At 40.8% G+C, this 144,179-nt stretch overlaps 2 protein-coding genes and 1 pseudogene across 5 annotated transcripts; 1 reads left to right on the top strand and 2 right to left on the bottom strand.

Moving 5' to 3' along the window:
* Positions 2,423-2,990, top strand: LOC102179304 (annotated as a pseudogene).
* Positions 37,964-52,371, bottom strand: WEE1 (WEE1 G2 checkpoint kinase). The gene is made up of 11 exons (XM_018059526.1): positions 51,547-52,371; positions 49,889-50,094; positions 49,370-49,433; positions 48,773-48,945; positions 48,053-48,174; positions 44,317-44,463; positions 41,993-42,088; positions 41,820-41,905; positions 40,293-40,463; positions 40,055-40,200; positions 37,964-39,310 (listed from the first exon to the last, which is right to left on the bottom strand). The coding sequence occupies exons 1-11, from the start codon at positions 52,117-52,119 to the stop codon at positions 39,157-39,159; spliced, it is 1,938 nt and encodes a 645-aa protein (XP_017915015.1). The 5' UTR covers positions 52,120-52,371; the 3' UTR covers positions 37,964-39,156.
* On the bottom strand, positions 74,576-135,168 carry ZNF143 (zinc finger protein 143). 4 transcript variants are annotated; one of them, XM_005689707.3, is made up of 16 exons: positions 135,057-135,168; positions 116,969-117,087; positions 116,521-116,613; positions 115,596-115,679; positions 114,991-115,071; positions 113,536-113,732; positions 112,667-112,741; positions 101,658-101,777; positions 99,957-100,032; positions 99,061-99,186; positions 97,236-97,415; positions 90,634-90,861; positions 87,477-87,625; positions 85,791-85,952; positions 76,432-76,578; positions 74,576-75,581 (listed from the first exon to the last, which is right to left on the bottom strand). In XM_005689707.3, the coding sequence occupies exons 2-16, from the start codon at positions 117,078-117,080 to the stop codon at positions 75,498-75,500; spliced, it is 1,914 nt and encodes a 637-aa protein (XP_005689764.1). In that variant the 5' UTR covers positions 117,081-117,087; positions 135,057-135,168; the 3' UTR covers positions 74,576-75,497. The 4 variants fall into 4 exon arrangements, with proteins under 4 accessions (XP_005689764.1, XP_005689763.1, XP_005689761.1 ...); XM_005689706.3 differs by having other exon boundaries at positions 74,650-75,581; positions 114,991-115,074; XM_005689704.3 differs by having other exon boundaries at positions 74,650-75,581; positions 114,991-115,074; positions 116,969-117,083; positions 135,057-135,148.

The raw sequence follows: 144,179 nt of genomic DNA, 5'->3' as shown, positions 1-144,179 counted from the left end.
AGCAAAGTTTATAGCAATACAATCCTACCTCAAGAAACAAGAAAACCATCGAAAAAACAACCCAATGTTACATCTAAAACAACTAGAAAAAAAGAACAACAACAACAAAAAAATCCCCAAAATTAGCAGAAGGAAAGAAATCATAAAGATCAGAGCAGAAATAAATGAAAGTAACAATAGTAAAGCTTAATAAAACTAAAAGCTGGTTCTTTGAGAAGATACACAAAATTGACAGATCTTCACCCAGACTTATCAAGAAAAAAAGAAGAATCAAATTAAGAGACTATTATGAACAATTATATGGCGATAAAATGGATAACCTGGAAAAAATGGACAGATTAAATAGAAAAGGTCAATCTTCCAAGACTGAACCAGGAAGAAATAGAAATTATGAACAATCCAATTACAAGCACTGAAATCTGTGATCAAAAATCTCCCAAAAAACAAAAGCCTAGGACTAGATGGCTTTACAGGTGAATTCTATCAAACATTTAAAGAAGAGCTAATGCCTATCCTTCTAAAACTCTTTCAAAATATTGCAGAGGAAGGAACCCCTTCCAAACTCATTCTGTGAGGCCTGATACCAAAACCAGACAAAGACAACACAAAAAAAGAAAAGTACAGTCCAATATCACTGATGAACATAGATACAAAAATCTTCAACAAAATTCTAGCAAACAGAATTCAACAACACATTAAAAAGCCCACACCATGATCAAGTTGGGTTTATTCCAGGGATGCAAGGATTCGTCAACATACACAAGTCAATCAATGTGATATGCCATATTAAAAAACTGAAAGATAAAAACCATAGGATACTCTCAAAAGATGCAGAAAAAGCCTTGGACAAGCTCCCATTTATGATTAAAACTCTTCCAAAAATGGGCACAGAAGGAACCTAACTCAACATAGTAAGGGCCATATATGATAAGCTCACAGCAAACATTATTCTCAACGGTGAAAAATTGAAAGCATTTCCCCTAAGTTCAGGAATAAGACAAGGGTGTCCACCCTTACCACTATTATTTAACATAATTTTGGAAGTCCTAGCTACAGCAATCAGAGAAGAAAAAGAAATAAAAGGAATCCAGATCAGAAAAAAAGTAAAGCTCTCACTGTTTGCAGATGACATGATATTACACATAGAAAACCTAAAGATACTATCAGAAAATTACTAGAGCTAATAAGTGAATTTAGCAAAGTCACAGGATACAAAATCAGTACATAGAAATCACTTGCATTCCTATATACTAACAATGAAAAATCAGAAAGAGAAATTAAGGAATCAATCCCATTTACCACTGCAACAAAAAAAAAATAAAATATCTAGGAATAAACCTACCTAAGGAGACAAAAGAACTGTATACAGAAAATTTTAAGACACTGATGAAAGAAATCAAAGATAACATAAACAGATGAAGAGATATTCCATGTTTCTGGGTAGGAAGACTCAATATTGTGAAAATGACTATACTACCAAATGCAATATACCGATTCAATGTGATCCCTATCAAATTACAAACTACATTTTTCACAGAGATAGAACAAAATATTTCACAATTCATATGGAAACACAAAAGACCCTGAATAGCCAAAGCACTCTTGAGAAAGAATGGAGCTGGAAGAATCAACAGTCCTGACTTCAGATTATACTACAAAGCTACAGTCATCAAGACAGCGTGGTACTGGCACAAAAACATAAATACAGACGAATGGAACAAGATAGAAAGCCCAGAAATAAACCCATGCACCTATGGGTACGTTATTTTTGACAAAGGAGGCAAGAATATACAATGGGGCAAAAAGCAGCCTCTTCAATAAGTGGTGCTGGGAAAACTTGGCTGCTACGTATAAAAGAATGAAATTAGAACACTTCCTAACACCATACACAAAGATAAATTCAAAATGGATTAAAGACCTATGTAAGACCAGAAACTATAAAACTCTTAGAGGAAAACATAGGCAGAACATTCGATGACATAAATCAAAGCAATATCCTCTATGACCCACCTCCCAGAATAACGGAAATAAAAACAAAAGTAAACAAATGAGACCTGATTAAATTTAAAATCTTTTGCACAGCAAAGGAAACTATAAGCAAGGTGAAAAGATAACCCTCAGAATAGGAGAAAATAATAGCAAATGAAACAACTGACAAAGGATTGATTTCCAAAACATACAAGCAGCTCATACAACTCAATACCAGTAAAACAAACAACCCAATCGAAAAGTGGGAAAAAGACCTAAACATACATTTTTCCAAAGAAAACATACAGATGCCTAACAAACACATTGAAAGATGCTCAGCATCGCTCATTATTAGAGAAATGTGAGTCAAAACTGCAATGAGATATCACCTCATACCGGTCAGAATGGACAACATCAAAAAGTCTACAAATAGAGCCCCTAGCTTCTCACAGGGATGGAGCTGGAAGAAGGGACACCCTTGTGGCAGCTGCAGAAGCTTCCCACAGAGCAGGGCCTGCAGCTTCTTCACAAAATAATTGATGGCATTTGTGGCCTAACGTATCCCCTCTACCAGGATTATCACAGTGTTCGGGATTCAGCAGAAGGGATGCGTGTTCTAGAAGACATTACCACCTTTTTCAAAGCTGTAGTTGGTAAAAATTTATCTGATGAAGAGATATCTCAGCAGTCGAATCAGCTGAATTCATCTCATCAAGAAGCTATCATGAAACGCTTAAAAGTAGGAAAGATGGAATCAAGCAGACTCTGTTGGAAGAAATAGTTGATATTTCCTCTGCACGGCTACAGGATTTTCATTGGCAGTTAAAGCTTGCACTTTCTAGTGACAAGACAGCTACATTACAAATGCCACTTTTAAACCTTCATCTAGATGTAAAAGAAAAATGGTGAAGTCAAGCCATATTCTGTTGAAATGAGTAAAGAAGAGCTGAAGAATCTAATAAATTCCTGGGAAGCAGCTAATAAGGTGGTCCTGCAGTTGAAATAACTGGAAATGATGAATAGCAACATTATCAGATTCCACTGATACAACTGATACACAAAGAGAATACCATGTGTGCAGAAAATCTGAACAGTTGAGAAAGCAGCAGTGTTGAGATTACAAAGACAATAATTTATCAACTTCCCTGAGGAAAAGCAAATTATATGGCTGACAGGAAATGCATAAAAACATGAAAGATGAAAAGGCTGTAAACACAGTTTATATTTTCATAATGACTGGTTTGCTTCATTTATTAAATATTTGAGTAATTTTTATAGATACAGTTTTATGGAAAGTTAAAAATAGGCTCTAAAGTAATGTAAGCATACAAGCACAAATATATTTGAATATTGTTTAAAGAACTATGTGAATAGCAAGGATGCTTATTATGGATATATATGGTGGTTAATTTGTGATTTTTTTAAAAATAACTCTTAAAGTATGTATAAGTTGCATGTAGCTTAGGAGATTCCATGTTTTTCTCATATTTCAAAGGAAAAGTTATAAAAATGTAAAATTTTATAGAGGAGCTCTCCAGACTTGAACAAGAAGGAAAAAAAAAAAAGAGAAGGGAAAAAAAACTAAATCTGGGTGAACAATTTTGAGTTTTGAATTCTAGGAACTAAAATCTTATGCTCAAGCATAGATAAAAGTGAAAATACCAGTTACTTACTTCTGCATTTCTGTGTCTGTTCAGGAGACTATGCTCTGATAAAAAGAACATGTGTCACCATATAGTGTATACCTTACTATTCAGATATCAGCTAAGACTATATAGGTCCCTATTTGTTGTAAATTCTTAATTTGTTGTAAACTTAATAAAGTTCTGGATGTTAACAACTTCATTGGAAAGTAAACCATTTTTAATTTCAGTGACCTTTAAAAACAAGCATTCTGAGCAAATAAAAATATATTATCTTTTTAAAAAAAAAAAGTCTACAAACAATAAATGCTGGAGAGGGTGTGGAGAAAAGGGAAACTTCTTGCACTGTTGGTGGGAATGTAAGTAGATACAGCCACTATGGAAGATGGTATGGAGATTCCTTAAAAAGCTAGGAATAAAACCATGATATGACCCAGCAATCCCATTCCTAGGCATATACCCTGAGGAAACCAAAACTGAAAAAGACATATGTACCCCAATGTTCATTGTAGCACTATTCACAATAGCTAGAACATGGAAGCAATCTAGATGTCTTCCAACAGATGAATAGATAAAGAAGTTGTGGTACATATACACAATGGAGTATTACTCAGCCATAAAAAGGAACACATTTGAGCTAGTTCTAATGAGGTGAATGAACCTAGAGCCTATTATACAGAGGGAAATAAGTCAGAAAGAGAAAGATAAGTATTGTATACTAAAGCACATATATGGAATCTAGAAAGATGGTACCGAAGAATTCATTTGTAGGGCAACAATGGAGAAACAGACATAAAGAGCAGACTTATGGACACAGGAAGGAGGAGGAAAGGGTGAGATGTATGGAGAGAGTAACATGGAAACTTACATTCAGTTCAGTTCAGTTCAGTTCAGTTCAGTCGCTCAGTCGTGTCCAACTCTTTGCGACCCCATGAATCGCAGCACGCCAGTCCTCCCTGTCCATCACCAACTTCCAGGGTTCACTCAAACTCACGTCCATGGAGTCAGTGATGCCATCCAGCCATCTCATTCTCTGTCGTCCCCTTCTCCTCCTGCCCTCAATCCCTCCCAGCATTAGTCTTTTCCAATGAGTCAACTCTTCGCATGAGGTGGCCAAAGTACTGGAGCTTCAGCTTTAGCATCATTCCTTCCAAAGAACATCCAGGACTGATCTCCTTTAGAATGGACTGGTTGGATCTCCTTGCAGTCCATGGGATTCTTAAGAGTCTTCTCCAACACCACAGTTCAAAAGCATCAATTCTTCAGTGCTCAGCTTTCTTCACAGTCCAACTCTCACATCCATACATGACCACAGGAAAAACCATAGCCTTGACTAGACAGACCTTTGTTGGCAAAGTAATGTCTCTGCTTTTGAATATGCTATCTAGGTTGGTCATAACTTTCCTTCCAAGGAGTAAGCATCTTTTAATTTCATGGCTGCAATCACCATCTGCAGTGATTCTGGAGCCCCCAAAAAATAAAGTTTGACACTGTTTCCACTGTTTCCGCATCTATTTCCCATGAAGTGATGGAACCAGAGGCCAACTTACATTACCATATGTAAAATAGATAGCCAATGGGAATTTGCTGTATGTCTCAGGGAACTCAAACAGGAGCTCTGTATCAATCTAGATGGGTGGGATGGGAAGCAGACAGGAGGGAGGTTCAAGAGGGAGGGGACACACATATACCTATGGCTAATTCATGTTGAGGTTTGACAGAAAACAACAAAATTCTGTAAAGCAATTATCCTTCAATTAAAAATAAATAAATTTACAAAATAAAAATAAAGATCCCATGTCCTGCAACAAAGATCGAAGATCCCTGCGTGCCACGACCAAGACCTGACTCAGCCAAACAAACAAATAAATAGGATTGAGGCCTGGGTGTTGGACGCTGGAGTCACTTGAGAATAATTATGCAGGAGGGACGGAGAGAAACGCTGTAAGCCCAGAACTCATGTTCTCATTAGAAGGCTTTAGTATCACTGAAGCCATTAGAATTACTTAAGGCATGTAACGTGCCTTAAGTAAACATGAACGTCCTGGAGTTATACTCTAGCAATCCTGTATCATAATCTTTGGGCGGTAGGACCCATGCTTCTGATGATCATTGGATTAGGAGCTACCATCACAGGCAATAAGAAGCCGTTCAAAATTTTAGTTGGGAACCTGAGGACCAGAACTGTACTTTCAGATAATGGTCTTTAAACTAAGCTTTCAACAGCTACGCAGTAATGGACAGTGTAAGGACATCAGTTTAAGGGGATCTTTGACTTCCATATACACTGTTGCCTCAAACTGATGTAAGGATGCACCTTCCATGTACACCATCATGCCTACTGTCTATCCCCACTACAGCTTCCACAACTGTTCTTCTCTTTATGAAAAAAAAATTAGTGTATCATCCACCCATCCTAAAGAGAGACATACCTAAAAAAGTCCTCTCCTTAAAGAGGTCACCCAGAGTAGGCTTCACTCTTGCCATCTCCTGTTTCACCACTTCTAATTTACTTTTATTCATAGACCTAACATTCCAGCTTCCTATGTAATATTGGTCTGTACAGCGTCAGACTTTACTTCCATCACCAGTCACATCCACACCTAGGCGTTGTTTTTGCTTTGGCTCCATCTCTTCATTTTTTCTGGAGTTATTTCTCCACTGATCTCCAGTAGCATATTAGCACCTACCAACTGGGGCAGTTCATCTTTCAGTGTCCTATCTTTTTGCCTTTTCATACTGTTCATGGGGTTCTCAAGGCAAGAATACTGAAGTGATTTGCCATTCCTTTCTCCAGTAGACCACGTTTTGTCAGAATGCTCCACCATGACCCGTCCATTTTTGGTAGCCCTACATGGCAGGGCTCATAGTTTCATTGGGTTAGACAAGGCTATGGTTCATGTGATCAGTTTGATTAGTTTTCTGTAACTGTGGATTTTCATTCTGTCTGAATCAGTGAGTTAATATGTACTGGAATGGGCAAATTTAATTCAGATGACCATTATATCTACTACTGTGGGCAAGAATCCCTTAGAAGAAATGGAGTAGCCCTTATAGTCAACAAGAGAGTCTGAAATGCAGTACTTCGGTGCAATCTCAAAAATGACAGAAGATCTCTGTTCATTTCCAAGGCAAGCTATTCAATAGCACAGTAATCCAAGTGTCCCAACCAGTAATGCTGAAAAAGCTTGAAGTCGAACGGTTCTATGAAGAGCTACAAGACCTTCTAGAACTAACACCCAAAAAAGATGTCCTTTTTATCATAGGGGACGAGAATGCAAAAGTAGGAAGTCAAGAGATACCTGGAGTAACAGGCAATGTGGCCTTGGGAGTACAAAATCAAGCAGGGCAAACCATAAGAGTTTTGCCAAGAGAACGCACCAATCATAGAAAACACCCTCTTCCAACAGTATAAGAGAAGACTATACACGTCGACATCACCAGATGGTCAACACTGAAATCAGATTGATTGTATTATTTGCAGCCAAAGATGGAGAAGCTCAATACAGTCAGTAAAAACAAGACCAGGAGCTGATTGTGGCTCATATCATGAACTCCTTATCGCCAAATTCAGACTTAAATTGAAGAAAGTAGGGAAAACCACTAGACCATTCAGGTATAAAATAAATCAAATCCCTTACATTTATACTGTGGAAGTGACAAATAGAGTCAAGGAATTAGATCTGATAGACAGAGTACCTGAAGAACTATGGATGGAGGTTTGTGACACTGCACAGGAGGCAGTGATCAAGACCATCCCCAAGAAAAAGAAATGCAAAAAGGCAAAACGGTTGTCTGAGGAGGCCTTACAAATAGCTGAGAAAAGAAGAGGAGCTAAAGGCAAAGGAGAAGAGGAAAAATATACCCATCTGAATGCAGAATCTGAAAGAATAGCAATGAGGGATAAGGAAGCCTTCCTCAGTGATCAGTGCAAAGAAATAGAGGAAAAGAATAGAATGGGAAAGACTAGAGATCTCTCAAGAAAATTAGAGATGCCAAGGGAACATTTCATGCAATGATGGACTCAATAAAGGACAGAAATGGTATGGACCTTACAGAAGCAGAAGATATTAAGAAGAGGTGGCAAGAATACACAGAAGAACTGTACAAAAAAGATCTTCACGACCCAGATAATCACAATGGTGTGATCACTCACCCAGAGCCAGACATCCTGGAATGTGAAGTCAAGTGGGCCTTAAGAAGCATCACTATGAACAAAGCTGGTGGAGGTGACAGAATTCCAGTTGAGCTACTTCAAATTCTAAAAGATGATGCTGTGAAAGTGCTGCACTCAACATGCCAGCAAATTTGGAAAACTCAGCAATGGCCACGGGACTGGAAAAGGTCAGTTTTCACTCCAGTCCCAAAGAAAGGCAATGCCAAAGAATGTTCAAACTACCACACAATTGTACTCATCTCACACACTAGTAAAGTAATGCTCAAAATTCTCTAAGCTAGGCTTCAACAGTATGTGAACCGTTAACTTCCAGATGTTCAAGCTGGATTTAGAAAAGGCAGAGGAACCACAGATCAAATTGCCAACATTCACTGGATCATTGAAAAAGCAAGAGAATACCAGAAAAACTTCTACTTCCACTTTATTGTACTCCAAAGGCTTTGATTGTGTAGATCACAACAAACTGTGGAAAATTTTTAAAGAGATGGGAATACCAGACCACCTTACCTGCCTCCTGAGAAATCTGTATGCAGGTCAAGAAGCAACAGTTAGAACTGGACATGGAACAATGGACTGATCCCAAATTAAGAAAGGAGTACGTCAAGGCTGTATATTGTCACCCTGCTTATTTAACGCATATGCAGAGTACATCATGCGAAATGCCAGGCTGGATGAAGCACAAGCTGGAAACAAGATTGCAGAGAGAAATATCAATAACCTCAGATATGCAGATGATACCACCCTTATGGCATAAAACGAAGAACTAAAAAGCCTCTTGATGAAAGTGAAAGAGGAGAGCGAAAAAGCTGGCTTAAAACTCAACAGTCAAAAAACAAAGGTCACAGCATCCGGTCCCATTACTTCATGGCAAATAGTTAGGGAAACAATGGAACAGTGAGAGACTTTTTTCGGGGGGCTCCAAAATCACTGCAGATGGTGACTGCAGCCATGAAATGAAAAGATGCTTGCTCCTTGGAAGAAAAGCTATGACCAAACCAGACAGCATATTAAAAAGCAGAGACATTACTTTGCCTCTTCTTTGTTTTTGCAATGGTCCTTACGCTGGACTCATTTGTCTTGAAATGGTGGGCAACTGCAGCTACAGATTTCAATTACAGTACATATCAAGCAATTCAACTTTTTCTTATAATGTCATAACTGTTGTCTACTACTTGGGAGCACTTCCAACAGCACCAGTATGGGTCCTACAATGTTACTTAAGGTTTACCCTACTGCTTTAAACACAATGAAAAATATGTAAGAACCACGACAGATCACTTCTTACTGTAATACGCTATTTACTGGAGAGAGCAGTTAAGTAACTGCTCATGTGGAGATGATTAGCCTCACAAAGCCTTTTAAGCAGATACAACACTTAAGTTCACTGCAATAGCAACAGGATGTGGCTATGAAATTATTACAGTAGTACAGTATGTACCACAGTTAATTTATGCAGCTATGACTTAATACTGCATCTTCATGCTTGTTTACATCTCTCTGGCCTTCCAATGGTGCCATGGATGGTCTCTGTTTGTGTACCTAAGTTTTGATAAATTTTAACTTTTTATAATAGATCTGTGTAAATTTTATGGTAATATATGGTAAAACAGACTAGTAACTACATATATTTTATGCATTCATGACATACTGAGCTTTTTAAAAATGTTTCACTATTTCTAGGCTATGTGTTTTGTCTGAGAGTTTTCTCAAATTGTCACAAATACCAAAAAATTTCCAATATATTTATTTTAAAATTCTGCATCTAACTGGACCCACCCAGTTCAAACTCATGTTGTTCAAGGGGGAGCTGTATTGCAAGGTATATTATAATTAATTTTTTATGTTCCCAATTTTTTTAAGGGCTTTGGGTCAAATAAAATGCCTCTATCTGAAGAATAAAATATATAAGTAATATTAATATTAATTTGTTAAGTCTTGCTAAAGCCTTTCTTGGTGTTTCCCAGGAATTAAGTGAGTGAAGCTAAGTAGGTAATGGTTCTTTTGAAAGTTAGGTGCTTTCCAACTCTTTTGCTTTCAACAAAACTGAAAATTGAGGTGTCACCTGATAGATTGTTAAAAATAATTTTGATAATAAATTGCTATGTGATTTTTGGCATTTGATTCAGAAGGGGCTCAAATAATTGAGAATGTCTACAATATCAAAACTCATTTCCCCACACACACCAACAGTCAATTAATCATTGACAAAGGAGGTAAGAATATACAACGGCAAAAAGATAGTCTCTTCAGCAAGTGATGTTGGGAAAGCTGGACAGCTGCACATCAGTGAACTTAGAACACACCCTTACACCATACACAAAAATAAACTCAAAATGGCTTAACAACTTAAACATAAGACATGATACCATGAAACTCTTAAACGAGAACATGGGTGAAACATTCTGACATAAACCATACCAATATTTTTTTAGGTCCCCCAACGCAATAGAAATAAAAGCAAAAAATTAAAAAATGAGACCTAGTCAAAAATCACAAGCTTTTGTATAGCAAGTGAAAGTTGCTCAGTCGTGTCCGACCTTTTGTGACCCCATCGACTATACAGCCCGTGGAATTCTCCAGGCCAGAATACTAGAGTGGGTAGCCTTTCCCTTCTCCAGGGGATCTTCCCTACCCAGGGATCAAACCCAGGTCTCCCACATTGCAGGCAGATTCTTTACCAGCTGAGCCACAGGGAAGCCCAAGAATACTGGAGCAGGTAGCCTATCCCTTCTCCAGCAGATCTTCCCAACCCAGGAATCGAACTGGGGTCTCCTGCATTGCAGGCAGATTCTTTACCAACTGAGCTATGAAGGAAGCTCCTTTGTATAGTAAAGGAAACCATAAAAAAAAACTGAAAAGACAATCTATGAACTAGGAGAAAATATTTATAAATGATGCAACCAACAAAGACTTAATCTCCAAAATATACAAACAGCTCATACAATTCAATAACAAAAAGCAAACAACCCAACCAAAAAATGGGCAGAAGACCTAAGTGGCTATTTCTCTAAAAAAGACATATAAATGGACAGGAGGCACATGAAAAAATGCTCAACGTTGCTAATCATTAGAGAAATGCAAATCAAAACTACAAGATACCACCTTCACCAGGCACAGCAGCCACCATTAATGTCTCCGAATAATAAATGCTGGAGAGGATGTAGAGAAAAGGGATCCCTCCCACACTATTGGTGGGAATGTAACTTGGTGCAGCCACTATGGAGAACAGTATGGAAGTTATTCAGAAAACTAAAAACTGAGTTGCCCTATTATCCAGCAATCCCACTTCTGGACACATATCTGAAGAAAACTACAATTCAAAAAGATATATGCACCCTTATGTTCACAGCAACACTTACAATAGCCAAGACATGGAAACAACTTAAATGTCCATTGATGGATAAAGAAGACTTGGTACATATATACAATGGGATACTACTCAGCCACTGAAAAATAAAAGTGAAATAATGCCATTTGGGGGCATTCCTTCTCTTTTTTTGGCCCCTGTCTTTTCGTCTCCACCAGCGCCAGGCGAACAGGCCGAGCAGCACCACAATGAGGAGCAATGTGCTGTGACAGCACTCACCCGGTGCCGCCCTGAACCCAGTGCTGGGCTGATCTTGGAATGGGGATTCAGCTCCTCCATCAAGAGGGCAGCTGCGGGTGGAGGCAGGGGCTGAGCCGGGGGAAGGCCCACTTGCTCTTCAAATTGCCTCACCCTGGGGCCTAGACTCCACTCATCTTAGGAGACCCGGGTTCTGGTCTTGGCCTGTTCCTCAATCCCTTCAGCCTCACCTGTGTGTGTCTCAATATTATCATTCTCAATGAAATTAGGTCAGAAAGAGAAAGACAAATACCATATGATATTGCTTCTATGTGGAATCTAAAATATGACACAAATGAATCTATCTACAAAACAGAAATAGGCTCACAGATATAGAACACAGAGTTGTGGTTGCCAAAGGAGCGGGTATGCAGGGAGGGAGGGAAGGGTGGACTGGGAGTTTGGAATTAGCAGATGTAAACTGTTTCATATAGAATGGATAAAGAATAAGGTTCTACTGTACAGCACAGGAAACTACATTCAATATCCTGTGATAAACCATAATGGAAAAGAATATACATATATGTGTATAACTGAGTCAACTTTGCTGTATGGTAGAAATTAACACAACATTGTAAATCAACTACCGGTTCAGTTCAGTCACTCAGTCATGTCCGACTCTTTGCGACCCCATGAACTGCAGCACGTCAGGCCTCCCTGTCCATCACCAACTCCTGGAGTTTACTCAAAATCATGCCCATTGAGTTGGTGATGCCATCCAATCATTTCATACTCTGTTGTACCCTTCTCTTCCTGGCCTTCAATCTTTCAAACATCAGGGTCTTTTCAAATGAGTCAGCTCTTCACATCAGGTGGCCAAAGTATTGGAGTTTCAGCTTCAATATCAGTCCTTCCAAAGAATATTCAGGACTGATTTCCTTTAGGATGGACTGGTTGGATCTCCTTGCAGTCCAAGGAACTCTCAAGAGGCTTCTCCAATACCACACTTCAAAAGCATCAATTCTTTAGCGCTCAGCTTTCTTTATAGGCCAACTCTCACATCCATACATGACTACTGGAAAAAACGTAGCCTTGATCAGACGGACCTTTGTTGGCAAAGTAATGGCTCTGCTTGTTAATATGCTCTCTAGATTGGTTATAACTTTTCTTCCAAGGAGTAAGCGTCTTTTAATTTCATGGCTGCAATCACCATCCGCAGTGATTTTGGAGCCCAGAAAAATAAAGTCTGTCACTGTTTCCACTGTTTCCCCATCTATTTGCCATGAAGTGATGGGACCAGATGCTATGATCTTAGTTTTCTGAATACTAAGTTTTAAGCCAGCTTTTTCACTCTCCTCTTTCCCTTTCATCAAGAGGCTCTTTAGTTCTTCACTTTCTGCCATAAGGGTGGTATCATCTGCATATCTGAGGTTACTGATATTTCTCCTGGCAATCTTGATTCCAGCTTGTGCTTCATCCAGCCCAGCATTTCTCATAATGTACTCTGCATATGCGTTAAATAAGCAGGGTGACAATATACAGCCCTGACGTACTCTTTTTCCTATTTGGAACCAGTCTGGTGTTCCATATCCAGTTCTAACTGTTGCTTCCTGATCTGCATACAGATTTCTTAAGAGGCAGGTCAGGTGGTCCGGTATTCCCATCTCTTGAAGAATTTTCCAGAGTTTGTGATCCACATAAAGGCTTTGACCTAGTCAATAAAGCAGAAATAGATGCTTTTCTGGAACTCTCTTGCTTTTTCGATGATCCAATGGATGTTGGCAACTTGATCTCTGGTTCCTCTGCCTTTTCTAAAACCAGCTTGAACAACTGAAAGTTCATGGTTCACATAGTGTTGAAGCCTATTTTGGAGAATTTTGAGCATTACGTTACTAGCGTGTGCTGCTGCTGCTGCTGCTAAGTTGCTTCAGTCGTGTCCGACTCTGTGTGACCCCATGAGATGAGTGCAATTGTGTGGTAGTTTGAACATTCTTTGGCATTGCCTTCCTTTGGGATTGGAATGAAAACTGGCCTTTTCCAGTCCCGTGGCCATTGCTGAGTTTTTCCAAATTTGTTGGCATATTGAGTGCCGCACTTTCACAGCATCATCTTTTAGGATTTGAAATAGCTCAACTGGAATTCTATCACCTCTACTAGCTTTGTTTGTAGTGATGCTTCCTAAGGCTCACTTGACTTCACATTCCAGAATGTTTGGCTCTAGGTAGTCACCATTGTGATTATCTGGGTCATGAAGATCTTTTCTGTACAGTTCTTCTGTGTATTCTTGCTACTTCTGTTAGGTCCATACCATTTCTGTCCTTTATCGAGCCCATCTTTGCATGAAATATTCCCTTGGTATCTCTAATTTTCTTGAGAGATCTCTAGTCTTTCCCATTCTATTGCTTTCCTCTATTTCTTTGCACTGATCACTGAGGAAGGCTTTCATCTCTCTCCTTGCTATTCTTTGGAACTCTGCATCCAAATGGGTATATCTTTCCTTTCCTCCTTTGCTTTTGGCTTCTCTTCTTTTCACAGCTATTTGTAAGGCCTCCTCAGACAACCATTTTGCCTTTTTGCATTTCTTTTTCTTGGGGATGGTCTTGATCCCTGTCTTCTGTACAATGTCATGAACCTCTGTCCATAGTTCATCAGGTACTCTGTCAATCAGATCTAGTCCCTTAAATCTATTTCTCACTTCCACTCTATAATCATTAGGGATTTGATTTAGGTCATACCTGAATGGTCTAGTGGTTTCCCCTACTTTCTTCAATTTAAGTCTGAATTTGGCAATAAGGAGTTCATGATCTGAGCCACAGTCAGCCCCCAGTTTTGTTTTTGCTAACTGTATAGAGCTTCTCCATCTTTGGCTGCAAAGAATATAATCAATCTGATTTTGGTGTTGACCATCTGGTGATGTCCATGTATAGAGTCTTCTCTTGCATTGTTGGACGAGGGTGTTTGCTATGACCAGTGTGTTCTCTTGGCAAAACTCTATTAGCCAATAAAATAAATTTTTTAAAAACTCCTATTCTCATTTACTTATTTTTGTGAACAATGTAATATTTAACCACCAATACACAGACAAAAACATAGGGCCATCCATCTCATTAACAAAGACATTTTTACTAAAATTTTTTTCATGTTTAATAATTATTTATCATAATTTATAACACATTTATATTGTTCTGATCAATTATGTACTACTAATAATTATGATGCTAATTCAGCCCAGAAGAAATTTAATATCTATTATCTGATCATCTTAGGAAATATTTTTTAAATTTCAATTCATGTTTTTCTTGTTGCAGAAAATAATAATTATCAATACAGACTATTAAGAATAAAAATATGTTATATCAGGATAAAATTCCATAGAGAGAAGTACAATGGATTTTTCAAGTTTAAGGAAAAGACGTAACATAAAATTCCAACTTTAAAGAACTTTTTTTAAAAATTAATAATAGTGGGCATCAAACTGCCATGGTATTTAAGTCCTATTGATACACTTTTAAGGTTTTATACCAGTTTTAAATGTCAATATATGCAATGAGCCATAAATTACATCCTTTGAAATTATTTAAACTTATAATACAAATTCAAAACATGATTGTGGGAAATACAGAAGCTTAAACATTTGAAGACTGCTGGCTGAAGACAACATCAGGAAATACTTGCCAAGAGTAGTTGTATTCTCTCCCTGGTGGTTCAGTCGGTCAAGAATCTGCCTGCAATGTGGGAGACCTGAATTCAACCCCTGTGTTGGGAAGATCCCCTGGAGGAGGGCATGCCAACCCACTCTAGTACTCTTGCCTGGAGAATCCCCATGGATAGAGGAGCCTGATGGGCTGTAGTCTATGGGGTCGAAAAGAGTCAGACATGACTGAGCAACTAAGATTAGCACAGCACAATAGTTGTATAAATGAATCTTTGCTAAATTTAACTAGCAGCAAATTTAAGACCAAGAGGAGATTGTTACCATAATCCATTCACTTCTTATGTTTATTGATTGACTGGCCTCTCTGTGCTGGGAACTGTACTATGATCTGGAGATCAAATAGCATCCACGGTCCTGCCCTTGTGGAGTTGACAGGCCTGGAGAAAAGCAATGAGGCCTAAACCAAGGTAGTAGCGTCAAGGGTGGAGATAAGGGAACAGATGTCAGTATTACTGACACTTGCTGACTTATCTTTATGTCTGTGTCTTTATTGCATATCTTCCTTTTTAAAAAAATAAGACCAACTTGCTGAAAGTCTAAGTCCAAATATTGAAGGCGCAGATGGAAGGCCTCCTTGAAACTGAGTGCTTTTATGACCCAATCCCCACCAAAATTCTAAATAACAAAAATAATTCCTGCTCATTTTAAGAACTCAAGTTAAGTCAAACGTAAAAGTGAACAGGTAGATAGCATATTAAAAAGCAGACACATTACTCTGCCAACAAAGGTCCATCTAGTCAAGGCTATGGTTTCTCCAGTAGTCATGTATGAGTTGGACTGTAAAGAAAGCTGAGCACCGAAGAATTGATGCTTTTGAACTGTGGTGTTGGAGAAGACTCTTGAGAGTCCCTTGGACTGCAAGGAGATCCAACCAGCCCATCCTAAAGATCAGTCCTGGGTGTTCATTGGAAGGACTGATGTTGAAGCTGAAACTCCAATACTTTGGCCACCTGATGTGAAGAGCTTACTCATCTGAAATGACCCTGATGCTGGGAAAGACAGGACAGGAGGAGAAGGGGACAACAGCGGATGAGATGGTCGGATGGCATCACCGACTCAATGGACATGAGTTTGGGTAGGCTCAAGGAGTTGGTAATGGACAGGGAGGCCTGGCGTGCTGCAGTTCATGGGGTTGCGAAGAGTCAGACATGACTGAGCAACTGAACTGAACTGAACTGAACTGAGCCTCTTTGTCCTGTTCAATCTCATTTCTGTAAAAAGACAGGTGTTACAAAATGGGATGATTTCTATGACGCCAGACCCCAAGCGGAGGAGGATGTAGACCAGATCAAAGATGAGTGAGCCAGACTCCTGTGTTATGCTGTCCTGGTCGGGGTGGATTCAGAAGCAGAGGAAATTGTAGGAGCTACTGCAGTAACCCAGGCAAGAAATAACTAAGAGTGCCTCTGATCACAAGTTATACACACATGGACACACTCAAGATTGTAAAAGATGAAATTGTGACATGGTTTATGTTTCCAGCTGGCTCTGACTCCAGGGCCCCAGGGTATCTGTCTGTGTGTAGCCCCTGCAGGCCAAAGCCTAGTCCCCATCCATATCAGTCCTTTCAGGGACTTGGATGTTTGAAAATCCTGCTCAGTCTCAAAATTGGTCTCAGCACTGCTTCCACTGATCAACATGTCCTGCTCCAGGAGTTGACCTGCTGCAGACAGTACCCAGGCGGCAGGGTCTCAGCCTACACAGCTTCCCTGAACCGCTGTTTGAGAAACTTTGGAGTTCTGATCCTGTAGTTGTGCCTCCTTAACTTAAGGCAGGCCCGGACATCCCCAGCAGCAAAAAAGCAAGCAGATTTGCCAGAGGAGTACCAGCCAGCCAGTTCAGTTCATTCTGCTTTCATTTTTCCCACCTATGAGGTGTTTGGCAGCTCATGTAAGTGTTGATAACCCTATGAGACTGAGACAAATGCCCTGCTCAAGGAATATACTAGCTCTTTCATTTACTTGTACACTTCACCTTTTAACTCAGGAAAGTTCTGGCAGGACACAGCACTGCTTTTCTCCACATTTTCCGTATTGCAGGAGTGGAGAAAGCATTTGATGAAAGACTGAGCGAATGAATGAATGAACAAATAACTACATGGTTTCTGTAAATTTCAGTTTTTTAAGTCTGTCACTTTAAAAATATGCTTCCATCCCCTGTCTTGATTCAGGTCCTCATAATCTCTTACCTGAACCCTGCACCCAGCCCAGAAAGAGTATCAGCATTATCCCTATACCTGTTCTTGGCATCGTCCATCACTCCATTTCAGCTTTACCATCACAGTCTGCCTTGGAAATCATCTGACTCATTTTATTATGCTATAAATTCAACCATTCACTCATTCAACAAACATGTATTGAGGGACCTCCCTGGTGGTCCAGTGGCTAAAACTTCATGCTCCTGATGCAGGGGGCCCAGATTCAATCCCTGGTCGAGGAACTAGAGCCCACATACCACAACTAAAAGTTTGCAAGCCACAACTAAGACCCAGTGCGGCCAAATAAATAAATAAATAAATAATTTTTTAATATGTATTGAGCATCCACTATGTTCCAGGTATTGTTCTGGCTCCTTGGGACACATCAATAAATTTAAAAAGACAAAACAAATATCAGTGTTCTGCAAGGGCTCATATTTGAATAAATATGTTACATCATATGTTATACTATAAAAAGTTAGATTAAAAAGAAAAAAAAGCAAGGAAACCAGCATAAGAGCGCAGGGTGAAAGATGCTGCCAGGAGCTGTCCTACTGAGAAAGGGAGCTAAGTGAGCTGAGCGAAATCTTAAGAAAGTGGGGAAAGAAGACAAGGAGGATAGCTGAGAGAAGGATGTTCTAAATAGAGAGAACTGAGGCAGGGTGTGCCTGACATGACTGAGGAACAACAAGAAGACCCTTTGCTGGAGCAAAGTGAATGATGACGAGAACAGTAGGAGCCAGAGGTGCAGCCGTCTAGATCAGATCACACAGGACTTTGTCAGACGGTCTTGAGCAGAGGGACTTGCTCTGACATGTTTGAAAAGAATTCCTCTGGCTTCTGAATGGAGAACAGACTCCTGGAGGTGGGGATGGATTCAGAAGCAGAGGAAATTGTAGGAGCTACTGCAGTAACCCAGGCAAGAAATAACTAAGAGTGCCTCTGACCAGAACGGTAGCAGTGCAGGTGGTGAGCAGTGTATGGATTCGATTCTGGATATATTTTGAAGACAGAGCCATAGGGATTTCCTGACAGGTTGGAGGTAGGAGGTGAGAGAAAAAGTAAAGAATGACTCTCAGGCTTTATTTAGTCTGAGCAATGGAAGAAGAGCACCCTCATCAACTGAAGCAGGGGAGGCTGTGCGTAGAGCAGTACTGCTAAGTCACTTCAGTCATGTCCGACGCTGTGCGACCCCATAGACGGTACGGGGGGTAAGATTAGATGTTTGCATGTGGACACATTGACCTTGGGTTGTCTTTTAAACTTTTAAATGGAGATATCAAGTAGACAACTGGATAAACGACTAGGGAGAGAGATCTGGGCTGGCACTCTCATGGCTTCCCATGCTTTAAACATGGAGTTCACTGACATCTCCAAAATCAGCTGACTTGTCCCTTAAACTGCAATTTCTTAAATTCCATTGCCTACTTGATTTATTCATTTAGCTTTCTAACAGGCATCTCAGACTTAACATGTCCAAAAATAAGTTCCTAATTCTCTCACTCCTCTATAAAACACAAACAGAACAAACAATAAAAAATTTTAAATATGGCAGTTCCATTCTTTCTAAAACTTTAAGCCATCACCGACTCTTCCTTTCAAACTTCACATTCAAACCATCAACAAATGCTGCTGGATCCATACCCAGGCTATCTGTACCACCTTTACCAATGCACCCTGGTTCAAAGCACCGTATCATCTCTTGCCTGAATTATTAACAACCTCCAAACTCTGACAGTCTGACAATCAAATTGATTCTTTTAAAAGGTAGATCAGAGCATCTCATTCCCCTCCTCAAAACCCTCAAATGGCTCCACTATCACAGTATGCGGTACAATCCACCACTCTGCTTGCACCCCCTTCATTTCCCACTTACCCCACTTTCATCACACAGACTTCCTCCCACAGGCCAAGCATATGCCCCTGCCTCAGAGCCTTTCACTGGTGTTTCTTCTGCCATGAAAGCCCCCTCCCCAGATTTGCAAAATGGCTGCTCTTTCACCTCCTTCATATCTCTGCTCAAACGTTACATCAGAAAAAATCTTCCCCAACTACTCTGCACAAAAGAAGTACACCTAATCTCCCTCACCTGGCTTCATTTCTCTCTGTTGCACTTATGATTATCAGACAATATAATACGTAATACCTAATATTTAATATATATGTTTATTGTATGTCTCCCTAACTAGAATGTGAGCCTCACAGTAGCGCAGACTTGTTTTGTTTTGTTTTGTTCACGTCTCTATCCTCAGTGCTTGGACCAGTGCCTGGCAGGTAGTAGACATTCACTAAATATTTGCGAGAGGAAGGAAAGAGGGAAGGAAGAAAGGAAGGCTGGCTTCTTTGGAGCTTAAGGGTTCATCATGACACCAGAAATTGGCTGGAGAAAAAAGACCTCAGCACCAACTCTTGAACACACGTTCACGGCATAACCACCGCCCCCCTACCCCGCCCCACCACACACAGACCCTCAATAACCTAAAACCCATGAAAATATGCAACAAAGGGAGATGTGACATACGCTTGTGGGGTGGAAAAGTATACAGCCATTAAAAACACTAATTGTGAAGACAGCACAATGTCTATAGTATGTTAAAAGTAGCAGACTGTGAAATAGAACAGTTCTCAATATATAATTACTGTGCTGCTATAATTACAGCAATGCAAATGTGTGCACACAGGAGAGCTGACGTTTAAAACAAAATAAATTACTGTGTAGTGTTAGGCCTATTAGTGGCATTGTGGGTGGTTTTGTAATTTTTTTTTTCCTTTACAATTAAAAAACAAAAATCTTGTATTCTTTCTTCCTTAAAAGGAGCACGTTTTAACTCCCTGGGCACACTGGCTGAGGAAAACCCCAGCCCAGTGAAGTCAGCACCCAAGTTTCCCCAGAGACTCCCCTGTGTGGAGGAGGGGTCCTGGGCCGCGCCTGCAGCGAGGGCTGCCCCTGAGGCTGAAACCCAGTGGTAAGTGAGGCATAGAGCGTTTGCATGACTAATCCAGGAAAAAAAACCCACCAGAGACTTATTTCTATTTAAGCACAGAGAAATGCAGAAGTAGATCTACGTGAACCTAATTTGTCTTTAAAACGAAACCAACTGTGCCCCTGAGGCTTTTTTGGGGGTGGTGGAAGGGGCTTCCGTAAGGAAAGTCAAGTCCAGGTTGTAATGACCCTCACTGGAGAACCAAACACTTGCACTGGGGTCGATTCGTGGGCCTCGGGTCGCTCCTCAGGGTAACCTCCGTGTTAGTGCTGAGAGGTCTGAATCTAGAAACCCACTGAATGTTCAGCTTTTCATAACCAAATTAAGGTTATGTACATTGGTCATCATAACAGCTACCGAATTTCTTACTAGAAAAAGGCATTTCAGGGTTGTCATGGACTCCTTAAATCCTAGACAAACTTACTTGGCCCTGTACCCCTAGATTAAAAACTCCTGCTGCATCTGCTAAATACATTGTGTATGACGTGAACATTCTTTTTCATCTGTTGATAGGTTTCTGATTAATAAGTACAAACAAGTAAGTACAGATTAATTTAAAAGAAATACTGAATTCAGAGACTTTGTTGTTATGTATGTTCTCCAAAGAGACAGTAAACGCCCCTACAGGTCCAGGAGCACGTTAAAAGGGGTCTTCCATCCCAGAGGTCCCCTATCCCTGCAGCAAGGCCGAACCCCCAATGGCCCTTCTAAGACAGTGGGTCCTGCACTGGCGGGTCCCGGGGCCCAGGCATTGGAAGGCGCCTGTGCTTTTCGGGTTTTTTTTTTTTTTTCCACGGAAATGCTGCAACCGCTGGTTGGCTCACCTATATTTTAAGTTTTACTCTCTCCAATTATCACTGGGTTTTCCGGACGTAGACTGTCAGCCAGTGTCTAAAAAAATAACCAGCACGGTCCTGAGCGCGTGGCGCAGCCCTCGAGGGCGCTCTGGGTGAGCGCCCTGGGGAGGAGCCCTGACGCGCCCGGGCGTAGGCGGCCGGCGCGGCCGCGGCCAACCGCGGAATATCCTGCCCGCGAGCTCCCCCGCCTGGGCGCGCCGGCAGGCCCGGCCGAGACCAGGGAGCGCGCGGCATTCCCGCGCGGAGGGGCGCGCCGGGCGTGGCGGCGGTGGGGCCGCCTTTCGGCGCCGGCTCCCGACAGGCCTCGGCGCCGGGCGGAGCGGCGCCAGGCCCGAGACGGTGCGGTTCCCGAACACCCTCTTCCCCGGCGGCTCGCGGACTGAAGGGAGACCATGAGCAGAGGGGCGCACGCGCCAGCCTGTTCCTCATCGCTGACGACTCCAGGACGACCCCTCTCCCCGCTCGCTTCTCATTCCCTGAGATGGCCCCCAAACCTCATTTCCGCTTTGGCCACCAAACTTGGCCGGTTCGAGAATCCCCGGCCTGACTCAGTCCGAGACTCATCTGACAATAGCATCTGGCACACGTTCTGTATGTATGCGTCTGCTGAATAAATAACATATTTTATTTTTCATGTTTGAACGGTGTCTGTTTCAACAACATTTCAACAGTGAGCTCCTTGTTAGGAGTGGGTACAGTCTGTGATGTGCTGAGAAGGATGGGGGGCGGCCGAGGAAGTGGGAAAAACGCAGGAAGCTGCTGACTGAAAAGTCAGCTCCTAGAACCTATCCGGGCGCAGCGCCTGGTGCGGCGGAATTCCGCATGGAGGGCGAGAACCACGTGACCTCATCACGGAACTGGAAAGAAAGATGCTAAAGGGAGAGCCCGAAGGGGACAGTTACTTCCTGACAGCCGGGTACAGGCCCAGCTCTTAGAGGCACTAGAGACGTGCGATTGGGGAAACCGGAGACTCCAGGAGACCTGGGCAGAAGGAGGCCTGTCAAAAGCGCCCCAAATCCTCCTGCAGAGACAGAGCGACACATGGCGCCCCGCCCCCCCCCACCGCCGCCCCCCCACACACACCCCACCACCACCACCACCACCCCCCCGCCACACACACACACACACCCGGGCTGCGGGCTCGGAGGGCAGATTCTAGGCCCGGCCCCAGGCTTCTCAGATCCTGTGGGACCAAGGCAGCCTGCAGGGGGCAAAATGTTCGTTTCTACTGCTAGGCTGGGGCTGAAACCAGAGCCAAAAATAGAAGCTGAGATCAACTGAAAGGAATGAGACTGAACAAACGTGTGTGTATGTCGAAAACCCCGATGTGACACATAGTAAATTAATATTCCTAAACACGGGTGTAAAACGGGGTTACTTAGTGAGGAATGCTCGCATACATGAATGAACATTTGGAGGGAAAAAAAGAAGGTCTACTTATACATCAAAATAAATTCCATGTGGATTAAAATTCTAAATATTTTTAAGAACTTCATAGAAACACTATATTAAATAGGATAAAACAGATTTATGGGTATATGTCAGCATTCCCAAAGCTTTGAAACAAGAAACTGCAAAGGATTCAAAAACTGGACAGGATTTTTAAAAGAAAACTGTTTACACAAAACAACAAACAGAAAATCCCTCAAATGTATAAAATTTTGTTTAAATATATATCTAAAAAAAACCAAAGATTCCACTAACTCAATTTACAAAGAAGTATGTAATTCAAGAGGAGAAATAAAATTAGTACACAAGTATAGGAGGAAATTTTCATTGTTCCAGATAATCAAACATTTTAAACTTCAAACAACTTTGAAAAATATTGCATCACTGTATTGTACACCTGAAACTAACATAATATTGTAAATAAATTATACTTTTATTAAAAAAAAACTTTGACATAGCACCATACATCTACTAAAGTTGCAGAAATGCCATAAAATTGTAATGCATGATGTTAGCAAAGCAATAAAATAATGCTCACAATAATACTTTGAATATTTAAAAAATTGATTTATATGCATCTTAAGACAATGATAAATTCATTAAGCTGAAGTAATATTGTCAAATATATGTTATTTTATCTTCACCCAATTAACAAAGTCCTTAACTTCAATGGAAAGTGACTGCAAAAAGATTGCTTCACCTCATCCTTTTCCCAGAGTTGCAGTTAGCCAGACGTAAAATGCCACTTCTTCATTTTCAGCACACTCAGTCTGTTGCAAAATAAAGATTCTATAGATATGAATTAAAGTACTGTCACAGTTTAGGGAAAGGATCTTCAAAGTAAAAGCAAAAAAAGATCTTGAGTTAGTTTATTCACTTCTGTGGTTTTAAATGCCATCACTATGTTAATGATTCTCAAAACAGATCCCTAACCCCAACCTCTTCCCTGAACTTCAGACTCAAATATTTGTCTGTCCTCTGACCTCTTCAAATGGATATCAAACATAAATGCCCAAATCCGACTGCTTGTTTTCCATCTCTCCTTCTCCAGACACACACACGCACACACCACGCACAAGACTGTTTTTCTAACAGTCTTTATCTCAGTTAATAGCAAGTCAGTTCTTTGATTTGCTCAGGCCCCAGACTTGGAGTCATCCTCGAGTCCTCTTTCCTCTAAGTCTGGATCAGATCATGCCAATTCTCTATTTAAAACTTACCCAAATCTCTCCATCTATCATCACCTGTAAAAGCTGAGGTGCTCACTGTCCCCTAAAGCCCTCCCCCACATCTCTGGCCTTTTCTCTTCCTCCTCTCCCTTCCCATGACTCCTTTTGGTTAGACTGGCCTCCTTGTTCCTCAAACACACCAGGCACATGCCCACCTGACAGACCTATTTCCTCAGCTAGGAAGTCAGCCCCTCCATAGTCTCACATGATACATGCCCCACTTCCTTCAGATCTTTACTCAGAAGCAAAAACAACTTTCTCAGTGAGGCAAACAGAAAAAAAAAAAAAAAAACAACCTCCCTGCTTTGGATTTTTCTACTTTATCACTATCTAAAGGTATGTAGGGAATTCCCTAGTTAGGACTCTGTGCTCTCACTGCCAACAGCCCCAGTTCAGTCCCTGGTCAGGGGGACTAAAATCCCATAAGCCTCATTGGGTGGCTAAAAATAAAGTATACATGTGTGCGTGTAATTCACTTGTGTATTTTGTTTGTGTATGTGTCTTTCACTTGTGTATTTTGTTTATTGTCTATATTTCCTTAGAACATAAACCTCTGAAGGCAGAGATGATTGTTTTGTTCACTATGTATGCACAGTGCCTGCCACATAATGGACACTGGATAAATGTTCCTTGCATAAATGAGATAGGGAAGGGAAAGCAGGCAATGCTGTACTATGTGGTAAAGATCAGAGATGGGAGGGAACATTCTCATTAACAGAACACTAAAAACAAACCAAAAAAAAAAAGACAGAAAACTAGCTTAGGGGGATTATTAAGAATACAGATGTAATAGTGCAAAAGGTTCTGTGTGTGTGTGTGCTTAGTCACTCAGTCGTGTCCGACTCTTTGCAATCACATGGAATGTAGCCTGCCAGGTTCCTCTGTCCATGGGGATTCTCCAGGCAAGAATACTGAAGTGTGTTGCCACGCCCTCCTCCAGGGGATCTTCCCAACTCAGGGATCCAACCCAGGTCTCCTGCATTGCAGGTAGATTCTTTACCATCTGAACCACAAGGGAAGCCCACAAAAGGTTCTACAAAATATAAATAGGTGTCTGTAGATATAAAGAACGGACTTGCAGAGACAGGATGGAAAGAGAAGGTGGGGCAAACTGAGGGAGTAGCATTGACATATATATACAACCATGTGTGAAACAGATAGCTAGAGGGAAGCCACTGTATAACACAGGAAGCTCAGCTCAGTGCAAGAATACTAGAATGGGCTGCCATGCCTCCAGGGGAATCTTCCCGACCCAGGAATCCAACCTGGGTCTCCTGAATTTCAGGCAGTTTCTTTACTGCTGAGCCACCAGGGAAGTCCCAAAGCAACCTCTGCAGCTGGGGAGTCAGGGGAGCTGCCTTAGGCCCTTCCCCTGAATCAGGCACTGGGCTGGAAGATGGGCTTTCTCTAGCTGGCTAACAACACACTGCTGGGGCTGGAAGTGAAGTCAATCCTGACTAAAGAGCATGGCTTCCCTTTAGAAAAGAGAGTGGCATGAATGGGGCGTGGGGACCTGTCACAGGATCCATGACAAAGGAATATCCACTGAGGGCTGGGGTGCGGGAGATTATTGCCTGCTTCTATTCTGATGCAGTCTAATTACCCATCCCTTCACCAGGGCCAGGTCTTGCAGAGACTCCCAAACAACACCCACATATTTTTGTTGGGAACCTGGTGCAAAGCCCTTAATTGTACATCAAGTTGCCTTGGGTCTTGGTCTGTACATCATGGAGACCGCTTCAATCATGGTCTCCTTTGGTCACCCTTGTTTGTCATCCCAGGCTAACTCCCGTGAAATGAAATATTCCCTGCCATATGGTGGGCAAGAAGTGTCATAGCCATCCACAATTCCAGCCCTCCAAACGTGAATTTCTGAGCCATGCCGACAAGCTGCACCACTCCACATACGAGGAACTTAAGGATGTCACAATCATCAGTGATTACAACCCTCTGATGCGACCTAAGGGAATTCAAGAAGAGAAGAATAACTCTGTAAAAATGCAGAGTGCTGGCCCCAGATAGTTGAGATGCATATGAAAGGAATGACTTCAATAATCCCAGACTCTTACATCTTGCACAGAAGAACGCTGAAAGCTTTAACTTGATATCTGGTTTATCTTACTTAATAATCTTTGATGTTCAGACTGCCGGCCCCCTTTGTTGCACACTTATATAGTCTGATGCACTTTTCCACCTCCTTGGAGCAGTCTCTTAGGGCTACTGAGATGCTATTTCCTGGGTTTGGAGTCCTAAACATTCCCACCATATAAAACACTCTCTACTTTCAGGTTGTGGCTAATCTTTCAGTTAATACCCCCAAAATACAAGTCAATCCAGCTACCTGGCTCTTCCCATAGTCTTGGTTGATGCTGCCCTCTGAACTTCCTGCCACTATTCTCAGTCTCCTGAGCCTGTATCACCTGCAATCTTTGTTCACCTACAGAAAGGAGCTCCCTCCACCTTCTACCGTAACTGAAATCTGGCTGGGGACATGGCTTCCCTTGCTGATCTCTTGAGAGATGCTGACTCAATCCCGTTGTCTGTCTACGACAGGACAAGGAGGAGGGTGGTCAGCATCTTTCCACCTCCCACCACCTCTTTTGGACTGTCACTCTGCTTTGAGTCTCCCCTCATTGGCAACACCGTCTTCCCATCTCCCAACATTCACTGGGAAATACTGTCATCATCATAAATAACTTAGTATCTCTGGGGATAATACATTCTCCATCTTAATCTTAAAGTCTCTGACTCCTTTGTCTCCAGTAACCTTTGTGCTTTCTACTGCTTGAGCCACTCATCCCCTTGGTCATACTCTAAGTCTTGCTGTTACTTAGAAGGGCTACACTCTATGATAAAACCCCATTCTCCAAACACAGCCGTACTTGTAACTCTCCTCTTATCTCTCCACCTCCTTTGGCTCCTTATCCTTCTATCTTCTTGTCAACACCGACTGCTACACAGGGGCAGGGAAAATTCCATTCCCCTGTGGACAGGGGCCAGGGTCTCCAGTTTCAGCCCCTTGACGTCTGGATTCTCTTCCTCATGTCTGAATTGCTCTTTCCAATGTCACGAGACTTCTGTATTGCTAAACCAGAGGGGCACTTTAGTCCTTATCTAATTAGTCCCCTTCTCTACATTCCTTATTCTTGAAATTCTCTTCTCCTGGGGCTACTGATACACCTATCACTCCTCATTTTCTTCTGTCTCTTTGGATGCTCTCCCTAACACCTTTTCCTCCCTCAATCCCATAAATATTGTTCTTTGGGTTTACTTCTTCTCTCATTTTATAAATTCTTCTCAGATTCTCTCTCTCTTGAGGCCCAAGGTTTCAATGACCATGGAAATGCCAATGATGCCCAAATCTAAAATTTTGACATGAACAGATAGGTGATCACCCATTAGATATCGCCACAAGTGTGCCCCCCAGGGACTTCAAACTTCACATGGCCAAAATTGAACTTTGTGTTCTGTAATCTGAACTCTTCTTTCTCTTCACTAAAGCATCACACTCTGTGTGAAATGGCAGAGTCAAAATTAAGATCACCAGATGCTCCCACTCAGCAAGGGAACATAGCGTACAGAGGGTAAGCGTGTGCAGGAGCAGGTGGACCTTGATCTATAACACGACTGTATCACTCCCTCTTCCTCAAGTGAGATGTTGATTATCATTTCTGAGTAACTTCTCATGGGAGAAACCAAATTCCTTTTCATATATTACATATGTGGTCTCACACTCATGTGAAATATATGTGCTTTGAGGGGATCTATTTATGTTCCATTGAGAGTCACTCTTTCCAATCAGGACTCTCAGCTGCTGCTTTGTCTGTATGGTCAGATTCCTGGCACATTTTGTTTGTGTAAAGGTGCTTTTTCAGAGGGTGACAGGGGAAGACCCGTGAGTCATGCAGTACAAAGCAGGGTCTAGGTGAGTAGATATGATAGGGACAGAGTAAAAAGGGACAAAAGAGATGATTAAATAGTTAATCCCACCTGGGGGTTGTGCACACTAAGTTGCTTCAGTCGTGTCCAACTCATTACCCTGTGGACTCTAGCCTGCCAGGCTCCTCTGTCCATGGGATTCTCTAGGCAAGAATACTAGAGTGGGTTGCCATGCCCTTCTCCAGGGGATCTTCCCAACCCAGGAATCGAATCTGCATCTCTTTTGTTTTCTGCATTGACAGACGGTTTCTTTAGCACTAGCACCACCTGGGAAGCCCATAGAAAAAAATATGGGGGATCCCTGTAAATTAATGATCACTCAAGAAAGCAGGTTTGCTTAACCAGAAAACCAAGCAGGCTTGTTTAGCAACAAAACCTTGCAACAGAAGCAGAAGACAGGCCCCAAACAATGAAACAATGGTGGCATGAGCCCCACATCCTGCCCAGTGAGCTCACTAAGTTAATGATCCCTAGAACATGCTCTCTGCACACATAAAAAAACAGTAATTTGTGGACCTAGCTTAACCATGTAGGGACAACCTGGAGGAGGAGCTGATGATGGAACCATGATGTCTAGAAAAACAAAGAAGGTCTTCTCCCCCTCCCCACTTTTCCTTTGATTATGAAATTGTAGCCCAATAAGTTCTCAGGGTGTGACATTCTCTTGCCCACCCACTCTTAAGGCTCACAAGTACTCTATTCTAGGCTTCCCTGGTGACTCAGATGGTAAAGAATCTGCCTGCAATGCAGGAGACCTGGGTTCGATCCCTGGGTTGGGAAGATCCCCTGAAGAAGGAAATGGCAACCCACTTCAGTATTCTTGCTTAGAGAATTCCATGGACAGAGGAGGTTGGTGGGCTACAATCCATGGGGTTTATTCTAATAAATCACTTCTTATCTATCACTCTACCTCTCGCTGAATTCTTTCTGCACGAAGACATAAAGGACTATAGTACTAGAGCCCATGAAATGACACCAAATGATTTCAGATACAGTGCATTTGTCTGCATAGTTAAAAGTGAGTTTTGCTGTATCGCAGATGTTCAGATTCCTATGGGAAGAGGCTGGGTCAAACGTAAAGTTAAAAGCAGACATCCTCTGAGGAAACTCCAGGAAAGTGCCTGAGTGTCTGGGTCTCCTATTCTCTCCTGAACTGTGGGCTCTCAAAGGCAGCTCCCAGGTCTTTCTAGGATTGAGAGTTTCCTAGAAGGGCAGATACAAGCTCTGGGCATGGAGCTTTTAAAGGGGGTGCAGAGTGATCTGAGGTCTGAGAATGAAGAAAGCTTTGGATAAGATTAATTTAATCTACTCAGTTTGTCACCTGTGTAAGAAAGACCTCTTGGAGTGTGATACAAGAAACCAAAAACTTCGAAAAAGAAAAACAGGATTGTGGGGCTTGTTGGAAGGATAATTGTTTCAACAGCAACTAAACTAGAGGAACGGGAGGGAAACCCTGAGTTTGGGCCTCAGTCCCTGGTAGCTCAACTGGTAAAAAATCTACCTGCAATGCAGGAGACCCTGAAGAAGGAAATGGCAAGCCACTTCAGTATTCTTGCTTAGAGAATTCCATGGACAAAGGAGCTTGGTGGGCTACAATCCATGGGATCTCAAAAGAGACTAACACTTTCACTTGCAGATATAACTAGAACCAAGGATTCAATGTCTGGTTCTCTCTGCATGCTGACTTTAACTTTCCCCACTAAGGAGACTGGGCTCCTCAGGGAGGCTGAGTGCCAGAAGCTCCCTGGCCTCTTACATCCCACCTGGCCCCCTGCAGAGAAGGACTGGCTTAGGCTCCCTCTGCTCTGAGAGGAGATCCTGTCCTGGCTTGGGTTGTGGACTGACTTCCATACAGAAACTGAGCAAGTCCGTTAGTGGCCTTCCCAGTGACAGACCCTTCTTTGTTTCCACTGATGGCCTCTTGGGAAAAGAAGCTATAGAAATACACTGTGACCTCCTAGGCCCTCCGTGTGGAACAAATAGCAGTTAATGTTTGGGGAAGTAATGAATGCAGAAAAGAGGATCGCACAGTGAGGCAGGAGAGTAGTCGTAAGTTAAACAATAAATCAGTCACAGGGACCCATATCTCAACCCCACCCCACCCCCCAACCCCTGCCTTCACTGTAGAAAAAGTAAAGGTAAGTCTGATGTACATTCTTAAGTTATTATGCAGATACTAAAAACCCCCACTAGGGACTCCCCGGTAGTCCAGTGGTTAAGAATCCCCCTACCGGCACAGGGGACACTGGTTCAATCTCTGGTCCGGGAAGACCCCACATGCCGTGGGGTAACTAGGCCTGTGCACCACGACTACTGAAGCCTGCACACCATAGATTTCATGCTTCTCAGTAAGAGAAACCACCACCACGAGAAGCCCCTGCTCGCCACAACCAGAGAAAGCCCACTCGCAGCAACAAAGACCCAGGGCAGCCAAAAATCAATCAATTAATTAATTAATTAAAAACAAACAAATACCAGGCGGAGGAAGCTGACTTCCTGTTGACAACCAGCACATAGCCCCCAGGCCAGCTGGACCCAGAAAGCTGTTGATGTTGACTCCTAAGTATAATACTACCCTGTTATCTCCCCACCAACCAATCAGAAGCATGCACGCAGGCTGATCCCTCACCCTGAGACCCCCTCCTGCATTCTGCCTTTGAAAACCCTTCCCCCAAAGCCATCCAGGAGCCTAGGACTTTGGAGCAGGAGTGGTCCCTTTCTCCTTGCATAACATCTGCAATAAACGCCGTCCTTTCCTTCACCATGACCCAGTGTCCGTGGACTGGCTTTGCTGCATGGAAGGCAAGCAGATCCAAGTCTGGTCCCATAAAAATACCACCAATGACGGGGCTATGAAGAGACGTGAGAGCCTTCTTGAGTCAAAGTGTCTTTCACAGGATCAACCAGCTGTGCTGAGGAGATGAGTCCCAAAGTACAGACCCACTCACTGGGTACCTGCCCCATGTAATAAGGACACTTCCCAGAGCAGAAAATGTATTAGAACATTACAATTACAATATTATAATTAGGCACGTCTCTGGTGATCCTGTGGTTAAGAATCCAAGCTTCCACTGTAGGGGGTGTGGATTTGATCCCTAGTGGGGAAACTAAGATCACACAGGCTGAGTGCGCAGAGCTGTTAAAAAACAAAAACCAAATGCTATAGTTAAAATACGGGCAGCCACCACTAGTAAGCATTACTATGTCATTGCTAAGTAAGTATTTTTCAGTCCTTACCCAAAGCACAGTCAAATAGCCTTAACACATTGCCCATGCTGAGTTCAAGGGTTAAAGCACGTGCGGATGTGGCTGAACCTCTCTCCTTGCTCTGTCATCCCTCTCAGGCCAGTCACCTGCCCTCCCTCTGCTGCACTTCTAAGGCCTCAGCCCCTCTCATCTCTCCCAAGCTGCCCATGTCTTTTCATAAGCCGCCCTCCGTATTTCCTTGCCTGGCACCATCTTATCTCTGAGTTGCTCTCTTTTTTATTATGCCCAAAGGGGGAGCCTCGACGTGGCCTCCATTCTTAATGCTGCTGCTGCTGCTGCTAAGTCGCTTCAGTCGTGTCCAACTCTGTACAACCCCATAGACGGCAGCCCACCAGGCTCCCCCGTCCCTGGCATTCTCCAGGCAAGAACACTGGAGTGGGTTGCCATTTCCTTCTCCAATGCGTGAAAGTGAAAAGTGAAAGTGGAGTTGCTCAGTCGTGTCTGACTCATAGAGACCCCATGAACTGCAGCCCACCAGGCTCCTCCGTCCGTGGGATTTTCCAGGCAACAGTACTGGAGTGGGGTGTCATTGCCTTCTCCACATTCTTAATGCAAACAGATGTAAATCTGCACCTGCTGCAGTTTTTCAGAAGCAGCCTTGGTGGTTGAGGAAGAATTTCCTTCCCAGTGCAGAGGACAGGGGGAGGAGTCGTCCCATCACAGGTTCCTCATCTGGACCTGGGTCTCTCCCTGGATGGAAGGGATTGTTTGGCTTCCGGATTGCATGAACCAGTGTGCGTGTGAGCTTGCAGAACCAGTGTAACACACTAACCCTACACAACTGACAACCAGTGAAGCAGCCAAAGAGTGTGCCAGGCTGATCCGAGCCAGGATCCAAGCCTTCTGCCTCTGGCTTGCAGCTGAATTTGGTTTTCTACGCTGGCCCCTGTAGTTCTCTAGATTTAGCTCTTATTCACTCTCTAGCCTCGTTGGTTAGGATTTCATTTCAGCCTTTCATTTTAGCCTTTCCATAGATCCCTCCCCGCCAGCCTGCTTGGCAAGCACTCTAGTCAAGATCATAACAGCAGTATCACGGGGGCTCAGCTGCAGAAATTCACCCAGCTTCATAGAGGAGGAGGCTGCTAGGTCCTTCCTGGCCCTCTCTGGACACCAATGAGTAAGAAAGAAAAAGAAGCAGCCGCCCTTGCCAAAGGGGAGGAGATGCTTATTTCCAGAGTACAGGCCTGCCCTCCGCCACCTGCTCCAAGTCTTGTGTCTGCTGGAATGGTTCAGTATTCAGGGACCAGGAGCTAGGAAGGGGCATGTGGGTGGCAATGCCTGAGCTCAGGCATATGGTCTGGGCACAGAGGAGGCAGAGCCAAGAGCACTGGAGGCAGGAGGATGAGACAGAGGACAGGAGAAACGGTGCCTACAGCTGGCCCGCTCCTGGAGCGGACAGCAGGACCATTGTCACAGCAGAAGCAGACCCTCCAGGTCCTTGCCAGAGGCTGGGGATCAGGAGAGGCTGAGGTTGCAACAGTGATCGAAGCTCTTCTCTTCTTTTCCTCCCACAGTTGTTGGGAGTCATATTCCTTGATTGACAAGATCTAGGACCTATTATTTATTTTTCTTTCATTTGTTCATTTATCATTATTGTCAACTCTTCTGCACAAGAATAAACAGAAATCCATATTTCTTAGCAGTTTGCCATGGAACTGAAAACCAGAAAAGGAAAATATTAGCAGGCGGATTCTTTACCACTGACCCACCAGGGAAGCCCACTCCCCTGGTTTCTATCTCCAATTTCTTCATTCAAAAATAGCATATTTGGAACTTCTCTGGTGGTCCAGTGGTTAAGACTGTGTGTTCCCAGTGCAGGAAGCACTAGTTTGATCCTTGGTTGGGAAACTAGGATCCTGCATGCTGCACATCGCAGTAAAAACAAGCAAACAAAAAAGCATTTGTGACATCATAGCAATAGTGTATGGCAGACAGGAAAACAAACTGCACAGTCTAATTATTGGCTAAAGACTTACTGGGCTAAATCTCTTGAGCTCTTAATAAAACTACGTGGTATCTAATCGTGTTCAGCAGAATTCTTTCTGGAACTCTTGTGCACGGTGCTTAGCACAAAATAACCACTAGAAAATTGATGCTATAACCACATGTAACCAGAAAAAACACAGCAGGCCAGGAGAGGTTGCTGAGGAGTCTGCTGGTGTCAGACAGGAGTCTTGACACAACAGGAGCCTTAACGAAGGGATTTATTAGGAACCCTAGGATCTTTAGCATAAACTCAAAGGAGTGGGTTTATTATCAGAAATTTTAGGGCCACAGATAAGATCACTGGGTAAGTCTGCAATTCAGCTGACTAAGCCCCATTTGTACTGGCTACAAATGTTAAAAACATCAAACATTTTTACACTTTACTTTTTCTGATTACAAAATAAAGCCTCATTGTTTAAAATATAAAAGGTTAAGAAGTGGGAAATATGCATAATCTCACCACTCAAATGACAGCCATTGTTAGGCCTCATTCTTTTAGTGCTTAAAAAAAATCCCTTACACACAATTTTGCTTCCTTTTTTTTTTCACTTTAACATTAAAACTCATACATCTCCCTCAGTCATAAAATTTCCTTGAAACTTTGCTTTAAATGGCCATATGTGGTGGTGGTTTAGTCACTAAGTTGTGCCCAGCTCTGGAGACCCCATTGATTGTATGTAGCCTTATAGTATACTCTTTATATATTTCCCTCATTTAGAAAGAATGCAGTGGAGTGGGTCTGTATTCCTCCCACGTATGTTTATTTGTCCATAGGCATTTTCAGTTCATGGGACTCTACTACTGAGACTTCAAACTAGAATTCTCCTCTCCCATTTCCTGCATTCCCCCCATCACTTCCAAACTTGTCTCATCCACATTTTTACTCTGCTCAAAGGAATTGCTATGAATTCGGCTAGTAGTTCAGCCAAACACTTTAGGCTTGAACACTGAAGCTTTGAGGCTATGTCATCTGGGAAATTTGTTATACCACTCTAAATGTCAGGTGTAAAGTGGGGATTTTGTGTAGAATTCTTATGAGGATCAATGACATTTTGTATGGAAAACTTTTAGCACATACCAGGTGATCAGTACATGATAGCACAACAAGACACAAAGATTCCTAACTATTCGGCCCCCTCCTCCCTTGCCATGCATTTTGAGCCATGTTTCTTAAAAGGAATTTATGCTTGCTGTCTCTACTTGTCCATCTCCCATTTATACCTCACTGTAATCGCCTCTGCTCCCCTGCTACTGACACTGCTTGCCAAAGATTGAATACATTTCAGATGCATTCATAGAGCTTCGAGTTGTTTCTTAATCTTTTCTGCATATAGGCACAGTCAACCAATTTCTCCTTCAAAGTTCTCTCTTGGTCTCCATGACACTAGCTGCTGCTGCTGCTGCTGCTGCTAAGTCGCTTCAGTCGTGTCCGACTCTGTGCGACCCCATAGACGGCAGCCCACCAGGCTCCGCCGTTCCTGGGATTCTCCAGGCAAGAACAATGGAGTGGGTTGCCATTTCCTTCTCCAATGCATGAAAGTGATAAGTGAAAGTGAAGTTGCTCAGTCGTGTCCGACTCTTCGCGACCCCATAGACTGCAGCCCACCAGGCTCCTCCGTCCATGGGATTTTCCAGGCAAGAGGACTGGAGTGGGGTGCCATTGCCTTCTCCACCATGACACTAGAGTCTTCCCAATTTTTCTAATTCTAATACTGATCCTTCCTACTCTCCTTTGCTGCCTCACTCTGCCCTTTAATTAGTGTTGCCCTCAACTTTCATGTGTCTGGAAAAAAAGCACAATTCTTTCCTATGAGGTCTGAGTTGGAATTCTGGCTCTCCTACTTACCAAACTGAGTTCCTGTTACTTAACTACCTGAGCCTCCACACTCTAGTCTGTGGAAAGGTAACTTCCCTCCTAGATAATCAGTCCAAATGGAGTCATTGTACACTGAGCCTACATTTCCCATGGGTGTAATGAATCAGTAGGCTTAAACTGGAATTCCAGACTTAGAAACTCATTTCCTACCTTAAGAATGTCAAAACTCAAAACAAAGAATGTGCTCTTCAAAATATTTATTAACCGTATAAAACTAAACAATATGAACTATGATATAAATGTTCCTTTGAGGCATTTTTCTTCATAGGCTGGACTGGTCCAGGTTTCTTAGACTCTTAGTTTAATGAAGTTTGGATAGAACATGCACTCTTTTGCTGGTAACTCTTCCTAGGGAATACACAGATATTTTTCCTTACTCTAGGAGACTTCTGAACTACATTGAAAATTAGGGTCATCTGCCACAAAGAGAAAAAGAGGAGGCCTCCCTCTCAAAGTTTCTGAAAGCTGAATGTTGGAAGAGGGGGAGTTTCAATGATGTCTTGAGTGCGTGCGTGCTCAGTCATGTCTGACTCTGCAACCTCATGGACTGTAGCCCACCAGGCTCCTCTGTCCATGGGATTACCCAGGCAAGAATACTGGAGGGGGTTGCCATTTCCTCCTCCAGATCTTCCTGACCCAGAAATCAAACCTGCATCTCATAAAAATCTACTTTGCTGAGCCTCTGAGAAACACCTAACAATACAACCAGGTTTGCAGGACAAGTGTCTAGATTCGCTCACTCTGCAATGTCGACCAGTTTTAGTGATTTTTTTAGTTATACAAACGCCTTCAAAACACTGAGGCAGTTTCCTCCAAATTTCTAGTTCCAAGGCTTCAATTAAGATTTTCAGTGTCCAAAACAAACAAACAAATAATAAATTTTAAAAACCAATATCTAAAATACTTCCACAGTTCCTTTTGATGCATCCTCTTTGCTAATTGCTTTAATTGACCTTTAATAATTTCACAAATATAAATATTTTAAGGAGGCAACAACTCTGATCTGTTGGCTACAGTCAGTGAGATGCTTTGTGGATATGAATTAGAGAGGAAGAAAAACTGTCAGGCAGGATGCTGCTGCTTAAGAATTGGGAGACAGTCAAAGCATTATCCAAACCCAGCTGTTATCAATGAAGTACCATTTCTTGCCCTCTGGAACAGAGTAAAAACCAAAGTTTGAGAACTGGCTCTTCAAAAGGCATTGATTTAAGGGGATTACCTTGGATTCTTGGCAAGATAAAGATAAGGCAACGGTGTCAATTTGTAGTCAACTGAAATATATGATTCCTCCTACCCAACTGCATAGTCAATATTTTAAAATTTTCTTCCTCACTAAAGTTAGCTTTCCAAAAAAGTAACTTTATCATTGTTAAATATCTGTCTCAAACAATAACAGACCTCTGCATTTTAAATGATTTTTCTGGGAAGTTTCTTCAACGCTTCCATATTAGCACTTGCAGTTTTCCCCATGCTCACAAATTCTCATTCTATTATAAAAAGTGTTCAACAGGCAGTGCTCCTAATGAAATCCCATCCCCTTGTTTTCTTCCATAGGCCGCTAGTTCAGGCCCTCCTTAATCTTACCCTGATTTAGTACAATGGCTTTGAAATCAAGCCAAACATAATTGCCATGGTCCATTCTCTAATCTGCCACCAGCATTTTCCCAACAACTGCATATCTTGCAGTTGTCCCTTGAACCATCCCTCCAACACAGCACTAAACAAATTTTATTATCATTTTGTGTTTACATGAGTCTTCTGTATTTTATCTTGAGTATCTGGTGGACAAAGACCATTTATTTCTTTGGTCTACCAGTTAGCACAAAAAAGGCACTTAACGTTTAAGTATCTTATACTGAATATAAGTCCAACTCTTTTTATCAGCTTTCAGATAGCCTAAGAACTCTTTGAAAATCACCTTTTTCCTACTCAATCAAGTACTCTCAAACAATGAGAAAAATTTACCGTAAATCTTGATGAAAAACATCTGATTTTTCTTTGAAGCTAGTGCACTAGAAAAATGCACCTTAATGACTTAGTGATGCTAATAAACACCACTTATTATCTTTGTCCTCAGTGGCTAAAACGTATTACCTGCTCCAGCCTATGTAACTTTATTTCCTGTCTCCCACACCTATCAACTTTAATATAGCTACTTTTTCCTGTCTCTTATCAACTCCTCTCACACTTCTAAATTGCGCTTAAAAGCTAATCAAGGTTTTTAGAAACGCTAATAGCAGAAATAAATGGACCCTAATGAAGAAATTATGTATGTACCCATGATGAAAAAGCACAAGGATTTTCTGACATCTATTTTTACCTGCTTAAACGGCCTTCACTACTAATTGTCAGAAAAATGTGTAGAATTAGCACTGTTAATCACTTAAATTTGCACTATCAATTCTAAAATCTGGTCCAGTTTAGTGAGCTAAAACCCTCTCCACTTCAAAACTCTATTCTGGCACTCAGTTCAAATTAAAGTTATAAGTCCTATCCATTATATTAACTTAGTTATTTCAAATCACATTATACATTTCTAGCAGATCAAATGCATAATATGCAATGATATAAAGATGTTATCTATGACAAAAAACATTCAAGGTTGACCGGTAAAGTTTTCTTAAATCTCAAAATGTAACACGTGGAGTAAAATGAAAGTGAAAGTCACTCAGTTGTGTCCAACTCTTCGTGATCCCATTGACTATACAGTCCATGGAATTCTCCAGGCCAGAATACTGGAGTGGGTAGCCGTTCCCTTCTCCAAAGGATCTTCCCAACCCAAGGATAGAACCCGTCTCCCACACTGGAGGCAGATTCTTTACCAGCTGACACGAGGGGAGCCCAAGAATACTGGAATGGGTAGCCTATCCCTTTCTCCAGGGGATCTTCCTGACCCAGGAACTGAACTGGGGTTTCCTGCACTGCAGGTGGAGTCTTTAACAACTGAGCTACAAGGGAAGCCCAATGTGAACTAAAGCTCATCATTAAATCATGTTTCATACTCTATCAAAAATGTGTCCTCTGTCTTTAGTATTTTAAATACATTATATTCAACATTTTAAAATGTAGTATTAAAAAAATGTAGTGATAATGGAGATAAAATATTAGAAAACAGGCACCACAAAGATTCACACAATGAAGGTAAGCTCAGAGTGACTTTTAATATGCCAATCAATGTTAATAAAACACAAGTCAAACAGACAAGTGCAAACCTGTTTTAAAAGAAAATTAATAGAAAAACAAGACAAATTCTTTTTTTTTTTTTTTTTTTGCAATATCTGTTAGCCAGTATTATTAGTCAAATGGCTAATCACAGATAAAATATATTTTGTGAAAAGCTTGGGATAGTCAGAAATCATTCTGGCATTTCAAACAGCTATGTACAGTATTACCAAGATTAGTTTATATACACAAATACTGAAGAGAAACCGGGCAAAACATTTAAAAACAGACTAACAATACAATCAGGTACAAAACTTGGGTGGAGGGAGAAAACATTTTTTAAAGAGTCAGAGAAGGGTATTATTAGGAAAAAAGTACAAAACCAGTAATAATTATACTACATTAATACAGCATTCCAAAGGAGGGGAGGGAGGTGCATTTCTCCAATGCACTAGCTTCAAAGTTTAAAGGAAAAAAAGGCAAATAGCTACTTTCATCAAGAGTAGCTATATATTTCACATAATTGTTTTAAAAAGAAAGCCTATTAACAACAATGATTGTTTAATGCTACAATTTTACAGCAAAGACAAAACTAAAATAGCAGCAAATTCACAAGGCAGTACTTCCACAGAATTATCATTCCATGGTTCATGCAATGCCTACAAAGTGCTCCCAGTTGGATATACAAGTATAATTCACAATTTAGAAAAAAAAAAGAAATATAAGATTGACACACAGGTACATTGAAAGCTGAGGAGTACTGAGTCTCTTAGCATTTCCCTTTTCAAAGGGAGAACAAGTATGTAATAAAGCCCTTGAGTCCTTTTTTACAGGTCACTACAGGAAAAGATACCTTTTATTACAATGCAACAGCAAACCATAAGCAGCACACCACCACAGTGGTTAACCCTGGAAAGGCTGGTGTAACATCCAACAGTGACTGACACCCTACAGAAGACAGACTGGTAAGCTAGAAAAGAGCCTGATAGAGCACTGGTCAAAACGCAGCTTTCAACTGTGATTCACAAATAAGTCCTGAAAGGTATTTCAGTAAAGCTACTGACACCAGTTGAAAAAGGAATTGCTAACTGGGTTCTAGCAGTGATTTCAACCTAGCTTCCTCTTGTCACAGTTTTTTTGGGGGGAGGTGGGTAATGAGTAGTTCAGTATATGGTAAGGCTGACAGAGCGGTTCATTTTCTTTCCAATAAGTCGAGATGTTCTGTTACTCTGGGTGGTGGACCTGGTGGCCATCCGATCAGTGAAGAGTGCTCTTTCCTCAGCTGCAGCTTTTGCCATCTGGGCTTTCTTCAGTTCTCTAACAACATAAAAATAGGAAACAAGACTTTTCACCTACTGTATTAATCCCAGAAAGGGATCCTAAGAGGCCAAATACAAACTACATTATCATTTTTGTGTGCCATCATTACTCCAAGATACAATTAAGGGGAAAAAAAAGATAATATTGTGAAAATCTATTTACATAAGAGACAAAAGGAGAATTCTATTTCCTCTTTATATGAACTATGCTGGCTATCAAACTAATGGCAAAAGAACCTTCAAGTATTTCAAGTCAGTTTTATTAGGTTAGTATAAAAATGGTAGGAATAAAGCAAATGAATTAGATAAACACTCCAACCAGTTTTCCAAAAATGTCAAAGGTCATTCAGATCAAATGTGAAAATCATCTAACCTAACTGACATTAATTTCATCCTTTCATAAAAGTAAACAGAACATTTCGAGGAGAATGTCATTTATGACAAAAGTTTGGAGAGAAAAAACTGATACCTGTTCAGTTTAGCTTTTGGGACAATTTGGGCATAAGAATTATCACTGCTTTCAAATATATGCAGGTTTAAAAATCTTTTAAGTCCATAATTTCAAAGTTTAGAAACAATGCCAATTTATAGGTCAAATATCAAGACAGAAGTCCCCAAACTTTAACCATATAACATGCCAAGCCACTTTATTCTTCACTGATGTAAAGTATACATCATTTCTAATTAAAATCTGAGAATAAAAATGAGAAAGTAAAAACAAAACAAAAACCCCATCACTTACTTCTGCAAAAGTGAATTTTTGAACTTTTCAGCATTCAATTCTATCCGTAATTGTTCTGCACTCTTCCTCGAAGCAGACAGCAATACTGAATGCTTCACCAGTGCCATTGCTGAAGGTCTTCTCTCTGGATCTGGATGAATCATAACCTTAAAAAGAGAAGTAAAATTAACACAAAGATATGCAATTTAATAAAATATTGAACTATGTCAATAAAGTGCTTCACATATAACATGCTCACTTTTAGCAACTCTGTAAATTCTTGGGAAAGCACTTGTGGAATCCGAGGTAATCTACCCTGTCTAATTTCATGCCATTGGTCTCCATTTCTGGGAAGAGGCTCAGCACCAGCAGCACATACCACCGTGAGGGCAAGGGCAAAAATATCTGCTTTTGGTAGGTGAGTGTAGTTCTGTAAAATTAAAGGAAACAAAGTTAAGGGAATATAAAGATGGTCAAAATTAAGTAAGATTACACCTCAATGATTATTTGGGTGAGAAATAAGACGAAATTAAAATGTCCAGTGATACATTTAAATTTAGGACATATTCAGAGAACAAGCTAAATTTGGGAAGATTATAATTTTTTTTAATGACAAAGTTATATACACTCTGGGGCTTTCCTGGTAACTCAGTGGTACAGAATCCACCTGACAATGCAGGAGACACAGGTTTAACCCCTGGGCTGGGATGATCCCCCAGAGAAGGAAATGGTAACCCACTGCAGTATTCCTGCCTGGGAAATCCCATGGACAGAGGAGCCTGGCGAGCTACAGACCATGGGGTTGCAAAGAGTAGGACACAACTTAGCGACAACAATACACTTTGGGGTGGGATGGTAAATACATTTCTAGAAGTATTCAGGTTATTTCTAAAAGGCCTCCTCTTTATCACCAGCCTCACTCAACTCTCAGAAGAAACTTTACCTCTAGGGGCATTCATATGAAACCACAAAGATCAACAAGTGAGAAATATCCACATACATATACGACACAAACATACATAAACAGAATAGTGTCATACGATTCCTTTGTTCTAGTTATTCTATTTCCATTCAAAACGCTTATCAAGAACTATTTTATAACAGTTTTTGAAATAGTATCATTAACTATGGGGCTTCCCAGATGGCTCAGATGGTAAAGAATCTGCCTGCAATCCAGGAGACCTGGGTTCGATCCCTGGGTCAGGAAGTTGTCCCCTGGAGAAGGAAATGGCAACCCACTCCAGTATTCTCGCCTGGAGAATTCTATGACAGAGGAGCCTGGCGGGCTACAGTCTATGGGATCGCAAAGAGATGGACACAACTAAGTGACTAACACACACTTTCACATTATTAACTGTATGCCATACTTAATTTAATCATTCCTTTATTGCTAAATATTAACATCATTCTCAACTTATTTGTATATGAATATGTCTTTAAGAGAGACTCCTAGAAATGGAAATTCTGGGTCAAAGGAAATGTGACTTTAAAATGTTGACAGATGTTAACACTTTGATCTCCAAAAAGACATTGTCATTTTAAAGTTTCACCAGTAATGCGTGCAAACTTCTTTTTCACTGCAACCCCACCACTGTTGAATATGATAAATCTTTGCCTTTATTGACTTTTGCTAGATTAAATACCCCAACAAGCTAATAGTTTACACTTTCTATTCTGTATTACCTTTCTACTGGTTATTAGCTTAAAATTTCAGTACATCTGCATTTATAGTTTTCTAGCAGCTGATAAGTGTTACAAAGCAAATGGCTTGAAGAAGAAAAACTACCTCCTGTAAAACTTCATTTGCAAGAAAACGGCTATCACCCTCTTCAACTTGTGGACTAGAGATCCTTGTTACATGCCCAAGGTCACCTAGAAGTATTGAAAAAAATACAGTTAAGAATTAAAACAAAACAGCCTCTATTTTAAGGAAATAATTTGGTTACTTTTCTTTCTTACCTATTTTAAACATAACTTTGTTGGATGCCCAGTCATCTTCATCTCCTTCTTCAGAGGCAGCATTTGGGATTGAAGTTCGAGATATGAAAATATTACCTGTCAAACAGTTATTTAGGTAAGCCATACTAACAATTAATAGAATCAAAGTTCACAAACAAGTCATATAATGAATCATTCAGAAAGCGCTTAAATATATAGACTATGTGTTCTATCCCAAACCCAGTGAGAATGAAAGGGGACTGTATTTTCTAGAAATATATTTTCTGGTCTAGCACTGGTCCTTTAACACTTGAAAACCACTGCATTAGACTCTTGTCAGCTACACATTGATCTTCAGCAGTTCTAATTACTTAGAAATAATACAAAGGGCAATTAACATACTAATTTGTGATGCTATTGAAGCACAAATTTTAATCCAATGCTACAAGGCTGGTGTGAAAACAAGTCACGCTGGTAGTTTGGCTGACCATACAGCATCTACATCCCGAAGAGGTTTTGTGGTTCACTATTTCTACTGTACACAAACTTTTTCTTCATCTAATTCAGGCAAGTTTATATAAATATAAGCTTCAGCAGCAAACTTTATTTTAGTAGTTTTATCAATGTTTCATTCACTAGCGTCTTTTCAATTTTACTTACAAGACAACTTACTTTATGGAGATATTTGTAAATTTAAAATTTCACATGCCTTAATATTTTCAACTTTTGTACCTGTAATGTAATGGTCCCCTATGTTTGTATAACATTTAATACAAGCTATGAGTATGGGGGAACCTCAATGATCTACATTAACTGCAACCAGTTCAAACAATTTTTCCTTTTTTAAAATAAATGTTTTAATAAGTTGACATATAAAAATTCTTCATATAATTGTGAAAAATGATTTAAATCACACAGTCCATGGGGTTGCAAAGAGTAGGACACAACTTAGCGTAGATTAAAAAAAGAAAAGAACCTCAGTAATTCAATTTAAAAACACTCAGCCTAAAATGTGTACTTAAATCCATCAACCTTTTAGTTGGGTTTCCCTGGTGGCTCAAACGGTAAAGAATCCACCTGACAATGCCTAAAAACACCTAGCCTAAAATGTTTAACTTAAATCCATCAACCTTTTAGTTATAACTTCTAAATTAAAGGATAGAAAAGGGAATTAGCTAAATAATGCAAAGAAGCAACCAGTTGAACCCAGAAGAAAGGAAATCTAGCAAGACAAGGTCTGTATTATTATTATTTAAGTAGGGGAAGAGCAAAACCTAAAAAAGAAAATGGATTTACCCTGATGTAATGCATAGTTCTGAAATGGACACGAGTTTGGATGAAGCAACTGCTAAGGACTTTGGTCAACTAGGAAAAATTTTAATATGATTTGGCAAGTAGATAATTACTGAAATGGAAAGGTAGAGACAGTGTCTTCTAAAAAAAAGTTCTAAAACAGCATGCACCTTGCGATGTTACTTTTGACGAGAGGGATTTGCACTAAAATGTTAGTGTAGGACTCACTTGCATCCTTTTTTTTTTTTTTTTAATTTTTTTTTTATAAGCAGTTTTTTGTTTTTTTTTTATACGCAGTTTTTTGTTTTTTTTTTATAAGCAGTTTTTTTTTGTTTTTTTTTTATAAGCAGTTTTTTTGTTTTTTTTTATAAGCAGTTTTTTTTTTTACTTGCATCCTTTAATTAAACACAAGATAATAAAAATGCATGTACCATTTTGTTTTCTGAACAAAACAGTAATAACAATAACCCTCTTAGCCGCACCAGCATTAATTTAAAAGTACAGATCTATATAGCCTACTACAAGAGACAGGCTTTAAACATGAGTTCTTTTAGTCTCCCCATCAGTCCCACTCTAAGACTGTGGTTCCCATAAGATACAGAACATTTTTTTTCAGCTTTTAGTAAAAATGGGAGTATTATTTCAGATCTTTTGGGGTAACAAGGGAAGAGGTGATGGGAAATGAAACAGTACTACTAACTGGGTCAAAAATCTTTTAAAACTAAAATGAAATGTACACTGCTGTATTTAAAATGGATAACCAACAAGGTCCTACTGTACAGTACAGGGAACTCTGCTCAATGTTATGTGGCAGCCTAGATGGGAGGGGAGTTTGGGCAAGAATGGATACATGTATTTGTATGGCTGAATCCCTTTGCCGTCCACCTGAAACTATTACAAACTGTTAATCAGCTATACTCCAGGATAAAATAAAAAGTTAAAAAAAAACACAAAAAACATAGTGAAATGTTTATGTTTCCATATTGTTTTAACGAAGTCATTTATTTTATACAACCCTAAAGAACATAGGTCAGATGATCTGTAATACTTACTAGGCTTTATATCCATGTGAACTAAAGACATTGAATGAATATACCTCAAGCCCCGGCCAACTTGTAAAAGGAGATCCTTCAACTCTGCTTCTGTAAAGTAACTCATACTTCTGTAGTTTTCACTTATGGCATCGGCTAAACTGCCACCTAACAAACACAAGAAAAGTTAGAATTTTCTTCTTTCTGAAATATCATTTTTCTTTCATCTTTACTGTATGACTAGACACAACCAAGAAAACGACATTTTACAGGACCTATTCTCTTCAACCTGCTTGTGAAGTCAAAATTGTATTTATTCTTTCAATAGCTAAAACACTCACATGTGTACAAACTATAATATAAAGTCCCTGTCTTATCAATACATACTCTAGTAACCTACCTGGTTCTCTTTCCCAGAGTAATGTTATGAATTCTTTTCAACTCCTTTTTATACAAGCAATAACACATTTTCATTATCTTGAAGATCATTCTTTATAAAATATACAAAGACACTCCTTTCTTAGGTATACAGAATTCCACTGCATAACTGAATGGTAATGCACTAACCAATCCCCTAATTGATGGACATTTAAAAATGATTTCCAAGCCTTTAATACTCTTGCCTGGAGAATCCAATGGAGGGAAGAGCCTGGTAGGCTACAGTCCACGGGGTTGCAAAGAGTCAGAGACGACTGAGCGACTTCACTTTCACTTTTCAATACTACAAATTAATAGTCTCAGGAATTCACATATATTTTGTTATCTCCTACAAACAAACTGCTGGGTCAAATGGTATAGAGTGTAATATACACATTCATTGTGTGTATGACACACTATTTTATCACATATAGGATAAATTCCTATAGCTGAGAGTGCCTTTCCTATTTACCCTACAAAACAGCTTTGGGCTGGTTTTCACACTATCAATGCCAAGACTTGATTGCCTCTGAAAGCTCACATAAACAACACTCAGTTCCTGATTTCAAAATGGCTAACACTTAAAATCTGCTAGCATAAGGTTATGTAAATCTGGGGATTTGGAAGACAAATCTGGACGATTACACACACACAGAGTCCCCTTTAGAGACGGCTGTACCAAATCACACTTCCATGCTTAATGTACGAGAATACCTATTTTCCCACACACATAACAACAGAGTCTACAATTTTATAAGTAAAATCCAGTATCTTGGTATAGTTTTAATTTATACCACTCTTACTATGAATAGAACAAACCTGCTTTTATAGAATCAAACCAATCAGCTAATTTGTTTATACTTTAAAAAACTTTAAGCTTATACTTCACAAGTTTTATTAAAAACTTTGTTTATATACTCTGTCTCAGAGGATATGAGGAGTTATGTTTAAAAAATAAACAAACCACTTCTGTTTAAAGCTTAGTTGGGAATAATAAAACCAGAAGCAAGGTAATAAAATCTAGGTCGATGATATACTACTCAGAAAAGGAGGTCCTATAATTTGAACAAGTCTAAACAGCAAAAACATCAAATGTGCGGTAAAAATAAGTAAATCACACACCTGAATAGTTTAGGATTAAGTATGTTCTCCGAACTTAATTTGTACAAATCTTGAACTGTGGGAAAAAGAGAGCTCTAGAAGGGAGCAGGTCAATAAGCTTTTTGGGATATGTGAATTTGAAGTCCTAGATTAAGTTTACCCAGAAATAATATGGCTGCTTTTTAATGGGTCTAGCTACTACAGCTGGGCCAGTTTCTTCTATCTTGCTGCTGAAAGGGTAAGAAAGGTGAGAAGAGCAAATCATTCATCTGATATTTCAGGTTCTCCTTCGCTATCAATTAACACTTTTCTACACCTGCTTATCAAGAGTAGAAATTCCGTCTATCACCAAATTAAGAAAACAGGCTCAAAATGCAAACAACTGTTTTCAATAAAAAATCAGTTAAGATAAAGGTTGTCAGTTAATCAACACTACAAATGAATGATAACAGAATCCATCCCTGTGAAACTACAGAAGAGGATCTAGCTAGGCCTATTAGGACATTCAAGGGTTTATGTGGAGAAAATGGTGGAAAACGGAAACAGAAGAGCTCACAAATATATCTTGACAGCCTCATTCTCTTTCATCTAACCAAAAACACCATACAAAGAGGCTGTTCTATTTTACACAAGTCTATTTATTTTTTAAAGATCCATATTCCTAAAGTGCTTAAGACTGCTCCAAAATAATAAACTATTTCAAAAGATTATTTTATAATCTAACTTTATTATAGGACAGGGTCTTTGTAATCTGAGAGGGTAGCAAAACGGCTCATCCCCCTCACCCAAATCCCAGGCCCAAGCCAGTTATCTCAAAATCAACCAAATAACACAACCACGTATTTGGTAGGTTGCTACAAATTTGTGATTTCTGGACTGTGGCTGACAGCAAGTCACATCAACAAGGTGAGAGGTAGAAAGAAACTAGAAGGAGATGGTGTCTAGCAAATATGGAGGAAAGAAGGCATTATGATCAAGTCATACTATTAGTAAGCGCAGTAACTAAAAAATGGAGGTTAAGCAACAGAATAGCCCACAAAGCCATAGGTGGCAGCTACATAAATATTTTGATGATATGAATAGAAACATTTCAAGAAATGTGTGAAACCAGCAGCAATGCTGCATACTGAGCAATTATATTTTTTCAAGGGTGTAGAATAAAATGACAACTCAGTGAGAAGTCAGGTATGAGAAATGGATCTTCTACATCTGTTTTCCAAAACAGAAATCTTGATCTACTACTTATACCACTTTTTCATTCACAAGCTATGAAATGGCTAGTCTTAGGGAAAAAAATGAGAATCAACAAAAATAACCTTCACTACTCAAATGTTCAATAAATTCTAAATTCTCTAATATTCACTGAAGATGTACAGAAATAAAAATCCATCATATACAAAATTTTAGGTGTTTAATAACAGATCTGTAAGAATCAGAAGTGAGGCCAGGACTTTGGTAAAGATTTAGTGAAAAAGGAAGGACCCAGGATGACTGTTGAAGGACCTGCTGAAATCCAAAACCATATAAAGGTCCAAAGTTAAACCTCTATAAATGCTTTTTGGGGGGAGGCAGGGAGGAAGAAAGGAGGCAAGCACAGCTAGGGAACTAAAGAGAATAACTCTCTCTTTACAGAAACATTTCAGTGGATTCGAGTGGTAAACGAAGGGTGGATAGATGGTAAGGGGAGCAAGATTCAAAAATGGCTGAATTTATATCAATGGAGAGTCACTGTCATTTTACAAGTAACCATTATCAGTTTCAGCAGCACATAAAATGAAATGCAAAGGGAAGGCTACATACAGGGAGCTTGGCTTATTAACTATTATATCCCTCCCACACACTATGCTAAGTGCTCAGTTCAGTTCAGTCGCTCAGTTGTGTTCAACTGTTTGCAACCCCATGAATCGCAGTACGCCAGGCCTCCCTGTCCATCACCAACTCAATACCAAAATATACACGGCAAGGCCGCTATCCTCTAAAGAAAATCAGTTTAATTTGAGTAACAGACATACAAATAATACGCATGGTTCTACTGTGTAGGTAGAAAGAACAAGGTTTTCAATCTTATCTTCCAGGTAAGAATAACTTGCACTTCAAATTCATGTCAGGCTTTTGATCTTTGAATTTATAACAGGTAAAAAATAAATAGAATTAGAGCAAGACTTTAGATAAAAAATAAATTATTTCCTTGGTGTTCGTTTTCCTGAGCTTACACATTTACAGGGGAACCATTACTCACCGTTGCAGTATTCATTCTGTATAAGCATATGATCATCTTCTGCCCATGCAGAGAAGTATCGAACTACATGAGAATGTTGCCCAAGCACTGCATGAGCATATACTTCTCTCAAAGCATTCTGCCTAGAAGTGTGAGATTAAGAGAATCATAAATCATTTTTATTTAAGATAAACTGAGTTAATTTATCTGAAAGTTCGTAAAAGATTCTTGACTTCTGGATCTATCATTCATTATGCTGAAGAACAGCTTGCTTAAGAGAGAAGAGGATTAAAACTCTGTATGAGATTTTCCCAAAAGTTTCCATTAAAAAATCTGGAGTAGGAAATGGCAACCCACTCCAGTATTCTTGCCTGGCAAATTCCACACAGAGGAGCCTGGTGGGCTATGGTACATGGAGTTGCAAAGAATCAGACACGACTAAGCAAACAAACATCATGCCATTTAAGAATGCTAGAAAGAAGGAATCTTTGATTCAGGAAAAGATGAAATTCTACTCTACTGTGAATTCAGAAAATTTAAATTAGGCTCCAAGATCAGACTCCTCATATTACTCTACCAAATCCAATGAAAACTAATGGCACAAAATGAAATGGATCTGATTTAAATCATAACTTCTCAAACATTAGAGATTAAATTCAGTGACTGACCACCTAAAACCTTAACATTTCTAACACTATACTGATGAACAAAAGAGCAAAAGACAAAATCTTTAATACATACTCATCAACAGAGCCAGCCAATGGCTTTTTTGATCGCTTTATGGCATAAACGCATCCATCCAGCCTCTTCACACATTTAAACACAGAACCAAATTCTCCAGAACCAATCTTCTCTAGCTCATGAAATTCTGTTGTATATCGAGACTTCATATTGCTTTCAGTAATTGTAATTCTCTGTAATAAAAAGTGTATCCATATATATATATATAAAGGTACGAAAGTGATTTTTTCACTAAGGTGATAACACTATGAAATTCAAAAATTTTATATTTTAACGCTTATTTAACATGTATATATGGGCTTTCCTTGTGGCTCAGTTGGTAGAGAATCTGCCTGCAATGCAGGAGACCTGGGTTCAATCCCTGGGGAAGGAAGATCCCCTGGAGAAGGAAATGGCAACCCACTCCAGTACTCTTTCCTGGAGAATTCCACGGATAGAAGAGCCGGGCTGGCTATAGTCCATGGGGTCACAAAAAGTCAGACATGACTGAGTGGCTTTCAATTTCAACATGTATATATGATAGCTTGTTAAGTAGAAACAAATATCAAAAACAATAAAACTTTTTAAAAAATAAAAAGGAAATCAAAAGCTACTGACTTTAGCAGGTCTTGTTTCATCTTCAAGCTCATAATCACTGGCTTCCATGTCTTCACCACAGGAACTGAAAAATATTATTTTTTCTATCAATATATTTGACAGATCCATCAACTAGATATCCAAAAGTATCTGACAAGACATATAGCAAAATGAAAATTTAATGAAAACTGAAAAGAAAGCATTTACTTTTGTAATGACAAGATACAGCCCAAGTGATGAAAATGTTGTTCCTGTTTAGATATACCAACACCACAGCACAGATCAAAATTAAAGCCTTTCTAAACCAACTTTCTCTGCTTGCCTCATTTTGACACCAGCAGATTTACTAGAATTTATCTAGACCTTTTCTTTCTTCCTTTCCCACGCCACTTTCCCATAGCTGATTACTGAAAATTGCTAGTAATGGAGAAAATTCTCAGCCCATAAACTTCCAAATCATTGGTTGAAATTAAATTTTAATTATGCCAAACCAGTCTTGGGAGGTTGAGGAACCAAACTGTTGAAAAATAAATAACTTACTCATTCCAATATGCTCTCTTTCTTCTACGACACTGTCCTGAGGAATGCAGTAACAAAGAATCTGGAGTAAAAGGATTAATATTCACTTGAGGTGTCTGTCGAACATCAAATTCCCTTTTTCCTGATTTTTCTGTATCCATGAATAGAGAGCCACCTCGGAGTTTAACAGAACTGGAATCGATTCCTCGAGCTTTGGAGAGCAAACTCTAGGAGAGGAAAAGAAATGCTTAGGATCCAAGTGCTATAGATAGCCTTCTCAACCTAATTTTCAACAAGTCTTTATCCTGGCTGAATGTGTAGGTCAAAGCAACACACCAACGCTTGTTAATCTTTCAAGCAAAATAGACAGTGGTTTACTTAGGAGGCTGAAGCTGGATACTAACCACCTTTCCTGAAAAAGTCAAGTAAAACAGGTCTCTAACCCTAAGAAGAATATGAATGAAAACTAAAATTAAGTTCACTCTAGGAGCTAAAAGTTAAGAAAACTTTCAATCCATCTAAAAATAGAAAGCATTCTGGGAGTCACATAATAGCTCCCCTCCCCCATCCAAGTAGGGCTTTGAAAGCCACCACCACAGAGCTCCTCCCCTCACTTCCAGACTTGCCTTGGGCAAGTTGACCAATAAACAGTAAGGCATAACAAGCACACATCTCCTGAGGTTTATGACTAGTAACCGGGCTGAAAATCACTTTAAAAGGTACATTTTCCACATTAATCTTTTAAGTTCGATACTGTCTGAATTTCGGCAAGTGTCTGCTTTAAAATCTGCTGTTACTTCTAAAGCTTTACAAGTGGTAATCTGCATACTCACTTGCCACTCAACACACAGGTGCTGAATACCTACTTCTTTTAAGAGACATTATCAATATAGTATGAAAGCCTGAGGGTCCAGGCGACAATATCCACGCTGGTTTTTAACAGTTGGACGTTCCTAATCCAGACACTTCGGCTGATCAAACTTGGGAACTGCAAACCCAAGGGTGTAAACAAACGCTTACCAAATAAAATATTCTTTCCGGAGAGGCTTAAAACGCTACCCCGAGTTATTTACAAGCCTTTTTAAGACTGTAAATACTTGAAGGCCAGCCTTTTTTCCCAAGTCGAAGCGCAGTCTCCCTCCGTATCTCTAACTTTCCCCCAAAAGGCCACCTGATACGAAACGATAAGTGCCATTTTTTTTTAAACCGAACTCCTGGGTGCGCCGCCCAAATTACAGGACTGATCACTGCATTTAAAAGGCACCAGATGGCTGCGGCGCTGAGGAGTGTCAGGTGGCCGGGCCAGCACCACTGGAGCATCCTTCCAAACCGCGTTATCGGTGCCACACTCCCGCCTGCCACGCTCGGGGCCGCCCCGACTCGGCGGGCGTTAAATCGTCAGCCACCTGGACGGCGCCGATCAGCCCCTTTGAAAGATGAAGAAGTTCCAGACGAGGCCCATTGTTCAGTTACATAATCTTAACGGACAACTGCTGGGCAGGGCCCAAAAAAAGGGCTGCCAACTTTTTTGTTACGGCGCCGGAGAGCAAGCTGGGGTGAGGCCGGGCGGTTATGTAACCGAACCCGGGCAACGCCGCGCTCCGCTCCCGGCGCCGCGGCCTTTTTAAAAGGCTGGGCCGGCGCGGGCTCTGGGCGCCCCGGCGGCCGCGTCCTCTCACCTTGGGGGTGTGCGGCGTGTCGAAGAGCCGCAGCTTGCGGAAGGTCTTGTGGGGCGGGGTGCCCGGGTAGTCCGGCAGCGGCGAGCAGGCGCCCTCGCCGGCCCCGCGCGCCCCGCAGCCGCGCAGCGACGCATCCCCCGGGCCGCCGCAGCGCACTGGCGAGAACGAGCTGCCCAGAAAGTAGGGAGCCGCCGGCGACTTGACCGGCGACGAGGAGCCGAAGCCCTCCTCCTCCCACGAGTCGCCCTCGGCCCCGCCGCCCGCCGCGTCCGCGCCGGGGCAGGCGCCCCGCAGCAGCATGTCCTCCTCTAGCTCCCCCGGGCTGCCGGGGATTGTGCCCGGAGAGCGACGGCCCTCGGGCCCGGGCTCTGTGGGGCTCCTCGCGGGCGGCAGCGGCGAGTCGGGCTCCTGAAAAGCCGAGTCCTCCCCGGTGCTGTGGCCGCTGCCTTCTTCCTCCTCTTCCTCCTCCTCTTCACAGTCGCTGCAGGGAGAGAAGATCAGCTTCTGCCGCAAGGTGCAGGAGGCCGCGGCGCGGCGGGGCGGCGGCGGCTGTTGCCGGCTCAGGAAGCTCATCGCGCCCCTGGGGCCGGGGCGGAGGACCGGAGAACCAGAGCCCGCGGAGTCCAGGTCTCGGCCGGCCCAGGGGGCGGGTCCGCCACGTGCGACTGGGCGCGCCGGGTGGCCGCGGCTGCGGCGGGCCTGCGCGGCGGCGGCGGCGAACGGCGGCTCCGGGACGCTCTGGGCGGCGGCCGGCGGTGGAGGCGGCAGCGCGGGCTGTCCGGCAGAGGCGGGGCGGCCCGGGCGCCGAGTCTGGGGTCTCCGCAGGTCCACCGCAGGTTCGGGTTCCGCGGCTTCCCGCGACCGTTAACCACGTGAGCGCCCAGTCCACCAATCCCCGCCCAGCTTAGGGTTTGAAAAAAATGGAGGGCGCGACGTAGCCCGCTGGGGAGGGATCGGCTACGCGATTTTGGCGCGAACTCGCTGGCTCCGCCCCTCCCTCTCGGCGCCGGGCCGGGCCAGGGCGGGCGCGGCGCCGCGGGCCTATGAGCGAACGGGCTGCAGGGGAGATGGGTCTGGCGCTTCCCGGACTGGGCCGGGCAGGGGACCCTAGCCGGGCCTCTGGGAGGGGCGATGGTTGAGGGCTGAACTCGGCCGAGCCGAGCGCCAACCTGGACACTGCATCCTCGGCGCCTTTCCGACTTCTCGGAGGTGGAGCTGGACTGGCGGCTGGAGAGCGCCTCAGAGTCCTTGCGGGTCGGGGCGAGCAAAAGACCGCCGTGGCCCTTGGTTGCTCCCGGAGGAGACTGACCTTAACGTCCTGCATCCCTTTGGTTCCGGCCCCTGGGGCGCATGGGCGTGGCTAAGGGGAGTTAAGTTCCCGAGAAGAGGTCTGAGCCGGGAATGGTCATTCCGGCCTCCGGACCGAAGTGAGTGCAAATGGGTTGCTGCTGCTGCTGCTAAGTCGCTTCAGTCGTGTCCGACTCTGTGCGATCCCATAGACGGCAGCCCACCAGGCTCCCCCATCCCTGGGGTTCTCCAGGCAAGAACACTGGAATGGGTTGCCATTTCCTTCTCCAGTGCATGAAAGTGAAAAGTGAAAGTGAAGTTGCTCAGTCATGTCCGACTCTTAGCGACCCCATGTACTGCAGCCTACCAGGCTCCTCCATCCATGGGATTTTCCAGGCAAGAGTACTGGAGTGGGGTGCCATTGCCTTCTCCGCAAATGGGTTAGGCTGACACAAAGTCGGAGGAGATGGACACGACTGAGCGACTGAACTGTCTGAAAGTCAGAAGGAAGAGACTCGAGTTCTCAGGCGAGGTCCCTGGCTGCAGGGCTGTCCCTGAGCCTCTGTTGATCTCCAGAGAGGCTGTTATGGGCCGGGGTGTCTGCAGCGAGGGGAGGGCCCCCAGACGGGTCTTCTTTGCCATCCCCGCTCCCCCGCCATCCCCCCCAACTCGTTCACAGTAAATAAAGCAGCTCCACACTCGGCCCTAAGCACAAAACCAAGTGCCCACCACGCGGCCACGGTGTTTATATTTGTTTGCCAGCACGTGGGCAAGTGTTGGCAAAACAGATCGGCTTAGCTTGCTGCAAACTTCAAAGCAACTTGAGAAAAAATTTCTCTAGTACTCCCTTCAAACTGATTTATCCCTCCGTTATTGTCGAAGACAGAAATTTCTGACAATTTTTTCACTTGTAACATCTTAATGAATCTTCTTCCTTCTCGTGTTGTTTTTTTTCTCCGTTTTGTTTTTTATTCTTTAGGATACATTCAAAGAAGTAGGAATTACTGTGTCAAAGCATATAAATTGCCAATTGCCCTCCAGAAAAAAAAATTATGTTCTCACTGGCAGTGGATTACAGTACACTCTTTGAGAATTGAACATCAGTGGGTATTTAATGTTTGTTGATGTAATTTTGTTGTTTTGATTCATATCACTGGACAGTTTTCATGGGCTTGTGGCACTTCATGAATATTAACACTTGACCATATATGCTGTTCTAACACTTTTCAAAAGTTAAAACTTAAGCTGGATTTTTAGTAATGGAAACACATCTTAGTATTTATCACATGGGAAATTCCCTGAGATTACATAACTGAAGATGCAGTGAAGAGTAAACAGTCATTTTCTCCAAATATTTGCTGATATTTCTTTTGTGTGTGTGTTAATCCAAATTTAATTTTAAACTCAGAAGACAGGAACTCTACTATTTTGTATGTTTCAAGGAGTGCCATTCTCTGAAAAGCCAAGGAGTGGTTTTTAGCACCCTCCCCAATGGCAACCCACTCCAGTATTCTTGCCTGGAGAATTCCATGGACAGAGGAGCCTGGTGGGCTACAGTCTATGGGGTCGAAAAGAGTTGGACATGCCTGAAGTGATTTAGCACTCCAACACCTCTTCTCTCCTAGTGAGAAATATAAATTCTTTGATATGGATAGTTGATATTTTCTAAATTTCATGTGAAGTATAAATAAAAATAACTCTGTAAAACTCCTACTCTTTGTTGATCTGTAACATGAGTTGTATGTAAAGCAGTGTGCTTCCTAAACACCTCTGGCCCCTAATTTTTTGCCCCAAGCTTCTCCTATATAAAGAATTCTATATCTGCTGTTTCTATGTAGGCAAACTCATGCTGCCTCCCACCCCCTTCACTCTTTCACAACATCCTGCTTCATTTCCTTGATAGGCTCTTATCTATCTCAGAGTGTATTGATTGTTAACTACTATTCCGTTCTAGAAAATGAGGTCCTTGAGTATAGGGACCTTTCCTTTTGTTTATTGTAGTATTCTGATATGGTTTCAGTTCAGTCACTCAGTCGTGTCCAACTATTTGCGACCCCGTGGACTACAGCACGCCAGGCTTCTCTGTCCATCACCAACTCCCAGAGCTTGCTCAAACTCATGTCCATCGAGTTGGTGATGCCATCTGATCATCTCATCCTCTGTCGTCCTCTTCTCCTCCTGTCTTCAGTCTTTCCCAGCATGAGGGTCTTTTCCAATGAGTCAGTTCTTCACGTCAGGTGGCCAAAGTGGAGCTTCAGCTTCAGCATCAGTCCTTCCAATGAATATTCATGATTGATTTCCTTTAGGATGGATGGTTAGATCTCCTTGCAGCTCAAGGGACTCTCAAGAGTCATCTTCAATGACATAATTCAAAAGCATCTATTCTTTGGCGCTCAGCTTTCTTCATGGTCCAACTCTCACATCCATACATGACTACTGGAAAAACCATAGCTTTGACTATGTGGACGTTTGTCGGCAAAGTAAATGATATGGCTTAGGTGCTCAGTATCTTCTGAGTGATAATAGGACCCTTACTTACATATTTATTGATTGGATTATTTTATCTCTAAATATTATTAGTTCAAATGGTACAGAAGTCTCCCACTTAACGTTGCAACCTCCTGCCCAAGTCCCCTTCCTGGAGGTGAAGACTCTTCTAATATTCTTTGTTCATCAACTCTTAACCTTGCCACCTCTCTGCTTCCCTAAACTGAGATGTTCTTAAAATCAGCTGGGACAAAAAGGGCGTGGATTCCCAATGGGAAGGGAAGATTTCTTGGTTCACACCCAGGTCCTCACACAGAATAGGAGAGGTTAATTCCCACCAGATGTATAGAATGACTGGGGGAAAGACGGAATTTGTTTTTGTTTTTTTAAGTATCGTTAAAAGTGATACTCAGGGCAAGGACCCTTTGACTTTCTCCACTTCCTTGTAAAATAGATGTTCCCTGCTCCAGACTTTTCACCACACCCTGCGAGGACTATGTAACACCCTTTGTTTACTTGTCTGGCTTCTCTCCCAACCAGGGCTGAGATCAAGTTTTATTTATCTTTAGAGCTGCAGAAAATAGCAATATGCCTTGGCTCCAAAGAAGGTGCTTAATGTTTCTGGAATAATTAAAATGTAGTGTTCTTTAAAAAACAAAAGTGCCAAAATGAGTAAGAAACCCAGGCCCTGCCTCCTGCAGTTGAGAACGTGGCACAACGTTATGGGTTTAACTGCAGCAATATCCTAAATGAAATTCTAAACGATTGTTCGGATTTTTTAAATTGCATGCTCTTCAGAGCACAGCACTCACTGTACTGAGAGAAGGGGTTACGCCCACCGGCCCTGGGGCATATCTAATTCAAATTTCCTGCTCTTTCCCTACCCTGTGTTGTTTTTAACTAATGTTACTAGGCAGCTTTTGTGGTAATGTTGTAATAACTGAGTAAAAATCATGCCTCTGGGAGAACAAACTTAACCTGTTTCTCTCCTTTACAATGATGATTTACCAAGTAAAAGACTTTCATTTCACTGTTGTTGGCCCATTCACTTGTCCTAGCAGCAAAATAAGTCTCCTGCCCTGAAAATATATAATTGAGAGTCCTAAATCACCTTCTCAAATACTTTTTATATAGCACATAAATATATGTGCATATTCTTGTAAACATAAGCCATGAACTTTTGAATGAAAGGTCCTTGAGAACTAGGAACTAATTTTTCACAGTGATGTAAAGCCTCTAGGAATGTTTCTTAAGACTAGCCTGCTTTTACCCACAGCTGAATCCTTTCTAGCTTATGCTTTTTATTCTGGAGAAATAACTTTTTCTAAAGATAAGCCTACTCTAATAGATATCTAATTTTTTTTTTTAAAGTCATCTTGGTCAAATCTGTTTTTCACTTAAAAACCAAATAATATGCTTGAAAAATTCAACTATTTTTCTTCATCTTCCTGGTGTCTTTACCGATCCTCTTCTGCTGGTTCTCAGCAAACCTCACCTCACTTCAACCCAGCTCTAACTGTTACCAACTGCCGTTTGGCTCCAGAATCCAGTTCTCAGGCTAGAAGGTGATAACCCCTACCACTGCTCCCATTTTACTTCTCAGGGGTAGTTTAGATTTCTGTACTTTGTCACTTGCCTTTACTATTGCTTGGAAAATCCCATGGACAGAGGAGCCTGGTAGGCTATGGTCCATGGGGTAGCAAAGAGTGGAACATGACTGAGCGACTTCACTTTCACTTTCACTTTAATACCCTCTGATGGATGACATTGTTTGACCATTTCTCCACGTGTTCATCAGCTCACTCTGATTCAGAATAATCAAATCCATTTCCTCCTTAGTTGTTCAATAGATTAAATGGGACACTAGCATTGTTCCTTACAAATAGTGTTCAATAAATCTTGTGTGTACTTTTAATTATAGCAATTTTTTTAGAGATTTTTTTTTTATGTGGACCATTTTTTATTCCCTTTATTGGCTTTGTTACAGTATTGCTTCTGTTTTTATGTTTTGATGTTTTGGCCACGAGGCATGTGGGATCTTAGCTCCCCAACTGGGAACTGAATCTGTGCCCCCTGCATTGGAAGGCAAGGTCTTAACTACTGGACTGCCAGGGAAGTCCTTAATTACAGCAGTGTTATTTGAGAATAATCATACTTTTTAATGGCTTTAATCAGTAAATGCAGCCTGTGATTCCTGGTGTCCTCAAAACAAGTTTGCCTAACGTGAAACTTAGGACTTCCCTAGTGGCTCAGGGGGTAAAGAATCTGCCTGCAACGTGGGCGACCTGGGTTCGATCCCTGGGTTGGGAAGGTACCCTGGCAGCAACCTGGGCATGGCAACCCGCTCAAGTATTCTTACCTGGAGAATCCCCATGGACAGAGAAACCTGCCAGGCTACAGTCCATGGGGTTGAAAAGAATCAGACATGACTGAGCGACTAAATACACAATGTAATAAACAGTTAAGCCTGTGTATAGCCAGTGAGGATGATCAAACCAGAACAGAGATAGTATTGATAAGAACTTGAAAAGTATAGCTAGGAAAGAGTGACCAGTTGAAAGCTTGTATTTTAATGGAATGAACATACTTTATTTTCATGTCTAATTAATCTTTAAGGATTACCAACATACTCTTTCCATTTATCCTTCTAACATTTATGTAAGATCAATAGCAAATTCCATTACATACAATTTTATCAATTATATAGATTATGTACAAAAAGTTTGAGGATCTAAAATTCTCATTCAGTTTATCTTTGGGGATTTCAACACTGAAAGACCATGCTAGGGTACTTAAAAGTTGTATCTGGGGAATTCCCTGGTGGTCCAGTGGTTAAGACTCCAAGCTTCCACTACAGGAGGCACGATCCTTGACCAGGGGACTAAAATCCCGCATGCCAAGGGAAAAAACAATTGTGGGTACACATACACAAAACCTCTGCTATAACCAGTTTTGTTAGTGAAAGAAGCCTTCAGGGCCTACTCCCAATTATCTAAGCCTTTACATAGCCCCTCTAGTCTTCAAAGACTTGATAGTCCACTGCACTCACTAAGGCCTGTGGCAATAATACTAACTTTAAGACTTTTCCCAGGAGTCAATACTGGTCACTGGACATATCATTCCTAGATAAGAGAGGAGTTCTCAACCAACATTTAAAATTATAGCTCTGTGAAGCAGCCAAAACATCACACTTCCTATTTGCTATTTTAAAATTCCTTTTTAGCGAAATGGAACTAAGTAGTCCCATTTTCTCCAGTATCATTAATACTTGCAAAGAGCTGCTTTTCTCTGAATTCTTAATCAGTTTCAGTAACTGAAAATGTCACGTCACAGGAATCTATTTATAAACAGGAGGAGTCATGAGCCAGTGACCAACAGAATAGCGGTGCTAAATACACAATCGGGTAATTGATTGATTGCCTCTCCTCCTGGGTTAGTGACACATACAGGAAATGATCTGGAGGACTACAGGACTGCCAGTCTCTATGGCCACACTGTGATTGGCTGAACCAGCTTTGTTCAGATTACTGCAGCACAAAAGATGTGATGACACCTCTCCAGTGAAACAAGAGGCCCTGTCTCAGTAGGAGAGGGAAAGGAGATGAGGCAGACACCCCTTGCTGGTCTTTTGTGTGGCAACAGGGGTGTGTTTGGGTATTGCTATGTTTTGATGACTCAGTGGTGAGTCAGTTTTAAAGTTCTATAAAAATCCAGCTCAGACTGGATTGAGAGATGAGCTCATCCAGTAGCTAACTGGGTGGAGAGTACCCAGTAGTACTAGGTACGATCAGCTGATTGGTGGGCATAAATATGTACATGGAAAAAAAATACCCATGAGAGTGAATTAGTTCCTGAATGCAGAAATCAACTCTACCTGGCATCTTCTATTGGGTGTGTGCCACGTTCAAGCATGATCCATGTCCTACCTACTGCTCCTTACCTTTGTACGAGCCAGGGTATGAGAAATATCCTAAGTGCCACAGAAAGCTGGGGTGCTTTGAAGGGAGCTGGGAAGACTATAGGGCTGGCTATATATGGCAGGGACTGAGCCAGATGCTTTCCATATTTATCTAATCTTTATAGGAATGATCCGAGAGAGGTATTTTAATTCATGTTTTTACAAATGAAGAAAATGAAAAAAAATGAAAGAAAATGAAACTCAACCAGGTTAAATGCCTATATCATATAGTCATACAGCCGGTATTACTGAGACTGTCACTACTGACTTCAAGACTAGCTCTTTCGCATGTGAGGGTGATCTGGCTGTGACATCTATCACCCCATTAATCACCAGGGTTGACTCAGCTGTTCTGGCTGGGTAGACCAGTGTCCCCTTCCTGCATCAGCCCTTCATGTGTGTCCCTCCTCAAGCTGCAAGCTCAAGCTCATCAAAAAGGGTATTGGAATAGCTGCACTCCTTTGCTAGAACCTTCAAACAAGCTCTCTGGAATAGCTCTTTCTACCCCGACAAGGAATGGGTAACGTGAGGGTGAGAACTAATTGGGAGACTTGCTGAAGACAGGGTCACAGGACCCCAACATGGGCAGCGTGCTGCTAGAGTTTGGGTAGCAGGACATGGTGGAGGGTCATGGGTGTCAAAGACAGTCACACTTGGCACCTCTGCCTTTTTGTTATACCATAAAACCCATGTGTATTTTAAATTCTAAAATCAAGAGGAAAAATTACAAAGATTGATACTATGTTGTGTTGCAAAGGGTTTGGTGAAATGCATTCCTGTCCACTGTGGAGGTGGGTACACATTGGTACCATTTTAAAAGATCATTTTGACTGTTTCTTCTGCAATTTAAATATTGATCATCTTTGACTCAGCAATGCTACTAAACCTTTCTTCAGTTCAGTTGTCGCTCAGTCGTGTCCGACTCTTTTCGACCCCATGAATCGCAGCACGCCAAGATTCCCTGTCCATCACCAACTCCCAGAGTTCACTCAGACTCACGTCCATTGAGTCAGTGATGCCATCCAGCCATCTCATCCTCTGTCGTCCCCTTCTCCTCAGGTCTGCAAAAATGTGTAAAAAAATGTTTGTTGTTTAGTCGCTAAGTTATGTCCGACTCTTTTGCGACCCCATGGGCTGTAGCCTGCCAGGCTCCGAACCCGGGTCTCCAGCATTGCAGGTAGATTCTTTACCCTCTGAGTCACCAGGGAAGCCCCAGAGGGTTGGGGGGAGGTGCTGTTTTAATAGGGTGACCTAGGAAGGCCTTTCGAGGAAGTGGCATCTGAGCAGGAGTCTGAATAAAGTGAGGGAATCAGCCAAATAGAGATCTGGAGAATTGTGTTCTAGGTATGGTGTATAATACCAAAAATTGGAAGCCACCAGAATGTCCATTAAATATTAAGTAACCACAGTTTGCCAAATGATGAGATAGAGCTATACATACAAAATGAAAAGATATCGAAGATATAATTTTTTAAAAGGTTGTAAAACTATATAATGATTCCATTAAAAAAATTAGCCTACAGTAAATATATTTATCATCTGGAGAAATATACAGATTTATCAAAAAATCTCACTTCCAAAAAACCTGGGTACCAACTAAAGAGAGAGACAAGAGAAAAGCTGTAACATTGCTCTAACAGGATGGGGCCAGTGGAATATGGCAGAGGTCCTGGAGACCCATACCCTCCTTTTTCTGACATCTTGTAGCTCTCCACTCTTTCTGGTCACTGACACCCCAGCCCTTCTTCCATTTTCTCGTGTCCCTGCCTCCCTGTCTCCCTTCTCTGGCTTTGCTCTTGGGATAGGAGCCTGTGCTCCGGTTCTCTCAGCCTGGTTATTTCATTTGGACTGGTCTTCCGGCCAGTCTCAGACAAGAGGCTCTGTGTTCTGCCCGTCGTCTATGGTGAGTGCTGATAAGGAAGGGACTTCCAGGATCCCTCTTGATTTATTACAGGCTCACTTCTAAGTGCAGAATAAAAGACTTTGTTCCTAGTAACCAGCTTCAGAATTTAACTGATCCAGGAACTCAGTTTGGGGCAAAGGATAGCTCACACATGCTCCTGTCACTTCTGACTAGATCACCCGCTTTGCCATCAAAGCAGGTTTGACATTAAAGGTTTTTGAAGCAGCCAAGTCTTGTGTTTGATGACTGTCCCCACTCCCACCCACCACGACTAAGCTGTGCTAACTTTCCAGGGCTCTGTGTGTCTGTTTGTATGTTTATCAACCAGTAGTTAGAAACAACAAGAACACAGAAATATGGCAAAGATGAAATAAATACGCAAACTATGTTCTATGCTTTTCCAGTCCTGTGGCCATTGCTGAGTTTTCCAAATTTGCTGACATATTGAGTGCAGCACTTTCACAGCATCATCTTTCAGGATTTGAAATAGCTCAACTAGAATTCCATCATCTCCACTAGCTTTGTTTGTAGTGATGCTTCCTAAGGCCCACTTGACTTCACATTCCAGGATGTCTGGCTCTAGGTGAGTGTGAGTGATCACACCATCGTGATTATCTGAGTCGTGAAGATCTTTTTTGTACAGTTCTGTGTATTCTTGCCACCTCATCTTATTATCTTCTGCTTCTGTTAGGTCCATACCATTTCTGTCCTTTATTGAGCCCATCTTTGCATGAAATCTTCCTTTGGTATCTCTAATTTTCTTGAAGAGATCTCTGGTCTTTCCCATGCTATTGTTTTCCTCTATTACTTTGCATTGATCACTGAGTAAGGGTTTCTCTTTCATTGAAAGAGATGGGAATACCAGACCACCTGACCTGCCTCTTGAGAAACCTATATGCAGGTCAGGAAGCAACAGTTAGAACTGGACATGGAATAACGGACTGATTCCAAATAGGAAAAGGAGTACATCAAGGCTGTATATTGTCACCTTGCTTATTTAACTTATATGCAGAGTACATCATGAGAAATGCTGGGCTGGAAGAAGCACAAGCTGGAATCAAGATTGCCGGGAGAAATATCAATAACCTCAGATATGCAGATGACACCACCCTTATGGCACAAAGTGAAGAAGAACTAAACAGCCTCTTGATGAAAGTGAAAGAAGAGAGTGAAAAAGTTGGCTTAAAGCTCAGCATTCCGAAAACTACAGTCATGGCATCTGGTCCCATCACTTCATGGGAAATAGATGGGGAAACTGCGGAAACAGTGGCTGAGTTTATTTTTTTAGGCTCCAAATCACTGCAGATGGTGACTGCAGCCATAAAATTAAAAGACGCTTACTCCTTGGAAGGAAAGTTATGACCAACCTAGACAGCATATTCAAAGGCAAAGACATTACTTTGTCAACAAATGTCCATCTAGTCAAGGCTATAGTTTTTCTAGTGGTCACGTATGGATGTGAGAGTTGGATAAAGAAACCTGAGTGCCAAAGAATTGATGCGTTTGAACTGTGGTGTTGGAGAAGACTCTTGAGAGTCCCTTGGACTGCAACGAGATCCAACCAGTACATCCTAAAGCAGATCGGTCCTGGGTGTTCATTGAAAGGACTGAAGTTGAAGCTGAAACTCGAATACTTTGGCCACCGATGTGAAGAGATGACTCATTTGAAAAGACTCTGATGCTGGGAAAGATTGAGGACAGAAGGAGAAGGGGACGACAGAGGATGAGATGGTTGGATGGCATCACTGACTCAATGAACATGGGTTTGGGTGGACTCTGGGAGTTGGTGATGAACAGGGAGGCCTGGCGTGCTATGGTTCATGGGGGTCACAAAGAGTCGGACATGACTGAGCGACTGAACTGAACTGATGTTCTATGCTCCTATATTTCTTCTAACAATTTTTCAGTTGATTGTTTTGGATTTCTAGGTAGACAATCATGTATTTGATCATTCTGTCCTTCTTGCTGGTTTTTTTTTTTTTGGTCTAATTGCATTAACTAGCACTTCCAGCGGAGAAGGCACTGGCACCCGACTCCAGTACTCTTGCCTGGAAAATCCCATGGACGGCGGAAGCTGGTGGGCTGCAGTCCATGGGGTTGCTAAGAGTCAGACACAACTGAGCGACTTCACTTTCACTTTTCTCTTTCATACATTGGAGAAGGAAATGGCAACCCACTCCAATATTCTTGCCTGGAGAATCCCAGGGATAGGGGAGCCTGGTGGGTTGCCGTCTATGGGGTCGCACAGAGTCGGACACGAAGGAAGCAACTTAGCAGCAGCAGCAGCAGCAGCAGCAGCAGCAGCAGCAGCAGCACTTCCAGGACAGTATTAAGTAACAGGAGAGGTGTTCAATGGTTCGTTAGCTCAGTTAGAGTATGGTGCTAATTATTAGGAAAGGTAGAGAGTATCCCTGTCTTGCTCCTGACTTTAATGGGACTATTAAGAATAATATTTCCAATTTGCCTTGATTCATGGACCTAACATTCCAGGTTCCTATGCAATATTGCTCTTTACAGCATCGGATCTTGCTTCTATCATTAGTCACATCCACAACTGGGTGTTATTTTTGCTTTGGCTCCGTCTCTTCATTGTTTCTGGAGTAATTTCTCCACTGATCTCCAGTAGCATATTGGGCACCTACCGACCTGGGAATTCATCTTTCAGTGTCCTATCTTTTTGCCTTTTCATACTGTTCATGGGGTTCTCAAGGCAAGCATACTGACTACTGCTACTGCTATGTTACTTCAGTCGTGTCCGATTCTGTGCGACCCCATAGATGGCAGCCTACCAGGCTCCCTCGTCCTTGGGATTCTCCAGGCAAGAACACTGGAGTGGGTTGCCATTTCCTTCTCCAATGCATGAAAGTGAAAAGTGAAAGTGAAGTCGCTTAGTCGTGTCTGACTCTGTGCGACCCCATGGACTGCAGCCCACCAGCTTCCGCCGTCCATGGGATTTTCCAGGCAAGAGTACTGGAGTGGGGTGCCATTGCCTTCTCCAATGGACCACATTGGTAACCGCAGCCATGAAATTAAAAGACGCTTACTCCTTGGAAGGAAAGTTATAAACAAACTAGACAGCATAGTAAAAAGCAGAGACATTAGTTTGCCAACAAAGGCCCATCTAGTCAAGGCTATGGTTTTTCCAGTAGTCATGTATGGATGTAAGAGTTGGACTCTAAAGAAAGCTGAGCACCGAAGAATTGATGCTTTTGAACTGTGGTGTTGCAGAAGACTCTTGAGAGTCCCTTGGACTGCAAGGAGATCCAACCAGTCCATTCTAAAGGAGATCAGTCCTGGGTGTTCATTGGAAGGACTGATGTTGAAGCTGAAACTCCAATACTTTGGCCACTTCATGCGAAGAGCTGACTCGTTTGAAAAGACCTGATGTTAGGAAAGACTGACGGCAGGAGGAGAAGGGGATGACAGAGGATGAGATGGTTGGATGGCATCACTGACTCAATGGACATGAGCTTGAGTAAACTCTGGGAGTTGGTGATGGACAGGGAGGCCTGGCCTGCTGCAGTCCATGGGATCACAAAGAGTCAGATATGACTGAGTGACTGAACTGAACTGAACTGAATAATATTGGGTGATAAGATGTGTATATATGTACATGTGGACTTGATATATATCTACCATATTGGAGAAGTATGCTTTCATCAGAATATTTGAGGAATGAATATTCCATTATACCCCCTTTTTAGCATTTCTCTTAATTAGTCTTTTTTTCTGTTTTTAATTGTGTATGTGGTGAATTAGATTAATGGATTTCCTTCTATTATACCACTCTATCCTTCCTGAAATAAACTATAGTCAAGCTGCTTTCAAAGTATACTGCAAAATTATATTCATTTAGGCATTTTCCATCTATATTTATAAATGGAACTGAGCCATAGTTTTTCTGTCGTACAATCTCTATAAGATTTTGGCTTCATAAAATAGTGGAATGTTTGCTTCTTTCTCTGTGCTTTTGAACAGCTTTAATAGTATAAGAATGGTTGATTCTGTGAAAATTTGAAAGAAGTAGCTCATTAATGTGTCTGGGTTCAGCATTTTTTCTTTGAGGTATAGCTTTTGACAGCTTCTGTCCATGGTTATTTGTGTATTTAGATTTTCTACTGTCTCTGAGTCCCTGTTGGTAATGTATATTTCCTTGAGTATTATCCATTTATTTCAGATTTTAAATTGTAATAGGGCCAAGTTTTCCCTTGTATTTCTCATTATTTCCTCTTACCCATGCTTATAAGTCCTTTCTCATTCCTAATTTGTATATTTATGTCTTATCGTGTTTTTTTTGGCTGCATCCCAAGACTTGTGGAATCTTAGCTCTCCAACCAGGAATTGAACCTGGGCCCTTGACAGTGAAAGCACAGAGTCCTAACCACTGGACCACCAGGGAATTCCCTATATAGTCTTTTTTCATTATGTTAGCTAGTAGTTTATCAGTTTTATTGTTTGCTTTCCTCCAACCTCAAAGAACTAGATCTTAGATTTATTAACCAATTGCTTTTCTGCTATTGAAATAATTCATTTTGCTTTTATCTTTATTAATTTCTTCCTTTTGCTTTCTTCAAATTTTGCTTTGCTGTGACTTTTTTCCTCTTCTAATTTCCTTTTTCATCTGCTTTGTTAATGAAATTTTATTTTTTCTTATTTAGCAATAAAAATGTGTAAGGTCATGAATTTTCTTGTGAATACAACTTTGGCTGTGTTCCATAAGTAATGTTTTGCTGATTTAGTTTTAAAATAATCTATATTCAGTTTTTAAAACTTTATACTGAAGTATAATACACACCCAGAAAAGCAAACCTATCGAGGTATGTACAGTTTGGTGAATATTCAGAAATTCAACACCCAGATTAAAAGAACATTGACTTCCCTGGTGGTCCCATGGTTGAATCCACCTTGCAATGCAGGGAACAAGGGTCCAACCCTTGGCCCAGGAAGATCCCACATGACACGGAGCAAATAAGCTCGTGCACCACAACTACTGAGGCTGGGCTCTAGAGCCTATGGCCCGCAGCAAGGGAAGCCACTGCAGTGAGAAGCCCGTGCACCACTAGAGAGTAGCCGCTGCTTGCCGCACCTGGGGAAAACTCTTAGGCAGCGATGAAGACACAGTGCAGCGAAAAATAGGTAACATAAATACATAAAATTGTAAAAAAATAAAGAAAGAAAATATCACCAATACCCAGAAGCAGTTATATAATTTACAGGGTCCAAAGAGAAATGAAGATGCAATGTTCCAGTTTTATTAAGAACTTTAAGATGGTGACCGCAGAGCTTGAAGTCAACTGTGGGGTCTTTCAAAGCACAGGGCCCTATACACATGCCCCTGAAGCTGGCGCTCCCACTCCCCTCTTGGCTCTCTTCTCATCCACAGCCCCCTTCCCTACCAGAGGTAGTCAGTGTCCTGACTTCAAATAAAGAGAATAGTTTGGTCCATACTCTTGCATCCAGCTTCTTTTGCTCAACTTTAGATTTATGAGGATCACTCATACTTTCACATGCAGTTGAAGATCAGACGTTCACACAGCTATATGCTTAAAACTAGTTTATAATTCAGTTTTGGTTTGTCACTGATGGAAGGGTCATTTAGGAAAGCTTGAAAAATTTTCCTAGGGATTGAGTGCTAAGTTCTAACTTCCTAGTTTCAGAGGTGGAGCTAGAAACAGGCTCTTCTTCCTCTGAATGAGTAAATCTTCATCATTCCACGTACAGTATGAGTAAGCTCCTCCTTTTCTTCTGATACCCAGTAAGGAAGAAAAAGGAAGAAAGCTAGCCAAAGAAGGTAGTTAAGGGCAACAGGTTTTTATTTTTTTTTAAACACTTTTAAAAATATCTCCAGAGTAGTAGCATCTGCAAACCCTGGCAACAAGGTTAGAGCCTACTTTTAAAAAATACTATGTTTGTTTATTTTATTTGTCTATGCAGAGTGTGGGATATTTTTAGTGGTGGTATGCAAGATCTTTAGTTGCAGCATTTGAACTCTTAGTTATGGCATATGGGATCTAGTTCCCTGATCAGAGATCGAACCCAGGCCCCCTGCAGAGTCTTAGCCACTGGACCATCAGGGAAGTCCCCAGTCAGAGCCTACTTGTTAGACTCAAATCCAAGGGTAGGGCAGCAAAGGGCATTCATCCCAATGGTTGCTAAGAGCGTTGGGTAGGAGATTCAGCACCCTATTGCATCCAGTCATGGTTGACTCTGGGGCCCTGAACTGGGGTCTGCGTTTGGGTGAGCAAGTGGCTTTTTCTGTGAAGATGGAGGAAAGTGGCCCTATAGACCTTCCCCTGAGACTGCAGAGTGATAGTGGTGGTGGTGGTTTAGTTGCTGTCGTGTCTGACTCTTTGCAACCCCATGAACTGTAGCCTGCCAGGCTTCTCTGTCCATGGGATTCTCCAGGCAAGAATACTGGAGTGGGTAGCCATTTCCTTCTCCAGGGGATCTTCAAAACCTAGGGATTGGATCTGCGTCTCTTGCATTACAAGTGGCCTCCTGCATTGCATGCAGATTCTTTCCTTTTTTTTTTTTTAATTTACTTATTTATTTTAATTGGAGGCTAGTTACTTTACAATATTGTAGTGGTTTTTGCCATACATTGACATGAATCAGCCATGGGTATACATGTATTCCCCATCCTGAAAAAATATGGAATTTTTCATGAATTTTCTTGTCATCCTTGCATAGGGGCCATGCTAATTTTCTCTGTATCATTCCAGTTTTAGTATATGTGCTCCCGAAGTGAGCACTGCAAGCAGATTCTTTACTGCTGAGCCACCAGGGACACCCATGCAGGGATGCAGGATGCCACTAATAAATACTGCCAACACCCTGCCTGTACATTAATTAGGACTGGGCTGAGGAGTGTTGAACATTGGTAAAATAAGTGACTAGTACTTGGGATCCATTAGGCCTGGCAGAGATTTGCCCTGTAAGTGCAGGCTTGAAAACAATATTTAGTCCTCAGCACTTTCTAGTCACAAGAATTGCAACTGGCATCAGGACTAAATCTCAGATGTGCTCAGAAGTATTTCCTTAGTCAACATTGGTTACAAAGCCAAAAGTGATTGTGAGACTGAGCCAAGAGACAAAGCTAGTCTCCTAAGTCTGGTGTGGGCATTTCCTTCTAATGCAGTGGTCCCCAACATTTTTGGCACCAGGGGCCAGTTTCACAGAAGACAATTTTTCCACAGACTGGGGTGGGGTATGGGTGGTTTCTAGATGATTCAGGAGAATGACATTTGTTGCGCACTTTATTTCTAATCTAATGCCACCACTGATCTGAAAGGACATAGCGGTCCATAGCCCAGAAGATACCAAACACCATCACCTGAGGAGGCAGTCAGGGTTCTACTCTTCCTATCACTAACCCTGTTTTCTCCTAGCATGAAATGACTTCCTTTGAGATTAGAGAAAAGACTGACCTCATCCAGCCACAGCCGGTTGATTCCTTCCAGAAGGAAGTGGTGAAGCCCTGTGTAGCTGTCAATTGCTCCCTGAACCTACTTAATGCCTCCTGCTGGTGGCTGACCCCAAGGCTCACCAGAGCCTTTCATCTCTTAGCTAATTGCTTTCTTTTTGACTTTAATACACCCACAAGGTTTCACCAGCTTCACAATAGTGAAGATCACTTTTGCACACCAAAAATGGTCCACTTTTCTGTGGTTCCTGATTTTCTGTTTCAAAGAACATTCAGTAGTTTCATAATGTTCAGTTCAGTTCAGTTCAGTCGCTCAGTCATGTCTGACTCTTTGAGACCCCATGAATCACACGCCAAGCCTCCCTGTCCATCACCAACTCCTGGAGTTTACTCAAACTCATGTCCAACAAATCGATGATGCCATCCAGCCATCTCATCCTGTCATCCCCTTCTCCTCCTGCCCCCAGTCCCTCCCAGCATCAGAGTCTTTTCCAATGAGTCAACCCTTTGCACGAGGTGGCCAAAGTATTGGAGTTTCAGCTTCAACATCAGTCCTTCCAATGAACACCCAGAACTGATCTCCTTTAGAATGGACTGGTTGGATCTCCTTGCAGTCCAAGGGACTCTCAAGAGTCTTCTCCAACACCACAGTTCAAATGCATCAATTCTTCGGTGCTCAGCTTTCTTTAAGAGTCCAACTCTCACATCCATACATGACTACTGGAAAAACCATATCCTTGACTAGATGGACCTTTGTTGGCAAAGTAATGTCTCTGCTTTTGAATATGCTATCTAGGTTGGTCATAACTTTCCTTCCAAGGAGTAACCGTCTTTTAATTTCATGGCTGCAGCCACCATCTGCAGTGATTTCCGAGCCCCCACAAATAAAGTCTGACACTGTTTCCACTGTTTCCCCATCTATTTCCCATGAAGTGATGGGACCAGATGCCGTGATCGTAGTTTTCTGAATGTTGAGCTTAAAGCCAACTTTTTCACTCTCCTCTTTCACTTTCATCAAGAGGCTTTTTAGTTCCTCTTCACTTTCTGCCATAAGGGTGGTGTCATCTGCATATCTGAGGTTATTGATATTTCTCCCGGCAATCTTGATTCCAGCTTGTGCTTCTTCCAGCCCAGCGTTTCTCATGATCTATTCTGCATATAAGTTAAATAAGCAGGGTGACAATATACAGTCTTGACGTACTCCTTTTCCTATTTGGAACCAGTCTGTTGTTCCATGTCCAGTTCTAACTGTTGCTTCCTGACCTGCACATAGGTTTCTCAAGAGGCAGGTCAGGTGGTCTGGTATTCCCATCTCTTTCAGAATTTTCCACAGTTTATTGTGATCCACACGGTCAAAGGCTTTGGCATAGTCAATAAAGCAGAAATAGATGTTTTTTCTGGAGCTCTCTTGCTTTTTCGATGATTCAGCGAATGTTGGCAATTTGATCTCTGGTTCCTCTGCCTTTTCTAAAACCAGCTTGAACATCTGGAAGTTCATGGTTCGCGTATTGCTAAGCCTGGCTTGGAGAATTTTGAGCATTACTTTACTAGTTAGAGAAGCTCTAAGGCAGTGCGGAAACCGCTTAGCTGATGAGTTCTGTCTGGGTAAAAGGTCTGGTGAGTATAAGAGCTGCTCCCATCTGGGACCTACTGCCCTCCCAGGGTCTTCATCAGCACAAAAGTGCTATCACTTGCTTGGAGCAAAAGTTCCCTATTTTAAAAGATAAGAAAACTCCCTTGTGGCAGCAGAGATTTTACCTTTTTTCTTAGAAATTGCAGAATTTATCTAGAGGGCTCTGGGACTGAGTCTGCAACTCAGATTAGAGCTGTGTTTCCACATCCTGTCTTATGCAGATGGCCTTCTGGACAGATTAGTGAAGGTGCTCTGTCCTCTTTTTGGATGCCTCCTGTGTGTCCAGGGAAACTGCAGAAAGGAAGCAATCTAGGAGAAATTTGGGATTAACATTAGAGCAAGAATCCTATTCTCTGTTATTCAAAAGCAGAAAAGTGAAAAGAAAAAGCTTTTGCCAGCTAATTTTCATCTTAACTATTCATGCAATTATCCTGATTTTTGGGTATGCTTTATTCTCACAAGACTTGCCTTCTGTCTTTCAATTTTAGCCAAGTTCTGGAAGCGGCATGAAATTTCTGCATGCATGAAGGATTGAGGACTCTTTGTGTCTCTCAAAGCAGGTGAGTTTAGAAGCTAGAGGTGACCTGCTTTGCAGGATGTCTAGAATTCTGTGGACGTAGAAATTCCCAGTTACCCTGTGGGAGCCCATAACCTAAAAAGTAGAAGCATATAATATATTCCCCAAACACAAGTCACATCTCCTGTGTGACAGCATAAAGAGAACTGAAGAGCTTTCCTAGGCAGTGCAGGCTACATAATCTGTGGGGCTTAGTGTAGAAACAAAAAGAAAATAATGGGGACTCTTGGTAAAAAAGCAGGAGAAAAAGGGCTGTCAAAGGTATACATAAAGCCAGACACAGAAGGACGAATAGCGTGTGATTCCGTTTCTGTGAAGTACCAAGTATAGTTAGAGTCATAGAAAGAGAAAGAATGGTGGTTGCCAGGGGGCTGGAGGGAGTGGGGAGGCGGAGTTTTTAATGGATACAATTTCAGTTTTGGAAGATGAGAAGGTTTTGCAGATAGTGGTGATGTGTACACAACAGAGTGAAGGTTCTTATTGAACTGCACACTCAAAATTTTTTTAAATGGTAAATTTTCTATTATGTATATTTCAGCCTCCACCTCTCACCCACATATGCATAAGAAATATATAAACTTTTTCCTTCTTTCACAGACTCTCTTATGACTTGTCATGGTGTTTTTTTATTTGCTGCTTAATGTCATCCTAAGTTGGAGAAGAAAATGGCAACCCACTCCAGTGTTCTTGCCTGGAGAACCCCATGGACAGAGGAGCCTGGTGGGCTACAGTCCACGGGGTCGCAAAGAGTCGGGTCATCCTAAGTAAAGAAAAATTAAAGACTTAAATTTTTAGCATCAATTTTACTTTTCATTTTCATTTTATGCAATACCAATTTTAAATGAAAATGTCTAAAAGTATTTAGCTTGTATTTGGAATCGCTGAAATTATACAACTTGAATTTTTTGTAATTCCAGGAGGTTACCTTGAGCTGGCTAGAAGAGGAAAACAAGAGCCAAGGTCTGGAAAAGTAGGAGGAGGAGGTGAGGATCCCCATGGCACAGAACTTGGAGAAAGAGCCCTCCAGGGCATAGGACCTCATGGGTGCCTGAGGGGGTGGTCTCTTTGGCCTAAAAGCTGCCAGCTTCCCCTTCCCACAGGCCTGTCACCCCAGCCCACAGCACATAGGCTAGTGCCAAGCATCATTAGAACTCACAGCTGGGATGAGCTCAGTAGGTGGGGATGGCCACCACCATGCCCCCAACACCCACCTTCCTGCACTGGCATCAGACCCTGCCAGGCAGAGGAGCGGCAGTGAGAACCCATCCATGGCGGCCGGCCGTAGGGAATGTGACTGTGTAAGGTCAGGCTCCAAGGACCCCCGCTCCCTCCCCCACCGTGCCTGCCTGCTCCGTTGTTGGTTCCATGAGACTTCCCCTGACACAAAATCAAAGATAAAATGACTAAGAGTTTTAAGACTGCAACCACAGTGCATTCAGCCCCAAGTGCAGGGCCCTCAACGGTACTAGTCTCACACCCTGTTCCTCAGGCCAAAGAGTGTTTGGCTGGAGTATTCTTTGAAAGACCCCCTCATCCCTGAAGGAAGTTTACACTTAACTTAAACCTAGTTAAGTTTAGAAGTGCTTACAGTGGAGGGGCTGAGGCAGCCTTGCGTCCTGTCCCTCCTGTTCCCTTTCCTTTCTTTCTGACAACAGACTCCAGCTCCGCCCCTTTCCTTTCACCCTCCCACTCCCCACCCACTGTTGCTCGACTGGTCTACAACTTGTCCGAGCCAGGAAACACTGGGATGTAAATTCCTCAGGATGAGACATAGAATCCAGCCCGTGTCAGCCCTGAGTGCATGGTTTCCCAAGTTCCCTAGTCCCAGGGCTGCCATACAGGTGGGCAGGATGTGAGACTGGCCATTAGTTTGCCCCTAATGACCTGGGGGTGCAGTGTTGGGGCACAGGGGGAAGAGTGGCCCTCTGGGTAGCTGCCACCTGTAGAGGATTAAGGAAGCCAAATCCTTCTATTTCCTAAATTGGAGTGCAGACTGTAGCCAATGTACTTTCTCTTTGTAGTGGCTTCAAATTGTGTCTGGGATAGTGTGGGGGGGGGGCGGGGTTTCTTGGACTGAAAGGCTTGCCTTGAGCATCGTCTGGATCATATTGCAGAGTGTTATGCTCCAACCAGCTACATCTGCTAAGATTACCCTGGGGGAGTTCCCTGGCGGTCCAGTGGGTAGGACTTGGTGCTTTCAATGCCATGGCCCTGGGTTCAATACCCGGTAAGATTCTGCAAGACTCCTGGAGCAGCTGGGGAAGAAAAAAAAAGATGTACTCTAGTTTCATCAAGTATCTTGGGGAGACTCTTCAACTTTTGTGGGCTAAGAAGAAACCCCACACCCGCTTTACTCACAACTGTCAGTGCATCAGCTGGAGTCTTCCCTTGGGGGAATACACTATCTATGCTCCTGAGTTCCCTTCCCAGGAAGTCACGGGACAAACCAGCAACACCTCCCGCCCTCTTCTTTGGTGCTATTAGGAAAGCATTTTCTTTTGAGCTGAGGGACAATCAGGCCCACCAGCAGCATCCAGCTCAGCTCTGTCCAATCCAGGCAGAGGAGCTGGGGGTAGGGATGAACATCGATTCTAAACAAAGGCAGGTGAAAGGCAAAAGCCTAGGGAGGCTTGGGTATTGGTTCACAGTGGATCCAGCTGGGCTCAGCAGAGCAGCTCTGGGTTGGCAGCCAGTCCCCAGAGGAGGAGTGGAAGGCGGGAGCACAGTTCAAGATCCTGTTCTTCCTCTATCCCACCCCTACCCCAGCCCCTGCCCCATGCTGACCCCTTTCTGAGCCTCAGCTGGGAGTTGTGTGTGTATTTAAATACCTCTGTCAAGAATGGAGACTGAGACTGTGGGTGACTAAGACCTTTCTAATGTTATATATCTTTGAAGAGCTTTGAAGGGAAGCAGCCAATCAGCCCTGCCCAACCCTGCCGGGTTTCCCATTTCAAATGACTAAGTCATGACTCTTCTTAGCAAGACTTCAAAGAACCTGATCAAAGATAACATTTATATTAAATAACACAGCACAACATTTTTTCCTTTTTACTGTAAAGCTTGAAATGAGAAACAGCCCTGCTTCAGCTCTCCGGCCAACAAAGCATGGTGAAAACAGCAGAGAAGTGATTCTTACAGGACAACCCTCACACACCCTCCCCCCACCTTTTTTGGAACTCTGTGGCCCCTACACTGAATCTCTAACATTAGAGATGGGTTTTCAGGTACTTATCAGGTCACTGGGCAATCATAAATCCCCACCAAAGCTTGGGACTTCCCTGAAGGTCCAGTGGTTAAGACTCTGCTCTTCTACTGCAGCGGGCATGGGTTCGATCCCTGTTTAGGGAACTGAGATTAGGCATGCCACCAGAAATTTTTAAAAAAGAAATCACCAAAGCTCCGATACATAATCTCTGCCACAAGTTATCATCTAAGGAGGCGGCTGTGGTATGGTGAAAAAAAACACCCTGGACGTGGCAGTCAGTCTGGCTTCTCAAGTCTTTGCCTTGCCTCACCACAGTCCTGGGCAGACACAACTTCTTTGAACCTTCAGTTTTCTCATGTACAAAGGTATTAAATCTCATATATCTCACAAAATCCTGTTATGAGCAGATGAATATGTATGGAAAAGTACTTATTGTGCTTGATACATAATATACTCTCAATATATATATATATTGTATTTTAACCTATTACATTAGTGCTGTTTTCTACAACTCTTCCCCCCACCCCATACCAATTTAATGAAACAAATATAAAGGTAACATTTTAAAAATTGCTGTATTCAAAATTAATAATAAACTTTAGGGTAAATAAGCTTTAAAACAAAAGTACATAAGCAAAAATAAATAATTTACACCAACCCACTAACCTAATTTTCAGAATAAAGCCATTTCCAATTACAGCACTATCATCCCGGGCTCCAGCATGTGGTCAAGCTTTGATAGTTCATTATTTTTAAGAAACAGTAACAAAAAACTGAAGACTCAGGAAATCATCTTTAACAAAACCAAAGTACTGGATTTAACTTTTTAATTTTAAATAACCAAACTTTGTAATTTTATACATAATCCAATGTAATGCTAATATAATTAGCACTTCAGCTTGAAGAGCTGGTATTTAACAGGGGTGGAAAACTTAATGAATAGTCTTCAAACCGTGAGATATTTAATACAAATAAAAATGGACAAGTATACAGTAGAACAAAAACTGCAGACACGCTACTAGCTGAGGGAAATATCTGAAGGCTTTACATCCTTTATTATCCATGATGGCTTTTGGAATTATGATTGTTTGACGTATAGAACCTTTGACATTTTCAATACAGCCTTTATTTATCTTTTTCATAGTAAGTTAAAAATCCATCATAAGACTCCGTAAGACTTCACTGGTCTTGCATGTAGACTCTAGGAGTTTGCAATCTGATAAAAGAGTAACATAAAAAATTACTGTATTGCCCTAATTTCATACTTCCTTGTACACAATACATCAGTTTGGGAAATCTATTCCAAGGGTTATATACACAAAAGTGTCAAGAATAAAATGTTCTCCACTCTTGCATAAAAATGTGTACAGTGTTTCGGGAATGGAAAATTTCTAGTTTTCCTGGGCCTGGGCTTCATGGATCTCTGCTGCCTGAAGATGAAAGGCTTCTCTGGCTTTATTGCTCCATTGTTCTGAGGGTTAATCATCCAACCCTGGCGTTTCTCCTTGCTGGATTCTGGATGCTATTCTGATGGCTTCTTCCAGAGATGGCTGTTCTCCAAGCTGCAACAGGAACATACACAAAGCCACAGTCAAGATAATGCCAAAGAAATATAATATGCCAGAAGTAAAATTTCTCTCTATAATTCTAACACCTGGGCTTGTTAAAGCACTAACGCTCATCCACAAAACACACAAAAATTCCTGCTGGGGAGAATAATGCAGTTTCTTTATATAGGATTTTGATAAATCTTCAGACATGCAATGAACAAAAAGATGCTTATCTTTTCTGTTGGAGATAGAGAGCTTCATGAGCCTTTAGCTTCATGCCCATAAACTAAATTAAAACCAACAGCTGGCATTTTCCTGAGTGCATTCTAACCCTTTCCAAGTAAATATGTTAAAACAAAACAAACTTCCCAAGGAAAGGTAATCTACACCTCATATTCTAGATTCTCTGAATGCAGTGACTTCCCAGAGAATGTATTCTTCATAGTCTTCTGACATTCCCCACCATAACAAACAGCTGTTGTGCAGGGACTTTTTTGAGGACTAACTTGGGAGTCTACGTTTACAGGTGGTTCATTTCCAAGGAATAACTCTTAAATGCTTTATAGAATCCTGCCTAATTAAACTTTTATTCTGACAGTAAAGATGGCTGGTCAGGTACACACAGGGATGTATATACCAGGAGATTTATACTTCTTGTTATAAATTCCCTTATAACACACAAAGATAGTAGCAAAGTTTTAGTCTCTGAGTTTATTTCAAACATAGCAATTTCCTTAAAGGAGCTAAGCACTAGTATTATTCTGTGCCCTGCCTCTGTGAATGTTATGTATCAGAGTACGGCGACAAGGCTGAGGGCTGAACAGCACTGCTGTCGACAGAGGACAGCTGCCATTGTACTCACCTGAACTGCAATCTGGGTGCCGTTGGATGTTGCCACTAAGGTCAAAGGTCTGGTTTCTGTGGTTACTAAGTGATGGCTATGCTGTTGGTGCCCCATTTCTGATGATGCAGTGTGGAATGCTGCCAAGTCCTGAGCCACAATTGCAACCTTAAAAAATACACAGAAGAATTAAAACTATGATTTAAATAGGTTAAAATCCATTTAATGCAAGGGACTGTCTTCAAATTCAAAAGGAAATCCTCCCTTCTGACCATAGACTTGTAGAAGCTGAAAGCTGGAAAAGACCTTACATATTGTCTATTCTGAACTCCTCTTTTTTTCCTTTTTTGTTTTGACTGCACTTCCCAGACTGTGGGATTTCAGTTCCCCTACGAGGGAGTGAACCCGGGACCTCAACAGTGAGAACAGAGTCCTAACTACTGGACTGCCAGGGAATTCCCATGGACTCCTCTTTTTTGAGGAAGTTGACACTCAGAAAGAAGGGACTTATCTAAAGTTATGAAGCAAGCCGATAGCAAAACAGGATAGAGGACACTGAGAAAGTGGATTTGCTATGTCAGATTTCATTAAACAGAAGAGATGTGACTGTGCCTAGATTCTAATATTCCTAAGCAGCTGCCTGGGAAGTTACACACATGGATTAATTTATATATCAAATGTTTATTTATTCCTGAGTTTGGATCAGTGGTAGATACACTATTTTCTCCTGTTTATCTGCTGCACTAAAAATTAGATTTCCATTAACCAAAAAGGACCTACTATATAACACAGGGAACTCTGCTCAATGTTATGTGGCAGCCTGGATGGGAGGGGAGTTTAGAGGAGAATGGATACATGTATAGGTATGGCTGAGTCCCTTCGCTGTTCACCTGAAACTATCACAACACCATTTGTTAATCAGCCATTCCCCAATACAAAATAAAAGGTTTTAAAAAATTAGATTTCCATTAAATGCTTAAAATTAAACAAAAAAATTTAAATAAATTTTAAATAATAAAAATATTTTAAAATTAAAAACAAAATTAGATTTCCACAGGGAATTCCCTAGTGATCCAGTGGTTAGGACTCAGCTCTTTCACTGCCATGAGTCTGGGTTCTAGCCCTGGTCAGGGAACTGAACTAAGATCCCAGCAAGCTGCACAGCATGGCCAAAAAAAAAAAGAAAAAAAAGATTTCCATTAACTGGGAAAACAAAGTACCAGGAACATTACTACACGGCATGAGGGATCTTAGTTTTCCAACCAAGGACTGAACCCATGACCCCTGTAGTAAAAGCATGGAATCCTAACCACTGGGTTACCAGGGAATTAATTCCCAGCAACACATTCTGTCACAGTCACTTCCTCTTTTAGATCCCACAGAATCTTTCCAACCTGTTCCTGAAGCACCTAGTCAGAGTGGTTAAAAGTGCTTTTGTGGCTCTTAAGCTACGAATGCAGCTTTTTCTATGTAGATAACAACATAGAAAATAGCATCAACTACATGTCATATGATATTTAAGAATTCTGTTCAGCCAAACTTAGAGAAAGAATAGGCTAAAAACTGAAATTACTATTAAATGCTTAAATGCATTTTACTTGGCCATTAATCCAGTAAGAATGCTAGATTTTAGTGCTAATAGATATTTAGCTTGGATCAATCCCAGTACTGGTCCATAGTCCAGCAACAGATTTTAGTCCAACGATAGGGGAGTAGCTTAGACTAACCTTTCCTGCAGGTAACAATCATAAAGTGTCACAAAAAGCAACCATCTGAAGGCACTGGTGAATGGTGAAAAGCAGGCAGGAATAGAGGGGATTCTCAATAGAAGGGAACCACACTGGGTCACATTGGTTTCAACAGCTTTTCCACTTGAGGGCAGTCACCAATCTGCAGCATAAGGCAACTTATGGTATCAGATAATGAAGTCCAGGGCTGCCAGAATGGCTACATATTGAAAGGGATATCCTAGAAAGGAGAAAATCAGAGGGAGGGGGACCCCCCCCCAAACCTGTATATAAGTTCCTCTCAATTCTTTAAGACCTCAGAATTGCAAATGTGTTGGGGAGGTGTCAATAAATCTGGAACAAAGCAGCAGCTAGAATGCTAAAAAGCTGAGAAGAGGATTCAGTGATACTCACCACAGGGCAGACAGAATTTAGAATTTCAACCCCACCAAGTTTAGAAGGGCTTGGAAAATACCTTAGGCCTTCCACTGAAACCTTAAGAGTTACATTTTAGGAGTAAAGACTATGTCCCAGGACTAAAGATTCACCCTGAAACCAAATGGCAAAACCAAAACAAACCTACCTTAACAAAGTACAAAACCCAGCCTCCATAAGTAACTTGACTACTTGATAAAATTAATATTCTTCAGAGGAAGATAACCAAATTAAAAATCCCCATACTGCATCATCCACAATATCCAGAATACAATAAAAAATTACAACACACGAGAAGAGGAAAATGTAACCCAGAGTCAAGAGAATATGAAGTTAACAGAAACAGACCTTGAGATAACCAATATATTGTGGTTAGCAAACTAGGACTTTAAGACAGTTATTATATGTTAAAAGGCTTATGGAATTCACACAAGGGGAAATCTCAGTAAATAAATGAAAACTATAAAAAATTCTACAGTCAAAAATGACAATATCTAAAATTATCAAAATGGGCCTAATGAAAGATGGGTAAAGTAGGTGATGTCAAAAGAAAAGGTCAATGAACTCAAAGACAGAGCAATAAGAATTATCTATCTGAAGAACTAAGAAAAAAAAAGAATGCACCCCCAGAAACTTGTGGGAAAACACCAAGTTAATATACATATACTTTAGAGACCCAGAAGTAAAAGAGCAACAATGAGGCAGAATAAAAACTTTTGATGAAAAAATGGCCTAACTTTTCCTAAATTTAATAAAAACACAAACACCCTCCCCTACAAAAAACATTACTATATAATGTTTAATAATATCATATATGTTGTCTTATAATTACATATAAGAAACCTATGAGATAAATACAAAGAAGACCACACCATAATTACATTGCTAAAAAGCAAATATAAAGAGTCTACAAAATAGCCAGAGGAAAAACTGGTGTACCATATACAGGGGAACAATGATATGAAGATGGCTGATTTCTCATCAGAAACAATGAAGGACAGAGACAATTTCAAGTGCAGAAAGAAAAAAAAAAACCCACCAATTCTATATCTAGCAAAAATATCCTTCAAGACAAAAGTATGTTTCAAACAGAAAGGCGACATAACATGTTTTCAAATAAGCAAAACCAGAGAATTTGTCACTGTAGATCTGCACTACAAACAATGCTAAAGTATATCCTTCAGGGGACTTTCCTGGTGGCCCAGTGATAAAGAATCTGCCTTGCAAAGCAGGGGACACAGGTCTGGTCTCTGGTTGGGGAACTAAGATCCCACATGTTGCAGAGCAACTAAGCCCGAGTGCCGCAGTCACTGAGCCCACATGCTGCACCTCCTGAGGCCTGCTCACTCTGGAGCCTGCACCACAACCATGCCCTGCGAGGGAAGACCTGACACAGCCAAAATGAGTTAACTAACTTAAAAACCAAAATATATCCTTCAGGCCAAATGGATGTCATATAGACACTCCACTCAACAGAAAGGCATAAGAGGCACTGGAAATTATAAACCAGCAGATAAGTATAAAATACTATGTTTCCCATCATCTTATAACTTACTTAAAAGATGAACTGCTTATGCTAAAAAATAATATTGCACTGCGGGGGTTTTAATATTTGTAAATATAAAATAAATCACAGCAGCACAAAAGTAGGGGCATAAATGAAAATACACTGTTTCAACGTTTTATGTAAAGTAGTAACAATCTTAAGTCTAAGTAGACTGCAATAACTTAAGGATACACATTTTAATCCCTGGGCAACCTCAAAAAAGTAACAGAGAAGTGTATAATTATGACGTCACTTGAGGAATTAAAATGAAATATGTACACACCTAATAACAGCGTTTCAAAACCCTAGAAGTAAAAAAAGAAACAACTAAAAGGGAGACAAATCCACAATCCTAGTTGAAGATATCAATAACTTTTTCTTAGTAACTGATAGAACAAATATATAAAAGATTAATAAGGTTACAGAATATTTGAACAACACTTAAAGTGTAACCACCTTAACTTAAAGTGTAATGTGCTATACCAACAAGTGCAGAACACACATTCTTTTCAAATACATATGAAATACAATAGGAAATCAATGAAAGACAAAGGAAAAACAAGTCTCAAGTCTCAAAATAATAATATCTTACCATATGGTTCTCTAACCATAACAGACTTAAAAATCAAGAAAAACAGGTATTGAGAAAAGTATCAGATATTAAGAAATTATCAGGGCTTCCCTGGTGGCTCAGATGGTAAAGAATCTACCCACAATGTGGAAGACCCAGGTTCGATCCCTGGGTCAGGAAGATCCCCTGGAGAAGGAAATGGCTACCTACTCCAGAATCCTTGGCTGGAGAATCCATGGACAGAGGAGCCCGGCAGGCTACAGTCTAGAGTCGCCGAGTCAAACACGACTGAGCAACTAACATTTTTTTTTTTTTTTTCTTCAAGAAATTAAACAACCTATGTGCAAATTAAAACCACAATGATATTTCACATCCACTAGAATGGCTAAACTTTTAAACAGCAACAACTCAAAATGCTGATGATATGAAACAAACAGAACTATTGTGAGTGGGAGTGTGAGTGGGGTCAAACCACTTTGAAGAACTGCTTGACACTTTCATATAAAGTTAAATATACCTCTACCCTATGACTCAGAAATTCCACTAACAGGTTATTAATCAGAGAATGAGAATATATGTCTACAAATATACTTGTACTAGAATTTTTACCACCATCTTAATTCATAATAGAAAAAAAAAAACTGGAAGCATCTCAAATATTTGTTCATCAAGGGGAGAATCTATCAATAAATTGTGATACACTCCTAACCACAGAATACTGCTTAGCAATAAAAATGAAGGAACTCATCTTATAAACAATAACATGGATAAATCTCCAAAATGTTATGTTAAACAGAAAAACACAACAAGAGAGTTTATACTCTGGCATCACTATGCAACATTCAAGAAGAGACAAGATAATACAATCAGAACAACTAGATGGAGACTGACTGGATGGGGTCCCAAGAGAACTTTCTGGGGTGATAGAAACGTTCTAAGCCTTGTTTGGGATGAGATGGGTGTGTATGTTTAACAACTCACTAAACTGTAAACTTAAGATCTGTGCAGGTGGTGGTCCAGTGATTAGGATTCTGTGCTTCTACTGCCAGGAGCCCAGGTGTGATCCCTGGTTGGGGAACTAAGATCCTGCAAACCACATGATGTGGGGGAAAAAAAATCTATGCATTTCACTGTATATAAATTTTACCTCAATGAAGAAAAAAACAATTGCAGGCTAATAGGAAAAACATGTTCAACCTCAGTAACAGACAAGTTAAAGTAAAAGTAACTTTTGCTTGTGAATAATGCAAATGTAAAAAACAAAATCCTCAGTGCTACCAACAGTACAGTGAAATAAGAATACTATTAGATCCATGGCATAATTATTAAAACTCTCCAGAAAGGAATTTGGCAATATTCCTTTTAGAAGAAGGTTAAAATAGTTCTTTAGTTCAGTTCAGTCGCTCAGTCGTGTCCGACTCTTTGCGACCCCATGAATCGCAGCATGCCAGGCCTCCCTGTTCATCACCAAGTCCCGGAGTTTACTCAAACTCATGTCCAACGAGTCGGTGATGCCATCCAGCCATCTCATCCTTTGTTGATCCCTTCTCCTCCTGCCCTCAATCGCTCCCAGCATCAGAGTCTTTTCCAATGCGTCAACTCTTCACATGAGGTGGCCAAAGTATTCGAGTTTCAGCTTCAACATCAGTCCTTTCAATGAACACCCAGGGCTGATCTCCTTTAGAATGAACTGGTTAGATCTCCTTGCAGTCCAAGGGACTCTTAAGAGTCTTCTCCAACACCATAGTTCAAAAGCATCAATTCTTCGGCGCTCAGCTTTCTTCACAGTCCAACTCTCACATCCATACATGACCACAGGAAAAACCATAGCCTTGACTAGATGACCTTTGTTGGCAAAGTAACGTCTGTGCTTTTTAATATGCTGTCTAGGTTGGTTATAACTTTCCTTCCAAGGAGTGTCTTTTAATTTCATGGCTGCAATCACCATCTACAGTGATTTTGGAGCCCAAAAAAATAAAGTCAGCCACTGTTTCTACTGTTTCCCCATCTATTTCCCATGAAGTGATGGGACCAGATGCCATGATTGTAGTTTTCTGAATGTTGAGCTTAAAGCCAACTTTTTCACTCTCCTCTTTCACTTTCATCAAGAGGCTTTCTAGTTCCTCTTCATTTTCTGCCATAAGGGTGGTGTCATCTACATATCTGAGGTTATTGATATTTCTCCTGGCAATCTTGATTCCAGCTTGTGCTTCTTCCAGCCAGCGTTTCTTATGATATACTCTGCATATAAGTTAAATAAGCAGGGTGACAATATACAGTCTTGACGTACTCCTTTTCCTATTTGGAACCAGTCTGTTGTTCCATGTCCAGTTCTAACTGTTGCTTCCTGACCCGCATACAGGTTTCTCAAGATGCAGGTCAAGTGGTCTGGTATTTCCATCTCTTTCAGAATTTCCCACAGTTTATTGCGTTCCACACGGTCAAAGGCTTTGGCATAGTCAATAAAGCAGAAATAGATGTTTTTCTGGAACTCTTTTGCTTTTTCCATGATCCAGCCGATGTTGGCAATTTGATCTCTGGTTCCTCTGCCTTTTCTAAAACCAGCTTGAACATTTGGAAGATCACGGTTCATGTATTGCTAAAGCCTGGCTTGGAGAATTTTGAGCATTACTTTACCAGTGTGTGAGATGAGTGCAATTGTGAGGTAGTTTGAGCATTTCTTTGGCATTGCCTTTCTTTGGGACTGGAATGAAAACTGACATTTTCAGGTCCTGTGGCCATTGCTGAGTTTTCCAAATGTGCTGGCATATTGAGTACAGCACTTCCATAGCATCATCTTTTAGGATTTGAAATAGCTCAACTGGAATTCCATCAACTCCACTAGCTTTGTTCATAGTGATGCTTCCTAAGGCCCACTTGACTTCACATTCCAGGATGTCTGGCTCTAGGTGGGTTGTGAAGATCTTTTTTGTACAGTGCTATGTATTCTTGCCATCTCTTAATATCTTCTGCTTCTGTTAGGTCCATACCATTTCTGTCCTTTATTGAGCCCATCTTTCCATGAAATATTCCCCTGCTATCTCTTAATTTTCTTGAAGAGCTCTCCAGTCTTTCCCATTCTATTGTTTTCCTGTATTTCTTTGCACTGATCACTGAGGAAGGCTTTCATCTCTCTCCTTGCTATTTTTTGGAACTCTGCATTCAAATGGGTATATCTTTCCTTTTCTCCTTTGCTTTTCGCTTCTCTTATTTTCACAGATATTTGTAAGGCCTCCTCAGACCGCCATTTTGCTTTTTTGCATTTTTTTTTCTTGGGGATGGTCTTGATTCCTGTCTCCTGTACAATGTCATGAACCTCTGTCCATGGTTCATCAGGCACCCTGTCTATCATTGTCTTTGGTAAGCAAAAGAAGTTTCAAAGAAGTCCAGTTTATCCAAAAAGAAAAAACTTTACTGTTAGTGCATTTTGTATCCTGTCTATGAAATTTTTATCCTAAGGTTACAAAAACATTCACTTTTCTTCTAGAAGCTTTTTGATTCTGATTCCTGTATTTCAAGGTGCAGAAGACTTTCAACTTTGTTGTTTTTTTCAGGACTTTGCATGTTCTTTTTAGGTCCTTTGCATTTTCATATAAATTCTTGGAATTGGGTTATGTATATCTTAAAAAATGCCTTCTGAAATTCTGATTGTGATAATACTGAATCTATAAATGAGTTTAGGAAGAATGATGGCTATGAATTTTGACAGACCCTTTCACTGAACAGGGTACAGTAGCTGAAGTGAAACTTAGCATTGTCTTCAGCACAGCACAGCAACAATTTTTGTGTGTGTTGTGTTGCTGTCATGTCTTCAACTTTATTTATTGATTTATTTGGCTGTGCTGGGTCTTAGTTGCAGCATGCATGATCCTTTTTTTTTTTTTTTTTCAGTTATGGCATTCCGAATCTTTAAGTTTCAGCATGTGGGATCTAGTTCCCCAACCAGGGGCCCTCTGCATTGGGAGCACAGAGTACTAGCCACTGGACCACCAGGGAAGACCCTATAAGAACAGTTTTTAAATGTATTAACCAAAATCATTCAAGATAAATGAAAAATCAAAGTACAAAGAGATACATAAGATTTGGTATCACTGTGCTACCATCAAAAGGCGAGGAGGCACTCTCAAAGGCAACGGATAAGAATGTAGATGTGTATAACCCTAGAAAGGAAGTTCGGCAATGCTTATCACAGTTACAAATGTGTATGTCTTTTCAGCCAGCAGTTTCTAGGGATTTACCTAGTAGCAGATATATTCACACACATAAAAAATCCCATGTGCACAAGATTATGTGTTGTCTCAAACAGCAAAAGACTTTAAGTAAATTATGGCATGTCCATACAGTGGAATATGATATAGCTTAGAAAAAGAATGAGAGAGAATTCCCTGGCAATCCAGTGGTTAGGACTCTTCACTTTCACTTCCAGCACCCAGGTTTAATCCCCAGTTGGGAACAAAGATCCTGCAAACCATGTGGTGCCACCAGAATTACCAAAAAAAAAAAAAAAGATAGGAAAATTCTCTATATAAAGAAACAGAAAGATGTCCTAGATGTATTATTAAGATTAAAAAAAAACAAACAAGGAGGTGAAAAAACAGTATAGTGTTTACTGCCGTATAAAGGGTGGGGGGAGATGACTGTGTGTGCGTGTGCTCAGTCACTCAGCTGTATCCAACTCTTGTGATCCCAGGGGCTGTTATGGGGTATATGCAAAAATCAATCCTATTTTGCACATGAAAAAAAACTGAGACTCAGAGGGCTGTGTAGCTAAGAAGCTTTAAAACTGAGATTCAATCTGAGGTTTATGTACTTAACCGCTGGACTTCCCAGGGAGCGCAAGTGGTAAAGAACCGTCTGCCAGCGTGGAACACATAAGAGACATGGGTTTGAGCCCTGGAGGGGGGCATGGCAACCCACTGCAGTACTCTTACCTGGAGAATCCCATGGACAGAGGAGCTTGGTGGGTTACAGTCAACAATGTTGCAAAGAGGCACCCACAACTGAAGTGATTTAGCATGCATGATACCACACCGTACATCTATGACTAACAATTTTGATACTGATATTTGTACCAATTGATATAAAAGAAAAAAGCAGTTACCTGCTGTCCTTCTGTACCCTCGGCAGTAACCATAGCAACAGAATGTGTTCCTGCTGAGGAAATGACTGCATCATGAGCAGGTACTGTGATGGGCGTTCCGTCCTGTGTTACCATTGTAATGGTGTTGCCAATGGCCTGCATGTCGGCTTGAGATATGTTGACCTGCAACACAATGCATTTTACAATCAGGCAATGCTTCTTGCTTTATCTGGTCAATTTTATTAAGGACTTGGGCCTAAGCCTCCTATGGCTTCCCAGGTGGCTCGGCAGTTAAGAATCCGCCTGCCAGTGCAGGAGATGCAGGGTTGATCCCTGGGTCAGGAAGATCCTCTGGAGGAGGAAATGGCAACCCACTCCAGTATTCTTGCCTGGAAAATTCCATGGACAGAGGAGCCTGGCAGGCTGCAGTCCATGGGTTGCAAAGAGTCAGACATGACTGAGCAGGCACACATGCAAGTCTTGTGTAAGTCTACTCTGGGAGCAAATAACCATTTTACAATGGAATAAACTCTTTTTAGAGAGAGATCATCAGAAAAACTGAGTGTTTCTTAAATATGTTTTCCTCCTCTCCATCTCTACTGCCAATTTAGATTTCTATTTTTCTTTCATCTAATTTTTGCCAATAATACAACTTCTTTCTAGATATTTAACCCCTCCTTAATCATCCTCTACCTTGTCACCTTGCTAAAAAACAAATTTCATTATGCTCCCTGCTCAAATCCCCAGTGACACCCTATCTGTCCAGAATAAAACTGTTAGTAAATTTGTTTAATCTTATGTGCTAATCAGTGGACAAAGAGTACTGTGTAGAATCAGTGATGTCAAAAGTGAGGAGGAGAGGGATGAATGGGATGGTCCAAGTGCTCTGTATGTTTCTATCCTGAATATATTCTGCTTCTAGCTAACACTGGCACATTAAGAGCTATCTATTCAAAGGGCAGATTAATCATGGGAGGTAAAGTTCTAAAAGAGATGGGTAAAAAGACAGTTCTCCATGGAAGAGGCAGTATTGGAGGATAAAGAACCCCATGCATCTATTTCCACGGGTATTAAGACAACCTTAGCGAGGGCTTAAAAATGAAATCAAGTCTGAATTAGGATAGTGGCATCTAGAAAACAATGACAAGTTTGACTGTCGAACAGCAACTCTTACATTGCTTTTCCTGGGGAAATCAAGACAGCTTCCTATTAATTCTGAAGCTAGTTAAGTGAACTCCCATGATTCCAAGTAGGGAGAAAGTCACACCCTGGAAATTTTACAGGTTTCCCCATCACTGACTTGCCCGGATCTTTTAACAATGTTCTCGTCACCTCAGCCAAACTTCTGCTGATTTCTCAGTCTTATCTCCTGGATCTAATTCGCCACCCAATCTATCCCTTCCAAGTTTCAGGTGGACCCATTACTTCTCACTGTGTTCCTGACCTCCATCACCTTACCTTTGAAAGATACCCATACCACCACCTGAATTCTAGAGTGACAAACCTTCTCTCTTTATGGACCTCCTTGCATGTGGTCTCTTTCAGCAAGAGAGTCTCTTTCTTCAGGAGATCTAGCACTGCCCACAAGCTAAACTCCAAACTTTGTGCCCCAGTTCAAGGCTTTCTTCAACTGGGACCCAACCTGCCTTTCGAGCCCAGGCTCAGAGAAATATTATTTAATGTGGCTGGCTTTTGGTGGGTACTTACATGTTGAGTCCCGTCCTGGGATATGAGTGTAACCTGTTGACTCAATCCAGACTGGGTTACTGTGGCTACTTGGGTAGATACAACATCATCCCCTTCTACACCTGTAACATATGTGATCTGGGACCCTTTAAGAACATCTTCACCTTGACCTGTTTAAAACAAATGAATCATTTATTTGATCAACCTACCAAGCTGTTTAGAAAACAGAATATTTTAAATATTATGGAGAAGCTGACAAAAATGAAAAGGCATATGTACTGAATTCTAAATCATGAAAATGATTTCTAACACCTCCTGCTGATCTCTCCCGCCTGCTCTTTTGCAAAGCCAAACCAAATCCAAGCAGACTGAACTAAACTTTCCCACACAGAGAGTACCTGTTCAAATTTTCAGAGGCCTTGCTTACTCTGTTAGCTGGCATGGTTATCTAGCACCGTGCGTGTGTGCTGGGGTGAGGGGCGGGGGAACTGCGCAGGGAGACTAACCAGCAAGCGACCCTTCCAACATGCAAATACGTGCTAAGGTCTCGCAGTCACTTAAGAAGCTGTTAAAAATGATAAGACAGTCTTCATAAATATTAACCCCAAAACCAGAATGGTGTGTAAACACAATGTAGTAACACTAAGTTACTTACTCTTTAACGAGTGACTGAGTCATCAGTACACAATGACATCACTGTGTAAAGACGGTATTATCTGGGGTAAGGTTAATAATTTCGTAAGTGACTGAACAGGAACTCCCACCCACTTTTTTATTTCACAAAAATCAGCAAGTAAACAGCAATTTCAACCATCCATTACTGCCATACTTGGCAACCAGTAAGATTCCTTATCCCTCTCTTCTACTGCTTTCCACATCTCATGAGGCCAGAAAAAGGGTAATTTTCTTTTTTAATTCAAAGGACTTTCTATGCTAATTTAAGAGTACTTCTCAAAGTTATGGTTGATGCCTGCACTCAGACAGCTATGGTCATCATGGTGTAATCCCTATGACACTCATTATTTCATTTCTTCTTGTTCTGTTCCATGGCTTCCAAGGTGGTTCAGTGGTAAAGAATCCACCTGCCAGTGCAGATGTGGATTTGATCTCTGCGTCAAGAAGATCCCCTGGAGGAGGAAATGGCAACTCACTCCCGTATTCTTGCCTGCAAAATCCCATGGACAGAGGAGCCCAGTGGTCTACAGTCCAAAGGGTCGCAAAGAGTGGGACACAACTGAGCACACACACAAGACACAGGCAGGTGAGCTTCTGAGGTGGCGCCAGTGGTAAAGAACCTGCCTGCTAGTGCAGAAGACTAAGAGATGCGGGTTCAATCCCTGGGAAGGGCATGGCAACCCACTCCAGTATTCCTGCCTGGAGAATCCCATGGACAGAGGTTTCCTGCAGGCTACAGTCCATAGGGTCACAAAGAGTTAGACACAACTGATATGACTTAGCATGCATGCACGGCCATTTATTATACTTATTATTAAACCATTACTCCAATGGGGTTCAAAACGTAGGGGATCATATGGGAGAAAAGGGACACAAACCCATTCTTATTCTTGGAAAAACAACCTTAAGTTTTTTAATAAAATGTATATCATAGGTTATCTTCTAGAACACAAGAAATTCTGACAATCTGAAATGTTAACATTTAAGGAAGAGACTGAGGAAGATTAAAAAGGGAACAGTCTTAAACCCAAGTTTGATATCATTAAAGTCTACTTTATAATTGCAAGGATTTAGCAGCAATTGTTAACATCTAACCAAGCACACTTACAGTGCTTTGGCTAGAAAACAGCATAGCATTTGAGAGTAAAGGAATTGTTGGGAAGTTCCTGGTGGTCCAGTGGCTAGCGCTTGGTGCTTTCACTGATGGAGCCTGGGTTCAACCCCTGGTCAGGGAACTAAGATCCTGCAAACCTTGTGATATGGACAAAATATTTTTTAAAACGTGAAGGAAATGTTATTTTCTTACTGCTGCTGCTATGTTGCTTTAGTTGTGTCCGACTCTGTGCGACCCCATAGACAGCAGCCCACCAGGCTCCTCTGTCCCTGGGACTCTCCAGGCAAGAATATGGGAGTGGGTTGCCATTTCCTTCTCCAATGTATGCATGCATGCAAAGTCGCTTCAGTCGTGTCCGACTCTGTGCAACCCTATGGACAGCAGCCTACCAGGCTCCTCTGTCCACAGGATTCTCCAGGCAAGAATACTGGAGTGGGTTGCCATTTCCTTCTCCGTATTTTCTTACTATCACACGACTAATATCTGAAAAGATAAATTAGAATTACAGGGAATTATTTTGAGTAGATAGTGGATGATCTGTTCTTTTCCTTATTCTCCATTTTTTTTCCTACCTACATGTTTTTCAATCCTTTAATATCAGTTGTAAGATTAGGTAAGAATGTTTTAATTTTCAAACTTACTTCATTTAGGAACTACTCAATGAAACAGGACAATATATATGTTTTGTTCTGTTTCAGAAAAACCTATTTCATTTTACCTATTTGACTATGCTGTGTTATTTAACTGAAATCACAGAATCTAATTCTATTTTTCTTGAGTTTATCCTTACTGAAATGAATGTTTTTGTCTTCCACAACACTACTGAACAGACATGAATCAACTAAGAGTTATTTGAGAACGCTTCACCACTCTTGATTAAGACCAACATTCTAATACACCCAAACAGTCTAGCTGCCCCTGCCCTGCTGTGCAGCCTCATCTCACACCACCCTCCCAGGCAGAAATGCCATGCTGGCCAGGCTTCTTTCAGTCTCTCCAATTTACTTGGCTCTCTCCAACCTCAGGGCTTTTTGCATGTTCCAGTCCCTCCATTTGGAACATTCTCCTGCCTCTGCTCCCTGTTTACCACCCTACCCCCCAAAGCTTGTACATCCCTGCCTGTACAGCAAGTGAACCCATGATCTCTCCAAAAATCACTTCTTCAGGGGAGTTGTCTCTGACCTTCAAGACTAGGTTAATTTCCCCTCTTATACATCCCAGAGCATTAAGTACCTTACTTTGATAGCAATTATTGCAGTTGTGAAGGGTATTTTTCTGTGACTATTTGAATGAAACTTCATGGTTAGAGACAATGCTTTCAGTCATACATTCTGCTCATAACTATTGATTCTCAAACACAGACATAAAAATACTGGAAGAAACCCTTACCTGGGGGAGGCTCAAAGAAGGCTTCCTGCTCCTCCTCGATGGGCTCAGTGTCATTGTGCGCTGTTCGTTTGTGCATGGCCAGTGTGGAGATCTGCTTGTACGTCTTCCCACAGTGATTACAGTTGTACGGTTTGGAGTGAGTGTGAACAACATGATGTTTGTACAAACTGGAATATTCTGTAAACCTTTTGTCACACCCAGGGACTGTACAAACATATGGCTTTTCCCCTAAGAAAAGAATGGCATTGGGAAAAAAAATAATCAATTTTCAGTTATGAAGGCATAATCATTCCATACCTTCTAAGAGGCGGACGGGGAATGAAGGAGGACACTAGTAGCAAAAATAAACAGCTGTCAAATCCCTTTCTATCCTGCTGTAAGGCACAGCATAAGAAAAGACTCTCTGACTATGGTTTCAACTTGGCTCAAAAGGTGGTCTGCAACCTGAGTCATACCCCACACTTGAATACCACTTTTTGTTTAATTTCAAGAGATGTGAAAAATAAGGATGGAGATAGTTACTGCCCAGCTACAAGCTTTGATGAGGACTTTCCAGGCAATCGGCACTTATACTGCAGGGGGCACGGGTTCGATCCTTGGTTGGAGAACTACGATCTCACAGGCCACACAGAGCAGCCAAAAAAAAAAGCATTGATGAAACTGTTGTTGTTACTTATAACTAGATAATCTAGATATTAGTGAGACTATATTAATAATGGAAATAATAAATGTAGGGAATTCCCTGGCTTTCACTGCAGAGGACCTGGGGTCAATCCTACAAGCCACTTGGTACAGCCCAAAATAATAATAAAAATAAATGTAATTATTAGTATAATGTATGTAGCTTACCCAAAGGGTTTTATAAGGATAAAAAACAAACATTTTCTAAAATGTGCATGAGATGTAGTCTGGACACATATTTCATATTAACTTCACTTGACTTCTTGCAACCAATCAAAAGCTATTAAACATTCACTAAAAACAATTCAATGCAAAGCAATTCTTTTTTCCATGAAACAGTTTGAGAATAATACAGGCACTGCACATATTTTTAGAACTTTTCATTACAGAAAATTTCAAACATTCACAAAAGTATAGAGAAACAGTGCAATAAACCAATCATTTAGCTTCAACTATCAATTCATGGCCAATACAGTTTCAGTTATTAGCCACACGCTGACCCTCTCTGAAACAACTCCATGTACATTCTATCTCATCCATGAGTATTTCTGACTGTATAAAAGATGGATGCTTTTTATGAAGAACAAAATTACCAATAATTATTTAATATCACAATATCTAGACACTGTTTGTATGTAATGGGAGGGTGCCACACCCTGGGAATCTAACACTGTGGGGGAAACCAAACTGGAACAAATTAACCTAACTGTAGTTTAAATGAACACTTTTAACTACTTAGAAAAGGTATGGGGGCCAGAGTGGGGGAGAAGAAGCGACAGTAACTCATATATACACTATTTGATAGTCTCAGTCTTGGACTACCTGGAATAGGGAAAACTACCAAGATTTAACTCTTCTTGGTAGGCTTGTTTATTCTAGTACTATGGGCAAGACGGGGCTTCCTTGGTGTCTCAGACAATAAAGAATCTGCCTGCAATGTGGGAGACCAGGGTTTGATTCCTGGGTTGGGAAGAACTCCTGGACAAGGGGATAGCTACTCACTCCAGTCTTCTTGTCTAGAAAATTCCATGGACAGAGGAGTCTGGCAAGCTACAGTCCATGGGGTCGCAAAGAGTCCAATATCACTGAGCAACTAACATTTTGAAAGGCAAAACAACTTGGAAACTACTTTAGACATAATAAAAGACTGGATAATGAATAAATGTATAAATGCTGTTGGAAGCCAGAGCTCTGACTACGGAACAAGGAAAATGCAAATATGGAATGTGAGAAGGAAAGAAAGAGCTCTGTGGGATGAACTGGAATTGGAGGTACTGATGTGAACTCAGTCTCTAAAATGTGCTTATGTGTGTAAACATATGCATATCCTACTCTGTTCTCATTTTATACCTTCCTAGGGTAACTCCATCTTTTTCACGGTTCTAAACATGGTAAAACCACCCACAAATAGTAAAATCACTAAGGTAATCTGTAATATACATCTTAGACATTAAGTATTTGAGGCTGCATCTTGTCCTCTGCCCAACCCACATTCTCAAAACAGGACAGGGTGAAGTTTTTACCTTGGGGAATGGTTGTGGAGGAGACATGATGAAGGCAAGGCCAGGCAGGACAATGTCGGGCAACTCCAGTTCAGAGAACCAACCCTACTCATATTCAGGCTTGAGCAGTAACTGCCACTATGTGGCACCAAACCACAGTCAAGATATAAATACATTGGGGTGGGGGGTGGCATTGTTTTTTTTTGGTTTTGTCTTGAAACTATAGTTTTTACAATTGAGGTATAACTGATTTACAATATTATATTAGCTTCAGGGGTAGAACATAGTTACTCAATATTATGTATTTCAAAATCATCACCATGATAAGTCTGTCAACATACCAAGTTACTCCAATATTATTGACTATATTCTATATGCTGCATATCGTATAACTCATTTATTTTATAATTGGAAGTTTGTACCTATTAATCTCCCTCATCTATTTTATTCATCCACCAATCCAATGCCCTCTGGCAACTACCAGTTTTGTTTTCATTATCTATGAGTCTGTCTTTATGTTTGTCTTTATTCATTTGGTTTGTTAAAGTTCCATTTAAGTGAAATCATACAGTATTTGTCTTCCTCTATCTGACATTTCACATAATACCCTCTAGGTCCATACATGTTGTCACAAACGGCAAGACTTCATTCTGTTTTATGGCTAATACTCCACTGTATGTTTGTATGTAAATGTATTGCACTTATCCATTCACCTATCAATGGATACTTAGATTGCTTCCATATCCTGGATGTTGCAAATAATGCTGTAATAAACACAGGGGTGTATATATCTTTTTAAATTAGTGTCTTATTTTCTTCATTCAAATACCCAGAAGTGGAATTGCTGGATTGTATGGTAGTTCTATGTTTCATTTTTGAGGAAACTCCAAACCGCTTTCTGTAGTGGCTGTACCAATTTACATTCCTACCAATAGTGCAAGAGGATTTCCTTTTCTTCACATTGTTATGAACACTTGTTACTATCTTTTTTGATAATAGCCATTCTGACAGGTGTGACGTGATATCTCACTGTGGTTTTGTTTACCATTTCCTGGGTGACAGCGATGTTGAACATCTTTTCATGGAGACCTAAATGGATCTGAGTTGCACTTTAGAGCTTCCTAACGGCTAGCTGCAGTCTCAGCTGGGTCGGTCATCTGATCATCCTTCCAAAATGGACCGCATTTTACACAGCTGAGTCTTATGCTCCACTTATGCATAATGTGGGCTTTTATTGTATTATCTACTTGATGGTCATCAGCCAATCTTTTCTTCCAACCCAGACCTACTTCCTGGGTCAGGCCAACATTTACAACAACCTATTGGATATCCTTGAGGGGGTTTCCCTGATAGCTCAATAGATCAAGAATTTGCCTGCAGTGCTGGAGACCCGGGTTTGATCCCTGGGTTTTAAAGATTCCCTGGAGAAGGAAATGGCAACCTACTCCAACATTCTTGCCTGGAAAATCCTATGGACAGAGGAGCCTTGCGGGCTACAGTCCATGGGGTGGCAAGAGTCAAACACGACTTAGCAACTAAACCACCACTGGATAGCCTTACTTTAGTGACTTTTAACCATGTATGCATTTAAGAAACCGGGAGGATTTTTAATATATACTGATACCTGGACCTCACCTCAGTAAAACTATGTCAGAATCTTTGCAGACAGGATCTGTGCAATCAGTCTGTTTTAAAAAGGTCAATCTGATATACAGCCACATTTGAAAGCACTACTCTACCTGCATATTCCAAAGATCATAGTGGCCAAACTTAATGTAGGCGTCCCTCTTTGTGGTTGTTTAGCTGCTTTGTTGTGTCTGACTCTCTTGCAACCCCATGGACTGCAGGGTCCTCTGTCCATGGGATTTTCCAGGCAAGAATATTGGAGTGGGTTGCCATGTCTTTCTCTAGCGGCTCTTCCTGATCAGGGATTGAACCAGCATCTCTTGCATTGCAGGCAGATTCTTTCCCACTGAGGCACTTGAGAAGCAGGCATCCCTCTGTAATCTAATTTGCCCATAAAACATTCTGAATGGCTAACTTTCAGGTAATGAGTCTATATTCCATTACTTTAGATGGGAAAAATAGTTTTCCCAATCCATCTAAAAACCCCAACCATTTCCCCCAAATATTACAAAAAGGCTCTTAACCCACCAAGAATGTCTGCATAATATGAAGAACTTAAAACACCATTTATGTAATTATTAACACTCTGAACTCAGTAGCATGTATAAGTTTGTGTGTAATACACAATAATATCAGAGTATCGAATAGGAATTTTGTTTTCTTTCTACACCACAAACATGTACTATAAGTTCAAAATGAAATATCTTAAAAATATTTGGCCATGTGATGCAAAGAGCCAACTCACTGGAAAAGACTGATACTGGGAAAGACTGAAGGGAAAAGGAGAAGGGCGGGGCAGAGGATGAAATGGTTCAGTAGTATCACCGACTCAATGGACATGAATTTGAGCCAACTCTGGGAGATAGTGGAGGACAGGGGAGCCTGGTGTGCTGCAATCCAAGGGATTGCAAAGAGTCAGACACAACTTAGCAACTGAACAACAAATCTTAAAGACAGATAGAAAGCAATGCAGATTATATCAGCATAAGACAATTTTTTTTTCTAATCTACAGCCTTCTTTTCCAGGCCTCTGAGGTTTTCACAGGATATTCCACTTTCTTAGGAAACACAAATGTAGGCAAGATGATGGCAATAATGTATAATAAAAAAGTAATGTATAATATACAATGTGAGTATAAGATATGACTGCATTAGAAATATGACTACAGTGTATTCTATGTTCTCTCATTTAGACTCATATGCAACTTAAAATCTTTTCCTTTTATAGAAAAATGCATGTATCAAGTGGATTCATTATACTGGGGTTTCAATTTGAATCAAATTATGAGTAAAAATTTTACAAACCATTACAGCAAATATACAGATGGTGAGAGTTCAGGTGGTGAGGGAAACCCAGAGAACTATATATTGCAAACCCACACTATTATCTTCCCTTCGCAACCTGGTCTTCCTCATGTTAGCATTATCACTGAACCTATCACACAAGCTAGAATGACAAGCTCTTCTCATTCCTCATGACTAAGCTGGTTGTCAGGTCCTCTGCTGATACCTCTTCAATGTCTTTCATTTTTATCCTCCTCCATCTCACTCACTTCACATATTCCAATGGCCCTTCATCAGTCTCCTTGCCTATGGCCTCATCTCCCTTTAACTTCTTTCTGTAGCACTGACAGAGTAATGTTTTTCCAAAAAAGTACATTTTCTTTAAATCTTCCTTCCTCACTATCCACAGCAGTCTCCAAACTTATTAATGTACCATTCCCAAGCAGTATCCAAACTTATTAATGTATCTTTCTCAAAGTAAAGCAACTGCTATAGATGCCTGAAAATATTTCCAGAGATATCTAGGGTCTATAGAATGTAGCCTCAGAAATACTACCTTACACAATTAACATTCCATTCTAAGTGTCTTTTAATTTTGAATTATCACAAGTTTACTCTTAATATGAGTAATAAAAATAATACACTAAAAATTTCTTATAAGACTAATGTATCCTCTCATTCTTCTCTCCAGTCTCATCAAAAATACAACCACCTGAAACTAATACAAAACTGTAAATCAACTATATGTCAACTATAAAAAAATACAACCACAAAGCCGAGCATCAAATTAAAAGCTTTTGTGCTGTAAATGGCACCATCAAAAAAGTAAAAAAAAAAAAAAAAAAAAAGGGAGAAAATATCTATAAAAATTGGATTGTGGTGATGGTTGAACAACCTTGTGAGTGAGTGAGTGAAGTCGCTCAGTCATGTCCGACTCTTTGCGACCCCATGGACTGGAGCCTACCAGGCTCCTCCATCCATGGGATTCTCCGGGCAAGAGTACTGGAGTGGGTTGCCATTTCCTTCTCCAGGAGATCTTCCCCACCCAGGGATCGAACCTGGGTCTCCTGCATTGTGGGCAGATGCTTTACCATTTGAGCCACCAGGGAAGACTCTCACAACCTTGTGAATATACCAAAGAAACAATGAATCATATTGTTTAATGGATGAATTGTACAGTGTATGAATTATATCTCAATAAAGCTGGTAAAAAATATATACATAGATACTCTGCAACAATTATGTCTATTACCCCTCCCTAAATCAACTGCCCTTGACAATGTTTTGTCTATCTCTGCATTTCTGATGCCTAGCAGGGGAACACACAGCAGACATGCAGTAACTATTGCATAAATAAATGTATAAATGCTAAAGTCAAGTTTGTTCAAGTTATGTAATCCACTGCTGTGGTGGGAAGGAGGAAAGAGAGTCCTGCAAATGGTTTATGGGAGAGGCAGGAGTTAAAACTGAGCCTTGAAAGATAGAAGACCAAGAACTAGAGACTGTTACCTGTATGTATTCTCACGTGGTTTTTATAATTGGTTGCACTGGCAAACGCCCTCCCACATCCTGGTTCTGTGCAGTAATAAGGTCTTTCTCCTGTATGTGTCCTAATATGCACTTTTCTAATATTTGATGTTGTAAAAGACCGACCACAGCCTTCAAAGTGACATTTAAAGGGCCTTTCTCCTGAAAACACAAAGGGAAATACATTAAATGGTGTAAAAATACACAGATAATTAAAATGTATTATACTTCAATTCTGCTTAGGATCACTCATGCTCAGACTCTACAGCCTTTCTATATTGAGCTTCCCTTTGTTTTTCTGGTTTTATTTTTTTCTGCAAACAGCACAGTCTACTCCAAACGTAAATTTAAACAGGAAAACCTGAATAGTATTCAAAACTCATCACTGATTACATGACTTTCCAAGACGGGAGTCATCCAGAAAGGCATACTAAAAAATGAACTGAGATAAGCGACAAAGAACTACATACCACCACAAAGAAATACAAAAGAAAAACAGAGTCAAGCATAAGGATTAAGTTAGAAATAGCCCTGGAATCCCCTAAAAGCTTATCTCCTCCTTTATTTATTCTATAACACTTAAAAAAATTTTTGGTCTTTTTAAAATCTAGTGTCTCATACATAATATACATTAAAAATACTCACTGAATATATTATTATTCTCAGGATCTTAGAAACACTTGCCTTTCATATAACAATAAGAGCATGAATGAAATAGAAGCAGGGACCTACAGCTTTGTTCCTGAACACTGTAAAGCCGCTCTGGAATCATATTTGAACTAAAAGTTAAACGCTGATGACGGGAAGAATCCTCCATGAAAATTTGCTAAATTATCTCAGAATACTTAGAAATATCTGGGGACAAAGTGGTAAGATTATGTTTAAAACATCTGCAGTAAAATCTCAAACTAAATGACCTTATGCTATCAATATATTACTTAGTCAACAGCTTATAACAGCATCTCTTATCAACAGTTTCTGAAAGTCTTCCAACTCTAATCCAAAGCAAATAATTACCTTTATAACACCAATCCGCAAATAATCAAATACAAGGAGAGGAGGGGAGGGGAAGGAAGATTTGAACAAAGTACCCCTTAGGAAAAGGAGAGAAGGAATTTAAAGGGTAAGAAAGATGATCACAAGAAAGGAACAAGCCTTTCTTTCTGTGGGGCTGTAAGGACATCAGATTTTTTTCTTTTTTTAGGAGCAGCTTAAAGCAGGTGCTTCCCTGGTGGCGCAGACGGTAAAGCGTCTGCCTAAAATGCAGGAGACCCGGGTTCGATCCCTGCCTCGGGAAGATCTCCTGGAGAAGGAAATGGCAACCCACTCCAGTATTCTTGCCTGGAAAATTCCATGAATGGAGGAGCCTGGTAAGCTACAGTCCATGGGGTTGCAAAGAGTCGGACACGACTGAGCGACTTCAATGTCAATGTCAAAGCAGGAGAAGCCATGCTAAACTGAGAAGAAATTGGGTGCCTTAGATTCTGGTCTCAGTTGGGCTACCAAGTGGACATATAATCCTAGGTAAATAGGCCTGTTGCTCAGATAATTCCTGAAAACAGAGTTGGCGGCCTAGGGCCACTGCTAATCTTTTGGAACACAGAACCCACTGAGAATCTAACAATGTTACAGGCCCTCATCCTGGAAACAACAGACTGCACAAATGGCAAACTACACGGAGTTTCATGAGTTTAAGCGAAGCCCTTGATACTGACTCCCTGAAGTGCTTCCTGAAACCACTTCCCCAAGTCCCTCCCTGCAGATGAAGAACTCCTCGCCTAGATAGAGTATTTCTTCAGACCAGTACCTGTATGAGTTCTGATATGTTTTTGTAGATCTCCTGAAGTTTTGAAAGATTTGGTACAATTATCTTCTGAACATCGATATGGCTTTTCTCCTGTATGAGTTCTGACATGACTTTTTAATCCATAACCTTTAAGAAAAATTTAAAAGAAACTTAATTATACAAGATTCCTGTAAGCATGCCCACTGAGACTAAGCTATTGAAAAGTATAGTAAACACCAAGGATATAATAGGCACACACAACAGAATAACTATTAAACAGGTACTAGAGCATGACAGATCAGGACTGTCCTGCTGAAAATTCAACAGTTTCATCTCTGACTAGAAGAGACTGTGTGTTTCTTTTTTTCAAGTGTCCCCATGGGGAGCCTGGTGGGCTGCCGTCTATGGGGTCACACAGAGTCGGACCCGACTGAAGCGACTTAGCAGCAGCAGCCATCTTATTACATGTGCATTACTCATACTCCAAAATCTTGAAGCAGAATGGAGGCATGGAGTGAAGCAGAATTCAGGAGGCCTGGCACCACTCCTGGCCCTGCTACATGCGTCCCAGGGCAGGACCCATCCTACTGCTAAGCCCCAGATCATGGTTCCCCCCCGAGTCTGTCCTAATGTTAAACTCTTAGAGTCAGTGTTACTGCTCAGCTTTTGTGTTTCTTACTAAAAGAAAGTAGTGTGTGGAGTGAAATATGAACACAATAGGCAGAAACAGGTCTGAGGAGAAAAATGAGAACACAAAGAGAATAGATCAAGTGGAACAAAAGGAAGAAAGGGAGAGACTGGAAAACTAGTTACTGCACACCCACTAATTCAGACCAAGGCAGGCGGTCAGTTCCTTCTTCTGACCTGTCTCTGCTTGACTCCCGAGTAGAACCAAGAAACATAACTCGAGGTTTTACCTGTTGCAAATGCTTTCCCACAGCCTGCATGCTCACACTGGTAAGGCCGGTCTCCTGTGTGTGACCGCTCATGGACCTGTCATTAAAACAAAAGCATAAGTCTGCTTCCTTGAGGCATTCTGCAGGTAGATGGTCTCCACAAAGACTTCCTCCTTGCCCTCAACTGCTGAATTATTTTGTTGCTTGTATATTATTTTTGAAAGATAGAAGATAACTTTTCTCAAAAACTACCAATTCTCAATATAGACCAAGTGCTTTATGTTAAGATGTACTCATTTTAAGTAAGGAATAGGAATATTGGAGGTGTGAGCTTTTCTAGACTGCTCAAAGGTGTTTGTACGGAACATGTACCTGTTGGGAGCTAGGAGTACAAGGAGACACTACACAACATAAGGTTAGGAGTGTGGAGGCTGCTGCCAAAGGGGCCTTGATCTGAAGCAAGGCTTCACCACTGACTGGTGGTGTGACTGTGGCATCTGCCTTCTCTCAGCCTCAAAGTTCTCTCTGTAAAATGGGGGCATAATAGTACCTACCACAGAGGGCTACTGTGACAAATGAATACTCATGACAATGCCCGATATTTACTGAACTTTTACCAACTGCCAGGCCATTCTCTTCAGTACTTTACAGGCACAGAATTAACTTACTTAATTCTCACAGCTAATCATTGAGGGAGGTATATAATCTTTACGGTCTAATATTGCAGATAAGGAAGATGAGGTACTAAGAGGTCAAGTAACATGTCAAGGGAGAAGGCAATGGCAACCCACTCCAGTACTCTTGCCTGGAAAATCCCATGGACGGCGGAGCCTGGTAGGCTGCAGTCCATGGGGTCGCTAAGAGTCAGACACGACTGAGCGACTTCACTTTCACTTTTCACTTTCATGCATTGGAGAAGGAAATGGCAACCCACCCCAGTGTTCTTGCCTCGAGAGTCCCAGGAATAGTGGAGCCTAATGGCCTGCCATCTATGGGATCGCACAGAGTCGGACACGACTGAAGCGACTTAGCAGCAGCACTGGAGAGGGAGATGGCAACCCACTCCAGTATTCTTGCCTGGAGAATCCCGGGGATGGAGGAGCCTGGTGGGCTGGTGTCTATGGGGTCACACAGGGTCGGACACGACTGAAGTGACTTAGCAGCAGCAGCAGCAACATGTCAAGGTTACATACTGATAGGCAGTAGAGATGGGCTCTGGGGCTGCTATTCCAAATATGCTAAATGCACACTTCCTAACACACTGTAAGTTATTCAATAAAAGTTAGCTATTATTTTTAATGAGTGATGGTATATTGTATTTAGCTTCAATCAAAATAGTTGGCCTATGTATTTGACAGACAGGACAATCAACACCGACTTTTGCTGGATTGCAGCAAATCACTGTTAACGGAGTGATTATATCCACATCTCCCATATAATTACATAAATTTCACATTTGAGAAAAATTTATTCAACTATGTAGAGGACCTATCATATGCTCTGACATATGCTGGACACGAGGGAGACAAAGATGAAGAAAGCAGAGTCCTAGTCCTCAAAGAGTTTATTTCTAAAATCTGCACAGATTTTTGTGTGTATATGAGTGTGAGTATTTGTATCTTGATAGGTGGGGGAGAACAATGGTATCTGAATACTACATCAAGTTGGCGTTTAATGTCCTAGGTATCCTCATAACTAGACACAGCGTTCCTTCGTATATACCTTAAGATGGTGAGCTGTTGTATATAATTTTCCACATCCGTCATAGCCACATCGAAAGGCCTTCTCTCCACTCTGTTGAGATTTAGCAGTTACTCTTGTTGCATGTCCTTGTAAGACAATCTAGATGAAACAAAAAGTACAATTTTAATATTTACACAGAAATAAAGTAGATGAAGTTACAATTTTCAGAAAAAAAAAAAAAAAAAAAGATAAAATGTGGGTTTCCAGACTCAGGTCATCATTTTATGAAGATTCTATCATCCTGAGCCAGTCGGGTTAGTTCTGTTATGTGGCTGAAGTCAGCAGCTCTGGAAGAAGTCAACAGGAGATCCACAAGGGGGCATAATCAGCACTCAGATTGGAAACTGAAACTTAAGCCAGGTAGCATACATTGGTCCGCTGTATGCAACTGTTCCTTGACAAAGTGTGTGCGCACATTTTTTTACATATTTAAAAATTCTGAAATTTAAAAAATGATATAATACGTATATGTAATAATATTTTTGGAAATATAATGTGCTAAGTCTCTTCAGTCATGACTGACTCTTTGCGACTCCATGGACTGTAGTCCGCCAGGCTCCTCTGTCTATGGGATTCCCGAGGCAAGAATACTGAAATGGAGTACCATTTCCTTCTCCATTAAAATACAGTATATATATAAAATAATGCTTTTAAATATATATATATGTACATATGTTCTAAAAACAATGTAAAAGTCATTTTCAATTTCAAAAGCAATGAAAAAGAAGGGGTTAGACCATCTGAGTCACCTATGGGAGACATCAGAATCCATATGATGCTAGTCTGTGGGGAAAAAAATGACTCAGATGGTAAAGAATCTGCCTGAAATGCAGGAGAGAGACCTGGGTTTGATCTCTGGGTCAGGAAGATCCCCTGGAGAAGAGAATGGCTACCCACTCCAGTATTCTTGCCTAGAGAATTCCATGGACAGAGGAGACCGGCAGGCTACAGTCCATGGGGTTGCAAAGAGTTGGACATGACTAAGCGACTAACACTTTCACACTATCACTTTAGAAGATCACTTCTGTGGAACTGAACACCATAAGACATTAAACAATTGCACTGATGTTAGAGGTCTTTTTTGGAGAAGGAAATGGCAACCCACTCCAGTATTCTTGCCTGGGAAATCCCATGGACAGAGGAGCCTGGTGGGCTACAGTCCATGGGGTTGTTAAGAGGCAAACACAAATTCATAACTAAGTTGCCACAGAGGTTTTTTTAAAGATGATGACCTATTTTAGAAATTAAGTTACCATGAAACTTGAAGAATGACTTTCTACTTTGTGGCCATGTGGTGATGGTGCTGCCACATCCTATCTGTGCAGACTGTCGTACTTGGCACAAAAATAACTCTGCCAAAAGCTGTTTTATATTGTAAAGATTTCAAAATAATGGAGCAAATATCATCATGACTGATGAGATACAACAGATACTAAAAGCTGAGAGAGAAATCTGAAAATAAAAGACACAACAAAGTGAAACAGATGACTCTACTGGCCTTTTTTCAAAGAGCTGTTAGAATCTCTTTTTTTCTATTAAAGAGAACTCTTGGTTCCAAAAGAGGTTCTGTCACACCCCCTATCACTTGAACATCAACGTGGAGTTTTTGGTAAATAAAAATTTCATAAATATATTTTCAATTGCCTGGTGCTTTTTATTCCTATTCTTTTTTCTTTTTTTTCATATTTATAAACCCTGTGTCGAAGGAAATGACTATGCTTCATGGAATCTGATTCTGGTATCAGAACTGATAAAAATTAATTTTATTTATATTGCTAAATATTTAAGCTTCTAAATAATGAATGTTCCCCCCATCTTCAGGTTTCACCTAGATATTTTTAAAAATCTGCACAACACTATGATTTAATATATTTCATTTATTCACAGGATATATTTAGATTAAATAAAGTTTTCTAGGGTAGATAATTTTAAATTTTTATTTACCATAATGTAAGGGAAGGCTGAGCACTGAAGAATTGATGCTTTTGAACTGTGGTGTTGGAGAAGACTCTTGAGAGTCCCTTGGACTGCAAGGAGATCCAACCAGTCCATTCTGAAGATCAACCCTGGGATTTCTTTGGAAGGAATGATGCTAAAGCTGAAACTCCAGAACTTTGGCCACCTCATGCGAAGAGCTGACTCATTGGAAAAGACTCTGATGCTGGGAGGGATTGGGGGCAGGAGGAGAAGGGGACGACCAAGGATGAGATGGCTGGATGGCATCGCTGACTCGATGGACGTGAGTCTGAGTGAGCTCCGGGAGATGGTGATGGACAGGGAGGCCTAGCGTGCTGCGATTCATGGGGTCGCAAAGAGTCGGACATGACTGAGCGACTGAACTGAACTGAAGGGACAAAACAACTTTTAAAAATCATTCTGCTCTTTTGGAATGGAGCTGTCTAAACTTTGGGAATGGTCAGGTCCTCATCATTCTAAGTGGGAATGGCAGGTCTTCATCATTCTGAGCAATAATCTACTACAGCAATACACACTTAAATGGTGGCAGGTGGGAGGTGAGGGTGTGGAGGAGTTACAGGATTGGGGGGTGGGAGTGTGGAGGAGCTACAAGGGTTGGGGGGACAGAGAGAGCCCTGCATTAGAGGATAACAGTACAGAAGGTGTGCTACAGTCTTCATAAAACGGACACGGATGGCTATACAGAGTCTGTCTTAGGCTTTTCCTTGAAACCATTGAATCAATTAAAAAACAGTGGACAGGGAAGGAGAGGGTGAGATGTATGGAAAGAGTAACATGGAAACTTACATTACCATATGTAAAATAGATAGCCAACGGGAATTTGCTACTGTATGGCTCAGGAAACTCAAACAGGGGCTCTGTATCAACCTAGAGGGGTGGGATGGGAAGGGAGACAGGAGGGAGGCTCAAAAAGGAGGGGATATATGGATACCTACAGCTGATTCATGTTGAGGTTTGACAGAAAACAGCAAAATTCTGTAAAGTAATTATCCTTCAATAAAAATTAAATAAAAAATCAGGAAATAAAAGGAGAAACAAACAGTGGATCTCAGTGTCATTGCTGAATTACAAGCTAGTAATTATCTATGTTCATGTATGATGGTATATTAACAAATGTTGCAGGGCACAATTTTCTAAGTAAAGGTAGGCTTATGTTGTTAAAATATCTAGATAAAATATGGGCACACTTCCTAATGGGTGAAGCTTGAAAGTATCTTTACAAAAAAAAAAAGATATAACTCCACATCTTCTCTGCCTAGGAAATTCCATCCTTCTAAATCCATGATGCCTGTTCTCATCATTCTAAACAGAGCAGATTCATCAAATCCTCAGCATCTCTGTAATATTTAGCTTGTATCATGGACTTGGCACTTGATGCTGCTGTCTTATTTTAAAGAATTTGTATTTCCTTTTCTTCCCTATTAGCCTAGCAGTTCCTCAATGTCAAAGTCTATATCATATATGCCATCATACCTCACAGTGCTAGGGTAAAGGGTTTATACCACTAACTATACAAGCATAATTCAAAGGAACTAAAAATCTTTTGGGGGGTGTTAAAAAAGTTCTAGAATTAAAACTGTGGTGATCACTGTTCATCTCTGTGAATCTACTAAAACCACTGAGTTGCACATGTTAAACTGGTGAATTGTACAGTATGTGAAATATATATTAGTAAAATTAAAAGGAAATAAATGGTAATTTGAATAAGAAAATTTCTCTTATTTCCAAGAACCAGAAGAGTCTCTATGATTCCTTAAAAAGTAACTATTATTTTAAAAATTTCACTGTGATTTTTTTCTGATTGTAACAGTAACACATACATTGGGCGAATTTGGTTACCACAGCAAAGAGTAAAGAGAAAAGTTCAAGTGAGCTGTAATTCCAGCATCCCAAAAATAACTGTTAATATCTTGGTTTGTTTCTATTAAGCATTTTTAATATATATATATGTTATATATATATTAGTGTATAAGTTTTATTTTAGCAGAACTGGAATTAAGCTTTTCACAAATTTTAAAGGCAGAAATTAATTGAACATGGGACTCCAAATCATGAGAACAGAGTTCCTGCTGTTTCCTCCTCTTCCTTTCTAAAAGCACCAAGAAGTTTATCATCTCCCAGGTCTAAAAGATTAAGCCCAACAGCCCACACCTTCAGACCAGGTGGTGGCAGCACTTTATACTGGAAAGGCCCACACCTGAATCTTTTCTGCTATTCTCTCCTAGGACAAGTTTTATTTCTGGCATGAAACAGATTATCAGAGGTTTGGCATTTAATTTAATTAAGCCAAAACAATGAAGTTAAGACTGAATTTAAAACCTGTTAGGAGGATTCAAAATGTTTTCCAAAAATGTACTTGTTTCTGCTCTTATCCTAACGTCCACAGCTCAGGGATGGTGACATAAGGGGCAGAAGCTCCAGTTCTGGAAGAACTACTGAGGACTTCAAGTCTCTGTCAGCATGGCAGAAGTGAGGCTGGTAACAGAATTTTTTTATTTCTAAACCAACTGAAGTCACTAGCATTGACCTAATTTTATGAGAATTACTAGTAAGCACTATGTGCAACCGAACTATTTCCTCTAGTAGCTCTAATTATCCAAAACAGACCCGGCATAAAGGCATTCTTGCAAAATACAGTAGGATGAGTACCCATAGCAACACCAACTAGCAAAAGGAACCTCTTAAAAGAAAACCATTGAAATAGCAATGCAATAAAACATACAACGGGCTTCCTAGGTGGCTCAGTGGTAAAGAATCTGCCTGCCAAGCAGGAAACCTGGGTTTGATCCCGGGGTCAGGAAGATCTCCTGGAGAATGGCAACCCACTCCAGTATTTTTGTCTGGAGAATTCCATAGACAGAGAAGACTGGTTGGTTATAGTCCATGGGGTTGCAAAGAGTTAGACATGATTCAGAGACTAAACAACATCTGGAAAAATCTCCAAATAGCCAAGAAACACATAGTCAAAAACCTTTTTTATCTCCATGTATAGAATGTTTGAATGGAATGGGAAGCCTCTCCTTTTTTACTGGAAATGTTTCCTTATAAAACCCTTTATCTCTCAATCACAACCAACATTTATCTTTTCAGTTCTCAAACTATTTTATTCTTTTTGGAACCTGCTTTATGTCTACCTCTCTCTTCTTATCCTATTTCCATACTAACTTCCCTTTCCACCCACCTCTGACTCTACCGTGGCAGAAGTTCTGAAATAATAACTGTCTGACAAACGACTGGCTAAGTACCTACTTCAACAATAATAGATGATATGGCCCCTGCCTTGGTAGGGTTCTCAGTCTAGCTAGTTAAACTGTCCTATAAATGAAGGACAATAATAGAATATAATAATTGCTATCACGGCAGCCCACGCAAAGTTCTAGAGGGATAAAATTCAAAAGCTGGGAGAACTGTAGGTTAGGGCAAGCTGTCTACAGAAAAAATCTGGAGGTTGAAAAAGAGAGGTGGGAAGAGCAGTCCAGGCAGTAGGAATAGTATCACCAAAAGTATGAAAGTGTGTCTGGAAGAAATGGAAACTTAATATAAGAACATTATATCTATATAATAGAATCAATGCCATAAAAAAGAAAGGGAAGTTTAAGCCCACATTTGGGAAGAGTTTTAGGTATCATTCTGGAGTGCAAACCTAGATAATGAAAGTAAATGATACTAAAAAATTTAAAGCAAGGGATTGACCAAGATCAGCTCTGTGTTTCAAAAGAGAAAACTGGTAATGGTGCAGAACACAGTCAAAGAAAGAAGAGGCAAGGAGGCTAACACAAGCTTGCAAAAGCCTAACCATGCAGTGATGAAACCACTCCTAATTCATCACTCCCAACCATGCAGTGATGAAACCAACCCAGGCCAACTGACTAATGGGACAGAACACAACACGTGATTCTGCGGATACGTTAAGGACAAAAATGGGCAGAATTCAAAATTCGAAAGCTAAATTAATAAACTAGGCCTAGGTTATTTAAGTGGTCCTTGTAAAAAGAAAAACCACCTGGTGTGTTATCACAAGGGAAATATCTCAAGGGCCATTTAGAAGCTATTACCAGTGAATACTAATTGGCTTCTAAAACCATTTACAGAAAATGACTTCATTACTATTTTATGCTTAATGTATGTTCTGAGAATTAAGAGATAACCTTAGCTCTGTCATAAATTCACTATGTGACCTTGTGCAAGTTATGCAGGGCCTATTTGCCTATCTGTATAAAGAATATATTATGGTTGATTCATGTCGATGTGTGGCAGAAACCAATATAACACTGTAAAGTAATCATCCTCCAATTAAAAATAAATAAGGTTTTAAAAGGAACATATTATGTGAAATCAGTGGTATTTTTCCTTTCTTAAACTTTAAGGAGTCAAACTCCTTTGTCAGATGAAATCTCACACAGCATTCACTTACACAGTGTAAAATCAGATAAATGCATTCTGGCCACTGCCAGCAGAATTTATGCAGTTGTAGAGTGATAGACATAGGACAGAGGATAACTGTACCTTTTGCTGCCTCATTCAGTAAATTCAATTTACAATAATGGCCTAATGCACACAGCAGATACAGTTTTTATTTTTTGCTGTATATAAACTTGCATATTAGGATGTAAATATATTCCTTGGGAGAACAAAATGAAAGCAATGGGAAATAGTTTTTAAAGTATGTTCTCTTTCAAAAGGAATACTAGAAGTATGGCAACAGAGGGACCTTTAGGGAACCATGGGACATGTCAGCATTGCCAGGAAGATTTTAAAAAACAAAAAAAATCTTCACTGATTTTATACAATGAATACTACAAGGTAGTGGTCCTTCAGTTTTTAAAAAAATTTATTTGAAGGACAGTTGATTTACAATGCTGTGTTAATTTCTGCTGTACAGCAAAAGTGATTCAGTTATACATACTGGGTTGGCCAAAAAACCTGTTCAGTTTTTTCCACACACTGTAAATAAAAACCTGAGTGAACTTTCCAGCCAACCCTGTATCTATATACATATTTTTTCCATTATGATTTATCACAGGATAATGAACATAGTTTCCCATGCTAAAGCAGGACATTGTTTATCCAGGTCCTTCACTTTTTATTTTTATGTCTCTTTATTTTTGGATTTCTAAATATAAACATGAAACCATGATTACTTAAAAAAAGTATACAATAGCTATCTGTAGAGTAAGATATGGTCTTCATTCAGGTTTTTTTTTCCTTTATATGTCTCTGATTAAAAAAAAACAACACTAAAAATAATGTATATATATTTTAAAATCCTGGGTTCCATCCAAGACCTACCAACAGAATCTCTGGAAGTTGGTCTTGGGTTATTTTGCAAAAGTCCCACAGCTCAAACTCATGCTGGCCTTTGATTAATAACCAGTGATATAATACAGTCCTTTAGGAATGAAAAAAAAAAGCCTAAGAAAAGCAAGGTTCACTTGCTCAAGATCACATAGCTAGATAAAAGTACTGAACATACATATGTTTTGGGTTTTTTTTTGGCTGCCCTGCACAGCATATGGGATCTTAGATTCCCAACCAGGAATCACTTCTGTGCCCTTGCCCTGAAAGTGCAGAGTCTTAACCACTGGATCACCAGGGAAGTCCCCAGAAAATATATATGAAATGTGATCCACATTCAAACTGTCTATACTGAATGAGTTTTGTGATAACTATCGAACCCATGTTCTGGGAGAATCTGCCACCCTAGCCATAGACCTTGATAATCAGGGAAGATGGCATACCTAAGACCAATGAGGTATACCTTATACGGCCTGGCTTAAAAAGTCAAGCTGAGTCCACAAATTCTCCAGGGAAATCTTGACTTGCTTGTGGGTAGTAAACCTGAGAAAGCATGGCTATGGTGAAACCAAATGCACACTCAATGAAGATGCAGAGGAAGCCTGAATGCAGAGAAAAGAAGGGAGCAGAGATGCCATGGAAGAGGGCAGAAGAAGGAAAAAGGAGGAGTGATATCAGCCTCCAGTCCTGATTCCTTTGCAGTTCTGGTTCCTGTGAAGTATAGCTGTTCCAATTCTTAGTTTCTTATAAGATACATTCTTACAACATACCTCTTTTTTTCTTGAGCTAGATTGATGGGCTTTCTGTGTTATCTAGTTATTAGAGCTTTGATTGATTAAAACCGCCAAGTCAGGGAATTTCCTGGCAGTCCAGTGGTTATGACTTGGCTCTCTCACTGCAGGGTCCCTGGGTGTAATCCCTGGTAGGGAACTAAGATTCCACAAGTTCCATGGTGTGGCTTAAAACAAACAAATAGCTGCCAAGCCAAAGGACTTTGATCTCCAATATAAATAAAACTGGTTTTTAATGAAGTCAAACTGATGGAAACCATGAACAAGGGCCTTGGGTTCTTATAGAACATGTAAAGGCATCAACAATGTTTCATAATGCTTGCTGCTGCTAAGTTGCTTCAGTTGTGTCTGACTCTGTGCGACCCCAGAGATGGCAGCCTACCAGGCTCTTCTGTCCCTGGGATTCTCCAGGCAAGAACACCGGAGTGGGTTGCCATTTCTTTCTCCAATGCATGAGAGCGAAAAGTGAAAGTGAAGTTGCTTAGTCGTGTCCGACTTCGCGATCCCATGGACTGCAGCCCACCAAGCTCCTCCATCCATGGGATTTTCCAAGCAAGAATACTGGAGTGGGGTGCCATTGCCTTCTCTTATGTATTACCTAAAATACTAATCAAATGAAACTCTCATTTGGTCTTCATAACCCTATGAGATGAGTAAAGCAAAGGCTATTATTCTCATATAGCTAATAAGAAATCTCAGATACAAATTAAGTCATTTGCTCACAGTCACACAGCTACTACACAGCAGGATGGAAGCTTGACTCAGACCTTTTTTTTTTTTTTTTTTAACAAATCACATGCTACTTTAATACCATACTGTTTTCTGCTTAACTAGGGGTGGTGCATCATAAGGGTAATCACAACAGTTACAGCCTCCTCAAAACACATACATCACATCATCCTTACAGTTCTTACAACTGAACACGTGGACATCTTTAAATAGATGAGTGTTTTCACATTGAGTTCTACTGACATTGTGAACAGAATAATTCTTTATTGAGGTGGGCTGTCCTATGCCTTGCAGGACATCTACCCAGCAGATGCCCGACACCTTAACAACCAAAACTGTCTTCAGACACTGCCAAACGTCCCCTGGGGCAAAACCACCTTCCCTTGAGTGCAGATGCTTTTAATACTCTAGGTCTTTGCTGTCCTGTGAAATCTGATTTCAAGTAAGAGGTCAGCTCAGCAGCACAAGTATGCTTATGTTATAGGTGAAAGAGAAAGCTCTACACTATAAACATCACAATAGAAAAAAAACTAAAGCTTTAAAACAAGACTATAAAAAAAAAATTTATTGTGTTAGGTACAGACCTCTTTAAAGTTCAGCCAGGCAGAGTTACAACCTCTTAAGCAACTCTGGCAGAATGACTATAGGAAATTTTGACCTTTTAACACCATGTACTTGGCCCTCAACCTTAACTATGGTACACAATTTTTTAGAGGATGGGAGATTCAGAAACTTCTTGTCCAGCTCTTAACAGACATATGAGTCACAAATACAAACCACATATATAATTTAAAATGTTCTAGTAGCTACATTTAAAAATGAAAAGAAATAGGTGAAATTAATTTCAGTAATTATTTATCTAGTATATCCAAAATATTATCATTTCAACATGTTGTCAATAGGAGACATTATTAAGAGATATTTTACACTCTTTTCTCATTAGAAGTCTTTGAAATCTGGTATTATTTTAGATTCATAGCACATGCCAATTGTGACTAGCTATATTTCCCGTGGTCAGTAGCAGCAACATGCTCAAGTTATAAAGTGTGGCCCTCACAACTACTGAGCCTGTGACGTGACTACTGAAGCCCAATCACCTAGAGCCAGTGCTCCGCAACAAAAGAACCCACCACAATGAGAAGCCTGTGCACCGCAACAGAGTAGGGCCCGCTCACCGCAACTTGTGAAAGCCCACGTGCAGCAATGAAGACCCAGAGCAACCAAATATAAGTAAGTAAAATTTAAAAAGTGTGGTCCTGAAGCAATAACTTTAGGAATTAAATACAATAAAAACTCTTGGAACAATGAAAAAAACAAAACAAAAAATCTGCTATGAGAGAACAGTCAACAAAACATTAGAACTAATCGCTAAGAACAAAAAGAAGCAGCATTAAAGCAAGAATACACTACAATGATTATATAAACTCCAAGAACGCCCACTCACACAAACACCTACCCTCAAACACATTTATGTGTTTTCACATAAATTCAAAACATAATCTTGAATTTTGAATTGTTCGGTTCAGTAGGGCTTCCAAAATGCTTCTGTGACTACTCTGTACTTAACTACAGTACTTGCGGAGGCACTGACTGCTGCTCTAGGTTATTAACTTGGTAAGGGACAGACAATGACTGGACCCAAGGTGAACATCCGAATCAAGGGCAGCCGACCCGTGGCCATCTGCAGCCCAGGAAGATGTCTGGTAGAAGAGGTTAGAAATAGCTTTGACCAGAAGGAACAATGATAATTAGCTAGGCTGGACCCTCTTTCTAGAAGTTGAAAAGGGAAGTATTGAAGGAATCAATTGTAAGCAAAAGAAACAAAAAGACATAACAACCAAAGTAGCAAAGTTTAATCACAGTAAGGGTGAAGGCCCAGAAAAAGGATTCACAGACTGCCATGTGTGGGGCAGACAGAAGACCACCTGGTCTCCAAAACTGCCTTGGACTCCAGAACACAGGCTTCACCTGGATTTCTGTGATATTTCTACTTCTTTAGTGCCACTTTCAACCAGATCATGAATTCTGAGACCTGAGGTAGCTGGAGAAAGCTGTTGCCAAAGGCACACTGTTTTTCTGAACTGGTAAAAATTTCTCTAAAGAGGTAGTAAGTTTCCAGTTCTTGCTTTCATCCCTAGAAGGGTCCAGAAATACTAAGAGAAAGAGATTCAAATATAAAAAAGTAGCCTTACACACCTGCATTTTTTTCTCTTGCTCATTTTCTCCGATTATTCCTGAACCTGTTACACCTTCACTTCCATCAATGGACACCTGTAAGAATAAAATAAAGTTAAAAAATTTTTTACATACTGATAACTGTTTAGGCTGGGAGATAAGTACACAGGGATTCTTGTTTATTTTTTGCGTATGTTTGAAAATTTTCATGATAAAAATAAGGGGGGACTTTTAAACTATATAAATGATATAATTTCAATGCAGGGAGAAAATCACAGCCCCTCTGATGTAAAACTTAAGATGTTCCTTCACCTTTTCCAATCTCTAATGTCTACTTCATAATTCATAAGCAATTCCATCTATATACCTCATTGTTTCTTTTATGGCACTCATCCTTGAAGTTTTGTGTGTGTGAATTACCTGCTACCCATTTCCCTTCTATAAGCTCTTACTTCATTCCTTTATTTTTATTCAAATCTTTCTTTCTACCCTTCACTTCTTTTAGGATAAATGCTGACCTTCTCTTTGATGCTGTCTCATTTTGACTTTGAGATTTCTAGTTTTTTATTTTTTTTCCTTTAAAGACAGATAAAAAAGCTGAAGCTCTAGTACTCTGGCCACTTGATATGAAGAGTCAACTCACTGGAAAAGATCCTGATGCTGGGAAAAATTGAGGGCAGGAGGAGAAAGGGGCAACAGAGGATGAAATGGTTGGATGGCATCACCCACTCAATGAACATGAGTTTGAGCAAACTCCAGGAGATGGTGAAGGACGGTGAAGCCTGATGTGCTGCAGTCCAGGGGGTTGCAGAATTGGACATGACTTGGTGACTGAACAACAACAAAAGCAGCTCTACCTGGGATGTTCTTGACATTGTAAAATGCTATACCTTTGCTGCGTACTGTTCCAAAGCACTGATGGTGTCGGGGTCAATGGCGGCATCCCCAGTGTGCAGACCTGCCACTGTCCCATCAGCTTGAATTGCCAAGATGGTGTCAGACTGTGGGACTTGCACTGCATGGTGGATGTAAGCTGTGGTGCCATCTTCCAACTGAACTGCCTGTAATGCACTCTGGTCATAACTATCTGAGGGAGTGGAAGAGAATGGCATTAAATTAAAGGTAGTGTGATAAACAATTACATGTTTAAAGGAAGCAGGGAATGAAGTTTTATTGAACAGCTACTATGAGCAGGGCCCATGTGCTTTATGTGTGTATTTTACTCAATCTTCACAATTATTCTCTAAGGTGGGTATACTTATCACCCTATTGTACAAATGGCAAACTGAGGCTTGAGGAAGTAAAGATACTTTCTTAAGACCCAAGAAATAAAAAACTAACAATTAACAGTCAAAAGCATTATGCAGAGAAACTAGGATCTGAACTTATGTCAGTATGACTCCATGTTTTTTTTTTCCCTCTAAATAACTGTACCAAGATGCGCACAGCATTGTTAAATAATAAATCTAGCCAATTACAGTGAACCTGTGATCAACTTCCACTGCTAAAGAAAAAAAAGTCAGTTTACTTTTCCTCAACTTTAATAAATTTACTTACAAATTAAAATATTCAAAATTTTTAAAAGTTTTTTTCTTTGGTTTCACAACTAAACAATCTTTTAAAACATTAACAATCATTCTATAATAAAATATTTTATAAAATAATAACAATAATATTTATTGAGCATTTACTTGGTGACAAATATTGTTCCAAGTGCTTTAGATGTTTGTATATTTTGTCTTTACAACTACCCTATGATGGGGATGTACGTTATAATTTTCATTTCAGATGATGAAACTGAAGTACAAGAAGGGTAAATAATTTGCTCAAGGGCACACAGCTAAAAGACAGCAGATCCTTACTGGAACCCAGAGAGTCTGGCTGCAGAGCTGTGCTCATTGCTCCTATGCATTTCACCTCAATCCCCTGATCTCCCCTACACAAAGTTAATACTCATGAACATTTTGCCATATTTACTTCAGATAGTTTTAAAATTTTTATTTAGTTTTAAGGGCCAACCCAAGGGGCAAAGGACCTTGCTAAAGACAGTACATTTAGAAGGAAAAAGAATCCATAATTTAGCTTTCAAATGTTTTAATTTCATATTTTAAAAGCAGCCTCTATTTGAAGTTTTCCCAGGAATCAGGGTTTTGCTAGTCCGAACTGCTACTGGACAACTTAAATTATTATGAGAGTTTTATTAGACCGTGCCAAAATCTGCCATCTTATATTTGAGAGAAGAATTCTTCTTTTACATAACACCATTTCAGCAACTAAATAAAGGTCTTATTTTTCCCACACCCCACTTCTGCCTTGTTTTATTCAAATGTTCAGAGCTAATTTACCTTTGGAGGTATGGTGAATAAATGCTGTAGTTCCATCTTCTAACTGCACTGCTTGCCCATCTTCTAAACGCAAACTGTCCCCTGCTCAAAAACAATGCTTACATTTAGATCCCATGTTATCCAAGTATATGCTGATAACTCAGCAGCAAGAGTCAATAAACCGTTAAACACATCATACAAACCTACGCTTGCTTTAAGGATCCTTGAATATAAATAATTTCAGCAAAGCTGCTCTGAATAAGTGTTTAAAGGTAAAAAGATATTTACAATACCTGAGGAATATACACCAGGGGATAAGGAGAATTGAAAGAAGGGAAAAGAAAGAAGAAAATAAGAAGACATGTAGCATTTAGCTCAAATAATAGGAATATTCACTTAAAACTGTTGCCCATTTATCTCCAGAGTACAGTCTAGTAACTTCTATTTTGTCTGAGAGAAAGTCTCAAGTTAAAATAGTCTTTAGATCCTCTCTTTGACATCTACCCATCTCTCCTTTCAGAAGGAGGACTAGAGATCAGGACCAAGTTAAAGTAGTAAGAGGCAGCTGGAGGCAGAAAATACTGAAGTTTGAGAATCAGGAAGGTGAGTGAGTATCAAATACTTACTAGTTTTAGGTATGGGTACATGTTGAACATAGGCAGCAGAACCATCCTCCAACTGAATGACCTGACCATCTATGAGTTTTCCATCTAGAAACAAAAGATTAAAGCCAATAAATTAGCACAAGCAAAAAATTTAAACTTCATACAATTTCAAAATGATATCAACTATAAAAACATACACTACTTAAGATCATGTTCATCTTGCTTCTTTCCTCAAATGTTCTGAGGCAATTCAATAACACATCCAGTGATCCTACAGAAAGCAGAAAAGCCTCCCTCAGCCATCCTTCCTCCCCTCCAATTTTCAATTAGTTCAAGAGGAAGAGTGGCTCATCATAGCAAGCTACATGAGTCAAACCTCCATATACCTTTCAGAACCACTTAGGAATAGGGACCCTGACAACAGCAAAGCTGAAACTGGGAAGATAGAAAGATATATCAGTGCATGCAAGGCTAGTTGTCATTCTTATCCTTGGGGGCTACAAGTCCCTTGATTATGCATACATATGCTCAGCAGGTTTCCAAAAAAAACAAGAAATTTGAGAACTAGGCTATTTCTTGGCGCAAAGTAAACACTGATTTAGAAACAATGTTATAAAAGCAAAACCAAATGTCTATTTCTATGCATATTTTGTAAAAACATTAAATCGTAATTTAAAGTGATAAAGGTCTTACTGATAATAGGTCAAGGACACTAACCCCCTCTCCTTTTCCTCACTACTTCTGATAGAGTATGTTCCAAATATCTCAAAAGGTTTCCTCAAATTATCAAAACAAAATTTAAATTAAACTGAAATGACTTAAAATTACCACATGCAATATACAGTGTCTTTAGGAGGGGTTAGGAAAAAGTATAATTGCTAGGTATTCCAACTCTGAGGTTATGAATTGCTAGTAATAACCAATGGGCTGTGTATGAAGCACATACCTTTAGAATTGTGCTGTATATAAGCAGTAGAACCATCAGCAAGTGTTACTGCTTGTAGGCTTACACCTTCCATGTTTTCTAAATTGTCACCATCTATTACAAAACGAAAGTTATTTTCTTTAAATAACTATCATATGTGCATGCTGTTTTAAGTTTTTTAAGTAAAAATGAATCAAAAGGCAGACTGCTTAACTTAGACTCAAGTGGACTTTCTTAAATCATTTACAAAAAAATATTTCTACACCCTACTGTACCCAGCATCCACACCAAGATAAAAATGCTCATAAAAAGGCTTAGCTTTGCGTTGCCTTTAGCTAAGGGAGGAGGAACAAAGTAATTATAGTTGTGAGTTTCCATTTTCCCTTAAGATAAATATTTCCAAACCCACACGATCCCTTAAGATAAATATTTCCAAACCCACACGATCCCTTCAAATGAAACTGCTCACCTGCCACAGTTACTGCCTCTGTCAGGCACAGGGTAACATGTTGAGCCTCCATTCCTCCTCCAGGAAACTCTGTCATTCCCTGAGAATCTCGATTTATCTGGGCTAACAACATTTTCTACCTTGAAGAAAAATGCAGGCATTGAGAACAAAAAACAATGTATTTATAAAATAAAATCTACAGAGAATATTTATGAACTATAAAAACCTACTAAGGAAGTTAAGAGTGTTTTGAAATAAGCTGAAATTTCACTTAATATGCAGGGTAAGAGTATTAGCCCAAAGTCCAGAGCATGCTTTTAATAATTCATCAGAAAATTACTGAGCACACTGACAAGTCTTGCCCATCAGTTCTGTACCATGTCTAAAATTCCTGTAATTAACATTCTTTGGGTTTAACATGGCTGAATATTCCTACTTAGAATCCATGAATGTACTGAGTCCATTCTGTTGACATTCTTCAGAAATCTATCCTGAATCTGGCCACTTCTCACAAGCTTCACCATTACCTCCCTGATCCAAGCCACTACCATTTTACCCTGAGATGTTACTGCAACAGCACAGTAATTGGTCTCCCTGCTTCTACTGCGACCTCCTTCACAGTCTCCTATCAACACAGCAATCAGACTGCCCTTTTTGAAGGGAAAAGTTAGATCTTATCTCTCTTCTCAAAACTCTCTGATGATTTCTCATCAAAGTAAAGTCAAAAGTCCTTATGCTAGCCTGTGAGGCCAATGGTCTTGCCCCCACTTTCTACTGCTCTACGTCTCATTCATTCCATTTCAGCCACGCTGGTGCCCTTGCTTTCCTTCTAACATAGTGGATGCTCTGCTGCCTCAGGACCTTTACATTTGATGTTCCTTCTGCTTGAAACAGTCTTCCTGGTATTTTCATTATTACTCTCTCGTCTTCTTCCAGTCTTGTTCAATGGCACCTCCATGAGAGCTTCCTTATTTACCTCACTGCAAACTGTATCACAAACCCTCAATGATGATACACTCTATCCTTCTTCCTTCCTTTATACTTCCGCACAGTACTAATAAATGGACATTACATGTATTTACTTATTTTGTTTGTTTCTTATCTATTTCTCCCTCTACTAAAATGGACAGGGATTTTTATCTGCTCTCCTGACTAAAGTGCCTACAAAGTACCTGGCACATAGTACACAATAGGTGCCGAATAAGTGGATGCATGAATGGCTCTTTAACCAATCTTCACCATAACCCCGTCTCCCTTTTCCCACCTCCGGGTCTCATAACTTCTGTGGGCCTTGAGTTGTCTCTAACAGAAGTTGGGATAATTTAGCTGCTTTAAGCCAGGGAACTGGACCAGAGCATCTCTTGAGGACCTTTTCAGATCTAAAGATCTAATTTCAGATGTCAATATTTAAAAGGGAAATATACAGATATTAGTAATATTTTACCATTATATTTATGTTTAGGACCAGAAGATTTTCATTTTTATAAACACTATAAACTGTACCTTCTTTGGATTAAAGCCAAAGACTATGGTTTAGACTCACAGAAAGCCAGTCAAGGGCTGACTTCTCAGGGATTCCTGAAGTATTTATAATCTATATCTGTTTATAAAGCACATGGAAACTTCAATTACTTCCTTGCTACTTCTAAGGACTAACAGAGAAGCCTTAAAGTAATAATGGTACTCTGCTCCCTGAGTTTAAGACTGGGACAGGCTCATTTTCAGAACAAGTACTGTCACTATATAACAGAAATAAGACAAGGAAAGAAGGGAAAGCACCTATAAAAATGTAGTAAGTACTGCATGATTTTTACAGTACACATCTAGAAAGAGAATTTTGAAAAAGGCAGATTACAAGTTAATTTGGGTCATAACATCAAAAAATGTCCATTTGACCATAACTCAAGCATTTGTCCTTTTCAATTATTTATAATCTCCAAATAACTACATCAACAGGTAACCGATAAAGTTCTTTCTTGTCTGAAGGCTGGTCAAGTGTTAAATTTCTTTAGGAAGGCTTCAGCACCTATAGTTTCTATCCTAATTGAAAAAAATCTACATTAATTCAGAGATGAAGAGTCAGCTGATTCCTGGACACAAATTGCTGGCAAATACACTTGGTGGTAAAGGATTCAAAGAGATCAAATGTGCACTACAACTGCCAGAGGTAATAAGTGATGTCAGGTCACAGCCCATCTTATTCTCAAAAAGACTCCATGATACAACTAACTTCCTTTGTTAGATAATGATCAAGTGGGGGAAAATATGATAGTGAATAAATGAAATAAGCTAGAGTTAAAACACTCTACAGTTACTCAACACCATATTCACATTCATGGTGTGATTGTGCATCAACATTTTCAGATAGCGTGTAAATAGGCATGTAAGAAGGGCTTCCCAGGTGGCTTGGTGGTAAAGAATCCACTTACCAATGCAGGAGACGTGGGCTTGATCCCTAGGCTGGCAAGATTCCCTGGGGAAGAAAATGGCAACCCACTCCAGTATTCTTGCCCAGGAAATCCCGTGGACAGAGGAGCCTGGCAGGGTTGCAAAGAGTTGGGCACAACTGAGCACGCATACACAAGCATGTGAGATACACACGATATCTTCAGAAAGAGCCACCTTGTGAAAGGTAGTCAATTTCCTGTGCTTTAATAATGAAACATGGACCGAAATCAGACACAGGGAGGCTGTGATGGGGCACAAGAGGAATCTCAAAGGAAGACATACGTAAAGTAATAAGCTCCTGCCTTTCTGAAAGATGATGATGAATATTGCCATAAGAAAAGAGAGAAAAAAAAAAAAACACATTTATGAAGTGCAGCAAATGTTATATCCAGAATAAAGAATTTCTACAACTCAACATCAAAAAACAATAACCCAAATAAATACTGGACAAAGGACTTAATAGAAATTTCTTCAAAGAAATAAATGGCCAACAAAGATGAAAATATGTTCAATATCACTAATCGTCGAGGAAACGCAAATCAAAACCATGACTAGATATCACCTCACGCCTATAAGAATGTCCACTACCAAAACAAAAGATAAGTTTGGCGAGGACATGAAGAAATTAGAACCTCTGAGCACTACTGGTGCAGAGAAGGCAACGGCACCCCACTCGATTACTTTTGCCTGGAAAATCCCATGGATGGAGGAGCCTGGTGGGCTACAGTCCATGGGGTCGCACAGAGTCGGACATGACTGAAGCGACTTAGCAGCAGCAGCAGCAGCACTTTGGTGGGAATGCAGAATGGTGCACACGTGAATGCTCAGTCATGCACGCTTGTCACAGTACACTTTAATTACCTGTTTTTCTCCAGAGTGGAAGCAGTGTATTTACAGCATGAGCACATGTGCTCAGGCTCTTCAGTTGTGTCTGACTCTTTGAGACCCTATGGATTGTAGCCTGCCAGGCACCTTTGTCCATGGGATTCTCCAGACAAGAATGCTGGGGTAGACTGCCATTACCTACTCCAGGGGATCTTCCCGACCCAGGAATCAAACCCAAGTTTCTGGCATCTCCTGCACGGGCAGGCAGATTCTTTACTATTAGCAGCTGCTATTAAAAACAGTATGGAGGAAATTCCCTAGCAGTCCAGTGGTTGGGACACTGCTTTCACCGCCAAAGGCACAGGTTCAATCCCTGGTCAGGGAACTAAGATTGCCACTCCATAAAAAAAATAATAATAATAATGAAATAAGATAAAAACAACAACAACAAACAAACAAAAAACACTGTTACTCCACAAGCTGAGTGGCACGGCCAAACAAATTAAAACAAAATAAATCAGTATGGAGATTCCTCAAAAAGTTACAAATAGAATTTTGCCATATGATCGAGCAATCCCACTTCTGGGCATATATCCAAAGGGATTAAAAACAGACTCTCAGGAACTTCTCTGGTGGTGCAGCTGTTAAGAATCTGTCTGCCAATGCATGGGACAAGGGTTTGATCTCTGGTCTGGGAAGATCCCACATGTGGTGGAGCAACTAAGCCGGTGCTCCACAACTACTGAGCCTGTGCTCTAGAGCCTGGGAGCCCCAACTGCTGAGCCCACGTGCCCCAACTGCTGAAGCCCAAGCACCCTAGAGCCACGCTCCACCACAAGAGAAGCCACCGCAACGCGGAGCCACACAACGCAACTAGAGAGTAGCCCCCACTCATTGCAACTCGAGAAGAGCCCTCATAACAACGAAGACCCAGTACAACCAAAAATAAAACAATAAAGATAATCATGCTTCCCACATTAAAGAAAATTAGTAGTTAAATACTAGCTGACTTCATTCCCTAAAAAAAAAAATCAGTTTCCTCAGTGGTTTGAGTCTACATCAGATCAATATTTTAAAATGTGAAGCCCTTAGATATCTCAAATTTGGTGTAAAATTGTGAGATACAATTATCGTGAATTATTATGAAAATATAAATCTTAATGGTTCAGGTATAAGAGTAAGGACTTCAACTACAAGTAATCTTTATCGTAGTAAGAAATGATATAAAAAGAAATCTAGATTAACAAATCCTAAAGACTTTTTGCATGAAGCTACAGAAACCAGACTCATGTGAAAAGACCCTGATGCTGGGAAAGATTGAAGGCAGGAGGAGAGGGGACGACAGAGGATGAGATGGTTGGATGGCATCACCGACTCAACAGACATGAATTTGCGTAAACTCTGGGAGTTGGCCATGGACCAGGGAGGCCTAGTGTGCTGCAGACCATGGGTTCACAAACAGTCAGACACGACTGAGCGACTGAACTAACAAAAACCAGACCTTCAGAAATTGTCAAACTCCAGTTCTAACCTCAGGCTGGTTCCACCTACACACTTTCTATTACCTGGTCTCAATTACAAATTTTCCTTATAAATTCACTAATATACAAAGTGCTTCTTCATTTAAGCATGGTCGTTTGTGCTGCATTTAATGACATCTCCTACCCTGGAATGAGGAATTTCTTAGTATAGCAACATAAAAATAGTCGGCTATTCTGTAACTTTGTAGTTTGCTGATTTAGTTACACTGCTTTGATTAAACTTTGTGGAAAACTGTCTTTAAATCTCTTCAGTTTTATTTAAATATTAATACACCCAGGGAGTAAGCATGTTCCATGAATGCAATGTAAAGAACATGCTAATAAATGAGGTAGTTCTCACAGGCTGTACAGAATGCTAAAGGGTAAAATGGAGGGACAGAGTTAATAATACCAATTTTAAAGAACTAGGATATTCTAGTGCGTGGGTAAAATGTTGAAATGTGAAGGCTTTACCAAGTTCCAGAAACATTCAGAAATGAAAGATTTACACAGACTGGCAGGAAGTTGGGATGAGGCCTGGAGAGGTAAAACTAAACTATGTGTGAGAAAAAGCTGTGAGAACAGAGACAAGAATTTAGAAATGGACACCTAGGTCTAGTCATCAGAAACACCAATGTTGGCAATGGTCTGTCTGTTCTTAACTGAACCACTGATATGAAAAAGAACCTAAAAAAAAAATCTCTCTCGAACCTCAACAATGCGGTACTAACAGCAGAGCTTGATAAGGGCATTCCTGCATAGTTCAGTTTACTAAGCATGCCCTGGCCTGCCTGCACTGAGTCTAGGGAGTTTGAGGAGTGTAAGTAGCAGGAGAGAGGTTCTGATATATTCAAACTCCACTTCTGACTGTGATCCTGCATTGTACTTTATTTCCCTCAAGATAAACACTGTTTGTGTTAATATTTTATTATCCAAATTGCTCATCTTGTCATGTAAGGGAAGCAAAACATTGTGAGACAATTATGAAAATTACAGAGCACTCCTGACATACAACTGCAACAAAATAGATCCTCTGTACAAAGAGTACATGAACTAGGTAGTAAAAACACACATCTCTAGTCAGAAATAACTTTGTATAAGTCTCATATTTACAAAGCATTTTTCAGATCGAAAAACTTATTTGATGGAATAGTCCTGAAGGGACATGAAAGTTCTTGGGCTCTTCCAGCCTCTTCTGAATCCCCAAACCTGTCCCGAAAACTTACATTTCTTTGTTTCCTCATGGAAACTATTTAAATATTTTCCATTTGTCTCAAACCTCCATCCCCTCTTCTGCTATCCCCCCACTCTTCTCCTTCAGGACTTTAATTAATCAGTTCTCAATTTCACAGAAAATAAGTCATCAAAGGAATTATCTGCCAATAAACCTCACTTCACTGCATTTCTGCATGTTTCTTCCTTCTCTCCTACCATATTACTTTCCTATAAGGTAAGACCAATTCTTCAACATGTACTCTCCATTTCATTTGTCTTTCCTCCACAGGGATTTCATGGACCTCTTCTGTGAACAACTTCCCTCTCTCCCCCAGTTTCTTCCCAACAATAACTTAAAAAACACAACAAAAACAAAACAAAACAAAAAAACTCACCTCTGACTCAGCTACTTGTTATCTCTTTCCTATCACAGCTAGATTTCCTTAACAGTTGTTACTAACAATGCCTCCTGATTTCCCATTGCCATCCATCTAATTTCGGTCCTTAAGAACAGAAACTCTCTGGTTGGTCACTGATCTCCATTTTAATATGAAGTTCAATGGCCATTCCTAGGCATGAATCAGAAATGAAAATATTCATCCATCCACAAAGAGATTTATACAAGAATGTCCATAGCAGCTTTATTCATAATAGTTCCAAGCTAGAATGAACTCAAATAAAAGAAAGGATTAAAAACAAAGTAGTGATAAATTCATACAATAGATTATTACCTAGCAATAAAGAGAAACAAACTATCAGTTCAGTTCAGTCACTCAGTCCTGTCAGACTCTTTGCGACCCCATGAATCACAGCATGCCAGGCCTCCCTGTCCATCACCAACTCCTGGAGTTTGGTTGGAGTTTACCCAAACTCATGTCCATTGAGTCAGTGATGCCTTCCAGCCATCTCATCCTCTCTCGTCCCCTTCTTCTCCTGCCCACAATCCCTCCCAGCATGAGGGTCTTTTCTAATGAGTCAACTCTTCGCATGAGGTGGCCGAAGTATTGGAGTTTCAGCTTCAGCATCAGTCCTTCCAATGAACACCAGGGCTGATCTCCTTTAGGATGGACTGGTTGGATCTCCTTGCAGTCCAAGGGACTCTCAAGAGTCTTCTCCAACACCACAGTTCAAACGCATCAATTTTTCGGAGCTCAGCTTTCTTCACAGTCCAACTCTCATATCCATACATGACCACTGGAAAAACCATAGCCTTGACTAGACGGACCTTTGTTGGCAAAGTAATGTCTGCTTTTGAATATGCTATCTAGTTTGATCATAACTTTCATTCCAAGGAGTAAGCATCTTTTAATTTCATGGCTGCAATCACCATCTGCAGTGACCTTGGAGCCCCCAAAAATAAAGTCTGACACTGTTTCTCCATCTATTTCCCATGAAGTGATGGGACCAGATGCCATGATCTTAGGTTCTGAATGTTAAGCTTTAAGCCAACTTTTTCACTCTCCTCTTTCACTTTCATCAAGAGGCTTTTTAGCTCCTCTTCACTTTCTGCCATAAGGGTGGTGTCATCTGCATATCTGAGGTTATTGATATTTCTCCCAGCAGTCTTGATTCCAGCTTGTGTTTCTTCCAGTCCAGCGTTTCTCATGATGTACTCTGCATATAAGTTAAATAAACAGGGTGACAATATACAGCCTTGACGTACTCCTTTTCCTATTTGGAACCAGTCTGTTGTTCCATGTCCAGTTCTAACTGTTGCTTCCTGATCTGCATACACGTTTCTCAAAAGGCAGGTCAGGTGGTCTGGTATTCTCATCTCTTGAAGAATTTTCCACAGTTTATTGTGATCCACACAGTCAAAGGCTTTGGCATAGTCAATAAAGCAGAAATAGATGTTTTTCTGGAACTCTTTTGCTTTTTTGATGATCCAGCAGATGTTGGCAATTTGATCTCTGGTTCCTCTGCCTTTTCTAAAACCAGCTTGAACATCTGGAAGTTCACGGTTCACATATTGCTGAAGCCTGGCTTGGAGAATTTTGAGCATTACTTTACTAGCATGAGAGATGAGTGCAATTGTACGGTAGTTTGAGCATTCTTTGGCATCACAAACTATATACACATACATAACAGTGTATAACAATAACAGTGAGGAATCTCAAAATTATTATGCTGAGGGAAGTAAGATGACACAGAGCAATACATATTGTATTATTCCATTAATACAACTTCCCAGAACACCAAAATTAATCTACAGTGTTAGAATAAAATGTGATTGCAAGGTTAGGGGACTGATTGGAAAGGGGAACAAGGGAATTTTCTATGGTGATGGATATGTCCTATTATCTTTTGAGTGATGATCATCTGGACGTATACAATTGCCAAAACTCTTCAAATTGAACATAGATGATTGTACCCCAAATTTTCAAGAAGTTTTTTTAAATGACCAGCCATTATAATATTGATAGTTAAACATTAAAAAAGTGTGATGGATACTTTTGTCTTTGATACCACTGACCTTTATCTCTTTCTTAGAATATTCTCTTGCTTTGGCATCTATGATATCTACATGCTCCTGGTTTCCTCCAACTTCCTAGCCAATCCTTTTCCATTTCTCCAATGTATTCCTAAATGTTGAGAACGTGAAAATTTGCATCCTCACTTGTTTTTTCATTTTATGCACTTTTCCTCTTGGAATATCATATTCATTCCCATGGTTTCAAAGATCTCTAGAATTTATAAGCTTTTTAAAACTATCATGTCTTTCCTCTTAATGGCTCCTGATCTATTTATCTAGCTGCGTATTGGCCTTGATGACATTCATGGTCCACAGCCACCTCCATCTCAAAACTGTATGCCATAAAATTCTACTTTTGATGTTCTACCTCAATGATAAACGAATCACTTACCCAGTAGTCCAATCCCCCTTAATCTCCAATTGGTCATGAAAAATGATCACTTTACCTTCTAAATATCTGTCAAATGCATTCACTTCTCTTATTAGGCGGTCTTAATTCAGGAGACCATAACCACTTGGGTTATTACATCAGCCTCCCAAAATCCACTTTTACCCTCCTCCAACCTGATCTCCACAGCACAGTCCAAGTGCTTTCAAATCCAATCAGAGCATTTCTTTGTCATAAAAACCTTCAAAACTTTCCCACTTACCCATAAAGTCCAAATACCATGACTGGGGTTCTACTAACTTCTCTAATACAATCATCCTGGTTTGCCCAACACTGACAAGCTTCCCAGGTCATGGAACTTTCATTTCTGTTTTATTTCTCTGGGGGGAATTTGTTTTAAAATTGGGATAGTTTCCAATTCAAGACAGTGGAGTAGTAGGCGTGTGCTCATCTCTCCTTGGAGAGCACCAAGACTGCTACCAGCTGTTGAACAACCATGAACAGGAGGACGCTGGAAACCACCAAAAAGATACTCCATATCCAAAGACAAAGAAGCCACAGTGATATGGTAGGAGGGGCATAATCACGATAAAATCAAATCCCATACCCACCAGGTGGGTGATCCACAGACTGGAGACAAGTAATACCAAAGAAGTTCTCCCACTGTTGTGAAGGTTCCGAACCCCACATCAGGTTTCCCAGCCTGGGGATCTAACAAAGGGACTGGAAATCTCCAGGGAATCTGGCCTTGAGGGCCAGCAGGATTTGATTATAGGCCTTCCAGAAGACTGAGAGAAACAGAGACTCCAAGCTTGGGAGGCACAAACAAAATTTTGCATGCACCAAGACCCAGAGGAGAGGAGCAGTGACCACATAGGAGACTGAACCAAAACTACCTGCTAGCGTTGGAGGGCCTCCTGTGGAAGTGTGGATCGGCAGGGGCTCGCCACAGGAATGGAGGCACTGGAAGGTCCCCCTTGGCATAAAGCCTCTTGAAGTTCAGCATTAAGTCTACCACAGAGCCCACAAACCCCAGGGCTGGATCGCCTCAGGCCAAACAACTATCAGGGAGAGAGTGCAACCCCACCCATCAGCAGATAATTTGATTAAAGCTTTACTGAGCAAGGCCCTATCCACCTGAGCAAGGCCCTGTCCACCAGAGCAAGACCGAGTTTTTCCCATTCACCAAGAAGCTGACATAAACCTCTTAGCCTCATCCATCAGAGGGCAAACAGAAGGAGAAAGAAGCAGCACGGTCTTGCAGCAGATATAACAAAAACCATTATTACAGAAAATTAATCATGATGCAAAAGCAGAAAGTTATATCCCAGATGAAGGGACAAGAAAAAATCTCAGAAGAACAACTAAATGAGGGGGAGACAGGCACCTTCCAGAAAAAGAATTCAGAATAATGATAGTGAAGATGATCCAGGATATTGGGAAAAGAATGGAGGCAAAGATTGAGAAGATTCAAGAAATGTTTACCAAAGATCTAGAAGAACTAAAGAATAAACCAACAGAGATGAATAATACACTAGAAAGACTCAACAGCAGAATAACTGAGGCAGAAGAACAGGTAAATGAACTGGACGACAGAACAGTGGAAATCACTGCCGCAGAACAGAATACAGAAAAAAGAATGAAAAGAAATGAAGACAGCCTAAGAGACCTCTGGGACAACATTAAACACACCAACACTCAATACACCAATATTTGCATTACAGGGGTCCCAGAAGGAGAAGACTTCCCTGGTGGTTCAGACAGTAAAGCATCTGCCTACAATGCAGCAGACCCGGGTTCAATCCCTGGGTCAGGAAAATCTCCTGGAGAAGGGAATGGCAACCCACTCTAGTATTCTCGGAGAAGGCAATGGCACCCCACTCCAGTACTCTTGCCTGGAAAATCCCATGGATGGAGGAACCTGGTAACCAGGCTGCAGTCCACGGGGTCACTAAGAGTCGGACACGACTGGGCAACTTCGCTTTCACTTTTCACTTTCATGCACTGGGGAAGGACATGGCAACCCACTCCCAGGGACGGGAGAGCCTGGTGGGCTGCCATCTATGGGGTCGCACAGAGTTGGACACAACTGAAGCAACTTAGCAGCAGCAGCAGCAGGAGAAGAGATACAGAAAGGACCTGAGAAAATATCTGAAGAGGTAATAGCTGAAAACTTTCCAAACATGGGAAAGGAAATAGTCAACCAAGTCCAGAAGCACAAAGTATCCCAGGAAGGATAAATCCAAGGAGGAACACACAGAGACACACAGTAATTAACTGACAAAAATTAACAACAGAGATAAAATATGAAAAACAACAAAGGAAAACCAACAAATAACATACAAGGGAATTCCCACCAGGCTATCAGCTGATTTCTCAACAGAAACTCTACTAGCCAGAAGGGAATGGCATGATATATTTAAAGTGATGAATGGGAAGAACCTACAACCAAGAATACTCTACCCAGAAAGACTCTCCTTCACATTTGATAGAGAAATCAAAAGTTTCCAGACAAGCAAAAGTTAAGAGAATTCAGCAGCACCAAATCAGCTATCCAAAAAATGCTAAAGGAACTTCTCTAGGCAGGAAACACAAATGAAGGAAAAGACCTACAGAAAATAAACCCCAAATAATTAAGAAAACAGTAACAGGATCATAATATAACCTTAAATGTAAATGGATTAAATGAGCCAGCCAAAATACATAGACTGGCTGGGTGGATGAAAACATGTGCATATATGCACTTCCACTTACCATATTACCAAAACTAGGATCTAACAGAAAAATCTGTAATCACTTTTTAAAATCCAGATACATATCAGAATTATCTTGAAATTTTTTGAAAAATACAAATGCTCAGGTATTGCTTTTACCTCCATAGCTCCATGTTTCTAATGAGCAGTCGTGTTTAAAAACTGGACTACATGATGGACTTTTATCTAGTTTGTTTCACTTTTTATATTTCATATTCAGTGTTCCCATTTCATTTAGTTTATGTTCTCCATCTCCTTTTTCTTGATGTTGTTTCTCAAGTCTTTATCAAGTGTAGTAGAAAAGCTTTTGTATACATATATATAAATATGTATACTTTATATATATATTTAAATGTATGCATTTTTGCCTAACTAAAAAAATTATGATATTTTTATTCCACTTGTTTGACTTATGAATAGAATACTAGATTTCTAATTAAAAAATAGATATGCAACAAAGGTTTAATGCATACCATAGGGAACCATAGTCAATATCATGTAATACCCTATGGTGGAAAATAATTTCAAAAATAATACACATATATTTGTATAACTGAATCACCTTGCTGTGCACCTGCAACACTGTAAGTCAACTACACCTCAATAGAAAAAAAAAAAAAAAAAAAATATATATATATATATATATATATATATATATATGCTGCTAAGTCGCTTCAGTCGTGTCCGACTCTGTGCGACCCCATAGATGGCAGCCCACCAGGCTCCCCCATCCCTGGGATTCTCTAGGCAAGAATACTGGAGTGGGTTGCCATTTCCTTCTCCAATGCATGAAAGTGAAAAGTCAGAGTGAAGTCGCTCAGTTGTATCCGACTCTTCGTGACCCCATGGACTGCAGCCTACCAGGCTCCTCTGTCCATGGGATTTTCCAGGCAAGAGTACTGGAGTGGGGTGCCATTCCCTTCTCCAAATATATATATATAAATATAAAAGAATAAATAATTAAAAAGAAAAACAAATTGGAATGGTCTTGGGCAAGGGCTTCTCTGGTAACTCAGACAGTAAAGAATCTGCCTGCAATGCAGGAGACCCAGGTTCCATCCTTGGGTTGGGAAGATCCCCTGGAGAAGGGAATGGCTACTCACTCCAGTATTCTTGCCTGGAGACTTTCAGGGACAGAGTAGCCTTCGGGCTACAGTCCATGGGGTCACAAGAATCAGACTAACTGAGCAACTAACTCTTTCAAAGGCAAAACAACTTGGAAACTATTTTAGACATAATAAAAGACTGAGCATTGAATAAATGTGTAAATGCTGTTGGAAGCCAGAGCTCTCATTAAGGAAGAAGGGAAATGCAAATATGGAATAAGGGAAGAAAAGAAAGAGCTCTGTGGAATGAGCTGGAATTGGAGGTACTGGTGTGAACTCAGTCTCTAAAATGTGCTTATGTGTGTATATACAGGCATATCTTACTTTGTTCTCATTTTGCTCCTTTCTAAGGTAACTATTTTTCTCCATGGTTCTAAACCCAGTAAAACCACCCACAAACTGGCATGACTGAAAAACTAACACTTTTACTTTCAGCAAATCAAGACAAGTTGGTCACTCTATCCTCCAGTCTTATTCTAGCACAATCTCACATTCTATATTCCAGCAACACTGATTAAAATTCTAGTAGTCAATGATACTAGTATCATTTAATAATATTAATATATTAATAATTTAAACATTTAATAATGACAACTTATCCTTCCAAAATATTATGTGCCAGGCATTACTACTAATTCATTTAATCATTCTAGTAATCCTATGAATTAAGTATCATTTAATCACAATTTTGCAGATGAAGAAAGTGAAACTCAGGTTAAATGATGTCCTTAACTTCACAACATAAATGGTAAAATCACCTTCTAACCATCTGACTCAACAATTTTTACATGAGCCATTCTGGCCCAAGATGTCTCTTGTATCTGGGCTCTGAACACTGCCATTCATTCCCTCTAAAATACTCTTCCTTCTCTCTTCGCTGCTGCTGCTGCTAAGTCACTTCAGTTGTGTCTGACTCTGTGCAACCCCACAGACAGAAACCCGCCAGGCTCCCCTGTCCCTGGGATTCTCCAGGCAAGAACACTGGAGTGGGTTGCCATTTCCTTCTCCAATGCATGAAAGTGAAAAGTGAAAGGGAAGTTGCTCAGTCGTGTCCGACTCCTAGCGACCCCATGGACTGCAGCCTACCAGACTCCGCCGTCCATGGGATTTTCCAGGCAAGAGCACTGGAGTGGGTTGCCATTGCCTTCTCCGCCTTCTCTCTTTACTTGGCTAAATTCTTTAGATTCCACGAGAAAGTTTTATCTCAACTCCCCAAACTGGGTCTGAATGCTTCACCTGTATCTCCCAAGACACTCTGTCCATACCCTTATAACACTTACCACAGTACACTTTAATTACCTGGTTTTCTCCAGAGCAGCAGCAGTGTATTTAGAGCATGTGCATGCGTGCTCAGTCGCTTCAGTCATGTTTGACTCTCTGTGACCCTATGGACTGCTGCCTGCCAGGCTTCTCTGTCTATGGGATTCTCCAGGCAAGAATACTGGAGTGGGTTGCCATCTATGCTCTCCTCCAGGGGATCTTCCCGACCCAGAGACCATACCGGGGTTTTCTGCACAGCAGGCGGATTCTTCACCACTGAGCCACCACCAGAGAAGCCCGTATTTATAGCAACCAGCTATTAAAACATACAATAATATCTAAGGAGGATTCTCCTATTGATAGATTAGAAAATATGGGTTATACCTAGGAAGGAATACTTACAAGACATGGTATATAGCATTATACTTAAGAATAAGGACTCCTGAGCCAGCCTGCTTCAAACTCTCATTGACCACATATTATCTATGTGACCTTGGGCAAGTTACTTAAGCACACTGTGCCACAGTTTCCCTATCTGTAAAAGGCAGGTACTTCACAGAGGTACTGCAAATAAAAATCGCTTGTAACAGCACATGGCATTACATGTGTGTTTGCTATTAATGAGCCTCCCTGGTGGCTCAGAGAGTAAAGAATCCACTTGCAACGTGGGAGACCTGGGTTCGATCCCTGGGCCTAGCAAAGCACCCCAGTATTCTTGCTTGGAGAATCCCCACTGACAGAGGAGCCTGGCGGGTTACAGTCCATGAGGGTCCCAAAGATTTGGACATGACTGAGTGACTAAGCTGCTTATCAGCAGTTTAAAGCTAAATGAGAAGCTAAATGTCTCTGTCTTATTCACTATTTTCACCTACTACATGCAGGATCTTAGTTCCCTGACCAGGGACTGAACTCAGGCTCCCAGGCAGTGAAAGAATTAAGTCCTAACCACTGGCCTGCTAGGGAATTTCCATCAAGTGATATTGCCAGAGGAGGAAAAAAACAAGAAAAATTTTCAGAGATGTGTTATTCAAGAGAAACTTTCCTCTTGTTCATAATTTTCCTTTTTGAAAATACCTTTACTGAGATACAATTCACATACCATAAAATTTATCCATTTAAGGTATACAAGTCAATGACTTAAGTATATTTAGAGTGTACAAATATTATCACAACCTGAATTCAGAATATTTTTATCACCAGCAAAAGAAAAGCCTATCTCCCCCTTCCCAAACCCATAGGTAACCCCTATCTACTTTCTATTTCTACAGATTTGCTTATTCTGGACACTTCATATAAATGGAATCATAGCATATGGTCTTTCATGACTGTCTTCTTTCACTTAAACTAAATAATGTTTTCAAGGTTTCTCCATTAAAAAATTTTTTTAAGCTAAAAATAAAAATTTTCAGTCTATAAAAATGCTGAATCACTGTTATACACCCTGAACAAGTATAATATAAATCAACTACAGTTCAATTCTAAAAAGGAGAAAAAATTTCCTTATCCTTGTGAAAGTTTTTTCCCTGAAAAAGAAGACAAAAAATAATTTCTAAAGGTGATTTTAAATAATTGACTTTAAAAAATATGTATTTACTTATTTTGGCAGAGGTGCCACATGTGGAATCTTAGTTCCCCGAACCAAGAATTGAACTCAGGCCTCCCGCAGTGAAAGTACCAAGTTCTAATCACTGGACCACCGGGGAATTTCCATAAAGTGGTATTTTAAGTACAAAAAAAAATGTAGTTTGGAGTTAAAGGCCTGTGTCTACACATTAATGGATAAGTTATTTCCACAGAGTACAGAGTTCCCACGGTGACACAGTTTTAAAATAGGATTAAATTTATCGGAAACTATGAAGATTTTTTACTTCTGTGAGAGGGAGGGAGATTTTCAGTATAGAGCCATCTTAAAAACAAAATCATTTTGATAGCACAATACACTCTCTTAAAGCTATCCTTAAAATGCAAATTAAGCATAGAGATCAGCAATGACACAAACAACTCAACTCTAAATAATCACTATGTCCTGAAATAAAGCCAAGCGCAAAAAGACTAAGAACTGGGTAAAATCTCAAATTAAAAATAAAAACAAGGGCTGCGCTAGTGGTAGAGAGGCTGACTCTGAGTTCCCAATGCAGGGGCCCTGGGTTTGATTCCTAATGAGGAAACTAGATCCCACATGTTGAAACTAAAGCCCAGGGCAGCCAAATAACTAACACATATATAAAAACAAAAACTATATAAGAACTTCAAAATTAAGTAATGGTAAGAACATCAGGAGTCAGAAAGTTCTCCTCATGTAATCACAAACTGTAACTACATTATAAATATTTAATAACAACTAAACTAACAGTAGAGGGGACTTCCGGGTGGTCCACTGGCTAAGACTCCACACCCACAATGATGGGGGCCCTGGTTAGATCCCTGGTCAGAGAAATCAATTCCACATGTCCATGATGTAACTAAAAGATTCCACATGCCATAACTAAGACCCAGAGGAGCCAAATGAATAGATAAATAATAAATATATGTGATTGTTATAGCAGCATTATGCATAATAGTCAAGATAGAAGCAACCTGAAAGTCCACATCAACAGATTAACGGATAAATAAAAGGTGTTATGTCCCCACAATGAAATATTTGGCAATAAAAAGAAATGAAGTACTCATACATGCTCTAACATGAATGAACTTTGCAAACATGCTAAGTGAAAGAAGCACATACTGTGTGATTCCATTTTTATGAAACTCTGGGAACAGACAAAACTTGTAGATTAGTGGTTGGTGAAGGAGGTGTGTTATGGGGAAATCGGGAGAAACCTGGCGGGTACCGAGTTTCTTGGGGGGTGATGAACGTTTTAAAATTTTGGTAATGGTTGCACAACTCTGTGAAACATTAAACCTACCTAATTACATACTTTAACGGGGTGAATTGTAAAGGTCTGTATATTCTGCCAATTAAGCTGTTATTTTTAAAAACTAAAAGGTGGCTATGGAAAAAATAGGCAAAGTATTTGTACACTAAATAATTTCCAAAGTAATCAAAATACACTTGGGTAAAATTCGTTACTATCTCACCGAAACTTTTGGATGATTTCATTACCTAGTCTCTTATTAAACAATAACGAACTGAAACTACGCCATCAGCAAGGGAAAATATTAAATATTGCACAGATTTTTGTTAACTACAGCAAAACTACTGGACGCTTACAGCTTCTAGTAAAATTCAGGACAAAGGCGACAACCTCGAAATTACAATTTTTCACATCTTCACTAGACTATACCAGCTGACTAGACAACTTTCAAAAGCTTAAACTGATCTTAAACTTATCATCAGTTTGGCAATCATTTTATCACTTTTAACTTCTTTAATGAGTAAACACTGTTAAAAAAGAGCAAAAGGGGAGAGAATATTGATGGACGTTCCACAATAAATGTTACAAAGCAACGAAAGGATTCGTTCACTCTTTTCACCAAAATCGAGAAAACAGAATGATAAAATCAGTAATTTCCAATATTCGATATTAGGCTCAATGACCCCAATTTTTTTTTTTCCAAGTGAGGGAAACAAGAAATGTGTGCATGGTCTGAGCGGGAGGAAATATTGGGGGCGATCTGCAGGCGGGAACCCAATCGGGCTCTCAGCCAGTTCTGCCGCCGGCGCCCTAGCCTGGGCCTGGTGCTGACCAGGGCCCAGCGTCTCAGCCCGAGAAGCTTCGCCGCGGCGGCGCCTGGGGACTCGCTCCGCGCGGAGGTCAAGCCGAGAAGCGCCGCCAGGCTCCCGAGGGCTCCACCCTCCCCTCTTTCACTCCCTCCCCTCGGCGGTCCCCTGAGGGGAACAGGCGGGGCGCTACGCGACGAGACTGGGGGGAGGGGGGGTGGTTTGCGTCCTCAGAGAGAAAAGCTCCGCCGCCCCAGAGTGGCGGCCGCGGGTTATTAATAAACTCCGCTTCTGCCCAGACGCAACTACCGCGACCGGCCGTAGGATCGGCAAGGCCTGAGGTGGAGGCTGACCAGCCGGAGCCAGAGCCCGGGCCCAAGCGGGCCCGCGCCGCCGCGCTGAGGGCGGCGGCCGGGCGGAGAATAATGCACACTGGGTAAAAACACATTTATATACGAACCTCCGAGAAAATTTTCCAACAATTCCTTCGTCCGACCACCATGCACCAGGACAGGAAACAGCCGCCCGGCCCCCAAGCCCCGCAACCCGCATAGTAGCTCTGAGGCCCGCCCCCAGCCTCCATTGGACTGTCATTACGTCGCTCACTAGACGCTTCCTGCTTGCCATTGGCTCAAATTTAGGCGACGCGAAAGAAGACGGCCTTATCCACGCCCCCTTACCTGACGTCAGCCTCGCCTGGCCTTACAGCCAGCGACTGAGTGGCTTACCCAAAGTGAGGAACCAAAGTTCCTGCTTCTGACTGGTTGACAGAACCGCTCATCCCAGCGCGACAACGCCTCTCTGACAAGTGAATTATGCCTATTCTGGGGCCCCAGCAGGAGGCGCCATTTTGTGGCGAGGGAGGGAGGCTGGTCCTTGTGATTAGCCGGGAGGGAGAAGAGTTCACAGGCGCCATTTTCCCCACAGGGGCTAGGAGGTGGCTTTGGCTCTCCCTGTGGGCTTGCTGGAGCGCGTTCTGGAGATCGGTTGCGCTTTGCCTAGCGATTGCTGAGTGTTGCCCCGTCGGTAGGGTGGGGTGAGACGGGATGCGACGGCTCACAGTTCCCTGGGGGCTCTTGGTGCCAGCTGAGGCCTTTGCTCTTGGATGGAGGTTCTGGTTTTTGAGAGCTGCCGTATCCTTGTCACTGGCTGCCAAGACTACCTTTGCTTTTCCAGTCGCCGGGGTATCATCATTGGTAGGAGGATGAACCTCCTGCTTCAGCGGAAGCTCAGGCGAAACTCGACAACGAGGCGGTGGTCTTGGACTCCGCTGGGAGACATTGCGGATGCTTTGCGTTTTCACGTTGCTTAAGTTCATATTTTGAAGTCCTCTCTAATGGTGTCGCTAACTTCTTTTTTACTTTCCCTCTTGTGTGTGTCGCGAATTAATGTCAAAAAGGGTGGGGAAAGCATTGAGTGAGTCTCCCTGTACCTATTAAGATTGGATACAAGTTAGTTGTGAAGTTTAGGTAACGTTTCTCGTAGCTCTTAACCCAAACTTTTTAAAGCTATTGGAAATACAAGTCTCATTTGAGGAGTATTCAGTATATATTTCTGTGTTTTGGCAACGAAGCTGAATAAAGATGAGATAACGTGTGTAGACTCAAGATTTGTTAAATCGGGCGTTCCAAGTGTAGATTTGAGTTATGAAGAATGAAGAGGATGGTCCCGCTGTAACTGGAGATTTGTGTAATGCTTACAAAAATTGGAGAAAGCTGGATAATGTTTGATTTAGTGTCTTTCAGGTGATTATAGACTGTCCTTAGGATAATTACAATGTTTTTATTTACACTTGAGTCTAGTGTGAGATTTTAGCGTTACCTTGTTTTTGGTAGGGAGTGAGGGGCGCACAAGACCCTAACGAAGGTATAGCTGCCTAATTGGTGCCCAAACGCCATTGGAAGGAAGAGACTTCTGAGTGTCGTTTGAATATATGATCTTTAGAAGTTTAGTTACTTTTATTCCCTTATAAGAATAAAAAATGGGACACATAAGGTTGGATTAAGTTGCTTGAAACTGGAGGAATGGTTCATTCCAAATAGTCTTGTTCTCGATGGATAGACTCCTTTTTTCACAGAGTAGAGGGTTCAGATGACAAGTGTTCTAATTTATACTTATGTACCTTCCAGATGTTACATCTATATTTTGTAATCAGAAATGTTATTAAAAGAATCAATATTTTTATGGAATTTAGTCATTTATTACTAAGTCATTAACCTTTAGTGTGTTTGTTAAAACATTGTAATACAGAATCTCAAAAAGGAAGTTAAAAATCACCCTGTAATTGTGGATCTTGGTTACAGGACATCTTTCTATCCTTGGGACCTACTAAGTGGTTGTAAACATTGAATGATAATGGTGAATAGGATGCTATAATTCTACTTTAATTCACAAAGATACACTAATGATATTGTCACAGATAATAGAACTTTGTGTTACAGTGTTTACCACTGACTACAGAACAGAGTTCAAATGTCGTAATATTTAGGGCCACCCATAATCCAGATTTTCCCTGAATTACCTCCTATTCCTCATCTTATTACATCTTAACAAATTAATGGCTTGAAAACATTTAACTGCCAATCATTGTTAGTCCAGGCTTTTCCACAAAGCTGAACTTTTTCAGTTTTCTAAACAGGCTAACAATTCTCAGTTCAGTTCAGTTGCTTATTCGTGTCTGACTCTGCAACCCCATGAATCGCAGCATGCCAGTCCTCCCTGTCCATCACCAACTCCTGGAGTTTACCCAAACTAATGTCCATTGAGTCGGTGATGCCATCCAACCATCTCATTCTCTGTCGTCCCCTTCTCCTGCCCCCGATCCCTCCCAGCATCAGGGTCTTTTTCAATAAGTCAACACTCCCCTTGTGGCTCAGCTGGTAACAGATCCAACTGCAGTGCGGGAGACCTGGGTTTGATCCCTGTGTTTGGAAGATCCCCTGGAGAAGAGAAAGGCTATCCACTCCAGTATTCTGGCCTGGAGAATTCTATGGACTGTATAGTCCATGGGATCGCAAAGAGTTGGACACGACTGAGCAACTTTCACACTTTCAACTCTTCGCATGAGGTGGCCAAAGTATTGGAGTTTCAGCTTCAGCATCAGTCCTTCCAAACACCAGGACTGATCTCCTTTAGGATGGACTGGTTGGATCTCCTTGCAGTCCAAGGGACTTTCAAGAGTCTTCTCCAACAACACAGTTCAAAAGCATCAATTCTTCGGTGCTCAGCTTTCTTGACAGTCCAACTCTCACATCCATACATGACCACTGGAAAAACCATAGCCTTGACTAGATGGGCCTTTGTTGGCAAAGTAATGTCTCTGCTTTTCAATATGCTATCTAGGTGGGTCATAACTTTCCTTCCAAGGAGTAAGCGTCTTTTAATTTCATGGCTGCAGTCACCATCTGCAGTGACCTTGGAGCCCAAAAAAACAGTCTGACGCTGTTTCCCCATCTATTTCCTGTGAAGTGATGGGACAGATGCCATGATCTTAGTTTTCTGAATGTTGAGCTTTAAGCCAACTTTTTCACTCTCTTCTTTCATTTTCATCAAGAGGCTTTTTAGTTCCTCTTCACTTTCTTCCATAAGGGTGGTGTCATCTGCATATCTGAGGTTATTGAGATTTCTCCTGGCAATCTTGATTCCAGCTTGTGCTTCTTCCAGCCCAGCGTTTCTCATGATCTATTCTGCATATAAGTTAAATAAGCAGGGTGACAATATGCAGCCTTGACATACTCCTTTTCCTATTTTCCTATTTGGAACCAGTCTTATTCCATGTCCAGTTCTAACTGTTGCTTCCTGACCTGCGTATTTCTCAAGAGGCAGGTAAACTGTTACTATTATGTTTTTAAAAACATTTAACTCAGAATTGTCTGGAGAATTGGTTGATTTGGGCGTATTTGCACACTGATGTAACTACTCTTCTGTGTATAGAAGAAATGTGGAAGGAATGCCCTGGCAGTGCAGTGGTTAGGACTCCATGCTTTCATTGCTGAGGGCTAGGTGGGGAAATGAAGATCCCATAAATCTGGTGGTTCAGCAAAAAAATCAATGCATTCAACTCTTAAAAGTAACTATGTCTAGGATAAGGTGACTTTGAGTTACGAAATTATTTCTGTAATAGGTTTATTAATACATTTTCCCCCTAAATTTGTAGAATTTTAAAAACATTGAAAAAAATCTACAATTCTTACACTGGGCTTCTCTGGTGGCTCAGTGGGTGGAGAATCTGCTTGCAATGCGGGAGACAGGGTTTCATTCCTGGGTTGGAAAGATCCCCTGGAGAAGGGAAAGGCTACCAGTTTTCTGGTATTCTCCAGTATTCTGGCCTGGAAAATTCCACAGACTGTATAGACCATGGGGTGGCAAAGAGAACGACACAACTGAACGACTTTCATTTTCAAACTGAAGAATTTTTGTTTTTTTTTCTTAAAATGCTAAAGAATTTAAAAACAAGCTAGTCATTTGCTCTTCATTGGAAGCTGTGGCTGTTAGATGTGTCACTTGTCTTAGAAACTCTTGCCCCATTTGTAAAATAAAAACTTACTTCAGGTACTTTCCTGGTGGTCCACTGGTTAAGACCCTGTGCTCCCAATGCAGGGGGCCTGGGTTCGATCTCCCACCAGGGAACTAGATCTCACATGCTACAGCTAAGACCCAGAGCAAATAAATAAAAAACAAACTTCACAAGTGTTGATTGGGAAGATACATGAAAACGTAGAAGGTAGCACAGTGCCTATCAGAGGTATTATTCAAATGCTTGATGTTGCCTCTCTCTCCAAGTCTCACTTTAATGCTCAACAGCAGTGGTTTCTAAGCACTTTGAAAACTCCTTTGAGATTCAAATGAAAGCTATGAAAAATATACTAAAGGCATCGCAGTTTCATAGGGCTCATGGACCCAGAATCCTTGGTCTGCAGTATAAACTCATTCAGTTAATCTCACTCAGCTTCTACACTGAAAACATTAATCAGCGCTTTATCAGAATATACTTTTAGAAGTATATGTTACTTAAAACACTCCTTTCCAATCTCAGATATAGTTCTCAGTATGTATGCTGACTTAAGCATAGTGCTGATAAAAGTGGTAATGTTTTGTTAGTGGCTAATTGCAGGACTCCAGTTATTGATAACTCCAGTATGTGCAGTTTTCAATTTTACTAACTCTACCCATGGACCACTTGTCAACCCAATTCATTCATTCGTTGTTGAATGAGTCGCTAAATTGTGTCCAACTTTTGCTATCTCAGGACTCTATTCTGCCAGGCTCCTCTGTCCATGGGATTTCCCAGGCAAGATTCCTGGAGTGGTTGGCCATTACCTTCTCCAGGGGATCTTCCCTACCCATTGATGGAACCTGCACCTCCTGTGTTGGCTGGCAGATTCACTACTGCTGAGCCACCAGAGAAGACCATTCATTTGCTACATCTTTGAAAATAGCACCTGATAACTGAGCTTCAAAATGTGTTTGGTTTATTTTAATGGAAAGCTAAGAGAAAATGAACTCTATTTACAAAATTTTATCAATTAAAGCCCTTGAAGATTCCAGGTGTTCCTTTCAAACCGGCTTCCTCCGTAAGATTCTAGCAGTCATTTTTGGCTTCTAATTACATTTGCTTAAATCTAAAATATAACATTCCAGACAAAAGGAAAACCAAGTTTCACTAATATACATAGTAAGTAGGTAGTACTTCAGCAGTAAAGAATAGTCTAGAAATGAAACCATTGTTTTTAAAATGATTTTTATTTTTCTGAAAAGACATACTCAAGTCAAGGTGAGTTTTTTTTTTTAAGGTGAAGCGTTTGTCTCCAAATGGTAAGACTGATACCATTTTATAGAAAAGCACTAGGTGCTGTAATTTTGGGAGGAGACGGAAAAAAAGATGGCTCAGTCTTAAATTTCTAATGCTGTATTACACTGAAATATATAACAAAGATGCAGCATTTACAGGAAAAAAATTTTTTAAAGAATTCTTCCTCCTGCTATCCACCCTGCCAAAGTGTGGCGCTAGCTAGGGCTGTTTGATGGGGTGATGTGATTAAAGAAAAAAAAAAAAAAGAGCACCTAGCTCAAATAACTAAATATTGGCAGAATACAATCTCTAAGACAGTTTTCCCTATATATGGGGATAGCTAGCTCTTACTTTATACTTAATGAATAAACATTGAGTATTACTTTTTAGAGAACTTCAAACTTGAAACTTAAAACTGAAAATTGAGATTCTCGTATACCAGAAAACTCAACCATTTTAAAGTATGCATGCACTTCAGTAGTTTTTAGTATATTCACCAGACTGTTCAACCATCACCAGTACCTAATGGAAAACACTTTAATCATGCCCAAGAGAAAACCTACGCCCATTATACTCACTCCATTCCATCCTCTCTCCCCACCCGTCCCAGTGACCACTAATCCACTGATCTGCTCGTTCTTGACATTTCATATATATGGACTCATGTCTGACTCGTTTTCAAAGCTCATCCACACTGCAGTGTGTAATTGCACATCATTCCTTTTCACTGTCAAATATCTGATTGTACGGATATCTCACCTTTTGTTTATCCACTCACCAGTGGCTATTTGGATTGTTTCCTGCTCTTGGCTATAATGCTAGTATAAACAACTGTGCACCAACACCAAGTTCTTGTGTGGACAGGCTTAATTTCTCTCAGATTTTATATATACATGTGTGGATACACACACACACACACGGGAGTGGAGTTGTTAGGTGACACTTTTCAACCTTTTAAGGAACCATCAAACTTTTCTACAACAGATAAGTATTTTATATTGTACCAACACTGTACAGGGGTACGATTTCTCTTCTTCCTCACCAATACTTGTGATTGTGTACCTTTTTGATTAAACAGGCTAGTAGATAAGGAATACTGTATCATGAATTCTGATCTGCATTTCCCTAATGACTAGCATATATTAAAAAGCAAAGACATCATTTTGCCGACAAACGTTCATCTAGTCAAAGCTATGGTTTTTCCAGTAGTCACGTACGGACTTGAGAGTTGGACTATAAAGCTGAGGCTGAAGAATTGATGCTTTTGAACTGTGGTGTTGGAAGAGACTCGAGGGTCCCTTGGACTGCTCGGAGATCCAAGCAGTCCCTCCTAAAGGAAAACAGTCCTGAATATTCACTGGAAGGACTGATGCTGAAGCTGAAACTCCAATACTTTGGCCACCTGATGCGAAGAACTGACTCATTGGAAAAGACCCTGATGCTGGGAAGGCAGGAGGAGACAATAGAGGATGAGATGGATAGAAGGCATCACCAACTCAATGGACATGAGCTTGAGCAGGCTCCAGGAGTCGGTGATGGACAGGGAAACCTACCGTGCTGCTGTGCATGGGGTCGCAAAAGTTGGACACGACTGAGTGACTGAACTGAACTGAATGACTAGAGATGTTAAGCATTTCCTAAGATAACTGGCCATTTATTTCTTTGGAGAAAGGTCTAATTGGATTCTTTACCATTCTTACATTGGGGTTTTTTTGTTGAATTCTGAATATACTCAAGATTAGCAGATATTTTTTCCCATCCTGTGGAGTCTTTTCACTTTTCCAAAGTAACCTTTGAACCAAAGTTTTGATGAAATCTAAATCATGTTTTTGTTTCTTGGTCTTTGGTGTTATATCGAAGAAACTAGCTCAGTCACCACGATTTACACCCGTATATGCCCAGCTGTCCCAGAGCCATTTTTACAAGATTCTTTCCTACATTGGTTTTGGGACCCTTGTTGAAAATTGTGCCTAAGTATGTGCTAAATGACTTCAGTCATGTCTAATTGTTTGTGATGCTATGGACTATAGCGCACCAGGCACCTCTGTCCATGGTATTCCCCAGCAAGAATACTGGAGTGGGTTGCCATGCCCTCCTCCAGGGGATCTTCGGAAACCAGAGATAGAACCTGAGTCTCCTATGTCTCCTGCATTGGCAGGTGGATACTTTACCACTAGTGCCACCTAGGAATATAAGACTTGCTCAGTCTTGTCCGACTCTTTGTGACCCCATGAAATTCTCCAGGCCAGAATACTGGAGTGGGTACCCTATCCCTTCTCCATCAGATCTTCCCAACCCAGGGATCAAATTGGAGGTGGATTCTTTACTGGCTAAGCCACAAGGGAACTCCAAGAATACTGGAGTGGGTAGCCTATCCCTTCTCCATCAGATTTTCCTGACCCAAGAATAGAACTGGGGTCTCCTGCATTGCAGGCAGATTCTTTACCAACTGAGCTATGAGGGAAGCCCCTATTGAAAATCAATTGATAGTAAACTTAAAGGTTTATTTCTAGACTCTCAATTCTATTCCTTTGGTCAGTAGAAGGTATCTGTCCTTGGGAATTCCCTGGTGGTCAGTGGTTAGGACTCTGTGCTGTAACTGCCAAGGGCATGTGTTCAATCCCTGATTGGGGAACTAAAATCCCAGAAGCCAGAAGTTACAGCAAAAAAAAGAAAAAAAAAGGTTACCTATTCTTACTAGGTGGTGGCTCAGTGGTAAAGAACCTGTCAACCAAGCAGCAGACTTCAATCCCTGTGTTGGGAAGATCTCCTGGAGAAGGAAATGACAGCCCACTACACTGCAGTATGCTTGCCTGGGAAATCCTATTGACTGAGGAGCCTGACGGGTTACAGTCCATGGGGTGGCAAGAGTTGAACACAATTTAGTGACTAAACACCACCATAAATGTAATTTTCTTAATTTCACTCCTGCTGTATAGAAATACAACTATATATTTGTATATTAATCCTATGCCTTGCAAACTTGAAGTCATTAGCTCTTTGTGTGTGGATTCTTCAGGGTTTTCTGTGACATCAGTCATCTAAGAATACATTTTACTTCTTCCTTTCCCATTGGATGTCTTATTTCTTCCTGCCTAACTGCCCTGGCTAAACCCTTTTTGAAAGATTGAAGGCAAAAGGAGAGGATGAAATAGTTAGATAGCATCACTGACTCAACGGACATGAACTTGAACAAACTGGGGGAGAAAGTGGAGGACAGAGGAGAGGAGGCTAGCGTTCTGCAGATCATGGGGTCAGAGTCGGACACAGTAGCAACTGAACAACAATGAACAAAACCCTATGTGCAATGCTAAATAGAAGTGGCAACAGGAGGCATTTTTGATCTTAGGGGGAAGGGTTTTTACTCTTTCATTATTAAGTCCATTAATTTTAGCCTTTCAGATTGAGGAAATTCCTTTTTGAGTTTACTAAAAGGATGTTAAAAGGAACTTTTAAAAAAGACTCTGGTAGGAAGCACTTAAATATAGGATTCAGATACCAAATATAATTGATAAATTTCTATCTATCACCCGTACTTAAAAAAAAAAAACTAAAGGGGGAATTACCTCTCAAAAAGTTATTTAAAGGAATTCCTCTCATAGTAACAAAATTCTGGATTTCTAGCTGTATATCTAGTTTCCGTTTGTAAAAACCACATGCACTGAAGTGCTATTATTGCAAGGGTGGCCAACCTCATCAATGGTAAAATCTCAACTTCAGAAGGGATCAACATTCACCAAAACTTAAAATTACATAGAACAGAAGTGACATTTTAATAACCAATGTTTTAAT

The sequence above is a fragment of the Capra hircus genome, chromosome 15, assembly GCF_001704415.2.
Source record: "Capra hircus breed San Clemente chromosome 15, ASM170441v1, whole genome shotgun sequence".
Taxonomy (NCBI): Eukaryota; Metazoa; Chordata; class Mammalia; order Artiodactyla; family Bovidae; genus Capra; species Capra hircus.
Note: the sequence above shows the minus strand (reverse complement) of the source record. Positions and strands in the feature narration are given on the sequence as shown.

Coding starts and splice junctions, on each gene's coding strand:
- WEE1 (XM_018059526.1), bottom strand. CDS start 52,119: ATGAGCTTCCTGAGCCGGCAACAGCCGCCGCCGCCCCGCCGCGCCGCG. Junction 49,434..49,888: donor AAGAGAGCATATTGGAATGA/GTAAGTTATTTA, acceptor AATATTTTTCAG/TTCCTGTGGTGAAGACATGG. Junction 44,464..48,052: donor ACAGAATGAATACTGCAACG/GTGAGTAATGGT, acceptor TGTGTTTGTTAG/GTGGCAGTTTAGCCGATGCC.
- ZNF143 (XM_005689704.3), bottom strand. CDS start 135,098: ATGGTGGTCGGACGAAGGAATTGTTGGAAAATTTTCTCGGAG. Junction 113,733..114,990: donor TATTCACCATACCTCCAAAG/GTAAATTAGCTC, acceptor CCACTCCCTCAG/ATAGTTATGACCAGAGTGCA. Junction 90,862..97,235: donor CCACGTGAGAATACATACAG/GTAACAGTCTCT, acceptor TTCTTTTCTTAG/GGGAAAAGCCATATGTTTGT.